This window comes from Terrapene carolina, unplaced genomic scaffold (assembly GCF_002925995.2).
Source record: "Terrapene carolina triunguis isolate 2854851 unplaced genomic scaffold, T_m_triunguis-2.0 Scaffold112, whole genome shotgun sequence".
NCBI classification, from domain to species: Eukaryota; Metazoa; Chordata; order Testudines; family Emydidae; genus Terrapene; species Terrapene triunguis.
In genome coordinates, this window is record NW_020664463.1 from 3827689 (window position 1) to 3971867 (window position 144179).

General features: G+C 41.7%; 1 protein-coding gene across 2 annotated transcripts; it reads left to right on the top strand.

Annotated features, from left to right (window-relative positions):
• Positions 1-1860: 1860 nt before the first annotated feature.
• AEBP2 (AE binding protein 2) lies at positions 1861-89268 on the top strand. 2 transcript variants are annotated; one of them, XM_024203246.2, is made up of 9 exons: positions 1861-2560; positions 31454-31661; positions 36818-36925; positions 49402-49588; positions 63015-63139; positions 76502-76569; positions 85137-85250; positions 85513-85579; positions 87208-89268. In XM_024203246.2, the coding sequence occupies exons 1-8, from the start codon at positions 2010-2012 to the stop codon at positions 85565-85567; spliced, it is 1416 nt and encodes a 471-aa protein (XP_024059014.2). In that variant the 5' UTR covers positions 1861-2009; the 3' UTR covers positions 85568-85579; positions 87208-89268. The 2 variants fall into 2 exon arrangements, with proteins under 2 accessions (XP_024059014.2, XP_024059015.2); XM_024203247.2 differs by lacking the exon at positions 85513-85579 and having other exon boundaries at positions 1865-2560.
• Positions 89269-144179: the final 54911 nt, after the last annotated feature.

The following is a 144179-nucleotide window of genomic DNA, read 5'->3' on the forward strand; positions in this document are numbered from 1 at the left end:
TATTGGTATATGGAGCTGATGCTATTCTCATTTCATCCACTGAAAACCTTTTTAATTCTACCAGATGTAATATCTCAAAACAATGGGAACATCTTACCTCTAAATCCAGTCTCCCTCCATCTGACAGCTTGGCTACTTACTGAATGTCCGGAACGTTTTGATCCAAAGTAGAAAAGATTCCTGACTAACATAGGCTTTTTAGTGGAAAATATTCAGGATTTGATGTAAACCATGTTAATTACAACCTATTGATTCCCAGATCCCTAATTCTTGGACTACTTGCACTCTCCAAGGGCTTGTCTACACTACCTGCTGGATCGGCGGGCAGCGATCGATCCAGCCGGGTTCGATTTATCAGTCTCGTATAGACACGATAAATCGACCGCTGAGCGCTCTCCCGTCGACTCCGGTACTCCAACAGAACTAGGAGAGCAAACAGAGTTGACAGGAGAGCGTTAGCTGTCGACTTACCGCAGTGTCTTCACTGCGGTAAGTAGATCTAAGTACATCGACTTCAGCTATGCTATTCACGTCGCTGAAGTTGTGTATCTTAGAGCGAACCCATGCGGTAGTGTAGACAAGCCCTTAGAGTGTTCCTGGGAGCAATATTGCCACATCCCCGCTATTCCTCCCCCCTTTCAACACTATAGTTTTTTTCCCACCTACTATGATTAAATTTCTTAAGGGCCTTATACATGTTTTTTTCCACTAGTAAGGGAACCTCCATCTCCATTGGCCTTTAAAGTTGTGCTGGCAGGTAAGCCACATCCACTCCATCCATTTAAGCACCTAGCAAACTGCTCCCTGTTGCATTTATCTACAAAAACATCCTTAGTAGTGGCAATTACATCAGCCAGAAGATTTGGGGAAATGCAAGCTGTCATAGCTGGCCCTTCCTGTACAATATTTCATATGGGTAAGGCATCACTCAGATCCCACTCTGAGTTTCTGCCCAAGTAGCAATGGGTTTCCATTTGAACCAAATAACTCTCTTATTGGTGTTTTCCCCAAAACACTTACTAACCAGGGGAGAGCTAGGGTGCACATTTCAAGTTCACAGGGCCTCATCCTTTTATTCACTAAGAGCCTAACCTTTCAGAGTTTCCACAAGATGATTTGTACCATTTGCTGACAGAGAGGAAGGTCAAGCAGTATGTTCTCCGAGACTACCCAAGTGGGTGTTGGGATGCATTCGGGTCTGTTATGCGTTAGCTAGTTTAAACCCTTCTGGCTCAGATTAGGGCTCACACCCACTTGGGGTTCTTCAGCCCGTATGTCTGTTGAGCGTTATGCTCTGGCAGAAGCATCACCATCTTCTTTTGGCGGAGCTATGCTGCCATCTTTCCGATATCATGGGGCACCCCCTATGCACACGGTGGGGCACAGTGAGTGCAGTGCTAAGAGTGGGATGGATTTGCACAAGCACTCGAAGAAGTAAAAAAAGTTACTTCTCTGAGCGGGATGGGAGTTTGGGTGATTCATTACCCGCCTCTGTGGCATAACCCACCCTCCGTGCCAGCTCCCCGCCAGCGCCTGGAGGGGGGCAGGGGCAAAGGCAATGAGGGTCCCTGTTTTCTCTGGAGGGGCCTGACTGGAAGAATCAACAGTGCGAAGCCCCCAGCCTTGACTCCTGCCCCAACCACTTAGGGCCGCCCAGCCTCGCGTCCCCCTCACAGCTGGCAGCTGCCCCCTGCCTCCCAGTGCCTTCCCTCCCCGCCTCAGAGCCCCCCCGCCCTGCCGCATTTGGTTCTGCCCATTCTCTCCCTCCTCCCCCCCTCCGCCCCGTGCACTTGGTTCTGCCCGCTTCCAAGCAGCCTCGCGTCCTCGATTCCTTTCCCCTCCCGGCGCCACCCTCCCAGCTCGGTGTTTTGTCCCCGGGCGGGTTCCGTAGCGCGTGCAGCGGCCCCTCCCCTCTGCGGCTCGCTCGCTCTGCTGCGCGATTGTGCGGGCGAGAGGCGGCGGCGGCGGGAGCGAGCGAGCGACACAGGAGGCAGCAGCTCGGCGGCGCCATGGCGGCCGCTCTCAGCGACATGGCGGAGCCGGAGGGGTTGTTTCCCGGCGAGGCGGCGGTGGCGGCCGAGGAGGAGGAAGAGGCCGGGGCGGCGGCGGCGGAGTCCGAGGCGCTGCTGCTGCTGAGCGGCGAGGCCGAGAGCATGTCGGAGCCGAGCCCGGAGAGCGCCAGCCAGGCCGGGGACGGGGAGGACGAGGAGGAGGAAGAGGAGGGCGGCGAGGAGAGCAGCCTGGTGGGGAGCAGCAGCACCAGCAGCGGCTGCTGCAGCGACGAGACCCGCTCGCTCAGCCCCGGCGGCAGCAGCGAGGCCGACGCTAAGGAGGAGCCCAAGGGCCCCCGGGGCAGCCAGGAGGACGGGCTGGGCCGCGGCGGCGGCAGTAGCAGCAGCAGCAGCGTCGTGTCCAGCGGCGGAGACGAAGGCTACGGCACCGGCGGAGGGGGCGGCAGCAGTGGCAGCAGCAGCTGTAGCGCCACGTCGGGGGGCCGGCGGGGCAGCCTGGAGATGTCCTCGGACGGGGAGCCCCTGAGCCGGATGGACTCGGAGGACAGGTCAGTGCAGCCCCCGCGCCTCGGCAGGCTGGGGCCGGCCGCAGCCCTGCGGTCGTTCCCCCGGTCGGGGATTGGGGGGGACGTCGGCCCTGCAGCTCTTCCCTCAGCCGAGGGAGGCCGCCAGGGAGGCTGGGGCAGGTTCAGTCTTGAAATCCCTCACGAGATGGGGGCCCTGAGACGCCATCTCCTGGGCCTCTTTGCACACAGCGGCCCCTGGGAAATCACCTCCCCCCAGCCCAGAGGCACACACAGCCCGCACACGGAGCAGCCCCAACCCCAAAGCACCGCCACCCACACTCCTCCTGCCCCCGGCCATCTCCCAGCCAGGGGCAGAGGGCAGCTAGTGCAGGAAGAAGGGATGGGTGGGGATTGTCATTCCTAGAACCGAGAACAAGGGCTAGGAGCCACCAGGTGGGTTGTGTTTTCCTCTTGTACTTACCCAGCAGAAGGAAGAGAGGCCTCAATATTTTTATTTGCATATTGAGCTTTTGCATGGTTAGTGCTCTCTCCTGAATGATTCTGCTCTTACCAGGCTTAATGATAGCAGAAAAAATCGCCGACTTCTGTACTTTCAGTAATCTACTTTGTCCTTAGGTTTTCATTTTCTTCCTGGAGGTTTTTTTTTTTTTTTTTCTAAAAAATCTCTCGTCAGGTGGGAGTGGTGTTCTTGAAGTATAGAAATCATTAACTGGCTGTTTTGATAGCCACTCAGTTTGGTTCCTTCTTGTTTGATGTGCAGAGGTCCGTATTTAAATAGTAAAGTTTAACGACTGTTTTCCTGGGATGCCAATGCCTCTTTCATCAAACAGTGTCAGGTGCCTTTATAGTTGTATTTTGTGTTAAAATGCAATCAGTATGACCTAAAGTTCAAAGATGAAGTGTTAAAGGTGTTGGTTGGTGTATTCTGCCTATACTAGTGCAGGTGTTTGTGTATTAGAGAGAAGCAACCTGTCTGTAACTATTGAGGGAGAAATTTAGTTTACTTGATTAGCATAGGTTGCTATCTGGTATGTGGAAAGGCCTTGTCATGTACCAACCTTTTCTCTGACCATAAAATACTTTTCTTTGTTTAAAACAAACACAGATTAATAATCAATGTGGTTGACAGACAAGGTAGGTGAGGTAATATTGTTTGTTGGGACAACTACACCAACAGAAGTTGGCATCTTTAGAATGTTTTTTAAGGATTAAAATTGAGTAGAATATTTATGTAATTGAATCCAATAAAAGATAAACATATGATTCCTATATATTATATATTTATCTTTTACACTGTGTTTTTAGTTATTTCCTTCTTGCAAATGAGCAATGAACTTGGTGTGCAGTACTGAATATACTTATAAAATATCGTTTTTGTTGTGATTTAAGCAGTTCAGAAACATGTGATGTACTGAGTGACTCTTGTTTTTGTGTGCTAGTATTTAATTAACAATCAAACTAAATGATAGGACAAATAAATAGAATAAGAAATGATGTTAAATTCTTTACTTGTCACTTTACTAGTCCAACTCTATTTTAGATCTAGTTATTATTGAGTTTTAAAATGGCTTAAGAAATTCTGTAACTTTGATCATAAATGGTATTTTATGTCCTTGACAAATCTAATAGATCATGGCCCATTATAATTTTTACATAAATGTGTTTCTAGTTTTACTTCCATTAAATGGAGAAATCTAGTTAATGTATTTGTTCATGTAGAGGAACAAATGCCAAAACAGTCAGGTTCTTAGCTTTTGAAAAATTACTTATTTACATTTCCAAATGGTATTTTTACAATACAGTGGGCGGTGTTTTTATCACCCCTAACAGTACATGATAGTGTGGGAAGAAATTTTTTTTGTTAAAGTCTAGTTGGACAAAAAGTTTAAAATAGTCCATTCAAATATTGCAGAAATGTAGTAGATGAGATTGATGTCAGTATATTTGAGTATTGACAACCGCAAGTGTTCAAAAACCCTGAATCAGCCCCCCTTCCCCCTCACTCCAAATCATAGAATTGGCTTGAAAATCGTGATGATTTAAAAAACTATACATTTTGGGTGCTTTGTATTTGCCATCTGTATCATGTGCCTTTAGCGTGCACTGGGATCATGTTTTCATACCTTTCTCCACTGTTGAGTGCAAGAAATTTCTTTTAAATGAAAGTTGGGATTCTCATGAAATGACATGAAATCTGGGAGTTGGAGCTTTAAAAAGAACACCAAATGTTGCTAGACATTGCAATAAAATTGAGAGGATTGGCAATACTGATTTTTTTTCTTCATATTTTAATCTAATATAAACCACTTCATGTGTTTGAGTGACTATCTCAGAGCTTTATAGATACTGGAACACAAATGAGAGCTAGCTAGCACGGTGAGAGTGACACTCAACCCAGATAAGTAGCTGAGTTAGGGGAGCAGTGGAAAGAAATGGTGAAGTTTCTCTTTTGTGATTTATTTACTGTATAACAGAATTCATAATTTTCCTCTACCCTTCCTTTGATATGTTCATGCTTGGCAAGCAAGTTTGAAAACTTTTTTTTTTTTTTTTTTTTTGGATCCATGCCTTGTTACACTGTTTGCATCTAGATTGTAGTATTAATGATGTCTACATGGGGATGCACTTTCCAAATGATTTTAAGGTGTAACGATAGCATCCTGCTCATTGACTGGTGTATTACGTAGAGAACGTTACACCCATGCTCTGTGATCTTCACTGACTATCTGTTGATTTCTGAGTGAAGGCTAAGCTTCTGGTTTTCACCTGATGCTCAGAGAGGCTTGAATTAATAGCCCCCTTGTTTAAAGGAGGAAGGGGTTAGTGGAAGGGCATTGTTGGTGAGGGATCCTTTGCGAAGATCTGCCACAGCCTAGGTCTGGTAACATTAAGATTACCATTCAAGGTTTGTTTTCCCAAACTTTTTCTCTGTCGGTTTGAACGGGTGCGAGGGAGTTGTGAGAGGGTCAGAATTTCAGGTGAGTGTTAGCATTCTGATTAGTTTAATGCGTCTGGATTTTATTACTGTTGTCTACAAGAATAGAAAAACGCCAAAATAGTTAATTTGCTTACCTTTTGACAGAGAATAATAGCATGTGCTAGTATGAAAGTATTCTAAAATAAGACCATCCATATATTAGAGCAGGGGGGTCAGCAACCTTTCAGAAGTGGTGTGCCGAGTCTTCATTTATTCACTCTAATTTAAGGTTTCGCATGCCAGTAATACATTTTAACGTTTTTAGAAGGTCTCTTTCTATAAGTCTATAATATATAACTAAACTATTAATGTATGTAAAGTAAATAAGGTTTTTAAAATGTTTAAGAAGCTTCATTTAAAATTAAATTAAAATGCAGAGCCCCCGGACCGGTGGCCAGGACACGGGCAGTGTGAGTGCCACTGAAAATCAGCTCGCGTGCGGCCTTTGGCACGAGTGCCATAGGTTGCCTACCCCTGTATTAGAGGTTATGTAAGATTTTCATATTTAATTGAAATCTTTCTCCTTCTAAGAAGCAGTAGGTACATGGTTTATTTATAGAATATGATTCCAGAATTGTCACCTGTCTGTATGTCATGCTGAAGCCTGGAATATCTGAGGCAGTGTGAAGCAATGGAAACATCTACATGCATGGTTTGGGACCCTTTTTTTCAGAATATCACCACATTCAGTTACCACTGGGATTTACTGTATGTTACCATCCAGTTTCTAAGTTTTCAGCCATTTTGACTTTATGAATTACACCTGTGCGACAGCGAAGCATGTATCTCTGAGCCCAAGACTATTGTGATAGCTGTGGTAACTCAGCCAATCACCACCCTCATTCTACAGCTAATTTGCATGCAGCAATTTCATTGGCTGTATGAGGGCAACTGCATGGTGGATTACTTGGCCCAACTGCCACATCCATGTAACACAAAATACTCCAAACACATATAGTTCCTCACCTGCACAACTCATCACAACTCTCCTGGTACAGTAACTCACAGTAAGCCCAAATGCAGCCCCGTACCACAACAAGCACCCCTCATTTGCCACCTGCACAAATCAACACAAAATCTCCCAGCACAAAACACACACTCTAGCCTACCCTGACTCATGCTTACCATAAACTTGAGCAGCAACGCTGCGGGTCATCACAAATAAAGATTATTAATCTATTGTTACTGATTTTGAGTGGATCTTGATAAAACTCTGAGGGTCAGAAAAATTTATTTCCTACAGCAGAAGCCAGGAAATTTTAAATGTTAGAAGTACTATGTAGAAAATAGACACATGACATTGAGGCTGAATTTGACTCAGAGGATTTTACCCATTTACTCCCAAGTTTGAAATAACATACTGAAAGTAACTCATATGCACCACTTGGTTTCTTAGGCCTGTTTATCCAATTAATAAATTGCCATGTATGAGAACTTTCTTCAGCTTTAAAGTATTTCTAGTGGTTGACTTTCAGTGCCACTAATGTTTGAGAAGTTGTACAGCACTAACTTGCTGATATCAATCTTGAAAAAACATCTTAAGCTGATTCTCCTCAAAGGATGAAATAGATATAGACAGCTAGTAAATGAATCACCCTGGGTATGTCTTCACTGCAGAGTTAAGTTGGGCTTTTACTCAGGTGTTGTCCCTAACCTCCCCATCCCCACACACAAACTTCTGACCTTGAGTTTGGTTCTGTCAGCTTGGGCTAGTTGGCTTGTCTGGGGCCACAGGCTAAAGCCTGGATGCTGCTTTCAGTTGGACTGATATCCCATTTCAGTGAAGATGCAGGCCAAACCATTCGGGAGCTGATTGTCCTCCAATGCCTCCCACAATTTCCCTGTGTACACAGGAGGACAGACAAGTTCTCCCACAACTCACTTCAAAAGATTCAGAGTGGCTTACCTTACTGCAGTACAAAGAACCATGGGATATGCCTGCAGAAGTACAAGCGGCACTCAGTGTGTACCCAGTAACTTGGAAATGACTGTGGAGTGTGGCTACTCATACCCAGGTGCTTACACTGGAGTGCTGATTACCCAGGTTAACTCTGAGGCAAAGACATGCCCTCAGAATACTGTGAAGTATTAGTGAAGGACATTTTTAGACAAATGCATTTCAGAAATTATTTTTCAAGGGTTTACTTTTAAACCTTAGATTAAATTGTTCCTTCCTAAATTTTTACTCTCAAAATGAGAATATGGCAGCACTAGAAATGAAAATCCTGATTTCCTTTTTTTGGTGCTACAGGACTCTTTGCTCCTTTTTTTGTATGATTTGAAATGGGGGTCTCCTTAATCTTTAGTTGTGTGTACTGCCTTTTGGGGTGGGGGGGCGTTAGCTTATTAGACCTCCTAAAGGCTTAGTGTCAAGGTTGCCCATATTTGACCTCCTTTTTTTAAACGGTGAGTTGTAAAACTTAGTCGTCTTCTAAATTGACCACTTTGGAGTGACATTTGTGACTGTATTATGAATGATAAGAGTGCAGAACAGCAATCTAAAATACAATAAAAAGGCAAGCGGTACTAGTGCAGATGCTTCATTTCTGTGATGTGTTCATGTGACCAGATTGCAAAATGCTTCAGGCCTCTTTTATGTATGCATTCTCATTTGTGAAGGCTGCACATCCTATCCAGGAAGTGAAGATCATCCATTTTGCACCTACAATAAGGTGCTTAAGGAGATGGAATTTAATATAATTTGTTCTAGTTCTTATGTAATACTGACAAACCTCGGTTGACAATTGGCTATACGGGCCGTTATTTATAGTTCAGGGATTCTGCTGAAAATAACTTTACCCTTGGTTCTTTAAAAGGTGTTCCTGACATCTTTTTGCAATTGCTTTCAGATTCAGAAGTAATACACGGAACGGGAAAAATAAATTCTAAGTTCTTGTTCCCGTAACGTTATGTTCAAGTCTTTATGGCACTGGAAAAAAAGGTTTATTGGAAGACCAAACTGCCCAGATGTTTTATAAGAAGGCTAATAACATCTCTTGCTATAAAATCTGCTGCTAGTTTTAATTAACCATGGATAACATAAAGGCGTTTTGTGGGATTAGTTGAAAGAACTTGATCACCTGTACTGAATGTTAATATAGGATTATTGCAATGATATCTAAAACTTATCTAGAATCCAAGCTTAGTACTCTTGCCACCCAATGAAACAAATGAGTGATATAATTAATTGTGTGAATTATACAATTTATGTAAAAATATATTTGGGATTCATGATAAAAATACTGGCCTTCATTTCCAGATTTTAATCAGACACCTACAAACTACAGACGTTCCCCAACTTGCGTAAGTCGGGAACATATACCCGACAATTACGTGCGTGTCCCAAAAAAAAAAAAAAAGCTTATGGAAAAAGTTCCATAAGTGTGGATTTGCGTAAGTTGGGTTTGCAAAACCCGGGGAGCATCTGTAAATTTGTTAGCTACTCTGGGGGGTTGAGGATTTTTAAATGATATTTTTGAGTTTTCAGTTACCTCAAACTGCTTCCTTTTGAACTTTCAGTGGTCTTAGTCGTTGATGTCAAGTGTTTTGTCATGTATACTTAGAGCAGGGGTCGGCAACGTTTGGCACGTGGCTCGCCAGGGTAAGCACCCTGGCTGGCCGGGCCAGTTTTATTTACCTGCTGATACGGCAGGTTCGGCAAGCCGCGTGCCAAATGTTGCCGACCCCTGACCTAGAGTGTAAGCAGCATGTTCAAAGAAACTGTTTTGAAAGAATGTTATAAAAACATTCTGTATTTCACATATTAGTTTACAGTGCACAGAGATGTAGTGTTCTAAAGTCTCAGCAGCAAGTTATGACTTTACAAAACTGGAAAATACATCCCATTTCATGAAATTGGTATAAAGCATCCTGCCACTTCCTACTCAAGACTTCCACGGCCAGTTCTTGCTTAGCTTTTCTTTCATGCCAATAGGATGCAAAAAGATGTATCCTGAGACTTGTGATTTCAAAGTCTGACACAGTGATTTTTAGCCTCATGAGCCTGAGCCCTGCGAGCCAGATTCAGCTGACATAGGCTATCTGCAGCTGTGCCATGGGTCGTTTATCCAATGGCAAATGTAGCCGTACCCTAAATCTTTTTCCAAACTTTATCATTTGCTTAGTTTCAGTGGGCAACTTCTCCAACTGTAAGTTCTGAAAGGCATATGTAAAAATACCCTGTGTATTAGTAATGAAATGGAATCCATGCTGACCGAGTTTGGCTGCCAGACATGTTGTTAACCTATTGAATGTTGTCCAACACTTGGCTGTCTAAATACTGCAGTTGATATAATAGGGGCCAAGACAATTTAGGAAGTTTGTTTGGGTATTAGCCATTTTAAAAAATCTGAATTACTGGCTGTTACCATGAATTTCCTTTATAACTTGGATATATTTAGCCAAATAAGGACATGAGGTAATGGATCTGTGATTAATGTTAGAGTCTCAACACTGCTCAGCATTTTACAGGATGCAAAAGACAGAGGGCTTGGTTATCTGTTGTTCTTTTTAGTCTGCTCCTGTGGTGTAAAGGGGGCTTAAACACAGTGGGGCAGATCCTTAGCTGGTGTAAATTGTTATAGGGACCATTGAAGTGGATTTTCTCTCCATTGTAGAGTTGCTAGACTGTATCTGCACTGGCCACCCTGACACAGAGGCCAGGGCCCTGTGTGTGAAAGGAGGGAGCATTCCAAGAGAAAAGAAGAGGTGGGATCAAAGTGCACTAGACACTGGTTATTCTATGCTTCGCACAGCCCACAGAATATATTTAATTCGTGAATTAATTTTCTTGATTTTCTTTAAGGTGTACCTATTGTTTTATACAATTTTTGGCTCTTTTAAATGGGAACAAGGAAAGAAAATGTCAAAATTGACGAGCAATTGTACACAAAGTGTGATATGGTAATTCGGCTGCAGTGGAAACTTGTAATAAAAATTTGAAGATTTTCTAACTTTCAGATTAATTTAATGATAGTGATCTAGTCAGTCTTTCAGTTCTAGAAATTGATCAGATAATCACTTGTCAGAAACCCAGAGTAAGAAATTTTCAGAAAACTAAAATTGAAATTTAGATTCACTATCATGTGTAAAAATAGGTACTGAGCAATAATCATTATTTAACTATTAGTGATTGGTATTCAAGAACTGTAAATTCAAAAAAATCTAGTAGCTTAAGGCCTGAAAAACTTAAACTTTGCTTATCTTTGTGCACTATGAGAGCAGAAAAGTTAAATATTTTTCGGTTGAAATTCCTTTTGTAAAGTATTAGCAAATTTCTTTGTTACTTAGTATGTCAAGTTATGGCCTGAAAGATTTGTGTGAAGAGTTGCAGGGTGAATTTGATTTAAATCAAATTGATTTATATCATGACTTCAATCACTAGTCAGGAAGACTCGATTTAATCATGGCTTTCTACATAAAAGTGCATTCTTGTTGGCTGTTATAACCTTAATACGTATTCTTCACAACTCAGAGATAGATGTAGGTTTCATTTTTAGAAGGTACGCACTATACATTTTTAAAGTAATTTATTTTGAAAACTTTTCAGATTAGTTTTACAGCTATATCAGAAAATGAATGATTGTTTGGTTATTTCATTTCCCAAAGGTAATTGAAGCAGATATTTATGAAGTCATTGGGAGGTGAACTATCTCCAATTCAACAGGTTAATCATTAATATTTGGAGGATTTTCTTGCCATGCTGTATTAGTAGGAGAACATCACCAGACAGACATTTAAATTGTTTCATTTAACTAAAACAACGTCCTGTATTCTGGATTTTTTCTTCAACAGCAAACCGAGAATATTTTAACAAAACAAGCATATGAATTTTTGAATTTAGTTAAACATTCAAGTGTTTTAAAATCAGGTTTGTTTTTGTTTGTTTTTAACTAAAATAGCTAAATGAAATAGTCAATTTAATTTTTTTTTAATATGTCAGCCAGGTCGTCATGAGAAACTTAAAATACTGGCTTCTGCAGGTAACTCAGTTGTCTTCACCTTCATTTTCCTGTTTGTTCATAATCTGGAAAAGAAAAACAAGCTTTCCTCCTTTTTCAGGTCCCAAACAATTTCTTAATTTGGAATGAATTAGTCCAAAGGAAGAAAATACTCTTTCTACACTGGCAGAAGAAGCGAATGCTGTTAAAAGTGAGATTATCACTTCAACAGTCTCTGAATCCAAGTGCTTAAGTGACTTCCACCAGTTCACTGGTGTGACTTTCTTTAAAACATCATCAGCAAACATATATTTCTTGAATGGTTCTTATTCCCAAACTGGGTCTCTCTTACGGCGTGCTGCCATTATAGGTTTTCCCTTTTAGTGAGAGAATAGTATGGTAGATCTCAAATCAATGAAGGCTACACTCAGAAAGACCTCAAGACTTCTGGAATATGCTGCTCAACAGTTTCACTTTTGTTTCTACTGCCTGTCCCTGTCTTCTCACATTTATCTCCAGACTTCTTCTCCTTGTCCAGATCTATTCCTCCCCAACATTGAAACTTTGCACTTTTAGAGAGAGGTAAGGGATTGACTCTGTGTACACAAATTTGCGGAGGGACAATAAGGTTGAGGTCTGTTATTTTTCACCTCTATATATTATTTATTTATTTAAAAACATTTTTGCTGTTATCTCTGGAGAGACAAATCCAAAGTTTGAGAACTGCAAAACTAAGCATCTCTGATGGTATCTTCTAGACCAGGGATCGGCAACCTTTGGCACGTGGCCCGTCAGGGAAATCCGCTGGTGGGCTGGGACAGTTTTACCTGCAGCGTCCGCAGGTTTGCCCGATCGCAGCTCCCACCAGCCAATGGGGGCTGCGGGAAGCGGCGGCCAGCACATCCCTCGACCCACACTGCTTACCGCAGCCCCCATTGGCCTGGAACAGCGAACTGCGGCCAGTGGGAGCTGCAATCGGCCGAACCTGCGGACACTGCAGGTAAACAAATCGTCTCGGCCCGCCAGCAGATTTCCCTGACTGGCTGCATGCCAAAGGTTGCCAATCCCTGGTCTAGACTGAGCACAATTGGGTAAATAGAAAGATTAACCTAAATCTATACAGAAGCCTCTGGAACCCCATAAGATTGGGTCCCTAATCCATGAATTATTGGAACTCATTTACAAAACTTTTCTTAAACATTACATGAATATATTGTCTCATACTATAGAATTAGAATTTATAATCCCTATTCCATGATGAGATATCTTTGACCTATACTCTTAATTCAAAGTATCTTTAGATAGGTTTTTTCCTCAAAAAAACATTTTATCAAAAAAATCTGATTTAAATCAACATTTAAAAAAAAAAAAAGCATTGACTTTTATCCACCCTGAAGAATTGTACTTACTGTGTGCAGTGCTAGTGCAATTGGGGATCTAACCTCAATTGTGGCTCCTTTCAGCCACTGTAGTACAAATAATTAATAATCCACACAGTGCAATAGTTTAAAGTTTATCAATAATTTCCCTTTTTAAAATCAGATTGGTACTTTAGGAATAGCAATTACATACCTTCCATTGGAATAGGCACATACAGTAGTTACCTATTAAAAGGATACAGTAGAACTCAGAGCTACAAACACCTCAGGAGTGGAGGTGGTTCATAACCCCGATATGTTCGTAACTCTGAACAAAACATTATGGTTGTTTTTTCAAACATTTACAACTGAACATTGAGTTAGTACAGCTTTATTTTTTTAGTAGTTTACGTTTAATGCAGTACGGTACTGTATTTGCTTTTTTTCCTGCTCTCTTTCTCTCGCGCTGCCTGATTGTGTACTTCCGTTTCCACAGGAGGTGTGTGGTTGACTGGTCAGTTCATAATTCTGGTGTTCGTAACTTTGAGTTTCTACTGTACCATCAACTGCTGTCTTTGGTTTTTTTTTTTTTGGCCTACTTTTAAATGACACTTAAGATGACTATAGCTGAAAGATTAGAAAGAATATTGGTTTTCTTTGTGCATTTGGCAGCACTTTGTGTATAGTCAGTTTAATGGCTTTTCCTGTTTAGTGTGTTTCCTCAGTTTTGTGGGTCTTACATACAGCAACAGGGAAACATATTTTCAAAGAATACAAAAAACGGGATTGTGAAACCACAGAAATTGGCAGGAATACTTAAGTAGGTGTAGTACCTGAAACTATTTTAAATTTTTCTTATATTGACTGTTCTTCATGTTGATGGTGTCCCTTTAAATACAACTCATGGTTTCTTAAATATTTATGATTGGCGTTCTAGAAGTACTGTTCAAATGTAGAATAATTTGTTTTTTCCACAACATGTTAATTGTCTTTATAAAGCTATACACATTTAGCTCTTTAATCTTTCCTCATAAATTCAGTCTCCTCCAAAACCCGCTGACCATTTGTTTCTGTTCCCTGAACTCCCAGGAAAATAGACAAGTTGACGGTAATGTGGTCCCTGGAAGTAAACCTCAAATTCATGGTGTCTTTGCGCCAGAGCCATCTATAGACGCTTTTCTTGATCCATGTGATAATTTTGCATATGTTGGCCAAAACTGTGGTCAGAGTGGGAAAAATTGATTATTTGAAAAAAATATATATATATATATAAAAAGGATTTTTTTATTTAAATTGGATGTTTTATTTAGAGTGAATACAGGTTTGTTTAGGAAAAAAACTATTTAAAATTAAATTTGAAACCCATAGTCTTTGTTAAGGCCTACACTTATTATAATCTACTGAAATCATTTAAACCAATTGCACTACTTAATATTTTTTGTATGTTTTCTGCTAAGTTTAAAGAATATCCTCCCACTGAACTGGTAGAAGTCACTGGCTGAGCACCTGGAACCAGAGTTTGCTGAAGTGCTAAATCAGTTTTAACAGCAGTAATTTCTTCTGCAGGTGCAGAGAGAATTTTTTTTTCATATTAGTATTCAACTAGTTAAGTTCAATGACTAGTGTATAAGAAACAAGTTTGAGGTTGAGAAGGCAGGAAAGCTTGTTTTCCTCTTCCAATTTATGAATAAAATCTAGGTATGAGAGAATCAGATCTACTGGTTCTAAAATCTTGTAGGACGTGTCTAGAAAAAATTAGTTCTCTTCATAACTACAGATAATACTTCCTTTGTTTAATAAATCAGTAAGTTTTAAATGCAAAACATGCTTTGATAAACTTTTTTCTTATGCATCTAACACATTTAAGTAGTTTTATTCAATAAAAAAATTAAAATGCTGTTTGTCCTTTTTAATTGAATTTCCATGCAAATGAGCTTGACTTAAATCACAAATAAAAATGTAAGTATCATTAGTAAATAAAAAATGCATCATTCACTATTTTCTAACATAAAATAAGTAAAAATCTGAATAAATGTTAAGCTATATAATTGCTTAAATGTGTTGAGGCATAGTCTAATTAAGAAAAAAAAGCACCAAATTTAGTGTGAAGGCTGTATTTAGTTTTCAGTGTGTTTTAATAATAAAAGAGGCTCAACCTTTTTTTAAGGTAAGTAACTAAAAAGTTTAATGCAAAACATGATTAAAATAGATGATCTAAGTCAAGGTTTCTTACTTGCTAATTTAAACCATGATTAAAATTGGTTATTTAAATCCAGCCACTCTGACTCCATTATCCTTTTTTTTTTTTTGGGTTGTGTCACATTGCATGCTTGTTTAACTTGCTCTTCATTCTTGCTGCTGTATCTGTTTCACTATAACTGCTTTCCTGGTTTCTCTTTCCTGTTAATTTATTATTTGCATTACAGTAACACCCAGGGACCCCAACCAAGATCAGGGTCCCACTGTGTTATCTGCTCTACAAACTCATAATAAGAGTTCTTGCTTTGAAGATCTTACGATGTACACAGTCAGGGTAGACAAAGCATAAAGGCACAGAGAGGTGGTGATTCAGAATATCTTATTTTGTTTTCTATCCATGTTTCTTATCTCTCTAGGTCCCTTTGTATTATTTCTCTTGTCCTCACTGATTTTTGTAAATCCTCCCAATGTAATGTCAACAAACTTTAGTAATATGATGTTTCCCTCCATTTCTAGGGATTAAAAATGTGTGGCGTAACCCATCTAGATACGGCTTCACAATTATCTACTTCTAAAAAGTACTTTTTAAAACCAGATTTAGTGCTGGCATGGCAACTCACTTTTAAAATGATCTCTCATTGATTTGTGTCTGTTCATTTTCCACTGTTGATTTCTCAGCATTCAAATTACATTATAAAAATACAAATAGTTGGTTCTTATGTTTATTTTTGATAGTTTGTAATTGTAAAGCCTTTCTTGTTTATTTCACATGGTTTTAGTTATCATGGCTTAATCTGGGTATGGTTTAGGTGTGATTTTCAAAAATGCCTATGTGATCTAGGACCACAAACACTTTCAATTAGACTTGTGCACCTAAATCACTTAGATGATTTGAAAGTCACACCCAGTATTGTTTATCATAAAGTTTTGTCTTCATTTAGGACTTTACACCTAAATGGCAATACTTAGTAGGGTGGTGGTTGTTGAGCACCTAAAAGTGTCCTGGGCTCTTTAGACACATAAGGGTTCTGTCCTGTCTAAAGAGCTTTAAATGTAAGTAGGCAACGCACACAAGAGTGGGAAAAGGTTGTAGTGAAAGTCAGTTTGTAATGATTCTTAATTTAATTATTTACCCATTTTTAACTCCTGTAACCTAAATATAGGATATTTACTCATTCTTTTATCCCTTCCATCACTTTCACATACTTATTTATCATCCCAGGTTTCTCTCTGTACCTCCCTCTTCATTTTTGTAATTTTTCTTTCCTTTTTGGAAGACCCTTCTTCTGTATAAGTCAGCAGTTGCATTTTGTGGATATTTCTGCTCTTGCTGCTGCTAGATAGGAGTTTCTGCCTCTGCTCCCCATGATTTCTGTGTTACTGCTTGAATCCTGACATTCTGATCTATTCCCTTTTCTCCCTGATGGGCATTGGGTGTTCTGTGATCCATTATTCTATGGTGGTGATACTCTCTACTCTGTACATTTTCCTGATTATCAGTGGAATTTCCTCAGTCAGGTACCAGATTATCTTCTGCACCACTGAAGGAACTCGGATAGGTCCCATGTAATTCAGGGCAAACGGCTGTCCTAGGAAGCTCATCAGAACAACTTCTTAGAGTAGAAAGAAGTTTGTTTTCTCTCTACTCTTAAGATTCACTTTGGGTTAGCTGCCATTCACATGACAAGTAGGACCTCTGTGGCATATTGGCACTTGCAGGTTGGAACAAGAAAGAACAAGTTAAAAATCCAAAATTAAGCAAGGGAAATTCTTTTGTTCCTGAAACAGGAATATTTTTGATATCTCCTCAATATATGTTTCACTCTATATGCATCCGAAGAAGTGGGTTGTAGCCCACGAAAGCTTATGCTCTAATAAATTTGTTAGTCTCTAAGGTGCCACAAGTACTCTTGTTATTTTTGATAATTGGGAAAACTTGTAGAGTAGAGATGCATCACCAGTATGGAGTTAAAGGATCACAGAGCACCAGTTGACCACTTCAGAGAAGAAAACCCATGTGTAGGTAAGTAAATTTTATCTTTTCAGCTTCTGTTGCTGGCCATGTGTCTATCTCCTGGGGAATCTTATTTAATAATACCTCATATTTTTCAGAATGTGTACTTAATCTTTCCACAGATCTATATTACCCTGGCTTTACATTGATATAACTAGTACTTGAAGAGCATTGGTTTAGATTCCATTAAATCTGTACTTGGGCAAGTGATAATTGCAGTCATTAACTGTGTATTTTATTCTACTTCAGTACCCAGAATGTTGGTCTTAAAACTACCAAATACTAACATTGTAAGAAGTCAGTATTAAAACCAGCTTCATATTCACAGATGATCAAGGTAGCCATGCAATATGTTTATAGTAACATATTTAACTATATACTTAAATTCTGTCTTTGTCTGTTACAAGTTTTTAACTGAGCAGCAATCCTGTGGTCTAATTACTCCATCTTTGAAACTTGTAAGAGTCAGGCAATGGAAGGATCAGTGTGTCACTCCCAGGAGCGTGACTGTATGTTTCAGTTCAGAACAAGTTTGGTTTGCAATTTCTGTTCCTAAGTGAGAGAGCAAGCAGTGAGTCAGATTCTCATTATTACTACATAGCAACTAGACACCCACAGCTGACCTGTGCCAGCCGACTTGGGCTCGGTTTCTGGGGCTGTTTCATTGCTGTGTAGACATCTGGGCTCAGGCTGGAGCCTGGGCGCTGGCATGGGCCAGCTCTGGGTTTTTCTTTGCTGTATAGACATACCCTTAGAGTGTTTCTGGTATCTGAGCCCTAGTTTACAAGCGATGAATGCTGCATCAAAGCAGAAAGGATCGTAACCTTACATGCTGCTCAGGACACATCCTTCAGATGGAAAAAGCTTACTGCAAAAGCAAGTGCTCACAGAGTTCATCTGATTGTGTCATTTTCCGACTTTGTAAGTATCTATCCTGACAAACTGCTACACTTGTGTGGAGTCCCAATTAGAGGTGATCAGGAATTAATCAGCAGAGTTTTTTGTTGGAAAATGCTGATATGTCAGAACAAAAACTTGCAGGTACGGATCAGTTTTGACAGGTTTTTTACTTGACTTTTTTTGGTTCATTTTGACGTTTTTATAATGGAAAAACTTTTTTTCTAGTTCAAAACAACTTTGTTTCAAAATTTCATTTAATTTGTAGTTTAAAAAAAAGAATAGTCTAAATAAAACAGAAAACTTTGACTCAAATTGAATTTTTTTTTTCAGATTTTCAGTTTGTGAAAATTTCTGAGATTTTGACTTTTTGCCCTGATTCAGGATGGGAATTTTTTTTTTAATATCTCAGATTTTCTTAGGATGGAAAAACTGTTTCCTGCCTGTCTCTAGTCCTTCTGAAGTTAGTAGGACTCAATCCATAAATCCTTTAGTTGAATTGGGGTCTTAGAGAGTATTTTATGTGGAGGTAGTCCATTGCCTCAGGCTGTACTCTCTAGCATTCTATCTGTTTTCCTCTTGAAAAGGAGTGTAATGCATAGGAAAACCTGTAAACTAACTTTTCAAGTGCTTTACTTTTCACTTTGATGTAAATTAGTGAAGTGGCCAGCTAATTACCTTCTCACAGGATTCTCTGGGTTATGTTTGTTTTAACTCCCAACCTGAGCTGAGTGATTGGAATTTCTCTTCAGTTCCTTCCTTTTTTTTTCTTTTTTTTCTGGGGGGGGGGGGGGTGGGAGGGAATAAGAATGGCCATACTGGGTCAGACCAAAGGTCCATCTAGCCCAGTATACTGTCTTCTGATAGTGGCCAATGCCAGGTGCTTCATAGGGAATGAACAGAACAGGTAATCATCAAGTGATCCATCCCGTGTCGCCCATTCCCAGGTCTTGCAAACAGAGGCTAGGGATGTTTCAGAGTATGTTTTGCATCCCTGCCCATCCTGGCTAATAGCCATTGATGGACCTATCCTCCATGAATGTATCTAGTTCTTTTTTGAACCCTGTTATAGTCTTAGCCTTCACAACGTCCTCTAGCAGAGTTCCACAGGTTGACTGTGTATTATGTGAAGAAATATTTCCTTTTGTTTGTTTTAAACCTGATGCCTATTAATTTCATTTGGTGACCTCTAGTTCTTGTGTTATGAGAAGGAGTAAATAACAGGTCCTTATTTACTTTCTCCAAACCACTCATGATTTTATAGACCTCTATCATATCCTCCCTTATTCATCTCTTTTCCAAGCTGAAAAGTCCCAGTCTTACTAATCTCTCCTCCTATGGAAGCTGTTCCATACTCATTAATTTTCTTGCCCCTTTCTTTATCTTTTCCAATTCCAATATCTTTTTTTGAGATGGGGTGACCAGATCGGCATGCAGTATTCAAGATGTGGGCGTACCATGGATTTACATAGAGCAATATGATATTTTCTGTCTTTTTATCTGTGCCTTTCCTAATGATTCCCAACATTTTGTTAGATTCCCCCAGTAGTGGTTTTGGACAATTGCTCATCTGCCTTGATGGATGTGTGGGGCCACTGGGGGAGGTAGTGAAAGAAACGTGGATGACATGCAGTTCTAAGTCTTCCTTATGTCTGATCTTGATAGTAGTCTCCCTTTTCTGTTGTCTGGCAGAGATAGATTAGATGGGAGTGATGTGGTTAAAGCTCAGACCAGATCAAACAAGATGTGTAAGCCTTTGGAAGTATCTAGAGGGGATGGAAGGGGTATCTTCCACCTCTGTTCGCAGGCTCTTAGTCTCTAGCCAGTGGTTCTCAAACTTTTGTACTGGTGACCCCTTTTACATAGCAAGCCTCTGAGTGCGACCCCCCCTTATAAATTAAAAACACTTTTTATATATTTAAAACCATCATAAATGCTAGAGGCAAAGCGGGGTTTGGGGTGGAGGCTGACAGCTCATGACCCCCCATGTAATAACCTCGTGACCCCTTGAGGGGTCCCAACCCCTAGTTTGAGAACCCCTGCTCTAGACAGTGAACAGCAGTAGTGCTGCCTTCCTATTCTCTGGTTAGATACTTGCTTTCAACAGTTATCCACGTATTTGTCACCTTCAGAAGCTATTCTTAAGGATCTCTCAGAAGTTATATCTAGTATAAAATGAGGCTGCCTGCTTATTTAGCAGTGTTGACTACAGCGATCGTGTTTCCTGAAATCTGTACTGGCATCAAGTTGTGGACAAACCAGTGGAGGTATACACACTACAAAGTTACTTTTGGCAGCAAAACAAAACCACCTTGATGAGAGGCAAAGCTTTTTGCCGTAAAATTAGAGTGACAAAGCATTGGTGTAGACGCTGCCATTCATTATTTTGACATAACTGGCCTCCCCCAGCAACCCACAATGCTGGCTGTGACCACCTTGTTCACTGTTTTGAAGTTGGCTGCCCTGCAGGCATTCACCCTCCCCTTTCAAAGCTTCGGGAAGCTTTCATTATTCCTCAGTGTGGAGAGTGCACAGAGCTGCTGAGGATGACTCTCCCAGTATGGGAGAACTCAGAGGGAATTACAGAATCCCTAATGTGAAATCGGCAGGCAGGCAGAGCAGGCTGCTGCTATTGGGGGGGGAAGGGAAGGAGGGAGGAGGGAACTCCTGTGCTCTGCAGAGCTGGGGGCTGATGTGGGGGGGTGTCCCCCCTCCCCCAGGGTTGGTTGCTCAGGCTGCTGTCTGAACTTAGAGACAACATGCCGACACTCTCTCTCTTCTCCCCCCCCTCCTCTCCGCACACCCCATTCCCTGTCACACAATCTCCCTCTCCTCCCCCTACACTTCAGTTAAAAAGCAGCTGGCAATCTAGTAGGATGCCCGTAGAACGATGGGATTGAGAAACCTGCATCATGTGAGGCATTGCAAACCCTTCCCAAAGCACCCTGCAGCCAGTTTCACAGTGGGATAGCTACCCACATTGCACTGCTCTCTGTGTCCGTGCAAGAGCTGCTAGTGTGGATGTGCTCTGCCAACACAAGGAGCACAGTGTGGACATGCAAGAGCGGTTTAATTAAAGCGGCATAACTTTTGTCAACAAAATTCTGTAGTGTAGACAAGGCCCTAGATTTGAGCATCTTGAAGGCTGGGTGTTCTTAGTGGAGGGACAGTAACTCTGAAATATTCTCCTTTTGATCAGACTGAACTAAAGTTTGTTGATATTCAAGAGCTCTCATAAGGCCCATCTGTTAGGTTTGAATTTTGCCTGGGGGAAGATTGCACCAGTTAAGCTCCTGAGGGGAGAACAGTTAGATCATAGTTAAACATGGTTGTAAATTTTACAGGGTTTGGTATGTACCTTTTTATTCAGTGTGTTATGCTTATACAAAGCACACGGGATCTTTATAGAGGAAGGTAAATACACAGCATTTATTGAGAATACCACAGTTAGCATATGCTTTTTAGACACACACACACACACAGTCCTGCAGTGATGTTTATAGTTACCAGTCCAGAGTCTGGATCAATCTAGTGGCCAGCCAGATTGGTCGCAGAGGGGAGCGGGGTTCTATCGGTCGCGATCCGATGCTCCTGGAGTGTGGCAAGACGAACCCAAAGTCCTATGGCAAAGCACCCTGTTCTTATAGGTTTTCTTCTCTGTTGAAGCCTATGGATTTTGCTGTGTCACTTTGTGACCGGTTACTTCTTAATTGGTGTAAACATTCCAATACACCTCCGAGAGGGTCATCCTGTCCTTTGTTCCCGATTTAATCAATTGTCTTTAGGGGTGCCAGCCTTTACCTCAGGGTCGTCAATCTGCCCTTCATTATGGATGCGCGTTGATGATTCTTTGATGTTCTTTAAGTTTCTTCACTCCTCCTTCCTTGACTCTGGCTATAACAATGGCCTTCACACCTTATCTTTTCCTGATGCATACATTCCTCATTCACACAAACAGATTGAGAATACAAACAGTAGTATTTTATATTGAGCAAAAGGGCATTGCAAATTAAACCTTGCTAAGTTTTACAATCAATAACCAAGACAATTTACATTGAGACCCAGGCCTTCAATGTTCCTCTAATCTACTTAACATAGACACAATAGAGAATCCTGTCTCTTACTTCCTAATTTGTAATACATATAGGAAACCATAGTAGCTTTATAACTTATTCTAAAACAAAAGGATGACCATAATTAGTCATAAGGATTGTTCTGGTCTGTCATTCCTTTCTGCTATTCAAAAAGGGTGGCTGACAAGATGAAATCAAATCATACATTAATTCTCATAGTACATTATAAAATCCAGCTCCTACAAGTGTCTGGCTCTGAAGTAGCCTTTATGTAAGTTGACTGTGGCAAGTAATGATGTGTTTATAGAAAGGTAGAACAGAATTATGCTGTTCTTGTTTGTTTTTTTAATATTCATTCTAAGCCCTTATGCTGTCTTCAGTTATGAAAGACTGACAAAGATGAATTTTGAGATAAGTGCTTTCAATAAATTGGCCAGAAGGGATTACTTGCAATAGTGATGAAATCAGTCTCCTTGGAGAACTGAACTGTGTGTCAAGAGTGGTATGTGCTTACATCATTTTCTTTAATGAAATAAAATATATGTTCAATATATTTTCATTCATATTTCTTTATTTTATCATGCATTTTTCAAACTTGCACAGCCGTTAGGTCTTAAGAATGTATGTAATCAGTTTAAAATGTCAAAACAAAGCATTTTACAGTTTTTTTTTTTAATTTTCCAATTAAAAGGAAAAGTAGAATCTATAGATCAGATGATGCTTGAGGAACTTCAGTCCGGAAGAAACATGTTTGAATTTTAAAAACAGAAATTAGTGGTTTAAAATTGAATGATCTTTTCACTTTTCCTTTGACCGATATTAAATTCAGCCCCATAGGCCAGATCCAACCTTCTTGATGGATTTATATGGCCCACAAAGCACATTCAGATCTACAGAGGGTAAGCTGTAATTTTAAAAAATAACTTCACAATCTTTATGAGGGCTAGTTATGAAGATAACTTTCCAACTCTGAATCAAATGTAGACCAATTGAGCGTTGTCATCCTGAAACAATGGCTCTGAAGTGTGAACTCCCCTACCTAGGCCTATGTTCATTTTTTGCCTCATTAAGTCTCTCCAAATGTCAGCATTAACTATTTAATTGGTGATCATTTTAGTGAATGAAATGGGTGGGAATAAAGTCTACGAGGTTGGGTTTTGGGAGATAGTGCCAAGAAGGAAATGGAGAAGGATGAAAGGAGATGCCCAAAAACAAAAAGAGGGGCAAATACAGGAGGATAAGGAAGGAAGGAAGAGAAACAAAGGGCAAAGATGGCAGCGGTTTAAAAAGTGTTAACTTTTTCCTACTGTTGAGTGTGAGTGTAATAGGAAGGTATTTAGGTTTGGAAGGATTAGGTTTTTATTGGTAACTATTGGAAAATTTTGTACTGTACACACAAACTGATGAGAAAATATTTCTATTGATGGTGACTGAAATTTACAGCTAGGGAAAGTAAGAAAAATGCTGTTTGAGACCTTACTAGAGTTTGATTTAAGGGTATTTACTTCGTATTTTGACATGTGGTGTTGACCATTTGTGTGTTAACTGTTAGAAACTTCTAACTTTTTGAATCTCAGCATCTACTGTCATAAATAATTATCTAAGGCTCCCCTTATTTCCTGCAACTTTGAAAATTTAAATAGATACATATTGAAAAAATGCTTAAAACCCATAATTCTGCTCAACCGTGAATTTAAATCAGTAATTAAAAATGCTTAAAAATAACCAATATTATCCGTCAGTTATAAAAGTAAAAATTGATTTTTGCTAAGCCTTAAGATATTGAACAAATAATTACCTGTAAGTTTATTTAATATATAGAAGCTATTGTCTACCTTCAATCTTTCATTAAATCTACTGTTGGATATCAGTGGGAGATAATACGGGGAACAGAGATAATTTGAACATCGTATTGCTATACTTGATTGCACCATTAGTCTTTTGAGTCAGATATCATGCTTCCAGAAATTACCAATACATGGATGCTTCAGTGGTATGTTTGAAAATCCCACCATGCAGTGTGCAAGACTGCAAGGAAAAAATCTCCCTCCTGACCTTAATACAGTTAGGCCCGAATCATGAATTGGTTAGCAAGCGCATCTACAAGCATTTTTTGATTAAAAATATCACAGTGCAATGTACTATAGACTCAGAATAATTTGGCCAGATCGATGTGCTTTACTCTGTTGCCTGTACATTTGGACCTACTTAAGCATACAAAGCCCTCAAGAGAGACAGGAAAATTTGCTTAGCAAATAGTTGCATATGATGGAGTTTCTGTCAAGTGAACAGGCAGGGAACTACAGGAAGAGAGAATGAACATGTGCTTAATATAATGGACTTGAACCCAAAATAACTGAGCTCTCTCTCTGCCACAATTCTTATTTGCTGTTGGGCAAGTCACTTAAACAAGAATTTTTGATGATAACTAATTTTGTCTTTTATCTCTGCTTCAATAATTGAGACGTGATTTGAGAATACAGTAACTCCTCACTTGAAGTCGTCCCAGTTAACGTTGTTTTGTTGCTGATCAATTAGGGCACATGCTTATTTAAAGTTGTGCAGTGTTCCCTTCTAACGTGTTTGGCAGCTGCTTGCAGGAAGAGCAGCCTGTTGCAGCTAGCTGGTGGGGGGTTGGAACCAGGGTGGACCGGAAGCCCCCCCATCAGCTCCCCGCTCTCCTAAGTTCCCTGTGCTGCAGCTGCCCAGAAGGCTATCCATTGCCGGCAGTTCAGCTGTCCCTCCCCCCACCGCCATGTACTGCTCCTGCCCTCTGCCTTGGAGCTGCTCCCAGAAACTCCTGCTTGCTGTGCAAGGGGAGGTGGGGGGCTAATGTCAGGGTGTCCCCCTGCTCCTGCACCCCACTTACCCCTTCTCCATATAGAGCAGGGAGGGGGCACAGATGGAGAGAGAGAGCTTGGGGCAGCAGCTGCTGTCTCAACTTCCTGATCCACTTAAAAAGACAATACACTTAAGAGTGGGTCAGCTTACTAAAGGGGCAGTGTGTATCTCTCCCTCCCTCCCTCCCTCCCTCCCACAAGGTGTATGTATGTATGTCTGTCTGTCTCTGTCTGCTATGCTGTCTCCCCTCCCTCGTGTTCATGCTGCCTTGTGTGAGAGGCTACATTAACAACAATGTGTTAACCCTTGAGGGCTCAGCCAAGTGCTAGTTCATCATTTAGCAGCAAGGCATTCCCTGGGAAATATCCCTCCCTCTTCCATCCTCTAACTTCACCACCTCAACCAAGCTTCACAATCATCATAGCTGTGAACAGTATTAAATTGTTTGTTTAAAACGTATACAGTGTGTATATCTATATAATATATAGTTTTTTGTCTGGTGAAAAAAATTTCCCTGGAACCTAACCCCCCCCCATTTACATTAATTATTATGGGGAAAATTGGATTCGCTTAACATTTTCACTTAAAGTTGCATTTTTCAGGAACATAACTACAACATTAAAAGAGGAGTTACTGTACTGGACACAGCACAGACACTACTAAATGTTCCAGCACTGGCAAAGGACCTTGGAGCCAAGGACCTTCCTCCTGCTGCCACCTCTCAAACACACGTCACAAGGGTCCCTTACTGATATCTCCAGGACTGAGTGGGGACAGAAAATACAGACCATGTGGACAGCGTGTGGTGGGGCGGGGCTGGAGGGAGCCATTGTGTTTCTGGAGAGTCCATTCACAAAACCCAGCCCCGAGACCTAAAAGAGGCATTGAATAAGAAAATCAACAATAAATCCAGCCTCTTTGAGGGCAACAAGAACCCTGATTACCTGAAATGTATATTCTCTTATCTCCTGTACCTCTGAAATAATCAACGTATTTCTTTCTGCAGTATCACTAGAGAAGTTACCAACTCAAATATGTTTCAGTAAGACTGAAGTCCAAAGCTATTTGAAACAAAAAGTGAGATGAAGCAGGCTACTTGTATTTCTGGGGGACTAACACACAAAAATAGGGAGAGGCATCCACATATTTATTCTGAAAGTAATGGACTCCTGTTGAGTAGCTTCTGCTGATTATCAGTCATGCTAATAAGCAAAATGTAGCTATTTCCAGAATAGGAAGATGTAACAATACTTGTGAAATGTTCATCTTACCTCCCCCTGTAAATCATTTTAAGATCTACTGATGAAAAGCGCTTTATGAGAGCTAGGTATAGTTAGTGGTATTCTCAGTATTTTAATGTCTTGCATAAAGATATGCTAGATAGGAAAATGGGGACAGAAATGAAAAAAAATGTGCTGGCAATAGCTCAGCTGGGAATGACAGTTTATGTATTCTTTATCTCTAGGGCATATATCAAATGGATTGCAGAAATCCAGACAGATAAAGCACTTTATCCAAAATACCCAAGGAATCCCCAAAACTCATTTCAAGTGCAAGTGACATTTCCCAGGATTCTGTTAAGAGTAGGAACTGACACTGGCTTGTTGTACTAGCTATGAGAGTCCTATAGCTTGAGCAATGGAATGGGGACTTCACAGATGAAATGGTGTTCATGCACTGCCTATTCAGTTGCAAACTGGACTGGTTCTTAGCCATCAAAAAATTAAAGCAGATGTGGAGCACAGATGATCCACATATGAACTACCTACCCTGGGTTCCAATTTTTGGAGTGCTAAACTTCAGTTTAAACACACAGTAGGTCCTTATCAAACACTTTTTCCAGCAGTTATAACCAGTCCAAATTCTAGGGGTTATTGTTCTCCCACTTTATTAATAGGCCTGGCCATCATAACAAAAGGATTCTTAGCATCTTCCCACAGCCTTAAGGTTACTGGTTTCAGCCTTTTCCATATTTTTTCCTAAGAGGAAAGAATTTTCTGAAAGCAATCCAGTATCTACAGAAAACTCAATCTATTTGCAGAGTCCCGAGGCTTCAGAAAGTCACTGAGATTTGTGACTTTGTATCCAAAAGAAGTAAGCTAGTGCACACTCCAAGGGTTAAATATAGATATCCATTCTATTCCCTGTTGTCTAGAGAGATTTTTCAACTTCTGTAGACTTGAAAATAACATATAAATCCCAGTAACCATAAATCAGCCGTAATTCCTAAATTGCATACTCTATTCATCATGTCCAATACTGCTCTCCTACTATTCTGATCTGACAGTAGGGTTGCCTTTTAACAGCATCTTTTTGTACAGTGCCTAGCACGGTAAGGTCCTGATCCATAACCAGGGTTCCTAGGTGGTATGGTAATACAAATAATAATATGTATGGAACCTGGGTGAAGTAACTATCCCTGCTCCCACCCTCTCTACCTATTGTACTTGTGATAGTTTTTTGACTCCCCTATGCCTGCTGGTAATCCATTGTGGTCTGGCTGTAGCAACCTTCTCTCCCCTTTCCCCCCATGCACACCTGGTGGTTTGGCTTATGGGGGCCATTCTATGTAGACTTGAAAGCAAGGAAATAAGGCCTTCAGTCGCATAGGCCTAAACCTGCCACTTTTTTGTAACAACCTTCCCATCACACTTTCACAAAATCATGGTAGTGGTAGCAATTGATGGCCATAAGAGTTATTTATGTGATGTCTGGCTCACTGGCACTTGAGAGCTATATCTTTTCAGAAAACACACAGTGTAATCTTCGCGGAAAGACCAGTATTCCATTCTTTGTGTGTTAGTATCTGAGGAAAAAACTCTTGGGGATGGAGCAAAGACCCCTTCTCCTGGGTGCTTTGATAGTTTATCTGATGTGATGGCTAGAAGGAATGTCTGCTGCAGGAAAGACAGCAGATGCTTGATCAATGGCTAAGGATATAGTCAAGGCTAGAAATATCAAGATAAAATTCCTTTAACCCACTAGATGTAATCTACAAGGTCTCTGGACAACGTATCTGATAAATCTAGTGCTATATGGATGGGAGAGGAGACTTGAAATAAACTTGAGTTAATACTTCCCCAAACTGAAACATTTGCCTTGAGATAGGAAACTTGAGCCCTTGGTGAATCTTGGTAATGAATCCTGATTTTCTCACAAGGCAAACCATATCGTCCAGGTCCAGTGATGTTTTCTCAAGGTAGAGGCATCAAGAATACTGCCAGATACTGCCAATAATGGTATGGCAGTAAGCTTAAGAGTTTCAGGTTCTAACCTCTCATGTAGCTCAGGAGAGTCTAATGTAGTAGTGCTTTGAATGGGCCTGTCCGTAGTTAGAGTAGTCCAAGGTTCTGACACACATTCTTTCCCGGTAAGAGAAATATAGCTTCTGAACCACTCCAGTGTCATTAAGTCATTGATGCATTGTCTCATTTTTGTGGGCTACTTTTACTAGTAGTGGAAAAGGATGTATTTCACACTTGTGCTCCTGAATGAAATGCACAATTTTTTCATGCTTTCAGGTGCCTGTGCCAGATTTAAAAAAAAAAAAAAAAAAAAACCCAGAAAACCCCCAGTAAGACAGCCAGTTGTAAGTGTCCTAGGGAGAATTCTTTTTAATCAGCTGAGGCCAATCCACATGTTTGTTCCATCCCAGGTGAGTGAGTGCAAAACTCATGAGGAGCTCAACTTCTACAAGGGTGAAAGACTTGTCTTCCAATTTGACTTTTTGCTCTTGGCTGACACCCTGCTGGTTGCTCTGTGCAATCAATGTAGGTGTAGTGGTCATCTTTGTACAGGTTGGAGATCTCTAGGATTGTGGGAAGAAGGGCTCTGATGATAGTCTCAACCACCTGCAACTTCAAAAGGCCTACGTTTTGAGTTTTTCTCCAAACACACACATAGTCCAAAGCCATTTGAGCTTTCCAGCCAGAGAGGTGGGCATTCTTGGTGATTTTTTTTTGAATGGTGGTCCAATAGCTATTTCCCTGATTTCTGTAAGATATTCACCATTGCAGAGTTTTTTGTACTGAGCGTGGAATGACCTGTAGCCTGTCAGAGCAATCATACAGTAACAAAAAAAGGGCCTGAGGTATATTTGGAAACAGTAAAGTTTGCTTAATAAAACCTTCTTCTGTGAAGGTCTCTGCCTTTCTGTATGTGGATATATGCCTTGAAAAGCCATGACCATTTGGGAGTGCATGAGAATTCTCGTTTGAGGGTGGTATCATCATCCTACTAAGGGAGTGCACTCTCCCAACTGCCTCAGTTCCTTTGCTGGCATCACAGAGAAGAAATGGAATTTGCTTTTGGTCTTCAGGACTAGACTTACTTTTTGCCTAACTTGAGACTTTATTGTAAATAGTTTAGAGTATTTTATAGTAATTTCTGGGAGCCCTTGGCTTCTTACTGGGACTACTAATAGCTGAAAGCCTGTGCTGTTGCACAGGTGTAATTCATAAAGTCATGTACAGTATGTAAAAAAATCCAATAATAGGGGCTTGTTTCCATGCACTGTGTTGTAGTAAGCAGTGTTGCTGTTTATACATGTTCCCCAAAGTTTGTGTGCAGAGTGATATTCTAAACAAAAAGTGCACTCAACCGTGCTTGTAGTTGTTTCCATTGCTTCACACTGAGTCAACAGTCATTCTAGGCATCAGAGTGACACACAGATAGTGATAATCCTAGAATCTTGTTATACAGTTGTCTGACCCTGAGCCTGTAAGGGCTTCAAGAAGTGTGCACCTCTTGCTTGCTGATCAGACCAGAGACGGATGCCCACATTCATCTTGCCACTCATCTTTTCTTACCCTACAGTCTCTGGGTTTTTAAGGGCATAATAAATGGTCCACCCATTAGGAAGCCCTGCCTTTGAGATCTAAACCTTGTCCTGATAAAGCTGATGGGTTCTCCTTATAAGCCTGTTACTTCCTTTGTCATTTATCATTGAAAACAGCTTTCCTGATAACTATCACATCTGCTGAGAGGGTGAGGGAGCTCAGTCCTTAGATGACCATTCCACATTACACTGTGGTCTACAATGAGAGAATCACCATGAGGGTGCATTCTACCTTCATGCCCAAGATGGTGTCATATTTCCATCTACTTCAATGCATTTCACCACTCTGTATCTTTTCCAGATCCTCACTCCCATCCAAGGGAACTTCCTCTCCGTGCCCTAGGTGTAAAAAGGTCACTACTTGCAAAGGACCAAGTCATTTAGACAGTCTAGTAGGTTATTTGTAGCCTGTTGGGAGAGTGTCAGGAAAACCTGTAACCAAACAGACTTTCACTCTGGATTAGTAGATGTATAGAATATTGCCACATTTTAGCCAGGAAGCCAGTATTCCCTGGTTTAAAGATCAAGTCCATGAGAATTACCACAGCTTCAGTGGCGTGTTTTAGACAAGTTCCTATGGTGGAGATGTGCAAATCAACAACTTGCAGTTCAGTACAGACATTCACAGAGTGCTACTTTTGGACTTGGCTTTGTTCTTCAGTGCCGGGTTTGGCAGAACAGTGCTGCCATCCAGGTTTAGCTAAGAACTTGTCCATCATCCTCTTGGTGGAATGTTGTTTGCTAATCTCCCACGGATAGCAAATGTACAAAGGCCCTTGAAGAAGTAAGGTTACTTTCTAGTGACTGTTGTCCATGCTACCCGCCCACCTTCCCCTCTACCTCAGTTCTGTATAATATCAAACCTGCAGTTTCAGAGAAGGAACTGAGGGTAATGGGGTGTGTGTGTGTGTGTGTGGGTGTGTGTGGGGGGGGGGGGGGGGGGAATCCTAATATAGAGTAGGGTGATGACATCACTCTTCTGACCTAAGGACATGGCTTTTTCAAGGCATTTCTGCAGCTGAGCATCAGGGGAACCTTATTCTTCAAGTGTGAATACATGAGTGCCATTCTTGAAGAGCATTAGTTACTGATAAGTAGCTTCTCTTAAAAAACAGGGTGTATTATTAGGTTGTATTGGGGACTGGATTTTATTAGTTGACTGTTAGAGATGTGAGACCTTTTATCTCTAGATCTGGCCCATGTAAAGACTGCAAAGCTTATAATATGACAGCCCTTCAGCTTGTTAGGGTTCAGTTTTGATTATTGATTAACAAGACATCAGATAACTCAGCTCAATCAGTTTATTAAACATAGACAAATCAGCACAGATAGAGAAGTTCATACTTTATCAACTCTGGGGAGCAGGCTTGCAGTGATCACAGCTTACATCTTTCATCTGTGTCTGTTCCAAAATTAACCCAACTTGACTTATACCTGTATTTATATTGTACTGGTTTACAAAACATAGAAAATTAATACACCTTGCTCCCTCTTTCTTACCTAGTTTTATACAGTGCCATTCTGGATGTTAGTAGACCGTAGAGGACAGATAACATTAGGAATGAGAGATCTACGCTAATAGTATCTGGCGCACAGTTCATATTTGGCAAGCCTCAGTAGAACATACATCATGTTTTTGACAACTCAATAGAACATACATTTTATTTCTAATGAAGTCTGCACATACAAGAAGTCAAACTAAAAGTCAGATGTTCATTATCAAGTGTTTGCCGTGTTAACATGCACCCAGGAATAACATTCTCTTTTTTTTCTTTGTAGCATAAGCAGCACTATAATGGACGTAGACAGCACAATTTCCAGTGGGCGTTCGACTCCAGTTATGATGAACGGCCAAGGAGTTACTGCTTCATCGGCAAAAAGTATTGCTTATAACTGTTGTTGGGACCAGTGCCATGCTTGCTTCAACTCCAGCCCGGATCTGGCAGATCACATTCGCTCCATACATGTAGATGGTCAGCGAGGAGGGGTTGGTTTTATTTCTTCTTTGCTGTCCTATCTCTATGCATTAATATTTTGTAGCACTTTCATGAAGTCATGTCAACAGTTTTGCATTTTCAGATAACTATCTTTACCTGCATATGTTTGTTGAATGATAAAATTAGATGCCAGCTATTGCAGCTTTATTTGGAACTCTTGCAGGTTGGTGTATGTCATCACAAATTTCTTTGAGTAGATAAAATAGCTCATGTTAGGAAATGCAGCGTCTGAAGGAAATGGGGCCTGGATGATTTATACTAGTCATTCTGCTTAGGACTTTTTAAAAAAAATGGATTCCTAAAGTTAGACTCCTTTGTAAATCTGACCTGATAATTCAAAAGTTCTAAGCTCCAAATTTTAAATCAAATTCAGAAAAAAAAGCCAATATTTTAAGTTGATTTGTGTATGTGATGGATTTTTTTTCACAGCAGTTTGGCCATAACGGCAGTTGTCACAGGTACAATGGAAGATAAAGTATGTATGTTGTGTTTTGTATTGTGGGTACCTTAACATTCAACCCTTTCTTGCCACTAATTTAAAAAAAAATTCTTTAAAAACTTTTGTATGTTTTTTTTTTTTCCCTCCTGTGCTCTGTTTCCGGTTCCAAGTGTTATCGTTTGAGTTGCAATTACATAGTTTTAAAACTGAATAGTTACCTTTTGGAACCCTGTGTTTCCTCATAAGCTCTTCATTGTTGTTATGCTTCCTTTGATACATTTTTTTTGTAAGTGAGGAAAGGATTTGTCCTTGGCAGTGTTGGTCCTAGGATACTGGAGACCAGGTGGGTGCGGTAATATCTTTTATCGGACCAACTTCTGTCGGTGAAAGAGACCAGCTTACATAGTGCTCTTCAAGAAAAGACCTCAAAGAATTTGTCCATAGAGATGCTGGTTATTTGGGTGCTGAAGCTGTTAGTATCTCTTTTAATTATCCATAGTTGGAGCTTGTTTTGTAATGGTTTCTAGAATACATATTACTGCATACAGCTCAGATAAAAGCTACATTTGACCATTTTAAGAGTGTAAAATGTCTTTGGCTTGGCACTGAATATGTAATAGTGTTGGCTGGCATTGGTCCAGTTCATCCTGAGAATGCAGGATCTCATACTTACAACAGTATTTGTAGTTTGACAGTTCTCTACAAGATGTACCCTCAAAAGATGTGCTTTTGTATTTTCAGGCTGTGCATAGTCTTAGGCCTTGTTAATACTTGGGGTTTTATAAAAAAAAAGATAACATGCTCTGAAAGCTTCTGGCGTCTTTATGCCAGTGTTAATTTAAAGCTACATCCCGAGTTAAGTATTAAGAAGCCCACTGTGTTATAGAGCATTAATCTGGTCCCTTATCAACACATGAAGCCTTCCTTGTTCTCATAGAAATCTGTCTGAGTTTCTTACAACGATGTAGTTTAAAAAAATAAATTGAAAGCCATAGAATTAACTTGGTGTCAGTGATGTCATTGCAGAGTAAACTGGCTTTGGATTAGGTATAAATACTAGAGACCCATCCAATTTCTATATCATGTAAAATGCATCAGATTGAGTGGTGGCAGTCACTCATCCTAAATTCCTTGGACAGGTATCATTACTTAAACTAGTCTGTGATCAGTATTTCTCAGTTTCTTCATGCCTGTTTTGACAAGGATCTTCCCTACAAATAGGAGTTAATAACTTCTAATGCCCTATCTGGAGTAGAATTTAGAATTGTCAAGTTTTGGATTTAATAACTCAGTCTGTTATTAAGGGAGACTTCATGGTATGACTGTATCTTGTTAATGTTATTCCTTAGCAGGACTTAATCTTCCTGTTAGATGTTAGGTAATATTCAGTTGCAGGCATTGCAGTGCAGTTGGCCAATCTCAGACATTTTACCATGTGCAAAATATGCAGAGTTGCCATGTGAAGATCTCTGCATATGTTCACCAACTGTTATGCATGGAATGTGGATTACAACAATAAAACTGCTAGTCCACATCAGTATTCTGCCAGCTTTCACACTCTCCACTCTTTCAGGCTTTTTTAAAGTTGGATTTGTTTTTTTGAAGCTTTCATGTTTCTTTAATGTTTGCATATTTCTCTGTATTTTAATATTCTTGGAGTTTTTAGTTTACAAAATGTGCTCTGTGATAGACTGTACTTCGTTTTCAGAAAAGAGTCGTTTGCGTGAAGCTCTGAGTGTCTGAATTGCAATCTGTCTACACTTGTCCATTTGTGTGCCCTGCTGTAATTTGGAATTTGTTGTTAAAAATTAAATTCTTTGATTTGGCAAGAAAGAGACTGACAGTTACTGTCAGGTTTGTTTTACAAGAGTAGGTGTATGTGCACCACCTGCAGGTGAGGTGGTTGAATAGCTCATGGCTTTACTGTGGAGTTTTCAAGCCTACTTACGCACAATGACTGTAGCTTGTAGAGAACAAGAATTATAGGCAAGGGAACAATGAGAGACATTCAACATAGTATGATTAAATGTACAGGCTGCATATAATATATATATATATAACTAATACCCAAACTACCTGTAGGACTTTTCCAGTGTGGGCACCAAATGGCACATGTGGCTGGGGGTAATATAAACCTGAGGGTGAGTGTGAAGGCCATCCTACGTCTATACCTCAGGCCTGTTAAAGGACTCTGATGGAAGCCAGAATCCCATCCCACTCCCTTTCCTGAGGTAGGAGAGAGTAATGGTCTCAAGTTGCAGTGGGGAGGTTTAGGTTGGATATTGGGAAAAACTTTTTCACTTGGAGGGTGGTGAAGCACTGGAATGGGTTACATAGGGAGGTGGTGGAATCCCCTTCCTTAGAGGTTTTTAAGGTCAGGCTTGACAAAGCCCTGGCTGGGATGATTTAGTGGGGGAGTGGTCCTTCCTTGAGCAGGGGGTTGGACTGGATGATCTCCTGAGGTTCCTTCCAACTCTGATATTCGATGATTCTATGAGGGAAGCCACAAGGTACATGAGACAGAGGCATACCCCCTCATCATGAGCTGCTGTGTCCAGGACCAGTCCCCATGCAGCCCATTGAGTTATATGGACCTCAGTCAAACACTTCTAACTCACCAGCCACACTGGAACCTTCCAAAGTTGGAACAATTATAATTGAAACACCCAAAACCAGATGTCCAGCATGCCAGATGAAAAGTGAAAACCTATATGGCAGTTTGACAGTTTTGCCATTGTGTAAAAATCCCTTCCAGATCCCCAAATGATCAGTCTAGTCCCTGCCATCAAAGGAGATCCAACATACTAGTTTAAGGGTAGGTCTGAAACAGGGAGCCCAAAATGGCTGTTTGCCTATGCAGCAAACCATTGCAGCCTTCTTCCTCCTCCAGGCAGGAGCCAATCACCCTGTCCCATTGCCACCCTCACCATCCAATGGTAGCAGTGGTGAGTGGGACAGGCTCTGGAGCTGGAATGCAGCATGCAATACCCTTTTTCCCAGCCACTCCCCCCCCCCCCCGCCCAAGGGGAAGGTGAAGGGGAAAAGGAAGCAATCCACCCTTTCCCCCAGTTATAAAGGAAAAGGAGAGAGGGAAGCAGCAGCACATGGAATACAGCCCTAGTTGCTCCTGGTTGAGATCTATCTCTCCTCCTCCTTCCCCCCACCCTCCATGTCAGTGCTTCCTGCCCCATCAAAGCTGCCAACAAAGTGATCGTTTTCTTTTTACTCACAGACATGAAATTAGCAAATACCTTGGAAAATTAATTAAGAGATACTATCAATTTAAAGACACTTCTGTATGATAATTTTTTACTTCATCGTTTTGCAATTAATATGTTTGGATAGAATAGGATAGCACAAAACATGTAAAATCACAAAAATTGGCCTGGGAGATTGGGGGTGGATATATATATAAAATGACTTTTAAATCTTTTTAAATTGCCAAAATTTGAAGGTGTCCCTTTAATGCACCGCTTTTACTTTTTCATCTGCTTGGGTTTTTGCTCCAAAGTCCAGAGAACTCAGATCCTCTTCTTTTTTTTTTTTTTTAAGCAAAATAGAACTGTGTGTGCAGGGGCAAGTGATAAAAAAAAATTACAGAAAGAATTATTTCAAGTTGATGGTATATACATGATGTTTGTTGAAAGCCATACTTAGGGTCTCTGTACATAACGATTAAAGCCAATAACCTCAAATTCAGCAGCTCCGTCTTTTGAAAGTGAAAGTGTATTTAAAAAACATGCTTTTTAAAATTACTTGAATGTAGCTGCTTATGGCATCAGTTAATCTTTGGAATATGATGAATAACAAAAGCCTAGTTAAAGTTTATGTTGGAGGGTATTTTTTTTGCTGCTGTTTTTTGTCATCAGCATTTTGAACCCATGGGAGAATGTAGAGAGAGAACTCAGGAAGTAGAAGTTTGAGTTTTATGGGAGGAAAGAAATGGACATAGAAATAATTGGCACCTTAGAAGGAGTGTTAATCCATATGTGTATCTAGAAATAAATTCCTTTTCCTCCATCATCCAGAAGCAGTTAGATTCCATGGTGATAAATGCCCTAGAAAAACCCAGTTACCTAAGATGGGGTTAAAAATCATACTAGGCAAGGATATCTTTTCATCCCACAATAAATATGTCTGGATGTATGCTGTGATGGGAATAATGTGAATATGTGGTTTAGTTTGGAGTGTCCAAAAATTCACTATTGTTGAACAGTTATTTAAATACTTTTTAGTACCTTGAAACAAAGTTTTAACTTGATTCCCTCATATAGAAGAAATGGACTGTTGCTTTTATATGAGAGTAAACCATTTTGTCCTTTTCTCTTATGAGAAGAATGTAAAGGTGATTAGTCAGTTTGGATCTTTCTTTTCCTTTCTTAGTATGTATTAATCATTAGAGGTTTTCAAGATTTGGAAGATATCTCTAGGGTTCATGGTGTAGCTCCTGAACTTATTTATAGGGGGCAAGCACTTGGGCACCAAAATTTTGTTCCTGAGAAACTGCTGTTATGAATGCCTGTGGGCCTTATTTCTTTCCCAAAATTCTGGGCAAGCTGGTATGAGAAAGCAAATAATTCTTATTTATTCAGGGTCTAAACACTTTTTGTGTATCCTTTGAACCAACATGTTTTGTATTCATAACATAATCAAATAATATGTTTTTAGACTTCTGTAAGAATTAATTACATATTTTTCCTTTATTAGGTATTTGTTTGCTTGTGGAAAGGTTGCAAAGTATATAATACACCTTCAACAAGTCAAAGTTGGTTACAGAGGCATATGCTGACACACAGTGGGGACAAACCTTTCAAGGTAAGCTGTTTTTATAAGAAATCATGTTTTGTATGTTGAAAATGATAAACAATTCTACTTTTTATGTTTGGGCTACATTTTTAACACAGGAGGATTTTCTAAAAGTATCGAGAGAGACAAACTTTGGCCAATTGCACTTCATTAATCATTTATATTATTATAGCACGTGAAGGCTCCATCACGGTACGAACACAGATGAAGACACAGTCTCTGCCCCACAGAGATTGTACATTTATTCCCAATGCCTTTATCCGAAGTGGTATGGGAGTCTTAAATTTAACTGTCTTTCCTGAAGCTCAGCTTCCAGTTTAACCTATCTGTTTATGCTGAAAACAGGTGGAAGCATGACTCTTATGTTTTAAACGTCCACTCTTGGTGAATAAAAAAGCATGTGAATCCTGCATCTAGATGACAGCCATTTTTGCAAACAAAATTTAATTAGTGAGCGATATTTATGATCAACATATTTCTTCTTAATGTAGTAAGGAAATGTGAGTCAGGAATAGAGGTCCATATAGCTGACTATATTTCTTGCATAGCATTTTCTAACTTTCTCTCTCTCTTTCTCCCCCCCTAATCTGTACCTGTGATTCTAGGTATAGTAGTGTTTATCATTCCCATATCCACCTATCCGTTATTAATGGGTTGCTTCATCCTCTTATGGATACAGTGGGGCAGTTCATAGCTGTCAATCCTGGATCACTTGATGGTAAGTCCCACCCACACTATTTCCAGTCTGAAGTTCTCCCTCCATGCAGGGTTCATCATTTTGATGAAACATCAATTTGGGCTGTTCTTCCTTTTTGATAACTTACCTAGGTAGTATTTTTTTTCTCTCTAAAAAGTAGTACTATTTTTTTTTCCTGGCTACTCTATTGCGTTTTCTTTTTTTAAGGCATTTATATTTCTCAAATACAATTTTTTTGTTATAATGACCTCTGCCAGATGTTATTTCTCTGCAGAGCTCATATTTGCATCATGGCAGAAAAAGAGAAGCTACGGTCAAAGTCTGAGATGAAAAAATGCAATCCATCTCTCCAACCTTGTATGAAAACTAAAGTGTCGTTTTTCACCGCAAACTGCGTAACATAATATGAGGATTTCTGACTCAGAAGATGAATGACAAAAGGGCAATTCAGTACCAGCCCTCAAGCTTGTTCAGGGGAATTAAATTGGCATGGAGGTGATGGCTCTTATTTTTAGAAGCTCAACAGATGGGTCAGAGATCCTTAACACCTCCAGATATGATTATTCCAGTAACTGATCCAGTGCTTACTGCTAGTCCTGGAAACAATTTTGAAAGTTATTGATCAGATGAAACTTCTCCTTTAATTCCCCCGCACTTTGAGATTTAAAATGGGTATTTTCTGCTTTATAAATAGAGGCAAGTGGTGGTCATTGTTCTGAAAGAACATCTCTTCCTGTAGCTTTCTGGTAGCATGCAAACTTGTATTGGGCCTAATCCTGACTAGATAGGCCTGTCCTAATTGTCCTTATGCAGCAGTTAGAGATGTCAGATATATTTTTTTTATCATCAATCTGCCTAGACCAGCAAGATTATTCCTGTCAAAGTTTTAAGTTTTAGTATGGTATAAACAAGCAATCGAAAGTCATAGGCATTCAACCAAGGCATTACTATAAATCAGAGAAGCTTAGCCCATGAAAGATTAGGTAAAAAAAAATCCAATTTTAGAGACATTTGCCTTTGAAAATGTAGGCTTTTTAGGGGGTACACCCAACAATGGATGATGAATTATTTCATCTTCAGTTACAGTTGCCATAGTTAGTTACCTAGCAAAAGACAGAAGCTTCTGAAAAGATCCCAGCCCCAGTAGACGCCAGCTTTTAGGTTAATGTATTTGCATTGGTGAGAACTCGTACATCTAAACTTCCAAGCAGTTTGTCCTAGATGAAGGCATCTTATGTTACATGTGCTGATATTGCTAATCTGTTCCCAGTACTTTTTGGCTAAGGTTGATGAAAGACTACAACTATTGGTCAATAATGCTCATCATGGCTCTGTCTGAGTAATTTCAGCATTTCATCCTATTATCCTCTAATTCTTTGTGTATCTGGTGAATTTTCCTTAAACTCTACTGATTTTTTTTTTTAAACACCTCCTGTGGTAGCTGTGACTCTGGGGGAAGTTTGCATCTCCAGTGGAGCTTGCTGCCATCTTTTTTTTTTTTTTTTTTTTGGTTCCTTTCAGAGAATCTAGCACCAGAAATCAGACTGAAGTAATCAAAGCACCCATGTGCCATGATTTCCAGGTATTGGGGAGTAGACTGTTCCCACATATATATGGGGGCAGAGTCTTTAATGTCTGTACTTGAATGGATGGAGAATATGCTATGGCCAGTGCCAAGACTGGTTGAACTAACATTATGGGTGCCTGTCTCTGACCTAATGCACTGGATGCTCTTTATTAAGGTTTTCTGGACCGCAGTGCTAATGGCTTACATTGTAACTACTTGTCTTTCATTTGGAAAATGCCATTTTGAGCAATGGAAGAGAGTTTTCACCTTCTGAACATGATTAGTGAGGGAGTGCATTCGGATATCAGGTGCAGTCATCCTTTGCCTGTTGTATGGCAGAAAGGGTAGGTAGCATTGATGGATACAGACACACATGGCTGTAATTATCTGGCCTTCATATAGTATTCATTAAAGGCTCAAAGATCTACCACATCACAAGAAAATCTCTTTGATGAAAGGTAGTGTCTAGTCTCACTAAGGCCAAAGAGAATGTGCACCCCCCAAGTTTCAAGTATATTATCCATTCATCATCCTTCATCTACAGCAGGAAAATTTTTTCAAGAGGCTGACTTCTGGGTCTGAATTCAGGAGTTCCCAAAGTCAAATTGTTCAGCGTCATAGCAGAAGCCAAAGTATTCTGAGTCCTATTACACACTCAGCAACTCCTACTTTCAGCGAAACCCTGTGTTTGCTACAAGTTAGCACATAGCTAACCCTGGTCAGTATCTGCTTCTCAGAAACGTCTTGTCAGGTTGACTAGGACTTTTTGTTCCTGATGACCCCAGTCAACTCAAACACAGGATCCTCAGCAATATCCAGCTACAAGATCTACTTCAGAGAAATCCCTCCAAATGATCCCCTTTGAGAATGCATTTGAGTTCAGTCATACCAGCAAGAGACATTGCAGGAAATCTGATCCCATCAAACCTGAGATATCTGGCAAAAGTTGGGAAGGGTTGTAATTTCAAGGAGGGCTTCCTGATACCCAGAAAGCCAGAAGAACTCAATCCTAACATGAATTCCTGAGAAGCCAAACTTCACCCGGTTAAGAAAAATTTCATATCATCTCTGGGTGCTAGTCACTAGTGTTCATGATTGATTACCCAACATTCTGTCTTGTCCTCACAAAGATCACTGAAATACATAGAAGTCCTACATGATTCAGACATGATTCACCTCAAAGCCTTCCCTCCCCATGATGGGATCCAGAACATTGTGGATTTGGCAGGCAGGATTTGCCAGAGTAGGCATCAACAAGAGCTGTGCTACTAATGTCACTGCTGAAGGCCAAAACAATGTGTGGATTAGTCACGACACAAATGTGTATACTGCAGGACTATTCATGTGGCCACAGAGCCTTGTATGGCATTGAGGAAATGGACAACTTCCTAGCCTTGCTGGCTTGGTGGCAGATCAAGGTTCAGACTGAAATTAGGCATGGACTTCCGCTAATCTCCAGTTACTCCAGTGGGATTGTGAACCCATGCAGAGACTGCACAATTCAAGTACTTGGTCTCTTCAGGTATTGCAGCGGCTTCATATTAATGTTATGGAGATGAGGGCTGCTTGAAAGCACAATGGACTTTCAGAGAACTGACATTTGAGCCACTCTGTCTCGTATAAGTGCTAAAACAGAAAAAAAGAATTTCACTTCCTTTATTAGGAAGCCTTTCACATGTGAGATTGGGCTGTCCCCCACAGGACATTGCTCGTTGCCATTTACCTAGCACAAAAGGAAAATAAGATTGCAGACATGCTTAATAAATGGGTAATGGACCTACCTGCCAAAATTAAGGAATAAGGATAGTTAGTGGATGAGAGCTTTTTTGGGTGGGGAACACCAGAGAGATCTATTTGGAACCCTCCAGAAGAATGAGCTACCAATATTCTGTAGAAGGCACTGGGAAGAAATGCATTTCCACAGATTTTTGTCGTAGCAAAGGTTCTGATCAAACTCAGGAGATTGAGGAATTCCCCCCCCCCCCCCCCAATGCTTTGGTTTCACGTGGGTCTCAATCCCGTTAATGATAGTAGTGGCTAATCCCATCAGCATGAGAATTTGACCATATTTTATCACATAGAACTTGGGCACCTCTGTACATCCCAGTTTAAAGTCTCTTTACTTGTTGGCATGGGTCTTACAGTTCAAGAGCTAAGTACTGTTATGGTGGAAAGTAAGATGATGTCTCTCTTAGAGTCCTGATTCAAATTCTTTTAGCTTTCTGAAGACATCTCTCATAAGGATGAAGGATAAGGGCATTGGGAGATAACTGATTTTTGTATCAGTCTTCACTACAGAAGATACTGTATGGGGTGGAAGGAGTCTTACTCTGGACCTTCACATTTTTAGCTAATAAAGATGAGGCACTGTCAGACTGAGAGATGGCAAGAAGACTTGCTGGAACAAATAAAATACTGCAGTTTAAAAAGACCTAATGGTACACATCCAAGAATGTAATGGCTGAGTTGCAAACAAAAATGTAGTCTAATTAAAATCGCATGGGCTCCTGTAGCAGGACTGGAAGGGTAGTCAGGGTTGTGCCTATTTTTATAAAAGGCAATAGGATTGATCCTAGGAGTTAGACCTTGGAGCTTTTCTTCAAGTCCAGGAAAACTGGTTGAAAAGAGTCAGAGAATTATAAAACATATAGCTGAATGTGTGATAGGAACCAACTACCAGGGCTTTTATAAAAGAAAATTGTGCCTGTAGTCCACTAAAAGTAATTGAATGTATCTGTAAAACAGCACTTAAAAAAGAACTGGTAGATATAAATTGTTTGGATTTTCAAAAATCCTTAAACTTAGTTGCTTTGTAAACTAAAATGGAGTAAGAGGCAAAGTTTTATCTTGGATTAGAAACTGGCTAGGAGAAAACAAGGAACTGAAAAAATGGTCAGTTCTCAACTTGGCAAAAGATTAAATGGAAGATAGAGGAACTTCAGAGGAGCAGATCAGAGTTAAGCCATATGTCTTGTTGACAAATGTAAGATAATGCATACTGGAAGGAATAGTTTGAACTGATCATACATATTATTGGGTTCTAAATTAGCTATAGACTTGTCAGGAAAAAGAAATGGATGTATTGGGTATGTGTACACTGCATGCTAAGCTTGGGCTCTGACTCAGGTTTGAGCCCACTCTCACCCTCATCTGTCCACACACGTGGGTATGACTCAGGGTAAGCAAGCACTCAGAATCCTCCTACTGCTTCTGATAGGTCAGAGCCAAGTCCCGGTGTGTCTTGGGTTCATGTCCCATGTCATTTTGCCGTGTGGACTCAGTTCCAGCTGCAGATTCAAGTCAGAAGGTCTGTGTAGTGCAGTATGGATGCATCTGAGACTTGGTTTACAATGCAGTGCACACACTAAAGCACGCAGGCTTGGAAACAGAGTCCATAATTCTAGGTCCCACAGACCTGTGTTTACAATGTAGTGTAGACATCCATTGTGGACAGCTCAATGAAAATCTCTACTTGTTGTGAAGCAGTGCTCAAAAAAAAAAAAAAAAAAAAAAAAAGGGTGGGGGGACACACATGGTGTTAGGATTTTAAAGCATGGGAAAGAAAATAATGAAACTATAACAGTATATATATCAATGGTACAGATTTAACTGGAAAACTGTTCAATTCTGGTCGGTCAGTTTCAAAAAGGGTAGAGTAAAAAAGAGGGGAGAAGAGGTATGTTGATTAGAAAGATTTCTTATGTGGAGGATGAAATGACTGACTGTTTAGAGAGGAGACTGATCAAGTGTAAAGAAGGTAAAGTGGGTACTCCTCTGAACCTTTTCTTCTAGTACAAGAGAAAGATGTGTTCATTAAATTGAAAGATAAGCTTAAAAGTGTGTGTGTGTGAATGAATCAAACTCTTAAAAAACTAGTCTGGAATTTATTGCAATAGGTATCACTGAGTCATTCAGATGTGTTGGATTAGAAAAGGCTTCAGCATTTATGTGGTTAATGAGAACATGCACCATTACATTAAATAGGATTAAAATATATATTTTTAAGAAATATGTAAACCCTCATGCCAACCACTGAAGGTTTATCTGCACTGCAATAGGGCGGCATGACTGCAGCGCCAATAAGCATACTCAAGGCAGCTTTGAAGGAGCTAGTTATTAACCATAGCAATGTAGCCACGATGGCATGGGCCAGTCACCTGAATACAGTCCTGCTCAGGACTGTGGATCTGTCATTGGGTGTCTAGCTTACATGTTGTTGTTGTTCCCCAAAGATACACTGTATGTTTGAATGAATTCTTATTAGTACACCATTTTTCCCACAGAGTTGAGGATTATGTAAATTATGGGTATTTCAGTTATGAAAGTGTTTTTGCCCCTCTTACGAAGGAACTGATGGAAGACTATGGCCAGCCTAGCTACATCATGAGTAGCATGAGATGCTTCCTTGAGCCAAGTGACTTAGATCTTTTGGGCTGTGGTAGTCCACACACACGGAGCCAAGGGTGGTAATTTGTTGCAGTCTTCTCTTCAGAGAACTATAATTGCATATAACTGATTACCTCTTCCAGAAGAGAGAATGTCTCCCTTATACTTCCTTGGACTGTCCTGTTACTTGCTTATCACAGACACGATTAATATTGAACTTTTAATGATTTCAGCCAGCCTGATTGTTCCCCAAAGTGGATTGTAGTGCTTATGAGACTGACTTGCAATATCCCTTATTATGCCATATCCTGATAAAGCAAACAGAGAAAGGAAGTTGACCTGATTAAGCTGTTAGATGTACTAAACACACTCTTCAAAAACAGTTTCCTCAACAAAGTCAACAGGAATTTGACACTTGCTGAAAGGATTCATATGTTGGGAGAAATGATAGGTTCAAGGCAAGGTGCAACAATTAATTATTGACCTAGAAAGAATTCAGTGAGATTTAATCTGGGAAATTATAACCCTGAATAGAAATATCCCTGCATGCAAGACTCCATATTGAGGACATTGTAGCTGTTTCTTCCCAGCTAAAATTATTCCAGTGGGTGTATTCTGAGTTTCTTACATCTCTCTTGCAGGGTTTGCTTCTACAGTGGTTAGTATTTAAAGTAATAACTGATGTCAACATGGACACTTGTCAGAGGCTCTGGTATGGGAACTCTAGTCAGCAGTAAAAGAGAGAGCATTAAATAACTGAGTGGTCCTGCCAGCACCAGTCACTTCCAGAACTCATTAAAGGATGAGCACATTTGATATGCTTGATAATGGAATGACAGTTGCATAGCCCAGCAAACAGGATCAAGACGCTCCAGTCTTTATTTTGAATTCTGCCAGTTATTCTTCTGGCAAAATATCCTCTTCATCAGAGCACTGCACACGAAGGATGTATAAAATATTAAGGCAGATTGCCTAAGCAGACTGATAATTGAGCAATAACAATGTTCAAATCTGTAGGACTTATGCAGATGACAGATGTTTGAAACATCAAGATTGGATTTATTTGCAAAATTTCACATTTGTTACTGTCAAAAAGAGACATAATTTCTTTGAATCCAATAGAAATACAAAGGCAACATAACTTCTTTTCAGACCATGATTAGGAGTCTCTTCTTTATTTGTTAGAGTCCCATCAAATTTAAATGTTGAACCAACATGTCAGCTTTTTACTTGCTAAGACTTGTAGGTGTAATGTTCCATGTTTTCATCTTCCAGAAATGAGTATGTCAATACCCAAGGGTTGGATTTTCAGAAGTGCTTAGCTTTAGACTAACTCTGCACCCTTGGAGTCAGAATTTAGGCCAGTGCTGAATGCTTCTAATGCCACCCAAAGCAGCATAGGCATTGTGGCACTTAGAATTATTTTAGGATTTAATAATGTCCTCTCAAAATAAATACCATGACTGAATTAAGTTTGGATTTTTAAATTTGGAGAAAAAGAAGTTTCGTCTTTAAAACCTGACCATAGAAAGTAAGGTCTGGCTAAAATAAAAGCTCTGGTGTGCAAAGAGAGAACTTTTTATTCTTGACATAGGGTATTCTGTGAATCTGTAGGGGAATATTAAAAAGTATATTTTACAGATTTCAGTATAATTAGAATGGTTAACTGCTAAATGTTATACTCCCATCCACGTGCTGCTAGATATTAGAGGGGATCACATCTTGTTAGTCCACAGTAAATTGGGAAGTTCTGAAAGAAGGAACCGGAACTGAATGTTTGAGATAAAATAACTTCACAAGTTCGATCTTATCTGTTAAGTTGGAATTATTATAAAGGATAAAAAGTGCACATTTTAACCAAAAACAAATAGCATAATGAAAGCTTTTAAAGCTGCTATTTTAGTGGATCAGGTGCTGGAATATTTACAAGTGTCACCTATGGTTAGAACCTTTGTTTAACACATCAATGAGAACAACTGTATGGTCAGAAAGAGTGCAGATTTCTTAAGAGAAATCTATGGTAGAGCGTCTAGTTAAAGCTTTTCAAAATGTAAGTCGGCACTGAGAGTTTGTATAGATACATCCTTTCTTATATAGCACAAGCTATAATTCCAAAATAGCATTTATATTTTAAAGGGGATTATAGCAGATCTTTTGTTTTACTTCTTTACTACCTATTTCTTGCTTTTCCCTACCTATTCTGTAAATTAAATTCAATGTTGATTACTGCCCATTAGTAATGGTGGGTATGGGTACACTGGAGAAATTAAACTTCCTACATGTTAACTTATTTTCTCTTGAAGTAACATATCCACCAATCCGGACCCACCCTATGGTACTAACAAACAAAACCAAAAACACCTTAGATCTGAGTTTCTGAAAGAGAGAGGTTTAAAGTTATGCATAATAGTTGAGTTTGATTTATCAGAGGTCTTCTAAAGCTGTATAAGTATTTGGTGGGAAGCTGATTGGATGGGATTTAAAGTCCAGAGATCCTGAAATGACAGCCTGAACTGCTCCTATATCTTTGGAGAGGAAGAGACATAACCCATTAGTAACGGATTGCTGGATATATTATTTTAGAGAAAAAAAGAAAAGAACAGGTAAGACATTTTTCTCTTCTATTTCCTCTTGACTACAAAGTATTCTGTAGCATCTGTGGTATACTACACTTCTTTTAATTAGCTGTAATAATATAACCAACTATTGTCAAACTATGTTGAACATGAAGACACAGTAAAATAAATGGTCCTTATAAATAAATACTTTTGTATCTTGGTTGCAGGCTCAGTTGCTTAACTTTATAACTAATCATTTTTTGGGTGCTTTTTAGATGTAGACTGCACCTACTTGAGTATGTAAGTATGCTGTGTCAGCAATGACCTGGAAAAGAGCTCAGTTTTGGATAGAGCAAGTGCTGATTTTTGTGGTGAATCTCTTGAATGTCTTGTGTGTGGTTGGAGAACAATGAAGTTTTGACCAGCTGTGTAATCCACCCAGACAGACTAGAAACACCACTGTGTCTTATGAACCTGCCTTCCAGAAACATGTCTGGTACACATTTACCTGGCATATTTGTAGAAAGTATTACTGTTTCACTTTCATTTAATAAGTCTGTAATGTTGTCACGCTTATAATATTGCATTTTTTTTCTGGGACTATTTTCTGAGCTCTAGCACACATTGCTAAGAGTGTGACTTTAAATTTTGCAAGGACTGTGGTTCTACTTAGGGTCAGGTTTTTTTGCTTTGTTCAAATCTTGTCAGAGCTAATGGAGCTAGGAAGATTTTAAAGTGAAAGTTAAGAAGGCTGTGTAACACAACTTCAGTAGAGAGCCCTATTTTTTTTTATAAAGGCTAAATAGTAGAGAACCTCAAGTTTTATTTTAGTGACTTTCAATTTCATTTCATGAAACCATCTTGTGTTCATGTAGAAGTCACCAGCTTCTAATGATTTCAGAACTACAGAAAAAAACATTTTTGCTAGAAATTATGCTTTCAGATAGTTGTTTTCATCCTTACTTCTGCTGGCACAAGTTTGATATATATATATATTTTTTTACATGATTAAGCTCAGATTCTTATTTGACATCACTATGAATTCAGAGTAATTGAAGTCACATTGGTGTTACTCCAGCTTTACAGTTGTGTAAATGATACTAGGATCCTGGACCACTGTATTTAATTTGTCCACAGATGCACTTATTAGGTGCTTATATGTGTTCCAAAGCCAAAGGGAGGATTGTGCTCATCTAGTCTGACCTTCTGTATATAACAGGTGTCTATAGAACTTTCACTAAATAATTCCTGAAGCATATTTTATAGAAAAATATCCAGTCTTGATTTAAAAATTGTTAGTGATGGATAATCCACCATGACCCTTAGTAAATTGTTCCAGTGGCTGATTACTCACCGTTAAAAATGTATGCCTGATTTCCAGTCTGAATTTGTCTACCTTCAACTTCTAGCCATTGGGTCATGTTATACCTTTCTTTGCTAGCTTGAAGAGCCCAGTATTAGGTATTTGTTCCTGATGTAGATACTTACAGATTGTAATCAAGTCACCCCTCAACCTTCTCTTTGTTAAAATAAATAGATTGAGCTCCTTGAATCTGTCACTGGGAGGCATGTTTTTTAATCCTCTGATCATTCTTGTGGCTCTTCTGAGAGCCCTCTCCAAATTATCAACATCCTTCTTGAATTGTGAGCACCAGAAGTGGACACAGTATTCCAATAGCAGTCATAGCAGTACCAAATAGAGAAATAAAATGTCCTTTCCTATTCAAAATTCCCTTGTCTATCCATCCCAGGATCATGTTAGCTGATTACCCAAATCTTTTTCAGAGTCACTGCTTCCCAGGATAGAGTTGCCCATTGTGTAATCATGGCCTACATTCTCTATTCCGCAGCTCAGAATGGCTCAGTTGGGAATGAGGGAGCAGAATATGCTAAGTGATAGCCCTATTTCCTCCCTTCATTCAGCCCAGTTTGCAAGGTCAGGATATGTGAGGAAGAGGTTTGTGGTTTTATTTCTTGGTCTGCACATGGATGTCATTACCTGCAGAGTTACAGCCTCCCACACTCCTCCAGCCGCTGCAGTGCCTGACTATCAAGGGAGTTTTCCTAAGTGAGATTGGAAATAAGAGGATGCAGGCCAAACTCAAACAACAAAGTGATAATAGCGAGGGAGAGAGAAATAAGAGCACATTGTTTCATTTTTGGGCAGTGATATTTTAGTTCCTTTCAGCTACTAGTACAGTTAACTATCACTGTTACTTGGAAAGGGAGCTGAAAAAATTAATATTACATTCACACACACATCCATTCTTATCCCAGAATGATCGTCATAATCCATTTTCCCCGTCTTCCATTTTCCAGTGTCTGGCCCTGGAGGGAAGATTTCCCTCCCCAGCTCCTAATCGAAGTGAAATTAAAACATTTTGTCTATGAACTAAAACTAAGTAAAACTAAGACACATATTGAATTTTGTGCATTGTTGAAACATTGTTTTATGATTTACCATTTGTCTAATAACCAGATATGAGAACACTGACTATATCTGTAATTCTTTTGTTTATGACCAGGAGATTTCTTGGTCTCGTCTTGTTTTTCTGTTTTGTTTTCTGTCATTATCTTTTGATTACGCATTTTCTCAAAAAAATTACTAAGGTAACCTTACCAGGCCAAAATAACTGAGGTACTTCAAATTTGTAAAATATGTATTACAGTATCTTTTAAAAATAAGCATCCTTTATTAATAGTATAGTACTTCACAGTAAGTGTTAAGCTCAAAAAGTACTTTTTAAAAGCAATCTCAAACAATGAATTGTCACAAGGAAGGGCAGAAGAGGTAGATGTAAGAGAACATTATATTTGATAGGTAAATAAGGTTGTAAAGTAACTGCAGAGTAGAGCTAGTTCATGAATGGAGGGTTTTGAAAATGGGGTAAGTTTGAATTGAAAGGGGAAATGTCATTGAGGATGAGAGTGAATGGATCTGCTTCTTGCAGCAAGAGCTGTAGGTACAGTGTCTAAGGTTTTTCTCTGAGCTTTGAGAACTCTTTTTTTGTGCTGTACAGTAATCTGTTTCACTGGAAAAATATGTGACAGAAGCTAGGATGGGAATTTGTATCACAGTTTTTCTGTTCTTGCATAGAATTTCATGGCACTTTGAGAACTTGAATTGATTGCTTCTAATTTGCTGGAATTCAAGTAAGAAAAGGTAATCTGAAAAAACCTAAAATATAACAAATCAATTCTCTGCAGACTATCTGCCACTTGAATGAATGCCACAGATCATCCCCAATATTCTCTTGTCATTTTGTTTCCCCTTTAGTGTGTGGTTGGTGGGTGCAATGCCAGTTTTGCATCTCAGGGAGGGCTGGCTCGTCATGTGCCCACGCACTTCAGCCAGCAGAACTCTTCAAAAGTTGCCAGCCAGCCAAAGGCCAAAGAGGAATCTCCTTCTAAAGCTGGAATGAACAAAAGAAGGAAGTTAAAGAACAAAAGACGACGCTCATTACGTAAGTGTATGAGTTGTACTGATTTTTTCCCCCCTCCATTGACAGTATTCTCTTATTTTCCCCTTTTCCTTCCACCATGTCATCTCCATGCTCCCAGCTGCATATTTGAGATCCCTTTCCAGTGAAACTCAGAGACGCCTAGGATATATTTGCCAGGCAGCAATAAGCATCATTTTGCAGAGGGGCTGTTGGGAAAGGTTTTTCTGATACAAATATTAACGTGTTACATGTAGACATTGGGTGGGGAGAAAAAACCAGTTTTATGAAGTGATCTATAAAACCTTACTAAGTTTAAATTCACTTGTTGAAATGACAACTGATCACTTTTTACACAAAAAAAAAAGGCTGAAAATCAAAGGAAATCACTTTGAATAACAGAATCTCCATTATTTCTGGTTTGAAGAACGAGTTCAGCACAAAACTAAAAAGAATAATGTTTTCAGCATTTGGTCTGAAAATACTGATGGCTCCAAGGTCCAGTATGAAAATGTGGTGTAAAGGACTTGATCAGCTGCAAATCAAAACAGATGTTTTCTTTCTGCTATGTAGTGTGTCTGATTTGCATTTGAAGCACTTCCATCCAATGAAGACTTAACAGGAGCTTCTGGAGCTTGCCACAACTTGCATGACTAAAGCTAGGCATCTCAAAATAAATGACTGCCCTTTCAGAGATGCTGAGATTTGAAGTCAAAATATGATTTAGATGGCTAAGTATCCAAATTGGAAAATATTGATCCTTGTGTCCAAAAAAACTATTCCAAATTGGCGGTATGCAGTTCTTATTTATATTTAATTGAATGTGATTGAGTCATAAGAGTCAAGTCAGAGCTTCCTCAATTAAAGCTATGACACAGCTCTTTTCCAGCATCAAGTTATCTACATCCTTCGAGATTTACACAGCTATAATATGAATATATTGTTGAATTTTTCTACAGATACTCTGTAAAGAATACATACTGTGTATGTAATAGGGAAGTAAATGTAAAAATCTGTAAAAAGTTGTAGGTGGTGATAGGAGTTACAAACACATCATGCAAAGTGACCTAGAGAGATTAATGTGAGTGGAAGATGATAAAATGAGATTATCTTGGAAAAATGCAAAATAATAAATCTGAAGTAAAAGAATCTGATGCAGATTAATCAGGAAGGAGAAACCAGGAATGGACAGTAAGGAACAGTACTCGCTGGGAGATGGACTAGATGACCCAATAGGTCTTCTAATTTTTCTAGATTCTATGATTCAAAATCTGATTCTCTTCCTTTTTATCTTGCGTATATGTGTTGCTTGGATAATTTGTTAATATGCCATTTTGTCTAACGTTTCATAGACAATGTGTAGAACAACTAATTTACCTTTTTTTTCCTCTTGACATTGCTTGAGAAATTCTTTCTTACAGGACTTCACGTAAGGTATTGTTCTGTTGGAGTTCTCTTCAGCATGCTGACATCCTGTAGCTCTTTAATCTCTATACATGTGGCTTCATGAGTAATTTTTTCTTTTAAAGCAAATAATATTCACAGCTCCAACTGTCTCTTATTACATTGTAATTTGCTTCACTTTACTTCCAAAAGTAAGTTCTGTATAGAAAGAGAACTGACAGTTGCCAGAAGCACTTGCAGTTTTCTTACCCCATGCAACAAAGCTGTCTGAATGACTTTACCTTAAGGCAAAATTCCCATCTAACTGAGTTGAGGATAGACTCCTGTCATGTACTTTTCCCAAGGCCATGTGACTAAAACGTTTATTCAAAGCTGATAACACTTTCACAAAATGCTACGTATAGGTAGCTTGTCTTAAAACTTTCTCCATGGGTTGCAAATCTTGTTAGGCTCTGAAATCAGACTCCTTAACGGTCTCCTAATTCTGTTTGTCTTTGTTTCTTCAAAAGTAGTGGGCCTAAAGTTAGGCATCTAAGGCAGTGATTCTCAAACCTCAGTGGTTTAGGAGTCAAATTAGTGCTCAGCATTACCCAAAAGAGCCACAGTAGTGTGAATTCATTGTTTCATTTACTATTTTTATATGTAGTAAAATTTGGCTCCTGAACCACTGAGGTCTGAGTATCACTGCTTTAGATGCCTAACTTTAGGTACACTACATTTGAAGAAACAGAAAGGCAAGTGACTGACCAGGCATTCTGCAGTTGGTTAATAACATAGTAAAAGAATCCTGATTGGTTAATAACTTAGATTGGTTAATAATTAAATCAGTGTTTTAATATGTGCTGCAAAGAGCCACAGGAGACACATTAAAGAGCCATCTGCGACTCCCGAGCCTCAGTCTGAGTATCGCTGATCTAAGGTCTGGTCTCGCTTAAAAATTAGGTCGACATAGCTATCGCAGTCCGGGGTTTAGATTTTTCACACCTCTGAGTTCTGTAGTTAAGCTGATCTAACCCCCAGTGTAGATGTGGTAGGTGGGCGGAAGAATTCTTTCATCGAACTAGCTACAGCTGCTTCGTTTCCTACATCAAAGGAAAAACCCCTTTAATCGCTGGAGAAAGAGTCTACGCTATGGTGCTACTGTGGCACAGTTGCAGCAGTGTTGTCATGCTGCTGTAGTGCCCATGATATAGACATAGCCCAGATCTGTATTTAAGTACTTGGGTGAGTGGCCTGACTTTCAGAGGTACAGAGCAGCTCAGGTTAGAATAAGTTATTGATCAAACAAATTCTGAAATACCATAACATACCATTTGCTAAAATCATTCAGAAAAAATAAATTCCTAAAGTTTGTCACCTCCCCACCAACCTTCCAACTTCCTTTTTCATTAACTGAAGAAAGTACTCCCTCCTCCCTTTGAAGAGGGAATTCTGTGCACCTGGTTACAGTTTATAACTCAGGCAATTATTTTTTGTTATTTAGAAGTAAAAGTGTCTAACGAAAATACTAGCTATTGATTGTTTATACATGATTACACTGAAAATATCCTCGGTTTTTTTATATATAAATAAAAGTCAAAGTAAAGAGAGCAGATTCTCTGCTCAAACCCGAGGTTCTCAGAGGAGCGTATTAACACAAAATAGTTTGCCATGGATGTTTAGGTGACAAAAGCAAGATCTTACTTAATTTACTGGAATATGAACAGTTTATTCTTCATGTTGATATTTTGCTGGTCTTAAACTAGTTTGTATTTTGTCTTCCTGTTCATAAACACTGTGTATATTTTTTCAGTTGCTTGTTATAGGCGTATATGGGTTTAAAAATAATTGGTAATGAAAGATTAGATATTGTGTGAAGTTGAATCTAGTATTTTTTGACAATGTGATTTTTTTTCTTTTTCTCCTGCTGTAGACACCTTCCTAGCTGATTACATAAGCAGTCAGATGGCGACTTGCTGACCTTGTTACTATAAGTGCTATCAAAATTGACACTCATGCTCATAGTCATAATATCTCTGCTACTGAATTCTGTTCTGTATAGCCTCAGATAGATTCTCTGTTCCTAATACATTTGGAGGCATCCATCCAAACTTATTGAAAGTGATTCTCAACTTTGTACCATGACCCTAAAGTGTGTCTTCATATTTGCTACAGAATCTAAGCTTCTTCAGTTGCTTGTCTATATGTATTCTGCTCGTGGTGTGCCTACACCCCATGCATTCAATTGGAATATTTGGGCCAGCAGTGCCTGTTGGGACCATGCCTATACCAGGGAGAGCCCCCACCCCTTCCAAAGGTATAAAGGGTGGAGCAGGGCCAGCCATCCCTCAGTTCCTTCTTATCACCTGTGACTGAGAGAGCAGTTTCCCTGTCTCTTGCACTTGTGGTCCTTAAACCGGAATTTTTGTATATAGTTACCTTCTTAGGGCTTGTCTACACAGTGGTGTAATGAATTCTACAAGGGTGTGATTTCTAAACCGCACTAACATATTGTGCATTAATTGTTCCATGTAGTCCCTGCTGACATGCCTTAATATAGTGCTGTTTGAAACAGTAATTTGAAACAGGCCTGGTCTACACTAAAAAGTTAATTTTGACCTAGTCCCATGGTTCAGGGAAGTGAAAAATCCATACTTCTGAGTGGCGTAGGTAAGATGACCTAACCCTTGGTGTAGACAGCACTATAGTGACAAGAATTATTCAATCAATCTAGCTACCATCTCTTGGGGAGGTGAATTATCTGTGCTGATGGGAGAACCCTTCCCACTGGTGTAGGTAGTGTTTACACTGTAGTGTTTCAAGTGTAGACAAGTCCTAAAGCACACAAATAAATCTTTAGTGCTCATCAGCAGGGACTACGTGGACCAACTAATGTGCAACACATTAATGCACTTTAGAAATCAGACCTCCATAGTGCATTACCCCACTAATATTAGACAAGCCCCTAATAATACTTTAGTAGTTAGGATAGTATTTTTATTAGGTTTTAGTTTGAGTTAACTATTTCTAGCTATTTGTTTACCAGTACCCAGGTGGTCAACTTCATAGCTGACCAAAAATCTCCTGGTTTTAAATATTGCTGTTTGTGTGGCACAGCTATACTACTCAGTGATTGACATTATTATTTTTTTCTTTGTGAGGGACATATCACTGAGAAATGCTTTGTTTTTCACTTGTTCTCCAGACGAACCCTAATAGCCTGGGGTGCATGTGTGACATACCCAGGGTACAATCTATGCTGATGAACAGCTGTGTCACCTCAGTCCTCTTTCCTGGGGTGCCCTTTACACTGCTTTGTGCTGTAGCTACCACTCCTGGTCTGCTCTCACACAGCCTCCAGCATGTAAGTCACTCCCAGCCACGTTGTATGAGTTCTGCAGCCAGCCACTCTTGAACCACACTGCAGGGTGACAACAGCATGCTACCAATCCCAGACTTTCACCTGAAATATGTATCTTGTACTGCCCAGCTTTCTCCTGGACAATACAGGCTCATATGAAGTCCATCATTTTATTAATAGGAAATGATATTCACAAATCCTGTTATCCCAAATGGAGTTTCCCAAACACTTCAATTCAAACACACTGATAAAGATAAAACAATAAAACAAGTTTATTAACTACAGAGAGAGATTTTAAATGAATACAAGTAGTGAGGCATGAAAGTCAGAATTGTTTACAAGAAAAATAAGTGACCAACTAGAGTAAATTCAAAGCAAAGTCTCTCACCACTTGTTTCAGCAGTCCTACTGCTTGAACTTCTTTCAGTCAAGATACTTTCTCCAGTCCAGTGTTGTTTTCTTTGTTCTTCAAGTGTTGTGAATGCTGTGGGCAGAGAAAAAGGGAGGAATCTTTCCTTTTATAGTCCTCTCCCTCCTGTGAGAGGCTTCTCCAGCGGGGAGCAGTGTGCCAGGCAGTCCTCATTGTCAGGAACTCTATGCTGTTTCTTTGCTAAGATGTAGACTTTCATCCATATCCCTTTTCCTGACAATGAATGGCCATGTAAGCAGGTGATGGCCTATTTGGCCTTGTTTACACCTGACTGAGGTGTCAGTTTGCCCATTGTCTCTGAGAAAGTAGTTTGGCCACTCCCAGAATTTGAATATGTTTCAGTAACACCATACAGCGGAATCTCACACACATTTTGCCAGGACAGCATTGACCAGCGAGTTATGGGTTTTCAAATAAGACCTCCCAAGGCATACTTTGTACCAAGATTATTATAATAGTGTGGAAGTGGTGAATACAGGGGTACAGACCATCACAGAGTGCTTGAACATGATTCTTTTATATAAATAAATGAGACCTTCCTTGGATAAGGGCAGACAAGAATCTTCTGGCTCCAAGCAGTCCTCTTCTGAAAGTACCTCAGTAGGCACTGGCTCTTCAAGTTTCGAGGCTCCTGCTTCTTCACTGAAGCATTCCTAGGCTGTTCCAGCAGTCACGTCTTCCTCAGGAGTTGAAAAGGGTAGGACACAGCACCACTCCCCTAAGAAGCACAGAAGTTGTCCCAGGGACCTAGCAAAAGAAAGGGGGGAAAATCTCATGTTTCCTTTCAGATGAGGGTTACTTGAGGCCTGACCAAGGTCCCTTGGGCACCCATAGAAATCTCAATATCTGTGCTCTGGTACCATTTAAGAGTCCATCTCTAGCTACCTTCAGTATGGAGTCTGTAGTACCACCATGTACTGTGGTGCTGACAACTTCTAATTTGTTATTGTTAGTATCACAGCTTATGTAATGGGGGATTTAACTGTATCAGCACTGCCAGAGTCACCTTTATTGTCTTCTACAGTGAAAATACCTGCCACAATACCAACTGCTGTGGTACCAGGGCCGTCTTTGGCGCTAGTAAAGAATCTCCTTTCCTTAGGCCCACAGACTTCTGCTAGCTCTGTTCCTCTACTACATGTGGAGGACTTGTACCGCTTCTCTCTCGGAACATCATGGTGGGGAGTCATCACATACTCACCGAGGCAATAATCTTATGACTCCTACTTTTCAGATGGGGATTCCAGAGCTAGGAGTCATAGTAGGCATATGGAATGTAGGGAGAGACCCACTTCTTGGTATCCCTCACTTTGGCTACCCACTTATTACCCGTATGGTTCTCACTCCCGGCCATACTGGGCACCTTGAGCATGTGTCATATCAGGAAGCCCTTTTCCTCTTTTCAATCCAAATCCAGATCCCTCTTGACAGAAATCCAGGTACAACAGCAACCACCTCCCAACTCTCCTATATAGAACTTAAGAATTCACATATTTATGAAGAGAAGCAGCATTATTCTACTAAAGTTGCTCCTGTAGGCATATCTTCATCACCAAGTGAAGCTGACATATCTTATACTTCTGCCCCTGTTGTGTATAAGATTTTTTTTCTAAATCTTCTTTGTAGAGTGGCAGAGGTGCTGGAAATACCAACAGAGGTTGTGCAAGAAAAGGCACACAACATTTTTGGACATATTGCACTCCTCTTTGCCTGAAGCTTGGCTGTTCCTGTGAATGAAGGTCATCATACGTCAACCTCTATTCCACCATCTTTTAAAAAAGCCGATGCAATATACGAAGTCCATTCTTCAGACTTAGTATTTCTGCGTGCACCCAACACCTGGGTCACGGATGGTTGCTGCAGCTCAGGAAAAGATAAGACAGCAGCATTCAAAATCTACACCGAAAGAGAAGGAGCTGAAACACATCTCTCTTTGGCAGAAAAAGTTATTAATGTGCTAGTCTTAGAAAGGAGAGCCTGATAATTAGTATGAAAGTGTGCACAAAGTGTCTGACTTCCTTGATAAGGTACCACCACAAGACTCCAAAAAAAGGATGAAAATACCTAACTTCAGGACAGCTCATTGCGTGCACCTCTTTATAAGCAGCAATCAATGCTTCAGATACTGCAGCTAAGTCAGTGGCAATAGCTATTCCTATGAGGCATGCCATGGCTATAATCTTCTGGGATTCTCAGAGAAGTTCAGAATGCAATAGATTTTCTTTTTGATGGAAATTAAATTGCAGCACCCAAACTGATAATGGTCTACTTTCACTAAATGATTTTAGGGCTGTGCTCAGATCCTGGGCATTTACAGCTTTCTGCCTAGGAGGAAGCAGTTTAGGTACAAACCTTATTCAAGACAAGCTCCTGCTTCCTCCTGTCAGTCATACCACTGAACTGCCCGGAAGGAAATAAAAGTTTCATAGGAGAAGACCCTCCTCTGCTGCTACTGTGACTTCATTGAGTCACATGCCAGCTTAAAAACAGTTTTCCATCCAGAGCTGTTGGGAACTTCATCTGAAGTTTGTTTACACTGCACGTCACTTGTGGCGGCGTGTAGTGTATGTGTAGTTCGCAGAAAAGCAGGTTGCATCCACACTGCAGTGTGCAGCTACACATGTCAATGAAAAGTGGTGACTGAGCGGATGCAGCTCGGAAAGGTTCAGCAGTGGGTATCTGCCAGAACCTTTCTCTGCTGCCTTCCCTCCTGCCAGAGCCTTTCCCTGCTGCTGGAGTCTTTCACTGTGGTGGGGAAAGGCTCTGGCAGCTCCCTCCAATGGGGAAAGGCTCTGACAGCAGGACATTAACGCTGCTGAAAACAGCAGCGTAGATGGGGGCGGGATGAGATACTGTTTGGGTGAGTAAAGAGTACAGGTTTCAGGCATATCTGTAACTCTACTCGCCTAAGCAGTGCTTTACTGTCAATACTGCTATTTATATCCTTGTTAAGGAAGCGTGTAGTGTATGTATTGTACATGTCGCCAAAAGGGGTGTGGAATGTAGATATACCTTAAAACATCCCTATTTCCAGTTCAAAAGCAGTTGATTTTATTTTCAGGAAGCTTGGAACAATGTTACCACAATCCAGTGAGTCCTAGAAATTGTAATTGAAAAAGGTTACTCAACTCAGTTTCAAGCAGTTCTAAAACCCACCAATCTTCCCTCTCCCTTTCCAGGGACGCTTCTCATCAGAGATTGTTGAATCAAGAGGTGAAACCCCTTCTTACACTGGGAACAATAGAAGGAGTTCATCTTCTGTTTAGAGGGAAGGGTTTTTATTCCCATTAATTTATTCCCTAAGAAAGAGAGTAGGGTGGTGGCATTTGAGAGAGCTCAATACCTTCATTTGTTGGTTCAGCTTCAGTGTGGCCACTCTGGCCTCAGTTATCCCTATGTTAGATTCTCAGGATTGTACTGCAGCTCTTGATTTCCAGGCAACATTTTCATATATTGATCTATCCAGCTCACAAGAAATACTTAAGATTTGTAGTTGCAACATCACACTACTACTACAGAGAACTGCCTTTGTCTATCAATAGCCCCAAGAGTCTTCGTCTGTCACAGGAACAGCACATTTAAAGAGTCAAGGTATTATAGTTTTATTCATGACTACTGTCCAATTCAGGAAAATCTCCTCAGCAAGCCACAGACACTATACATCACATTCTTAAGCTTATCACTGCTCTGGGTTCAAGATCAACAAAGATAAATCCTCGTTCGTGCCAACTCAAAAAAACAGAATTTGTAGGAGCTTTTCTAGACCCAACAGCAGTGAGAGCATACTTAACCCAAAACAGGTTTGATGTCAGTCAGACTTCATAAATCAGTTACAGACAAATGAACAGATGACTGTAAGGGCTGGTCTAAGAATGTTAGGCCACATGGCATTGTGTTCATTTGTGACTCAGTATCCCACACATCACCTTTGTTGTTTGCAAGTTTAGTTCAAGTCCACTTATCACCCAAGCAGACATCATGGAGATGTGGCAGTTGAGATTCCACAAGAAATGCTATTATATTTAAATTGGTGGAAGAACCTAGATCAAGTTTGCAAGGGCATTCCATTTTCTCCACTTCTGCCCCCAAAGATGATAGTAGTAGATGCTTCTAGTGTGTGATGGGGAGCTCATCTTTTCCATCACAGGATCTGTGGTCATGTGCACAGATTCACTTGTACATCCCACATATTAGAACTCAGAGTGATCAGCTTGGCACATATGATACTTTTTCCTTTCTTTCAAGGCAAGAGAGTTCATGATAGTCAGTACCACGACAGTGGTTTATGTAAACAGACAGTGAGGAGCTGCTTGGCTGTGGAACTGGTACACTGAACACCAAGTTATAATCGTTGCTGTCTGCCGGGATTACAGAATACGTTGGCAGATGGCCTGAGCAGGTATTTTTCTTACAAACACTCATGATCAGTTAAGGATTCCCTCATTCGAAGAGTATTCCAGTGCTAGGATAAGCCAGACATAGACTTGTTGGCCACAGAAAATAACACTGCGTCAAACCTACTGTTTGAGTGGGTCAGAACCCAGGATTCCAACCAGAAACCTTTTTCATACCATGGACTGGGGAGTGATATATGCACACCCACCTTCATTCATTTATTTATTTATTTAACAAGGCTTTTGAGAAAAATCAAATGAGTGTCTTGGTAATAGAGTTGGACAGGAAACAGTTTTCCCCTCCCATGATGATATTTGAGATTTTAAAAAAATAAATTCCCATCCTGAAACAGGACAAAAAGTCAATGTCAAAAGTTTTTGTGAACCAAAAATAAATAAAATAGAAAAATGGTTTGGGTTAATCAAAATGTTTTCTTGATTTTTCACCATTTGTAATTAGCGTAAATTTTGAATCTGCTTAAAATGACTTCTTGAAATTTTTTCTTTAGAAAATGATTTAAAAATGTTGCAACAAAACATTTTGGCAGCTTCAGATTGGGGGAAAAAAATGTAGAAAAAATAGTTGAAATCAACCTTTTCCTGCAAATAATTTGTTTTGACAAATCCACATTTTCCAGTGGAAAAAATGCTTTGTCAAAATATTCCCGACCAGCTCTATGCACTACTGATTTTATTAGCACCAGCAAGGCCCAGACAATACTGATACACAGACTGGTTGAAACTTTCCAGACATCCTTCAGAAACGTTGTCAGTGTCTATGAACATGATTTCCCAGGACAGTTGGAAGAGTCTTCATTCAGACCTGGCATCTCTGCATCTTGTGGCTTGGACGCTGAGTGGCTAACTGATTCTGAGAAACCTAGCCTCGGAGATGTACAAAACATTTTAATATGAAGTAGAAAAGATTTAGAAACATCGGATATACCATTAGAATTTGTGTTATCCTGTAGCTGCTATGGACTGGTCCCATTGCTATAGAGATGCTTTATGGGAGCAGAGGGTCCTGCCCAGGCCTTGGAGGAAATTCCTAAAACAGAACGTGGTTGCTCAGGCTATGCACTGGGACCAGGATTTAGGCTTCAAGTGTAGCTTACAAACCTTGTTTCATGCTACTTCCAGATTCAGGAAGGGCACTGCATTGGTTTATGTTTGAGTCACAGTTGGAAAAGGTGTCTTTGTAACTCAAAAGCTCAAAATTTAACTTTTTAAGAATGAAAGCTTAGATTCCGTAGAGACTGTTAAGCCACCCCATTCACCACAGAAAGTCTTACTCACCACTGGTGAGTGGATTTGTCAAGTACTGAATTATAACTTTTTCAGTGTGATGGAATTATTGCTTATATCTATTTGGATAGTAGCGTCATATGACACAATGAACTTTAAAAAACTATATATGACAGCATTTGGATCATTTGAGTAACGGATCCAAGATATTGGATCAGAGAAGAAAGAAGCTGGTGGTTTGAGGTTATGGGTGGAAAAAGGTTGAGAATCCCTGCAGTTGTGGAAGCTTCAAGTATTATGCCAAATCAGGCTTTCATAGTGCTAATACAAATACCACACTTGCCTTAGAGTATTACTGTACATGTTTTATTTGTACAAAAATGTCTTTATGGTTGTATTATGAACAAGGAAAATTAGTATTAAGGCTATTTGGTGTACAAGGCCATGGCTTTGTGTTAAAACAAAGGTACATTTTGCAGCCATTACAGCTTCGACAGAATACAGTCTCCGTATAAAAAATGGTAGCTTCAGTAGCCTCTTGTGACCTGGCCTACAATTTTAGGTTCTCTGATTTCAGCAGGAGAGCATTTACAACTGAGATGATTGCCTAATTTGCAGTATTGATTTCTGAGAGAATAAGGCACATTATGTGAAAACCAACGTCTAAGCAGTAATTGGTCCTAAGAGTGTAGAAAATAGTTTTTTCCAGTAGAATTTTGAGAATTGTTCTTAAATATTTGATAACTAATCTTTTTTTTTTTTGAGGGGGGGAAAAGAGTAGAAGTTGTTTAAAAACTTAAATAATTTTCAGTTTGTATGGTGATATAGCCCATGATATAATATTTGCTTTTCTTATGAGTTAACCTTTACTTTATCTTTCAGTAGAGATTAAATGCAGGGTTAAACTGTTAAAATTTGTCACATGAAATTAAAGGATTATTTTAAATTGTCACTAGTACAGCAAAACTTAACATTATGTACTTTAATATGATATTCATGTATGCTAGGTAAAGCCTAAAGTATTTTTAACAGAGTAAGATGAGAATATGTATTTTTAATTGCAAATACCTTTTAACTAGATGCAATTTTCTGCTTTTCTTAAAAATAGCTTAGATCTGACAAATTTCCTTTAAACCGCCCCAAATCATTTACTATAGCAGCCTCTTACTCATAGTTCTTGAAGTGTTTGCCAGTAAGGTCCACCTTTAGCCAAAAAACAAACAAATGTCTTTAACACCTGAGACAAATCAGTTCTGTTGGTTCACCAACCTTCAGCTCACCCAACCAATGACTGTACAGTACCAGAAGGATGTTAATACCACTTCACCTAAAACTGTAAGTTAAAACTTAAGGTCTGATGGAATGGTTGGAGCACAATTGGCAAGTGTTCATTTTTGTTTTAATATCAACAATTTGTTTATTATCAAACAATAGAAAATGAAGTACTGCACAATGTATTCATAGAGGGTAGGATAGTACTAGAGTTTAAAACTGGCTTTAAAAAAAACAAAAACGTAGTTGATAGCCAGTACACCAATATTAATTTTGCCTTAGTCCTTTGTGCTTTGATTTAAAAGCATGTGATAAATACGTGGATTTTTTAAAAATATATACCCTCAGTCAACTTTTAGACATAATGATCCACAGATAAACCCTCTGGTTTGGGAGTCAGAATTTCTTGTCATTTATTGATTTTCTTACCCTGTCAGTATAGTTGAAGTGCTGTTTAAACTTGATGTATGTTCCTCTGCAGCACTAAAAAAGATTGACTGAAACAACACTCCATATAGACTAGCGTAGTCAGTCTGTCTTTGAAACAATTGGAGTAACAGTGGATAAACTTTAGTTGTAATTTAGTTAGGCCTCTAGTGAGATTCCACTTCCTGGATTTCCCTGGGTCTGCTGGAGTATCATGCAGTTTGTCTACCATTGCTATTTTAGTATGTTATAAGTATGAGGAGTTCCCTTTTTAAATACTACTTTGAATTAAGTAATAGCAGCAGTAGTGAAACTAGTTGGACAGCACTTCAGGGTGGTTTGGAGAATTAGGTTTGCAAATATATTCATTGCAGTGCTGGGAAGCATTCCAATATTTCTTTTGCCATACATTTGGATTCCCAGTTGTTAAAAAGGAGTTGATCTGTTTTGAGTTTGAGCAGTAGAACTACATTTTTTTTTTTTTTTTTTTTTAAGAAGAGTGCAGTACTTCTGGGGAAGCTGCATTTTTCAGTAAATCCATCCTGAAATCCTTATTCTTAATACTGAAGGTTAAAAAAGAATAGTATGTACTCCAGCAGTGTAAAAGCAAAAGGATTTACAGTGAGGTTTAGTGCACATATTGATGCTGTGCTGGGACTTTAAAGTGAAAGCTTTAAAAATAAATGTTTCTGAGCAAACTTGAAAGACAGGCAGGTGAGAGCCAGTTTTATGAGTCAGTCTCCCCCTCCTCCCCTTTTTTTTTTTTTTTGGCCAAATTAATCTTTAGATCATATTGACAAGATACGATGCTCACTACCAGTATAAATAACTGACTTGTTAATTACACTTCACAGCCTTTTGGTGTAAATATAAAGTACTTGCAGGTATTTGAATGCTTGCGACGTCTTGGAGTTTAACAGTAAGGATTTTTTTTTCCAGCAAGACCACATGACTTCTTTGATGCACAAACACTGGATGCCATACGACATCGAGCCATCTGCTTCAACCTCTCAGCTCATATAGAAAGTTTAGGAAAAGGCCATAGTGTTGTATTTCATAGTACTGTAAGTATTATGTTGTTTCCTCCTTCATATTTGCATTTGTGTATCTGAAAATGTAATGGCTACAGTGAAAATCTTGTTGTTGATGTTCCACGTGCAAAAATATTAATAGGGAATTTTCGCTTATTATTAAAAACAAGGAAATCAAGGAATTTAATTTTTAAGGTATGTTGGCAGTTATTTCCAGTAATCCCAGTTTTGTGCCCTAGGTTTGGGCGATATCTTAACAGTAGATATGTAGTGATGAACAATTTAGTTTCAAGGCATCTTCTCAATCAAAACTCATTTCATTGGCTTTGTAGTATGAGTTCATGTTAGTATCATAATGTGGAATTTTTAGGGCTTACTATTAAAAAAAAAATTCAAAAAAGGATACTAGAATGAGAATAGTTGAAAATATACTTATCAAGAGAGATTAACAAAGTCCTATAAAGTACGTATGCTTGTTTATGTATGGTCCTATTGGTGGACTGATGGGGGACGTCCAACCATGATCTACATCAAGGTCTTTTTTCCATTATAAAAGTTTATGACCAAGATAAGTATCTTAATCAAAATTGACTGTTGTCCAGTTCCCATCAGCATACCACCAAAATACTAGGCAAGTAGCAGCTGATGAACTCCATTTCAGTCCCTTTTACGTGTAATATTTTTAGTATTGTATTTTAGATTGCCTACTAAGAATATGTAGGTGGACAGGACTGATATTATTATACACTGATGCAGAGATCAGCATGGTTCACTTAAAAAAAATTGTGTGATAGTGTTCCATCAGTGATGAAATATAGGAATTTCAAAAAGTTTCGCATCCCAATTTTCCTTCCTAGGTCAGGTGATTTGGCTATGCAAGAGAATGAAGACACAACCATAGTGATGAATTTTAAGCAACAGGCCACTAATTCACTAACTTTATCAAAACTGTTGGGAGGGAAGGGAATTGTGGTCCGCTGAACTACCAGCATTTAATTGGGTTCAGTGGAGGGTTAACTGATTTTTAAGGCATACAACTACTAGAAAGGAAGGAGGGCTATCCTTGGCCTAACCCTCCATACCCAAGAACAGGACTCAGCCCAACTGTTGTATCCAACCCATGGGAAGGGTGCATTAAGTTTAAGACTTCAATCCCATCCCATGCACCACAGGATACAGGCCTATTGACTTACGTGTCCTGTGCTGGAGTTTTACTTCAGCTGGTGAACTCATGCGTCCTTTTACCCACAGTGGACATGAGCTGTAAGTAGCGAACACGGATGCTCCATTTATTGCTATTACCATATTTTAATTGTTATCCTGTCATGTTTTTCTAATTAAACACGCCTCCAGGATGCTGCGAGGAAAGTGAAAATTCCTATAATTCGTCTGTCTTAGTTGGAGGGGAAAATTCTTTCCTTATCCCCAAAAAGGCTATCTGGCCAGACTCTCAGCAAGTGTGGAAGCCCAGCTCTGGCAACATGAGTAGGGAAGTGTGACCAGGTCAAAGATTGTGCTCTAAAAGTTGGCCCTAAATGCAGTTTTGTGGACTCTTTCCCCTTGTCCTCCATCCCCCCCTGTCGGTACAAACTGACTTTTTGGAGGCGGGGGCTTCCTTCTCTTCCTCATGTCCACCACTCATGAGATGGTGGGTAGATGGGGCACTGACTAGATCTCAAGGCCATTAGTCACTTAGGTACTTGGGTCATAGTCAATTTAAATACCCCTAGATATTAGCCTAGCTCTCATCAACACCAAATTTCAAATTTGTCACATGCAGTTTGGCAAACAGTGCTACAGCTACAGCCCACATATATAGGACATCTTCAAATAGGGGTGGGAATGGGAATTGTAATCTGTGAGAGCCTTTTACACCAAAGGAAGAAAAAATCCAAAAGAAAGTGGACTTGGTTCCTGGAAACTAATTGGAACAAAATGGAGTCAGCACGATGCAGTATTGTATATGATGGATGTCTCTGCATTGAGAGAAAATTAGAAGTCTTTTCTAGGGTGAAAAATCTGGGAATAGTAATTATAGATTTGATGTCTCACCCCTTACCGAAGGCACACCTTTTGTACATTTTTGAGCCTATTCCTCTACAAGCAGGGTAATTTAGACAGTTGGGGTACTGTTTCATTAATAAGACTACATACTAAAGTTTTTGTGTAGTATATAATAAATTCTTGTCAAATATGAGATGGTTTGCTTTGAATATCACTGTTTTAACTCATACAGATTATTTCAAATGTTAGATTCTTGGTGATATAACTTTATCAAAATTGAATTCTTTGAGCAAGATTTTTGTGATAGATAAAGTTTTATCTTCTTATCTGACTAGGATATTTGGCTATGGTAATTGCTGCTTACTTTGACTAGATGCCTGCATGTTTACATTCTTCCTATTTTTTTTCTTGTCTAAACTCAGAATTGGTTGATTTACTGTAATCTTTGTTGTTGGCTTTTGGAGTGTCTTCATAATTGAGCTAAGTAGAAAACATGAGACATCACATTCTATTTAGCTGCCAGTGACAGATTCTAATCTCCGTTCAAACTTGCAATTTGTAGTTTGTCTGCCTCCGATGTTGCTTTCTCAAGATGATACTTTTTCTATTTATGATTAGCTTTGAAATTGATAGGATTACTTTCTTTTGGAATGTTTGAAGGCTGACCCACTTCTCCCACAAGAGAGATTTCTGGCTTCCAATAGACTTTTCAACTAAAGCTTTGTGAAACTTCTCCTTTGAACACCACCATATATATACTATTTTCCCATCTCTTGGGGTATTTTTATTTTCACTGCAGGCAAGTTAGAAGTATAAAAATGATTACTATATCTTATTCTGGGTTTATTTCAGAGTTCTGTTTCTTGCTGGTTCCACTTATGAGAGACCATTCCAAATATGTTTAAAAATGTGAAATCAATAATGTAGTTGCTATGGAATGCAGGAAGTTAAGTTGTTGCCAGGTTTTTTTTGTTTTTGAAGGTGGGGTTTTTCTGCTTTCCAGAAGAGGTCAGCAGATTACCGTTTATCTATAATTAACCTTTCTGATTCCTAACTAGAAAGACTATCAGATGATCAGTGCTGTAAAAGTAGATATACTGTAATTCAGTTTCCCTCTGCAACTAGATTCCTGTATACGGTGTAAGTATTTTATAAGAAAAGTATATGACTTTTTTAAAAGAAATAGTACTATACATAACTCACCCACTTAAAATTACCATCTCGTACCTAATAAAATGTTTTATTTTACAACAGGGTGAACTGTACACTTAAAAATAAAATATTTCACATGAGTGGAATAAATTTAGTTTTAAAAATAATGCTTTTTTTAGAGGACCTTTGAGTCTTCACAGCAGTATGGTGACAGCAAAGCTAGCTTCTACTATTTCAGTTATATTGTGGCTTTTGCAAACAGGGGCCATAATATTCTAGTTGCTAATATTACAGTGGCTGGTTTGCATACTGACTGTCCATATATTTATGGTTTTCACCATGAAATGAGCACTACTTGTGACTCTGGTCCTCTCCAAATTAGATCCATGGGAGAGTCAGAATTACTAACTTCTAGTGCAGCACTATTTCTGATAGATGAGGTTCTGTAGCTGTTTGGGTAATCTATTTTAACTTGACTTTTCAAAATTTTAGAGGTTTCTGTCTTTCAGGAAAAGTTCTGGTCAGTTTAGTGTGTAAATTTAGGGGACAAAAGTGTTCTTAAAGTGTGACTAGAGAATCCGTCATCCCTGTCAAACTAGTTATTCAGTTCTCTTTTTAGGATACCAAGTAATCCATGTTCTGTAAGGATAAGAGAAGCTAATGATACAAGTTACAAGAAAAAAAAATTAAAGAGTGAATTGGATTTAGAATTTCTGTCTTGGAAAACCCATAAAATATACCTTTCATAAGTATATATCTAATTGCATGCTATAACTATGTACTAATCTGTAATGGTTAGTCATTATTAACTTCTCCATTATAAAATAATCAGCAACTTGACCTTGAGCCTATTCATTTGAAGTTGCTGTTAATTCTAGAGGGGTACTTCTTTCCTCTATTGAGGTCCTGGTTTCTTGCGTTGATCACTTCTGTTCACGTGCAATTCTGACTAGAGTTGATCCTCTGTTCCTTAAAGCCTTCCACTTTAAAAATAAACAAACAGGCTCTTTATCATGACCTGCCCCTTCCTCGGTGCACACCTTATTAAGCACCTGTGCAACATCAGTGCATCCTTTTTGCCCCTCTAATCTTCTTAGGGAAGATTTGGAGAGAAGGGCAGTTGACAGGAAAGGATAGCAAATGCGGGTAGCCCAATGTGCAGCAAAGCATGGGATGGACTAAGGTCTAAGGTAATCTTAGGAACTTGCCTGTAAATATCAAGCCTTGCTGGCTGCTTTTCTTAATTCTTTTGAGGAGCCTGCAGATCTCTTCAAAGCTCACTGTTAGACTACACCTGCAATCCCTGGGTTTGACAAAACACAAAACTTATTTAACAAGAGTAAACATAATACTAACAAAACAACAACATTCAGTAACCTTTCTACTTCATACTCCACTGAAGACAGCCTAAGCTTATAAAAGCCCACCAGTGCTGCTTCTCCTCACAGGAGCTAACTCACTAACCTTCTTCCTTTTCCCAGGAGCTAGCTGCTGATCCTTCAAATTCAACCCCTGAAGTTCTGAATGAGTTGTCTATGTGGCGCTTCCGTCCAGAAGTCCAAGCCTCTGTTTCTGTGCACCATGTGTACTTTTTGCTTTGTTCCCTAACATACCTCGTGTAAGCCTGCGTGGCCGTCCCTCCTGGTCTTTCTCTGAGGCTGTTGAGCCCTTAGCACTGCAGTCAATTACTGGGTATTAGCAGTCTTTAGAGCTCAGTCTGCTTGATCCGGGCAGGGCAATGGCGAGTCTATGAACCCTGGCCCTCAGGCAGGGCATGGCACCAACAATTAGGGGCTCCAATCTGCAATGAGGACACAGTCACACAGTCTGTAAGCCCAGACCCTGGGGCAGGGCAGCAAGCATTTAGGGGCTCTGGCCTGCAACCAGGACAGAGTGGTAAGGCAGTCTCAGGGCTCAGGCAGGGGTGAGCACCAAACATTGGCCTCCTGGCCTAATGCGGGGAGGCTGCCACCCCAGGAGTGGGGTCGCAGGGGGACCCCCCCACACCCTACTCCACCAGTCCCAGCCCAGGGCCCTAACGGTGGCCGAGTGGTCTGCCACTGGGTCAGTGGGGATCCACCCGCAACATGCCCACCTAGTATCAGGCCAAGGTCCAACCAGACTGTCGTCTACTTTCCCCAGGCTACTTCCAAATGCTGGGGAGGTAGGTACCTCCGTGCTGTAGGTGTCCTCCATCTCCCTAGGATCGGTGATCAGCGGTAGCTCGAGCCGCTTGTCGATGCCTTGGTCGGCCAGCAGCCCTGGGAGCTCTGGCCAGTCAGCGGGGCAGCTCCTTGGCATCTGTCAGGTGCCAGCCTTGGTAACTCTGGCCAGTCCTCAGGCGGCAGCCCTGGGAGCTCTGGCCAGTCATCGGGGCAGCTCCTTGGCATCTGTCAGGTGCCAGCCTTGGGAACTCTGGCCAGTCCTCAGGCGGCAGCCCTGGGAGCTCCTCCTCAACGTCCCACTCTGGAGGCAGGGGAGAAGCCTCTGTCTCTCTTGGCAACTCCAGCCCAACTGAGCTGCAGGGCTTGCCTTTTGTACTTCCTCTTTCTGTCCCGCCCCTCAGCTTCCGGTGGGGTAGGCATGAAGCTGAGGGGCGGGACAGAAAGAGGAAGTACAAGGGGCTCTGCAGCCCAAGGGGCGGGTTGTGGTCCTTCCTGGTCCCTCTCTGAGGGAGACCACACCTCCTCACTACACACCACCATACAGTTTTGCTAAACATTTATCTTTTGACAGCATCTACTGTCAAACAATTTTCAAATCAATGTGGTTCCTTCTCAGAGAGACAAGGTGGATGAGGTAATATCTTTTTATTGGACCAACTTCCTCCTGCCGTGGCAGGAAGCCTGACGTTCGTGTTCCCTCCGATTCTGCTCATCAGCAAGGTCCTAGCGAAAATCAAGAGAGACAAAGCTCAGGTTATCATGATTGCCCCGGTGTGGCCAGCAGTGGTTTGGGACGCTGTCGAGCCTAGCAGTGATCCCACGGTGGCCCCTGATGAACTGACTGGACCTGCTGTCACAGGATCACGGCCACCTCTTGCACCCCAACCTCGCGTCCCTCCACCTCACAGGTTGGATGTTGCGTGGCTAAACCCTGAGGAACGGGCCTGTTCGGAAGTGGTCCAGAAGGTCCTCCTTGAGAGTAGAAAGCCCTCGACTAGACCGATTTACCTGGCAAAGTGGTGGATGAGGTTCTCCCACTGGGCGGCCAAATGGGGCATCTCCCCTTCGCATTCTTCAGTGCAGTCGATCTTAGACTCCCTGCTTCATTTGAGGAATCAGGGCCTGGCCCACTCCTCTATCAGGATGCATCTCCTGGCCATTTTCGCCTTTCATCCGCCAATCCAGGGGCAGACGGTGTTCTCCCATGACATGATGGTCAGGTTCCTCAGAGGTCTTGAGAGACTTTTTCCACAAGTTCGATCCCCAGTCCCTCATTAGGATCTCAATTTGGTTCTGTCCAGGCTCACGGGTCCGCCCTTCGAGCCTTTGGCCTCATGCTCCCTGTCTCACCTATAGTGGAAGGTAGCTTTCCTGGTGTCGGTGAGGCGAGTCGCCGAGCTGCGAGCCCTGACCTCAGAACCGCTGTACACGGTCTTCTACAAGGACAAGGTTCAGCTCTGGCCCCACCCGGTCTTCCTTCCCAAGGTGGTGTCTATTTTCCACATGAGCTAGGACATCTTTTTTCCAGTCTTCTGCCCCAAACCCCATGAGACTGGTGAAGAGAGGCACCTTCACGCTTTGGACTTAAGAAGGGCCCTGGCTTTCTACCTAGATGGGACAAAGCCTTTCCGTAAGTTGACTCAGCTTTTCATCTCTACAGCTGATAGAATGAAGGGCTGAGGATTTCTAACTGGATCACCTCTTGCATTCGCACCTGCTTTGAGTTGGCGGGAGTCCGTCCACCGCCGATCGTCAGAGCTCACTCGACCAGAGCGCAGGCATCTTCGGCGGCCTTCCTGGCACACTTCCTGATCCAGGACATCTGTCAAGCCGCGACATGGTCCTCAGTGCACATGTTCATGCCCTCTCCTGAGCCATCGCTCAGCAGGCCTGGGACGATGCTAGGTTCGGCAGAGCTGTGTTGCAATCTACATGTCTGTGAACTGTCGCTGCCATATTGCACTGCAAACATCTTAATTTCCTGACTGCGGTCATGCTAGATCTCTTAGTATTACTACTTCCTGCTTTTTCTCTCCCATTGATGGGATAATTTCCCATATTTTTGTGCAAAAATATAGGAAGCATCTAGTTTTTGACAATTAATAGTAATTTGTCAATAATTGCTACCTCCCTTAGTAGAAGATGACTTACCAGCATAATCTTTGTATGCCCATCGCTGTATGAACTTGTTGCAGTGCTAATTCGTCTCAGACACTGTTCTTTTATGCAATTATTTTCTTGTTAAAGAAGCCAAAGGTGAAATATTTCCTAAAAAACACAGTTATAAATAATGTGTGTGGTGTAATTAATTAATTTTTTTTTATTTCTATGGAAATAAAAACTGCATTTAAAATGTCCTCAGAGGCCAATACTTTTCTATATCCTTGACTTTATATCATGTGTGTCTAACACATTTGTTCATTATTGTGGATTTCTAGCCAACAGCAGTGTTTTTCTGTCTTTAAGCAAATTGATTGAATAATAAGCCCATGTTTTTCAAAAATCCTCATATCTCTTTAATTAAAAAACTAGTGAAGCAGACGCCAGCGCTGGAATCTCAGGTGATGAAAGACTACTTCAGAGGCAGAATGCTTGGAAAGCTTAACTGTATAGTAGGCAATTATACATATTTGAAAATTTGTAAGTTAGTGTGATTATTAAAAGCAGCTGTAGATGAGTTTCTGAAGGTACAAATAAGGAGAGAAAAATACACAAACATTCTAGTAGATCTCAATTCTATATTTTGTTTGATACCTTGGGGCATGTCTACACTACAAAATTAACTTGACCTAACTTACTTCGGCATACAGCTGCCACACTAATTACATCGCTGGTGCATGTCTACACTTTGCTCCTTGTGTAAGCGGTGCATGTCCTGACCAGGAGTGCTTGTACCGATTGTACTGTCAGCGTGGGGCATTGTGGGATGGCTTGTTAAAGCCTGTAACAGTCAATGTAAGCAACAGTGTTAAGTCAGCACAGCAGGGCAGTTAGGTCAGCGGAGCAAAATGTTAGTGTAGACCAGTGGTTCTCAACCTATTTACCATTGTGGGCCACATATGCAGCTCTGTTCGTTTAACATGGACCACATCCACACAATATATATCCTACCTGTATGGCACTGAGGATGTCACATGGGCTGCCGTTGTTGCTGATTTGGGCCACAAATGGGCTGTGGGTTGAGAACCACTGGTGTAGACACTTAGATAGGTTGATATAAGCTGTTTTGCATCGACCTTGTCCTGTAATGTAGACCAGGCCTCGGTATAGTTAAATTTAGTTTTATCTATGTGTAAGCAGGTAGGACTCACCCCTGCGGCGCCTCCTGCTGGTATTCCAGGGAATTAGCTCTCCAGCCTCTGGAGCACCCTCTGCAGGCTGGTGAAGCACCTGTCCTCTCCTTCTCGGCTCCCGTGTCCCTCCCAGGACCCCGGTGCCCCTTGCTCTGGGTGCTGCCCCCTGGCAGTACCCACACACTAGGTCTCTCCTCCCAGGGGAACCCCCACCCACTATCCCCACCTTGCCTCAGCATTAGGCCGCTGCCAGTCACCAACTAGCCGCCGCTCCCTGGGGCAGACTGCAGTATAGGCCACTCATCACTGGCAAGGAGGGTTTGGACCTGCTGCCTTGGCCTAGCCCTGGGCTGCCCTCTGCAACCCCCAGTACCCCTTGGCCTTCTGCTAGGCCGCAGCCTGGAGCTATCCAGGCTGGAGCTCCCCAGCTCCTCAGCCTGTCCCCAGCCCTGCTCCACTCAGGTACGCTATCTCTAGCTTACTGCAGCCAGGCCCTTCTCTCTCTGCACTCAGAGAGAGACTGCTGAGCTTCTGGCTGCCCTGGCCTTTATAGGGCCAGCTGAGTCTGTTTGGGGCGTGGCCCCAGCAGCAGCCACTTCCCCCAATCAGCCCAGCCTAAAAGCTGCTTTCTCCAGCCACAGCCCCCTCTGGACCGGAGCGGGGTTACCATCCCGCTACACTATGATTTGTACGATGGGCTTTTCTTTTGGTAAATGAAATCACCCCGTTTTGTCTTCTGTCTTTAAATGTCCATTGGTAACTTAAAAGCAAGCATAATTAAAGAGCAGACTTTTTTTTATATAACAAAATTATACAGAAAAGCTTTGCCTGGCAAGAAGACTAATTCCTGTTTTGTAGTGAAGGTGAAATCTAATTAAATCAATTCAAGTGACAGGTAACTGTCAGTGTTCTTATCCACAGATAAGCACCATGTCAACAGCCTAAGTGTACTAGAAGAAAACAGTTCAAGCTTATTCTGAAAGCGTGCATGCTTTCTGTCAAATCCGCTTAAAGGAAAGGGGATATGAAACTGAATCAAGTCAGCCTTTTGTTATGAACCTGACTGCACATGCCTGGGGTATAGGCATATCTGGAGACTTGATTACTCTGTAATTTTTTTTTTCCTGTTCTATTGCTGGCATGATATTGATGAATGAGTCAATCCTATTACTTTCTAGAATGGCTGCATATAGACCACTCAAAAGGTAGGTCAGTTCTCTGAATTCATAGTGTCAGCAGGACTGTAACAGAATCCTGGTGCCTGGGTCTCCACTTCCAAATGTATTGCCGGTGATTTGCATGAAGTGAAAAATAGTTGTCATTTGAAAGGTTCAGTATCAAAGAAAGTGGAATTTTTCAAGTAGCAAATTAACCTTTCTTGTGCCTGCTCATTCCTTAGTGTCTGAAAACATGCAAAATTGTTACATAACAGTATCAATTAAGTAAACAAATTTCTATCAATAGTTTGATTTCAACAAGCAGGGCTTATTTGGGACAGCAAGATCACTTCAATGGAATTTAATGGCCTGTGCTGGATGGTTGTCCCTTTGCAATTTTGTAGCTGCAGAATTCTGACATGTATGCTTGCATCTGCAACCAGCAATTTCTATGTTCTCCTGCTGTCTGCCACAATGAAAACAATCTTTTCTTTGATCTGTTTCATTTTGTTACTCTGTGTGACTCTTCCTGTCTTGCAAAGTGATTAAAAGAAGTTTAGCATCAGTGTCTGGGTGATTAGTAACATCTTCCACTGTGGTGAATACTGGCTTAATTGCACAATTTTTGTATCCAAGAATACAAAGGATTTAGTCTCTCATTAAGCGAAGATGCCATTCTCTCTATAGCTGTCACAATCAACTTTCAGTCCTGAAACTGATTCTCTCCCCTCCCCATTGCCTCACTTCTATATTATTTTTTAAGAAATTCTTTTGTCCTTCAGATTATTTGAGGTCTTTGAGCAAAGGCAGATCTTTTTTTATTAGATTTCAGGAGCATTTGACAAGTCATGTGAAGTGTGACACTTCCAAAATAGTGTTTCCATTTTTTAAAAATGTTTTGGTCAGGTCATATTTTTTCAGGTATCTTGGCCTACAGACATCAAACTTATTTTATTATAGAGTCCTGGAAAATATGTCCTGGATAGGGCTAGTTTGGAGAGGATAGCTTGGGCATTAGTTGCTTGGGTATGGTAACATGGGAACGGCTTCAGTTCTGGCACAGCTTATGAACATCATCCTCAAACATCTACATAACTTCTTGACATTAGAGTTTAGTCCTGCACATTTTGCAAAGGTCATTTGCAGAACAAGTGCACTTACCTTTAAAAGCTCAGCAGTAATCTGTGGATCTGACATACTCTGAATTGGCAGTGTTACGGGCTTTATAGTCTCTATCACGGATTTGATGGACTGCCATGCATTCATAGATGTACAGGAGTGGTCAGGATTAATGTTTGTACAGCTCTTTGACAGTGTGTGCGTGTGCAATATATAAGTGCTAGGTCCAGCATTGGTGAGCCAAAGAATAGTCCAGTACATGGGAAAGCAAGCAGCCCACCCTGGATTGTAGGTTATTCGAAAGTTTAATGTGAGTATTAACACGTCGGTGTTAAGGAAAATACACTACATGTGTACACTAACTATATTAACTTATATTTTACGTAGCTTTTTTAATGCTTAGATTTCACTATGTTTTATTTAAATCTTGGCCAAGACTTAGAAGCCTAAGTATAGGATCCCATATTTAAAAATCTGGCCCTTGACTGTAAGGATTTATTTTGTGGGAATAGATTTGCAAGTGCTCTCCAGTACCAGCAGAATAGAGCATGGTTTGTTTGCAAATAATTAATTTTATGATCCTCTGTAGAACAGTGAGTCAATTGAATTTCTTCCAAGAATTTGTGGTATGCTGTCATACTGTAAGTTAGTCTGAATTGTAAAAACGCAGTTTCATTTTCTCCTAAAAACCCATTGTGGGGAGAAACATTTTCTGTTTTAATATTTCTGTTCCATGTCTTCCACATTTGAAATGTCTTGGGTGTTACTATTGGGGGAGCTGGCACCCTGTGCAACCTTAATTTGTGTATATACACTTTTGTGTGTGTGTGTACACACACACACACACACACACACACACACACACGTGTATATACACAATATATATATATAGAGAGAGAGAGCCCGTGCCTTTAATCACATGAATCATATACTTTTTTTTCTATAGGGCCCCTTCCTCATTCAGAGAACACTTTACTCCTGGGGGCGTTCTGCGCCAAAAAAATAAAAATTGTGTGCCCAAAAAATTAAAAATTCTGCAAATTTTGTTTGTCAAACTAACACTACATAATCACACCCATTTCAATATTTTGGTAATTTATTTCAAAATACCTGTCAGTAAGTATGTCTGTAACAATACAGACAGACACACACACAAATTCCCCCAAGAGTAGAGAGTTAAAGAAAGCCCTATGACAACCTGATTCCTGTTTCTCTGGCCCCTTCCACTCCCACTCCAGCCGGGAGGGGGTCACATACCCACAACCCCTCCACACAGCCCCAAGCCCACCTGGGGGGGGCCCCCTCCAACCAATACACCCAAACCCCATCCTCCCCAGACCCCAACCGTGGGGCCCCCCAGCCCAGATACTCACACCACCTCACCCTCCGCAGAGCCTAGCTGCGGAGTCCACCTTTGCCATGGAGTTTCCTATGTGCCGCCCTCTCCTTCCCTCAGGGCATGCTGGGAACTGCAGCTGCCAGGAACCCTCTAGCTCAGGGGTTCTCAAACTGGGGGTCGGGAGTCGCGACCCCTCAGGGGGTTGCGAAGTTATTACATGGGGGGGGGGTCATGAGCTGTCAGCCTCCACCCCAAACACTGCTTTGCCTCCAGCATTTATAATGGTGTTAAATATATAAAAAAGTGTTTTTAATTTACAAAGGGGGTCTCACTCAGAGGCTTGCTACGTGGAGGGGTCACCAGTACAGAAGTTTGAGAACCACTGCTCTAGCTCCCTCTCCCCCAGCATTGTCTTCTATTGCAAGCTGGGCTCTGCAGAGTCCAGTGGCCCCTAGTGGCGGCTAGCAGCACTGCAGCCCATTTCTGTGGGGGGAAGGAAATTCTGCACACACGTTAATTTCTGCAATATTCTGAATTGCACAATGATCTCAGAATTCCCCCAGGAGTAACAGTTTGTACGTACAAGGGGGAAGAATTAAGATTGCACAGGCATCCATAAATGTAGCATTTCCTAACTTTTGAGTGATTTATTCTGCAATCTAAATACATTAAAGGAACATTAGGTTTTGGATGTAATGTTAGAATGAGATTGTAAGCTCCATCAGGCAGTAGCTTTGTCTCCTTAGGTATTTCATAAAGCATCACATGCATATTTGTAACTGTATATAAAATTTGTGGATCTTATTCAATAATTTCAGTTTTGAAATAACTTTTCAAAATCTTGACTGATTTTAAAAAAAATCTTTAATTTAAAAAAATAAATGTCAAGATGCATCTGAATTTTCATTCAGTGATTATTGGATATGTCAAATATGAAATATTAAGGGACATTTAAATGAAAGGGTTACAACCTTACTAAGAACTATTTGAGCAGTTCTATACATAGATTTCTTATGCATATAATTATCATTGTCTTTGATGAAACAATTTTTATTTCCTAAGTAGTTGTTTCAATTGGGATAAAACCTAGAAAGGGAATGTAAATGTGAGCAAATATTCTGCAGATGTGATTTTTAAATAATGTTTATTTTAACTGTTAATGTCAGGTAATAGCTAAAAGAAAAGAGGAGTCTGGAAAAATAAAACTCTTGCTTCACTGGACACCAGAAGACATGTGAGTACATACACTGTCAATTATACCATTTGCATGTGGAAGTGTTTACAATCAAGTTAATGTGCTGTCCTTTATTATTTGAATATTTAACAGTACATTTTCTGTATAAAATATTGGGTTTTTTAAAGTAACCTGGGTGTTTGGAACAAAACAGTCATTAACTTTTTCCTTTGTCTAGTTGATTTTTTTCAGTTGCCAAGTCATTGAGATGATCCATTATTACTGTCTATGTAAATGACTTTTAAAAAATACTCTGTTTTTCCATAAGCAGGTGTACATGCTATATTAGGCCAGAGTAAATGTTAATAGCCAGTGCCGTTAATCATTGAAATGTGGAATTACTAGGGCTATCAAGCGATTAAACAACAATAGAATACCATTTATTTAAATATTTTTGGATGTTTTCTACATTTTCAAATATATTGATTTCAATTACAACACAGAATACAAAGTATACAGTGCTCACTTTATATTTATTTTTGATTACAAATATTTTCACAGTAAAAAACAAAAGAAATAGTATTTTTCAATTCATCTAATATAAGTACTGTAGTGCAATCTCTTTATCATGAAAGTTGAACTTACAAATGTAGAATTATATACAAAAAAAAAAGTATTCAAAAATAAAAGATTGTAAAACTTTAGAGCTTACAAGTCCACTTAGTCCCACTTCAGTCAATCGCTCAGACAAATAAGTTTGGTTACAATTTACAGGAGATAATGCTGCCTGCTTCTTGTTTGTAGTGTCACCTGAAAGTGAGAACAGGTGTTTGCATGGCACTGTTGTAGCCGGCGTCAAAGATAATTATGTGCCAGATGCGCTAAAGAGTCATATGTCCCTTCATGCTTCAACCACCATTCCAGAGGACAGGCGTACATGCTGATGATGAGTTTTGCGCGATAACAGTCCAAAGCAGAGTGGACCGATGTATGTTTATTTTCATCATCTGAGTCAGATGCCACCAGCAGAAGGTTGATTTTCTTTTATTTGGTGGCTCGGGTTCTGTAGTTTCCTCATTGGAGTGTTGCTCTTTTAAGACTTCCGAAAGCATTCTCCGCACCCTGTCCCTTTCAGATTTTGGAAGGCACTTCAGATTCTTAAACCTTGGGTTGAGTGCTGTAGCTATTTTTAGAAATCTCACATTGGTACTTTCTTTGCTTTTTGTCAAATCTGCTGTGAAAGTGTTCTTAAAACGAACATGTGCTGAATTATCAGAGACTGCTAGAACATGAAATATATGGCAGAATCCGGGTAAAACGTAACAGGAGACATACAATTCTCCCCCAAGGAGTTCAGTCACAAATTTAATTAACGCACTATTTTTTTTTTTAACGAACATCATCAGCATGGAAGTATGTCCTCTGGAATGGTGGCTGAAGCATGAAGGGGCATACAAATGTTAGCATATCTGGCACGTAAATATCTTGCAACGTTGGCTACAAAAGTGCCATGCGAACGCCTGTTCTCACTTTCAGGTGACATTGTAAATAAGAAGCAGGCAGCATTATCTCCTGTAACTTTGTATTCTGTGTTGTAATATAAATCAATATATTTGGAAATGTAGAAAAACATCCAACATTATTTAATAAATTTCAATTGGTATTCTATTGCTTAACAGTGCGATTAATCACGATTAATTTTTTTGAGTTAATCGCATGTTAACTGTGACTGATCGACAGCCCTAAGAATTACAGATGGTTTTGCGGTATAGGAATATATAATGAAATGGTGATTGTTCTGTCACTATGGTTTATCTGATTCTCAGTATGTCAGGTGTTGGGAAAGTGAAATAGCAACAAACTGCATAAAATGGACACACAAGTGTTGTAATTGGTAATACACAGCAGGACTACAAGATACATAAAGCAAATGCTGCAATCTCGCAATACATTTACCATGGGAACATTACATTTTGTCGCTTCAATTGTAAATTGTGTAATGCTACCATTTTGGATTCTCCTGTTTAACTAAGACACACTGGGGGTATGTCTACACAGCAAAGAAAAACCCATGACTGGCCTGTGTGAGCTGATGTGGGCTGCGGGGCTGTTTCATTGCTGTGTAGACTTCTGGACTTGGGCTGAAGCCTGAGCTCTGGGACCCTCCGACCCTGCAGGGTCATAGAGCTCGGGCTCCAGCCGAGCCCATAAGTCTACACAGCAACGAAACAGCCCCACAGCCTGAACCTTGCGAGCCTGAGTTGGCTGGCATGGGTCAGCTGCAGGTTTTTCTTTTCTGTGTAGACATACCCTAAGAACAAACTGCTACACTGCATTTGAAGCTTTCTCAGTGTGTTTGGTTGCTTTTTCTTTTGATTTTGAATGTTCTTTGAGTAGTGTTTTTGTGCGTACTCCATGTCAGGATACGTGATGAAATTTTTCATCAGCAGTGCCCGTGGGTCCGCAACTGTGCCCTAGATATCCTCATGCTCTTTTATGAGGTCATATCAGGAGGGATGGACCTGCTGCCACTCCAATTCCTTCTCATTCGCCTGTGGCTGTGCATCTGCTAGCTAGCCTCTTCGTTTGCTATCCTGTTGCTAAAATGTCTTTATTTTTTTCATTTTTGTTTAGCACAGTTTGTGCTTTTATAAAGGGGGGTTTTCCCCTTCCCTTTTTTTGCCTGATTCGGGCCTTTGCTTTTTCTCAGGTCTTTAGGTCATGGCCTCGAGTTTGTTATGCCCAAGACCCTGGGCTTTAAAGCCTGCCAGACCTGCCATGGGTCTTTCACCCACAGAGACAGTTCAAGCTGCTCCATTGCCTTGGGGAATCTCACATCCCCTCCCATCTAAGGTCAGCTCAGGATTTAAAAGCAGATCTAATAAATTGAGGAAGGACAGGCTCAAACGCCTGTCAGTGGAGTGCTGCCTGAGACCTATGGGATTTGAGTCACCCCCTTTGTACATTAGATCCTCAGAGAGCTCTGGTGATCGTCTCTACTAGCAGTAAGCAAAGACCCTGCAGGCCCTTCGAAACCATCTAAACTGGGGGTTCTCAAACTTCATTGCACTGTGACCCTCTTCTGACAGCAAAAATTACTACACGACCCTAGGAGTGGGGACCAAAGCCTGAGCTTGCTCGAGCCCTGCGCCCTAAGGGCTTCGGTCCCAGGCAGGGCTGTAATCTGAGCCCCAATGCCCAGGGCTGAAGCCCTCAGGCTTCAGCTTCGGCCCCGGGGGGGGTGGGGCTCAGGCTTCGGCCCTAGGCCTCAGCAAAGTCTAAGCCAGCCCTGGCAACCACATTAAAACAGGGTCACGACCCACAGTTTGACAACCGCTGATCTAAACCATTGAAGAAGAGAAGGCTTCCTTCTCCAGAATGGGAGAAAAGAAAGAGAAAAGTTACCCTCAATCTCGGTCGCAGGGGACCTTGTGACTAGTTATGGGAATCATTGAGGCTCCCACCAAGACCACAGCACAGACTAAAAAAACCATGCCATGTACTGAGAAACCATCAGGTAAACTATCTAAAGTGGCACCTACATTTGCACTGGACTCTGTGACTCTGACATAAGGACTCAAGTCAAGTCGAAATCATTGTCAGTACTACCTCCAGCAGCCAGACATGAAGGAGGCACCAGTTGTACTTCAGTGACATCTCTGGTACTCCTGATGTTTCCTATCCAGAGGCCCTGGTACTGTCTAGTCTTTTGACCCTTGAGGACCTTCAGATTCTGGAGGAGCCTGAGCCATTGTTGCTGAGGGGTACTGTGAGATGCTCCCCACTGGTACCATCTCGCTTGCTGGAGCCTACTTAACCTCCACTACCGTGTTCAATGTTGTCTTGCCCCCTGGTACCATCAGTGTCTTCAATCTCTCATAAACTTGTTGCGGATACACATATTCATTTCCATTTCTATCAACTGGACATTATCTGATATCTTAATATTAACAGGGTCTGGTACTGATGCAATTAAAGGACCCATTTCAGGCCTCTGTACTCACTCAAACACTGGTAACTGGCACTATTTGCCCCTCCAGTTGACACAGGAGATAACTCCTTATCAGATTCAGAAGTGTCTATTCAGGGTTCCTGGTTGAGCCTCCTTCATTCAGGGTTCACCTTGGCAAAACTTTTAGCAGGGGATACACCCAACCCTGGCAAGGACAAGTAGGGTCCTGTCTCTTTTCCTCCATCCAATGTGAAGTGCAGATGATTCTGCTTGTGGGGAGGGTACAGGTGGAACTCAGTGGGAGATGCCCCGAGAGTTCCTTGGCCTTACATACTGCTATATGTTTAATCCCGACTCCCCTACTGCTCAAGCATCTAAATATAGCAAAAAACCTACATAAGAGGATACATTTCTAGACTTGGTACAGTCACTGATCTATACTTCCTCTTGAGTCTCGTCTGACACACATTCTCAATTACTTATTCAGTTTAAAAATCACAGGATTACCCCTGCATTCAGTTAAAGTTCACCTAGTTGCTATAACAGCCTTCCCTCCCTCATTGAGGGTTTTCAGTCTTCACCTACCCAACCATGATGAGGTTTCTCAAAGACCTCTTTAAACTTCTTCCCTCCAATTAAAGAACCAACTCCACCACAGGAACTCAATTTAGTCCTCACCGCACTGAGGAAACCCCCATTTGAACCTACGGTGAACTATTTCCTCTTCCATCTGTCTGTTAAAACCCCATTCCTCATACCCATCACCTTGGTCAGGAGGACACAAGAGGTTGGGGCCTGGATAGCTTACCCACCGTGCATGGTGTTCTATCACAACAAGGTGACTGTATCCATGCCTTCGCTTCTTTCCTAAAGTTTCCTCAGAATTCCACCTCAGCCAAGAAAATTGCCTACTGTTTGCTTTATCCCAAGCCCAACTCTTCAAGAGAAGAAGTGAGCCTTCATATACTGTGTGTAGGACAAGATCTTATTTTTTATCTAGCTAGCACTAGGCCCTTTAGAGCTTCACCCAGATTTTTTTATCAATTGCAGAAAACATGAAAGTACAGGTGATTTCCCTTCAGACTACCCAAATGGATTGCAGGATCCAACTTAGCCTCAGGGTTTCATCCCCTTCCCACTGGCTGACTCTACCAGTTGCCATGCTGAGAAACATATGCATCACAGACCTCTGCAGAGCAGCCCCCTGATCTTTGATACACATGTTCACCCTGCACTACGCTCTTGTGATTGCTTCCAGAGCTGAGGCTGTTCAACATTCTGTAATGAATCTACCTCCTCAGCACCCTCCTTTATGATGGAGGTACTGCTCAGGAGTCTTTGTGACATGGAGCACCCATAAGGACGCTACTTGAAAAAGGAGAGGTTACTTACCTTGTACAGTAACTGGACTCTTTGAGATGTGAGTTACCTATGGGTGCTCCACCACAGGCCCTCTTTCCCTTCTGCCTTGAGAGTCTCTTGTTGGACTTCTGTGGTTGAGAAGGAACTAGATTGGCAGTGGGGACACCCCTTCCTATATGCCCTTTTACTGGCGCATGAGGGTATCTAGGGAACAAGCATGCACGGACCTGTGGCCACTGCTGATGAAAGATCTTCATTCCAGAGTGCACAGTCATTCACACGTCCTGATGAGGACACATCTCAAAAAATTCGAGTTACTGTACAAGGTAAGTAATTTCTCCTTCTGCCAGATTTCAAATGACAACAGTTTCAACCCTCCTCAAATAGGTTTAAGGCAAATAGAAAGTTGTAAGTATAAAATATTTCATACATCATTGATTTACTTTTCTAAAATACTCTACTTTAAATAATGATGAGAGCTCTCTCTTTCAAATAAGAAAAGTTCTTTTGTATGCAAATATTATAATCCTAATTATATGGAAAAGTGGAATAATCTTTTTATTTCCACCTTGTTCTAATATTATTAGGAAACTCACCCATTAGGAGTGTAGTTTAGCCAGTGTTGCGCAATCCCTGGGTTTTCCACAAGTTTTTTTAACGAAGTTACTACTTTTTCTTCTAAAGGTAAGTAGAATTATAATAGGTCCACATTCTTGAATCCATGCTCTTGCATATGACTGGATCTGGAATACTTCAGAGCTAAAATTCAGAAAAGTTAAATGGTTGCATCAATAAGGTGGCATGTGCGTATCCTTCTTTGGAGACTTTCAAATAAAATCCCTGTGGTACTGTCTATCAAAAAAGCTCTAGTTTTGTAGCAATCATATAATTTGAAATTAGGCATGGACTTCAGGTTTCAAGCATGACACTATCATAAGTGAATTTCCATTTATAGAGAATAATTGCATATAATAGCTCTGCATTCATTCACTCAACCAACATCTCTTGGAGCAAGGGAATATTTTTAGTTTCAGTGATACTTTAGATCAAATAAGAACTGAAGATTGATGCAGATACCACTGTGATGAGCAGGTGTAATCTAAATATCTTAGATCTTCAAAAGCAGGTAGGCAAACGCATGTTCTGATGAGGTGGTTTTAACACCTCAGATTTTCAGTATCCCAACCGGTTGTGTGCAAGAGCATGAACCCAACAGTGTGGCTCTACTATAATTATTGTCTTCAGAGAACAAGGATTACTGGTAAGTTATTTTTTCTTTCTTTCCTGGAGTCCTTGGCATTTTGGTTTGGTGTTGTAACTACCTGTGGCACTTTTTTTTTCTGCTGCTGCTGCTGCCACCTACAGAAGAGCAGGATGATTGCGTGATTTTCAGACAGGAATGGGAAGGGTATTATAAATATTTCAGCTGCCACTAAGAAGTACTGTTCTTGCCATTTCATTGGGCAAGATTGAGTCTGAATGTATTAAAAATAGAACTTAATATCTTGTAATAGAATTCTAAGTTATGAGAGTATTTGTAACAGTACTGTAACACATACTTACTCCTATTACAGTATAGGAGATAAAAGGTTATTTGCTTAATTAATTAATACCTGAAAGTTTCAGGTCTACAAACGTTCTGATATCAATAGAAATATGATTTAAATTTTCAATGCAATATTTTACTGTTAGAGTTAAGCTGAATTTCAATATTTCAATTTAAAGAAATGAACAACATTTTAGAACCTATTGTACAGTGCAGAAGAGAAGTTACTCAGATGTTAGACAATCTGATATTTAAAGTAAATATGAAGAGTGGAAGTTCTGGTCCATTTAAAGGAATGCTGTAATGTGCATACTTCTGCTGTTTCAACAGAAGTGAACTGTTACCTTACTTTTTCAAGAAAGCCAGTCAATTTGTATGTTCTGACACAATAATCTTGGACTACAGCTTTTGTAGCTAACTTAATATATTAGTTGTAAATCCATAAACATTCTGTACTATCTGGTGTAGGTAAGAGCCAGGACAGAGCGCCAGATGGCATGTCTTCCCAATAAACACAGGGAATAATAAAAACTAAAATTGATTTTGGGGTTCAGAAAAAGAATCTGTTCTACTGTATTTTCTCCATCTTAAGTGTTTCAAATTGCCTCTTAGACTTACAAAAAGACTAATTTTCATAAGTTGCTATGTTTGGCAATTTGTTCTACGTTCCAGATATCTCTTGTATGAAAACCTTTTTTTATTTGCTTCTGTTTCCTTTTCAGCTTTAGTTGGTAATTTCTTGTTTTTAATTTAATTTCCATTCCAAACATCTGACTTGGATCAATCCATTGATTTCTTTTCAAAATTTTCTGTGCCACAGGCTCCCTTAGGAACAGTTAATATTCCCTATTTCTAAAATACATTTTATAGAAACTTCTTTTTACATTTCATCAATGTTCTCTGTAAAGTGCGTTCATATATGGCCATGCAGCATTCTTCCATATACCGTGCATGTCACAATCCTTAGCACTCACAACTTCCTAAACAGCAAAAGAAAAAGCCAGTTTTAAGTGGATTAGTCTTGTTTCAGAGCATTGTTGAGTACTAGGAACTGGGCCAGTGTGTTTTTTTTGTCCCAGGCCCTCGCTATACGCAGCACTGGGACTACCTCTCAATTTGTGTAGTAACCAGGTTCTACTGTATCTCAACCTAAGAACAGTTGAAATACTAGATACTGAACATGTTGAAATTAGCTGTCTATATATCCAAAAAAGAGAATTAATACATTTTACTTCATTATTTTGACTCAGGAAATCCATATTTTGATGAGCATGTCAAGTAAGCTTTAGTTTTATGAAAATTAAGCAGATAACTAGCAAGTTCATTGGTCCAGGGTGAAGCTCAGGGCATTTAATATTTTATCATTATCTAATACTTGAAAAATCAAACATACTATTTTTGTTTTAGATTTGAGACTTTGTTGAATTTATTCTTTTTTGTTAGAAGTCACTGTGTGCTTTTCTTTGTTTTACATTTAAAATGCCAAAATTCTGAAATTCAAAATGCAAGGCCATTATTTTATATTTTTCATCCAGTATTTCTAAGTAACTATAACTTCAGCCATTCTTAGCGTCTCTTTTGCACTGTAAAGGTAAGGAATGTATGAAAATTCTGCTGTCTTTTTACCACCCCAGTGATGATGCTATTTTAGTACATGAAATTTGAGGATTATATTAAAATACTTCATAAGTGCTAGTTTGCCACATACTTTTGTGGTGAGAAAAAGGGTTGATCTTTTTTGAAAATTTTTATTTTATTTATTCATAGTCTGCCTGATGTGTGGGTAAATGAAAGTGAACGACATCAATTAAAAACTAAAGTAGTTCATTTATCAAAACTACCAAAAGATACTGCCTTGCTTCTGGACCCAAACATATACAGGTAACTTCCTAATTTTAAACCTCTTACTTTATTTCAATAAAGTCTTAAGCCTCACCTAACTTTTTGATGCCAGAAGCCAAGATTGCTAATGCATGATGCACCAGTGCAGGGGACATCAATCCTGCAGTGTACAGGGGTTAAGTTCTGAGGTTTTAAGTCTTTTCAGAATTGCTTAACTTCTTGAACTGAACTCTAGTAACTGAGAAACAGGGAATGTATGTATTTACCAAGTGTATTTTACTTTTTTGTGCTTGGTGTACAGAAATTCTAGTAAAGGAGGTACATACAGTGGAATCCTGAAAGATCACTTCTGTTAAGATCACATACTGGTTTGTATACCAATTTTTTTAAAGTCCAAATTTATCTTTTCATATTTTACATTCAGCTGTAGTACATGCAGTATTACTTTGGCTATGTCTACACTACAGCTGGGACTGACGCTCCGAGATCGATCCACTGGTGGTCAATTTAGCAGGTCTGGTGAAGACCTGCCAAATCGACAGCAGATCGCTCTCCAGTCGATCCCAGTACTCTACCCCTGACGAGAAGAGTAAGGTAAGTCGATGGGAGAGTTTCTCCCGTCGACCTCCCGCGGTGTAGACCCTGCGGTAACTTGACCTAAGGTACGTCGACTCCAGCTACATTATTCACGTAGCTGGAGTTGCGTAGCGTAGGTCGACTTATCGCAGTAGTGTAGACATAGCCTTAGAAACCTGTACTTGTATACAAGTACTATTATTTTTTTAATACAAGAGTCTTTAGTCTTTGGAGTGGGGTGAGGGATAGTACATGTCTTTAAGCAGCATTCACGTGTGTTTTTTTTAGGACTTCAGATTGGCTTCTAATCATCACATTTCTAATAATTTTCTTATTTTATTCCTCTGTATTATCGTGTTATACTTAATCCTATAGAGGCCCACAATTGTATCTTGTGTAAAAAATTTTAAAGGTAATCTGAAATGCTTTCAATTCTTTTTAAATAAATTAAGATCCCAAATCAATAACAGGATGATACATGTGTAGGATTAATTATCAAAACTTAAAAAATTTGAAAATCTGCTTGTTTTTCATTTACCTGCCATGATCAAAGTTCAGTGTTCCTGTGTTTCTTGACATCACTAACGTCTAAAGCAATACACAGAACACTCAGCTGAGGTCTGGATGTGTATTAAGCCTGGATGTGTATTAAGCCTTTCAGTTTAGCCTCTTCACAGCCAATTTACTTCGCTAATCAAATTAATGGATTTTGAGTATGGAGAGAATTAATTTTGCTATATGTGCTGTCTCTCTAAATGTAAGTATTTAAAATACTTACTTGAATATGAATTACTGATGTGAACTAATAATTCATAAGTGTGATGAGCAAAATTAGACTGTATTTTGTTTTAAAATGTTTAACACAAACTGTTTTTATTCCCTACTTTAGGTATTAGTTACTTGTAATTTTATGTCCCAAATGGAATTTAACTGCTGATGTCATATAGATCAGTTTGTTTATTAATTTATTTTTTGCCAACATTCTACAAGTTCCATGAAAATGGATATGATAATCCTTTCAAATGAAACTGTAATGTTTTTGGGCTAAGAGATACCCCAGTAAAACTACTAAAATACCCCCATGAACTGTATAAATTGTACTCTAGAATTTTAACTCCTGGAATTGTGTATTGGTAAATATTGCTCTTTTGGAAACCTCACAGTATTGTGTGATCAAAGAACTGAAACTGGAGCCTAAAACTTGAATGGGGGAAGAATTACTGAAGGGATACTAGTCTCAGTACAAAGGCTGATATAATGGATTCTAGTATGGGATTTTCTAAAATGACATTTCAGTTTGAATAAAATTTAATGAAAATAAATTGTGTATAATCATGACTCCAAAGTACTCCATATACAACTATATTGAATCAGCTGTTGAGATGACCTTGACCCATAAATGTATCTTCTTCTTTTTCAGAACAATGCCACAGAAGAGGTTGAAGAGGTAAAAACCAAGCAATTGGGGACACCTGCAGTCTTAGTCACTGACAATGGAATTAGAAATAAAGTTGCACATTAGTCAAGGCCCCCCAACCCACCCCCATCCTTTTTTTTCAAATCCTTAGATAATATTTATGCTTAGTGTAAACATTCTGTGAATGAAGTAGATGCTTCTGTGGAATATATTAATATATTACTGTATATCCACATTGTCATGGAATGGTACAGTGGGAGACTGAGCAAACACTCTTCTGGCAACTTAGTGGAACAACTAAAAGGCTTTGCATGCTTGCTTCTTTAAGCTGCTTTTCTTTTGTTAGTATATACAGTAGTTTGATGAAAAGAGGAAGTAACTAACCATCACAACTTACACAGTTCCCAGGAGAACTCTTAACAAGCTGCTAAGAGTTTAACACTCACCAGAGAATGAACAAACTACCAAGGCTTTATCCTATTACCTTCTGAGTATGGTGGATAGTGATCAGTCGTCATTTGTACACTTGTGCGTCCTTTCACAAAAACTAAGAGACATTAAATGATGTTTAAACAAATGTTAATGGAATGCTTGTTTTTCCCAATCAACTCTAAATTCATATATCCAAGTAAGACTGAAAGGTGTTGTTAAGAGTGTTGCAGTATGTCTGCCCCTTTTTCAGGACTAGTACTGTATGTTAATGAGGTCTACTTCTATGTAATCTTTATTACGGAACGGTTTTTGAAAAACCTCTACTTAAGCAGTTAGTGAAATTGGTGTTTGATTTTAATTTTTTGACTTTTTAAGACTGTCACTTGTACAGTATGTGTTTTTTTTTATTTGGCCTAATCTTTTCTAGATGTAAAGAAAATGATATTTTTTTAAAACATCTAGAAATTCAACCTTTATGCACCAAAGTTGGCTTTGAAAAGGAAAATAAAATCACTTTCTTGCTTAATAAGCAAGAAATCATGGATTTTTTTAACTTACAGAAATAGAAATGTGTGTAACTTGTTAGTCTTGTATGGAGACAAAAATGTTGCATATAGATAATAGGACATTGCTTGTAAATAATTCAGCAGATTTGTAATATATTTTTATATTATGAAATGTACTGTAGATGTTTTTCTAGAGCATGAAAGTTAAAATGTATATATTATGTTAGAAAATATGGAAGGATATTGTAATTCACTAGCGCTGCCAGAAGAAATGTTTAAAAAAGCACCTTCCTAACAACAAAAAAAGTCGTTTGCATACCTAAGGGACTATGTACTACTGTTAATATCTGTTGTAAGAACAAAAATACATTGAACATCCTTCCCAGAAATCTTTGAGGGATGAACAGAACCCATAATGGCACTCCTTTCTGATAGTGAACGTGAAATCAGTCATTTCCTTGCTGTTGGAAGGAACTAATGTAAAATATATGTGGATATATGCAGTCAAACTGCAGAATTAGTCTTCCTTATTGGGGAGGAATTTTCACGTTACTACAGTGAAACGAAAAACCAGCAGTTTTTACACTAAAATTTTATTAAATAGAATAAAACTTAGAATTAACCCTTTGGCTGCAGGGTTAAGTGTTTCCTAATATAATACGAATGCATTCTGCATTGGTACTGACACAAGAGACTTGCTTGGCTCCAACGGGTTAAATATGTTACTTATATACATGAAAAATCTTATCAAACAAAATGAAGTGCAGATTAAGAGCACCACTAATATAAGATGTTCTGGACTGGTTGTTTAATAAATAAGGGTATTATTCATAAGATTTGTAGCAACCTGACTATTTTTTAAAAAAGTACAGTGTTTTGTTTAATTTTTTTGCTTGAGCACTTCATCTACTGCTTATTCTGTACCTATAAAGTAATCCACAATCTCTTTGGTTCTTTTTTAAAATTTGTTATAAAATTGCCAAATAGAAGTGTTTCAGATATAGTTTGTATTTGTATTTTTTTAATTTTATTGCTTCATGAGTTCCTTGTAAGTCATCTATAATTGACAGATGATTGTAGACCTTGCCTGAGTATTTTTTCTAATAAAACAAAGCAAATAACCACATGTTAGCTTCCAAATTGTAACCATTCAATGAAGGTTTTAAAAGAGCTGAAATATAAATTAAATATCTTTTTAGTTCCTCTGTAAATGATGGAATGCACACTTAAGAGTTGTTGGATATAAATCCTGTACTGTACCTGTAAACCATTAATAATCAACTGGTGATTCTTTTCTTGCATTTGAGAAAAGCATTTTGTGATTCCTAATGATGCAGCAGTTGCCCGGGGTGGGGCGGAAGGGCATGGTGGGGGAAGACTCCATTTAAAACCAAAATGCAGGGGGACAGACAGAGTTAAATCTGAGTTTGCACTGGTAACAAAAAGGTAAGTGAATTTTTTAGCTTTGTTTTAGCTTGAAGAAAGTTTCTGAAATGATTTATGCTTACACATATCCGTGTTCTAAATATATCTAATTTTTTTGTGTCTGTGCTTCAGATGCAAGAATTAAGTACCACTGATTTGTTGCGCCAAACAAATACCAACTTTGATAGAGGTATACCAGGCACACGCAATGGCAGTTCCACGCATCTGTCTGAGTGACTTGTTGAATGTTACTTAGAGTATTTCTGAAGAATAAGATTAATTCTCTAGTTTGGAGTAATTCAGGCTGTTCTCTTTTAATTGGTATTACCCAGATATATAACTTTTACTTGCGTTCTTCTGTTCAGAGATTTGTTATAGGACATTTTTCATAAGGGAGAAGCCACCCAAATAGTTCAGTCAGAGAATACATTTTCTCATTTTGTATTTGTGAAGATTTGCTGCCTTTCTGCAGTATGACTATGATGCGTTCCCCCCGGGGTACCACCTGGAACTGGGGTACCACTGAGCCCTCTGATCCACCAGCCTGGGTTCCCTTTCACAGTGTACTGCTGTGGCAAGCTGCAAAGCCCTCCAACCTGCACTTTCAGCAGCATTCACACAGGTAGGGACACACCCAGCTGCAGTTACACGCAGGCTCTCTGACCACCAGGTTCCCAGCCTAGTACTCCAGAGCAGTCTTGTCCTGCCCTGTTCAAATCTGGCCAGTATATGGGTATTAAACCTGATCCGCCTCACCCTCAATGTGAAGAGGACAATGCACACTTGTGGTAACCAAGCAGAGATTTTCCCCAAGCACTCCAGTCAAAGCTCACAGGTTTAGATTAAAACAAAAACAAGATTATTAACTACAAAAGATAGATTTTAAGTGAACATAAGTGATAGCAAACAGATCAAAGCAGATTACTTAGCAAATAAACAAAAAACAAACTAAGCTTAATATACTAAATAAATTGAATATGAATTAGCAGAATCTCACTCTGAGAAATGATACAAGCAGGATGCAGATTCTTAATGGGTAAGTTGCACGTGCTTTACAGCTTTGAATCCCCAGGAGTTTCATAGGCTAGAAATCCCTTTTGCCTAGGTCTAGTCCTTCCCTCAGTTCAGTCTTTGTTCCTCAGGTGTTTCCAGGGGTGTGGGGAGCGAAGAACCACAGATGATGTCACTCCCTGCCTTATATAGATTTAACATAGGGTGGGAACCTAAATTCCTTCTAAGCTGTGCAGGTGCCTCTTAAGCCCCATGCCCATGCTCAGGGCTGCAGTGGGGAGCGATGCCTGTCCCCCAGCATGGACGTGCTGCAGCCGGGGGAGAGGTGCCTCTCCCTGGGCCCTAGCAGACCTGCCCCAGACTTGCTGCGGCTGGGGGAGAGGAGCCTCTTGCCCAGCCCAGCCCTGCCGGAGCTGCCACAGCCAGAGAGAGGCATCTCTCCCCTGGCCCCGACCTGCTGGGGGGAGTCCTCTCTCCCCACCGCAGCCCCGGGTCAGCTTGCACTCCAAATCCCTCATCTCCACCCCAGAGCCTGCACACCCCAACCTTCTACCCTAGCCCTGAATCCCCTCCTGCACCCTGAACCCCTCATCCCTGGCACCACCTCAGAGCCTTCACCCCTAGCTGGAGCCCTCACCCCATACATCTAACCCTCTACCCCATGCCTGAACCCCTTCCGCACCCCTCATCCCCGGCCCCACCCCAGAGCCCTCATCCTACCACACCCCAACCCTCTGCCCAAGCCCCCTTCTGCACCCTGAACCCCTCGGCCCCACCCCATGAATTTTATGTGCACGCACCACCTCCATATTGGTGCACATAACAAAATTCATTCCACACATGGACATAAAAAAGGGAACACTACCGGGAACCCTTTGTTTCAAAACTTGGTTCCCAGACTGTTTTGTGGAAAAATACTGACATCCCAAGATGGAGTCCAGAATCATGTGGCCTGGTCACATATCCTTAGTTGTCATAGCCATCCCTTACAGCAGGGTGGCCAATCTGACCCTGAGAAGGAACCAGAATTTACCAGTGTATATTGCCAAAGAGCCACAGTAATATGTCAGCAGCCCCCCATCTGCTTCCCCCTTGCTCCCAGAACCTCCTGCCCACCAGAAGTCCCGCCTCCTCATCCCTCCCTATCAGCTGTTTCGTGGCTGCAGGAGGCGGGGAGGAGCGAGGGCATAGCCCGCTCAGAGGAAGGGGTGGAGTGAACGTTACCCAGGTGTAACTATATTTGAAGTATAGATACATAGTATCTTTAACGTCAGATACAAAAATGATACATGCATACAAATAGGATAATCATTCAGCAAATCATAACTTCCAATGACACCTCACATGACTTATCTTGTACAAAATGCATCATAATTGTGCCATAATATCACTTATGAAGAATATGGGGTGGAGTGTCACAATGACATCAGGATAAATGTGTAGTTGTTGATATTTTCCCCTTCATTGCAATTTATTTCCCGATTATTTAAATCAATAGAAACTACAGAAATTTCACCACTAAATTCATACTCTTTACAGACTTCTTTTTTTTTTAACTTGGCTTTTTTTCTCCCTTTTTTGCAAACTGCTGCAGGTGAGGAAAAAGGGATTAATGTTGATGAGCTGAAGTAAATCACCCATCCAAGTTAATTACCATTTCAATTACATGTCTCAAAACAATTTAATACTTACCATAATGCCCAAAGGTCCTCATCAGAATTGAGGTCCTATTGTGTATATGGCTGAAGAAATGTTGAAGTAGGCAGTTCGCTGCCCCAGTTAACATGTTTTTAAAAAAAGTTTGGAAATGATTAAGCTTCAGAGCATAAAACAACCTCTCAAGGGTATGTCTACCCAGCAATGTAAGCCTGGGCCTAACCTTTGTTGTGTCCACACACCAAATGTGTTAACCTAGGGCTCAAACCTAGGGTCCCAGGACCCTGGAGGGTCCCAGCCCATGTTAAGCTGGGACCTAAGGTCTGAGCCCTATTGCTTTCCTGTGTGCATTCTGCCACAGACTTCTGGATATATCCCAGAGTTCCTTGGGGCAATTTCTTAGTCCTTTTTATGCCAACAATCTGTGGTGCAGTCCAAGGGTTCTCAACCATTTTCTTTCTGAGACACCCCCCTCCCCCAAAATGCTATAAAAACTCCAGGGCCCCGCAGGGAAGGGGGAGAAGGGCTTCTGCCACCCGGCAGGGATAGGGGGAAGCCAGGCAATCTAATGTCAGCCTTGCTTTGCGGACCCTGTGGAACTGGCTTAGGGATTGCAGCCCCCTGGTTAAGAACAGCTGGTGCAGTCTATTGCACTTTATTGCAAACAGAAGCCATAACTCCCTTGGCAAATGGCAGCAGCTCAGGTCAGTGTTAACCCATTGTCTACAAGCACACCATCAGAGAGCCTTCAGGGTTTTCATGGAGACTTGATTAGAAGAAACTTTTTGCAAAGAGAGCTGCTTCCAGTTCATCAGAGCACAGCCAGATTGCGATGCAAGGACCAGAGAGTGGAATGGGGACTAAGCAGCTGATCGGAGGATGACCCCCCAACCTCCCAGCCCTTCCTGGGGCTACATGTGCAGGGGTGCCCAGGCAGTGTATGCTGTGAGGGTGGCAAGTGCGAGCCAGCCCCCAAACCTCCCCGCAGCCTCCTTCAGCGGCTACTCTGGTTCCTCCACGCTGCTGCTAGGATGTTGGGGGTCATCCCTCCCCCGGCTGTGCTGAGCCAGGAACTCTGCCACTGCCCCTTCCTGCAGGGAAGCTGCTTGGTCCTGCTCTACTTGCTGTCCCTAGTGCTACATGTGCAGGGGTGCCCAGGAAGTGCGCACTGTGAGGGTGGTGAGTGGGAGCCAACCCCAGACCTCCCCACAGCCCCCTGAGGATCCCTCATCCCTGTTTCTTCGGGTGTGGGGGGGCAGGGTTAAGGGTTCCCTGAGGCATGCTGGAGCACACTGCACTCCAAGCCATGGGTGTGCACTTCACCGCTCCGCAGCTGGCAGCAGCCAGGCTCTGTGTGTGTGTGTGTGTTTCCTTTGAAACCTACATTTTATGTCAACTTCAAAACAGACAGAAATAAATTTAAAAAACCAACCAAACAAAACATCTTCATCTAACATCCCATTTTAAAAATGAAGAATTGCAACATTTCATTTTAATAGTTTGACAGCCCTGGAGACTGATGTCCTAATTGTCCTCAGAGCAGGGGCACATGGGCATTTTCCTGCCAATGTGAGTCAGCCTAGAGGTGGAGAGCCCAGTTCTCAGATTAGATGGTAGTTCAGTGTATAAAGCCGCCTCAACTGCAGTCATTCTACTGCGAGAGCTACCAAAAGAGCTTATTTTGCAGTTTACGGACTCATGCGCTCCTTATGGGCACTTGAGTCCCATCAATGGAATGGGGCTAGGGTATCAACACGGGGTGGAGAGAGGCTGCTAGCCACTCTAGGATAGGGTTACTTTGACTCGGGTTTGTGCATTGCAGTGTGGACACCAACGCCCAAGGTTCAAGCACGGGTCAGAAAATCCTTAATCTAAAGTTATAATGCATTATAGATGCTCAAGCCCAGGGTTCCCTAATGCTGATCAGCTGACCGAGTCCCACTAACCCAAGGCGTACGTTGCTGTGTAGATGTATCCTAAAAGGATTAGAAGAAACTTCCCCAGAGGCAGGTTTCCCCAAATAGTCCACTTGTGGGTTTCCTGCTTCATCTTTGGCAGCGTCTAGTTCTGCTCTCTTGTCAGAGACACAGGATAGTGGACTATATGGAGGACTTGAATTAGTCTAGGTCTCACTGGGTCAGCAACCTGGTGCTTTTGGCGGGGGGGGGGGTATCAAACAGTCAAACTGCCCCATTCAACTTAATTTAAAGATCTATTTCAACCAGTTCACTATTAACTAAGTATATGCAAAAATAAGAGAATTGCAGCTCTGCACAATCTATGGAATCCTGTTTAATGTTGGTGCTGTGAGTGGAACAATCTGACTCGTGAAGCCAAAAAGCCAGAAGGAAGGAGTAGAGCCCTCAGATTAAATCTGAGCCCTGAGGAGGAGCAAATTCTGCAGAGCCCAGTAGGGAATCTAAGTCCCCAAACCAGCCACAACCCTCCATCTGGCTCTGCAAGGGCCAGGTCTGTTGTAATGGCCATCTTCCCCCAGGCTCTAGTGACTGCTGCGCTTCCCTCTGCCGACTCTTGCAGACATTACTGTGTCAGTCACACTTGGATCATATTTTCAAGCTCTTCTTTCAACTGTTAGGGTTAGAAACTTTTTTTTAAAAGTGAAAGATGAAATTCATGTTACAGTGACTAGAAGCTGGGACAAGTGCCTCTGCATAAATCTGACCTTACTAAATGTATATCTGGACCCCACAGACTTATCCAGGATTTCAAGTCTGGTAAGCCCAGCGGAACCTGTGTTGATCATACGTTGAACATCTTCGCAATCTAGTGCAAGTGGAGTAATATTTTGGCAGTTGGCATGTGGGTCCTGAAGCAATTCTGCTATTGGTGATAATGGAAGTTGGAGGGGCAGAGAGCAGAAGAGGGATAGATGATGGTTTCTGCTCTTCCTTTTGATGGTTAGGAACACTGAAGGTATGTCTACACTGCATTTTAAAACCCATGGTAGCAAGTCTCGGATCCCAGGTCTACTGACTCAGGATCGCACTACAGCACTAAAAACAGCAGTGCAGACGTTGCAAAGGTTGGAGCTCAGGCTCTGAAACTTCCCTTCCCGCAGGGCTTCAACTCGAGCCCAAACATCTACACAGCTGCTTTGAGCGCTATAGCGCTGAGACTCGTGGCCACAGGTTTTAAAACTTAGTGTAGACGTAGAGCTTGTGTGTACACACACATACTCTCTTTGCTATTGTCTGTAAGGTTCATTGGCTAATTTGGTTTAATCCAAGGTCTGTATTTGGAAGTGTTGTCCACAGCGGAATAAATCTCTCCAGAAGTATTGTGCCTTAGGAGAAAGACAAAAAAGTAACCATAAAGCTTGGGAAAACCTCTGTGCTCCCTTGCTCTACTGCTGGGTGGGTCAGGTAACACAATGCATCAGTTTTAATTTTGTGTGCTAAATGTCAGCACTCATATGTATCCTCTGAGGTTCCATCTCTGAAATGTTTCTACCTTGCCTTTTGAGAACTGATTAGTGGGTAATGTTAACTGTGGAGAGACTTATTTATATTATGTGCTAAGTATTGCCAAGTTAGGGCAAAATATGCCAGTGCCATGAGAATACAAGAGCATTCGTTGTCTGATTCAACAAAAATGAAGATTCAATAAATGTTGCAGCGCCTGGATGGCCTTATCAGTGACTAAATCTGTGGTGTCATTTCCCTTCTGATGACCTGACAGTTCCTTAAGTCCGAAACCTTTCTTCTATTACAGTTAAAAATGTTGCCCAAGATTTGCATAGGCTGGGTGGCTTTGGCAGTAGCAATAGGCAGTGTTATGGGGAGATATGGCTGACCCAAATACAATAACAGGTGAGTATTATGAGCATAACATCTTATTAGGGATGCATCTCATCACTAATTTATATGAAGTTCTAGAGCCTCTAATGGTTTTGCTGCTAGCAATCTGCACTATAATTGCAGCAGGAGAAAAAATATTAATGACTGCCCATCTTTTCTCAGAAGAGCTTGCAATTTCAGTCCTTCAGTGTATGAGTAACGCACCCTACCTTAGTCTTACTCTGAATTGGTTTTGTGTTCAAATTCCCTACCTGCTGTTACTCTGAGGACGTGGAGCAGAAAACAGAGCAGGTTGCTTACTATGCTTGTTAACCTTTGGGTAGTTGACTAAGGCAAGGATTTTCAATAATGACTGATTTGGGGACATTTTTACATGCACAATACACTTTAAAGGACCCCTATTTTTAAAAAGTGCTGAAAACCCTGTTCTCTGAAAAGTAGGCCCTTTTAAAGTTTCATGTTGGGCACCCAAATACTGAAGCATTCAAAATCTTCTAGGCGCTTTAGAAGATCTTTGCCTAAGCTTCAGGTGGATGGTAGAAATTTGGAATAAGGAGTGGTTAACAGCACTTTTCTGGGAATGAGGGAGAATGGCTACTGAGAAGCTGAGCCAATGGAAATTGTGTTCCCAAACTTATCCTTGGAGCAAGGTGATCTGCTGAGAACTGGCAGTTCATATAGTGCTCAGTTTCCATATACTGCATTGCATTAAAAGACCGATTAAAAACACATCGTACTTTCTTAATGTTTACGTTGTCATGTAAATAGTTATTACAAAATGAATTACTGGTGTAACCAAGACGAGACTGTGTCCCAATTGCACTATGTATGCCCATGTAATTTTGCTTTACACAAAGTAATAGTCAGTGGGTGAGATTCTGATTTTGATTACAAAATTATATAAATTTGGACTAAGTCCATTTGAAAACAATGGAGTTATTCAGGATTCTGTACTGGTATAATTGAGATCAGAATCTCAAGCATTGACTTTATTCCTTGCTGCTTTTCACTGCAAGAGGTGAGAGATTGTGTATTGTGGTAGTATCTAGCAGCCTCAGTCACGTGCAGGACTCCATTATGCTAGGCAGTGTAAAGACAGTGCCTGCCCACAGAGCTTATGATTCCAGTTAGGTTAAAATTGGCTTTATCCAGGATTTCAAGCTGAACTTGTCATTTCATGCTCTACCACTGCTATTACACCTTGATTGTTTTACACATGGACATGAACACAACCACAAATGTTTCCCTTCTTCTTCTTATAAATGTGTGACAAATAGGATTTTTCCTTCTCCATAGTTTACTTTTAAAATGGTAGATAGTTGAACCTACAGTCTGTCCCTTTCAACCGTTCGCTATAAATTGTTCAAGTAAACATTCACAGATCTGTTCTGCAAATGGCTCCCATATGCACACAGCTTTGCAAGTAAAATAAACAGTTTGGTCCCTGAAAACGGTATTTTAAACAACATTCCAGAAGGGAAAGATGTCTAAACATAACATAGGCTTTTATAGTCACTAACAGATAAAAGTGCATCTTTATATGACATTAGCTTGGTACTTGCTTGAAGCAAGCAAAGTTTGGGGATTGTTTGTTTGTTTTAAGATATCTATTGATAAATTATTCTGCTTAAATTTTTAATAAATTTATTCTGATGTGTAGGTTTGGAAAAGCAAGGAGGTGTGTGTTTCGCTTGAGTCTTATGAAACTGCTGTATTAAAAACAAAGGTGGATTTTCATTGGAGTTTGGAAAATTTCACCTGAATCAGCAAGGTCACATTTCTAAATTTTTCCATGTTCATGAATAATGGATGAGCTGAATTGAAGCTAACGGAGGGGAAAAAAACAGCCTGTCAAATACTTTGACCAGATTACTTTTAAAGGGCCCTGGGTACTTTCACAACAACTATCAATGTTTGCAGATATGCCACTTAAGAGCTATAGCCCCAAAACATAGTACTTACTGTCTTGAAGTGTTCCACTGAGAAAATCCTTATTGTAGCGAATACTGTGCCTGATGTAGTTGGCAGTCTCCTTGCCCATCCAATCTTTCTGTCCCACCCACTTCTCCAGTATGTCTCACCAGACTTCTTGTTCCAATCTACTTCTCTCCCTTTCCTAGTTCAGCTTTTATCCCTTCTGCATATTAATCAGACCACTTCTTCCTCTAGGCTGCCTGGGTGCCACAGGGATGTTATGAAGAACACAGGAGAGACAGGCTCCCTACTCTGTTTCCGTGCCCAGACCCACCCTGGCTTAGAGGAGCAATCAGGGAAAGTCCAGCTTTGTCCCTGTAGCCCTTGGCTGGAGCGTGCTCAGTTACTCTGTGGGGATGGTGCATATGCAGTCTGGTCAGCCCTAGGAGGAGTGAGAGACTCAAGCATGCTCAGTGACGATGGAATCTTAGGGAAATTTAGCTAAAATTGAGGTCTCTACTGAAGGTGTGTGCACAGCAAGTGTTCAAATGCTTATAACTTGGCTAAATGTAGGCAGTTTTTCATAATGATGGCAAAAGGCTACAGAGGCCACCCCATAGGCAAGTTTAATCCATTCTCCAAAGCATGGGGCCTCTGGACTGTTCTAAAAAAAGGTCAACAGAATTTTTTAACCTGGGCAAAACAGTGTATTTTTTTCTAGCCATGTTCTCTGAAATGGCTGAATCATTTTGTCTGAAATTCTCAAAAATAATAAGCCTGAGGCAGACACTCTGCATGCAAAATTTCAGCTCCAACAGTTAAAGTTTGGTAAAGTTATAAGCAATGGAAAACTGGGTCTTATAATGAGAAGTGTTGGACAACCTTAATAGGCAACACTATTAGCCTCCCAGAACTGAGGCAATGTATTACCATGTTAGCCAATCAATTAACCTTTTTCTATTCTTCTTCTTCGAGTGCTTGTTCATGTCCATTCCACATTAGGTGCGCGCGCACCGCGTGCACAGACGTTGGAAACTTTTTCCCTTAGTGGGTCCTGTCAGGTCGGCAGGGGAGCCCCCAGAGTGGCACCTCCACGCTGGTGCATATATACCCCTGCCGACCCAACCCCCCTTCAGTTCCTTCACAGTTGTAGCAGTTGTCAGTAGTTAGTTAGTTAGCACTTCTTAATAGTAGATAGTTAAGCTTTCTTTGTTTAGGTGTCTGGAAGTCGGTTCCAGCACCAGCCCTGGGCTGTGGGGCATGCTGCAGGCCCAAGGGTTTTAAGGCTTGTGCCATGTGCCGCAAGCCTATGCCAATCAGTGATCCCCACGCTCGTGTCTCCGTTGTTTGGGGAAGCGCACCAGACTGAGCGTTGCAAGATCTGTAAGGCCTTTAAGCCAAGAAACAAGAAAGAAAGAGACTTTCGTCTCAAGCAGTTTCGCATAGAGGCCGCGCTGCAACCTGTGGCCTCGGACCAGCCGGCTTCGGTGCCGGCGTCCTCGGTGCGGAGTGCCCTGGCATCAGTCTGGGATCCGGCGCCGGTGGGGCACCGCAAGCATGCGGCTCCGAGGCAACAGGACAAGCCCCAGCACTGCTTGACCTCTCCAGTACTGCTCGAGTACAATCGAAGGGGCAGCCAATAGGCGACAGAGGGCACTCCCCACATAAGAAGGCAGCACCTTCCAAGGGACCGAGCGCTCAAAAGGGCAGTGTGGCCCCAGGACATACACCGGCGGCTCCGGTGCCGCAGGGCCCGTTGAGCCCTGGGCTAAGTGGGTTGAGTGCAGAAGAAGGGCTGGAGGACATCCTAGAACAGCCCTCCATGCCAGACACCTTTGAGGTGGCAAAAGACCTCATCGAGCTGTCGGCAGCAAGCCCCCTCCCTGGCAAGGAGCAGCCTCCGGCGCCATCACCAAGGGTGCCGTCCAGAGGCAAGCTGGCAATGGTGCACCATTTGAGGTCACCGCCCCAGCACCAGTCCCGGTCAAGCTCAGCCTCCGTGGACTCCCAGCTAGCTTTGATTCAGCAGGACTCTATGGCACCGTAACCGAGCCAGCACACGGCACCAGCTCTGCCAGCATACCGCTCCCCGGCACCATCACTAAGCCAGCACCGAGGGGGCATAAGGCTGCAATCCCCGGTCCCGGCCAGAAGGCAGCGATCCCGGTCCCGAGAGCGTCGGTACCGATCCCAGTCTCGGTCGGTGAGGAGCCGCTCTCCAGCCTCCCAACGGCACCGTGCCACGGCACCGCCTTGGCCTTCGAGGTCGGTGTCCTCAGAATCAGAGGTCGACTCAGGCCTCTCCAGCTACGCCCACAGGGCACCGGCTAGCAGGGAACCCCAGACTGCGTGGCATCCCTAATGGGGCCCACCAGGACTATGGCCCTTTTGGACACCGTGGGCCTATCATCAGCAGCAAGGGACCTCCTCTAGAGCTTCGAGGTCTGGCTATTCGGTGCACCGGTCCCAGGCCCCACGCAGGCACCCCTCCACGCCCAAGGAGGCTACGGTATCCAGGCCGTCAGACGCTTCTCCGGAACACCAGCGAGCGGAAGCAGCACCAAGCCCAGGGCTGTCCCAGGGACAATCAACCAGGCAGGGCTCGGACATGCCCCCGGCCTATGATGAGGGGCAGGAAGAGCTGATGGAGGAAGCACAGAAGGCCCTGACCTCCTCATCGTCCCCAGACGAAGCTGTGGTGGGCACTGCGGTGTCGGGGCCTCCCCCGATTGACCACAGGGCACATCAGTAGCTGCTCCGCAGAGTCACCCAGAACTTGGGCCTTCAGGCGGAGGAAGCAGTGGAGCAGGAGGATCCTATGGTGGACATACTAAGCCCTGAAGGCCCCTCCAGAATTGCGCTCCCGTTCATAAAGACCATTCAGTCTAACTACAAGATGGTCTGGCAAACCCCAGCCTCCTGCGCACTGACGGCAAGGGGGGTGGAGAGGAAGTACTTCACCCCTTCCAAGGGATACAACTTCCTTTTTTTCCTCATCTGGCCCTGTTCGCTGGTCGTCTCAGCCGTGAATGAATGGGAGCATCATGGCCAGCAAGCCCCAGCCCCCAAGGCCAAGGAGGCTAAACGTTTGGACCTCTTCGGAAGGAAGGTCTGCTCCTCTGGGGGCCTCCAATTAAGGATTGCAAACCAGCAGGCAATCCTAAACAGGCACAATTTTAATTCCTGGGCAGCAGTTTCCAAATTTAAAGACTCATTGCCCCAGGGCTCTCAGCCTGAGTTCACGGCCCTCGTGGAAGAGGGAAAGGCAGTTGCCAAGACCTCTTTACAGGCCTCTCTGGACTCAGCAGACGCAGCAGCCAGAACAATCACCTCAGGTGTGGTGATGAGGCGTTTGGCGTGGCTTCAGGCCTTCCGCCAGAGGTCCAGAACACCATCCAGGACCTCCCCTTCAAAGGGTCTGTCCGCTTTTCCAACCAGACGGATGCCAGGCTGCATAGCCTTAAAGACTCCCGGGCAACCCTCAAGTTGCTAGGCATGCACACCCCGGCGACTCAGAGGAAGCCATTCAAGCCCCAACCGTTGCAGCAACGGCAGTACCTGCCTCGCCTTAGGCAGGAGCCTTATCGCAGGAGGGGCAGAGACAACAGACGCAGGCGGAATAACATGCCTAATCAAGGCCAGGGTCAGGGCAAGCCCCAGCCTGGCAACAAGCAGGGGTTTTGAAGGTGCGCTCGAGGACAGCGTACCAACCCAGCTCCCAGATCCTTCCCCATGTTTCTTGGACCGCTTGTCCCACTTCTACCAGGCGTGGTCCTGTATAACGTCGGACTGTTGGGTCTTACGCACAGTACATGTGGGTTATACGCTGCAGTTCTCCTCCTTCCCTCCTACCCACCCCTCTTCCCCGTCTCTCTTCAGGGACCCTTCTCACGAGCAACTCCTTATGCAGGAGTTACAGTTGCTCCTAGAGGCGGGGGTGGTGGAGGAGGTCCCTCAGGAACTAAGGGGGAAGGGGTTTTACTCCCACTATTTTCTCATCCCAAAGGCAAAGGGGAGCCTTCGGCCCATTTTAGACCTTCGTGGGCTCAACAAGTTCTTAGTCAAGGTCCGCTTCCGCATGGTCTCCCTAGGCACTATTATCCCGTCCCTGGATCCGGGGGATTGGTACGTTGCCCTCGATATGAAAGACGCATATTTTCACATCGCTATTCACCCTGCTCACTGGCGGTTCCTACGGTTCGCCATAAACCAGCACCATTACCAGTCTACGATCCTCCTGTTCGGTCTGGCGGCAGCCCCCCACGTGTTCATAAAATGCACGTCAGTAGTGGCAGCCTTTCTGCGAAAGAGGAGAATACGGGTATACCCGTACCTCAATGATTGGCTCCTCGTGGGCCGGTCTGAAGAGGAGGTCTGCTCTCATGTGACGGCCCTAGACGCATTCCGCAAGCTGGGTCTTCTCGTCAATGTGCCCAAGTCTTCCCTGATAGCAACCCAAATGCTGGAGTTCATTGGGGCAGTGCTGGACTCGGTGCAGGCACAAGCGAGCCTTCCTGAATCCAGGTTCCTGGCCATCCAGCGGGTCATAGACTTGATGCTAAGGTTACTCACTACCACGGCCAGATGCTGCCTGCAGCTACCAGGGAACATGGCAGCGTGCACTCACATAGTCAAATACGCTCAACTACAGCTCAGGACTTTACAAGCGTGGCTTGCCCAGGCAGAGATCCCCTAGACCTTGTCGTGATGGTTCTGGTCCACGTGTTAGACTCCCTGCGCTGGTGGCTCAATCAGCCGGTAGTATGCAAGGGTATACCATTCGCCGCACCGCAGCCTGCTGTGACGCTGGTGACAGACGCGTCAGACCTTGGCTGGGGAGCTCACTTAGGGGACCTAAGGACACAGGGCTTGTGGTCCAAAGCCGAGATGTCACTCCACATCAATGTGAAGGAGCTCAGGGCGGTTCGTTAAGCTGCCAAACCTTTCACGCTACTTTGGAAGGCCACAGCGTAACAGTTCTGACAGACAACACCATCGCCATGTTCTATATAAACAAGCAGGGCGGAGCCCGCTCCTCTCCCCTCTGCCGAGAGGCCCTTCTCCTGTGGGACTTTTGTATAGCCCGCTCCATCCATCTCATCATGTTGTATCTCCCAGGAGAACAAAACAAGCTAGCGGACAGCCTCAGCAGGTTGTACCGCATGCACGAATGGTCGATGAGATCGGACATCTTGCGATCAGTCTTCAAGAAGTGGGGGTTTCCCCAAATGGACCTCTTTGCCACCAAGGACAACAGCCAATGTCCGCGGTTTTGCTCATTCCAGAACCACAGTCCGGGCTCGGTCACAGACGCATTCGCGATCCGTTGGAGCGGGAGTCTGAAGTACGCCTTCCCTCCGCTCCCGCTCATCCACAGAGTCCTCCTCAAAGTTTGCAGGGACAAGGCGATGATAATTTTGATCGCCCCAGCTTGGCCTCGTCAGCACTGGTTTACAACCCTGCTAGAGCTGTCAGTGGCCACCTCAATTGCCCTGCCCCTACACCGGGACCTCATCATGTAGGACCGCGGGCACCTGCTCCACCCGGATCTGCAGACTCTGCATCTCATGGCATCTCTCTGGCTAAATGCTATGGAGAGCCAGTGCTCTCTTCCGGTACAGCAGATTCTCCTTGGCAGTAGGAAGCCTTCCACTAGGGCGGCCTACCTAGCTAAGTGGAAAAGATTTTCCTGCAGGTGTGAGCCTAAGCAGATACAGCCACTCCAGGCCACTATTCCAGTTGTCTTAGAATGTTTCCTGCACCTCAAGCATCAGGGTCTCGCTCCTTCCTCAACCAGAGTAAGTCTAGCTGCCATTTCAGCGTTCCACCCGGGGGAATCCGGATGCTCTGTGTTCTCTAACCCCATGAGTAGAGCCATGAGCAGCAGAAAATTGGCTTGTAAGAAGGAAGGGGGAAAAAAACACCAGGAGGATGTTTAAAACATTATAATAAAATGGTATTAATGAATGTCCTTCGAGATGTGTCTGTATAAAGAAGGCTAGCAGGGTTGTAGCTGAATGTAAACAAAACTTTTTAATGGGAGAATATACCATTACCAAGGCCTCAATTCAGGAAATCATTTAAGCCTGTTCTCAAATCCACCCCTATTCATGACAGCATGTAAGCACATGCTCAAATCCCATTGAAGTCAGTGGGACTTCAGTAGGTGCTTAAGTGCTGCACTCAGTTAAGTCCTATTGACTTCTATGTGACCTGAGTGTGTGCTTCCTTGCTGCCCTGAATAGGTATGCTTTCTTGGATTGGCCCCTGAGGAACAACTTTCAATTTAATTTCAATTAATGCAATACTACCAGGCATTTGAGGCCCAAAATTCAGGTTTTGAATAAAAAAGGTAACAAGTAATAAAACCTCCACTAGAAATAAAAATTGCAGGAAGGGCGGCCAGCACATCCCTCGGCCCGCGCTGCTTCCCGCAGCCCCCATTGGCCTGGGGTGGTGAACTGCGGCCAGTGGGAGCTGCGATCGGCCGAACCTGCGGACGCGGCAGGTAAACAAACCGGCCCGGCCCACCAGGGGCTTTCCCTGAACAAGCGGTGGCCCTAGTTTGAGAACCACTGCCTTAGAGGGCCCAGATAAGAGAGGCTATTCTGAGGATGTAATAGATCAACACATTCCCAGCTCCTGGGACATCCTGTTCCCAGACAGTACAATATTCTTTCAGGGTTATGCTTTTCCCTTGGTGACCTCATCTCTAGTCACTTTCTACCACTGCAATCTCAGTCTCCCCCAGCAGACTTCCCAGGGACCTCCCCTAGGATTTATGTTGGCAGAAGCCACTGTAGAATGTGAGGTGAATGTGAGTCATAAGTCTTTGAAGATCCATTTCTGCTGAGAGGGTAGGGTGACCCGATGTCCCGATTTTGGGGGCTTTTTCTTATATAGGCACCTATTACCCTCTACCCCCATCCTGATTTTTCACACTTGCTGTCTGGTCATCCTATGAGAGGGTGAGATTTTCTAGTGCAACATTTTGTGATGTCATTACAGAAAGTGCTGTGGGCCGAAGCACAGGATTTTGCAGGGATGTGTGGGAGCTGATTATTCCCATTTTAAGATAGCATTAGGACAGTCTGACAGGTTACAGTACCTGTCTGGGCCTTAAGAGGGTCGTCAGAGACTGACGTTTGCTGCCTGGTATGCGCGCTTGAGGAAAGGATTAAGAGACAGACAGCTGCACTTCTCAGGGACAGCTCTTTAAATATAAAGAGATATAAAGATCAGGAAGAGGGAGACAATTGCTGGGTTTGCACAACCAGTCCCAATCAGAGTGCATGAAAGTACCTTGCAATGAGGAGTTAGTACAGAGCCAGGCAAATACTCAGAGGGAAGATGGCTGTACTCTAAGACATACCCTCTGCAATGACAATGAAAAGATATTTGAACACTCGGGGGAAAAGCCTTATTTTCTCTGTTTAGTGTGTTCTAAGCTGTGTTGGCTGTACTGTAGCTCTGGGGAAGGAACAAAAGTCTTAAGGAAGGCAGTGGAGAGTTCAGGCCTGGATACAAACCTTGCTTGTTTGTTTAGGGCCCAAGGCTGGAGGTCTGAGGATGGACAATAGCGCTCCCTCTTTCCTCCTCAGTGCTCTGTTACAGTTAAGAGTATATACTAGTGGAAATAGTAGGGTTGTGTTTTTTCCCACCTGCTTCTATAGTGCGACCCTTACAAAGCTAAAAATCTCAGATTTGGCACACTCAGCAAAGGAGACAAGGTCTGAGTGGACATGATCCTTCCAGGTCAGTGCTGAAGGACAAGGCACTTCTGATGCTGTACCCACTCCTGAGATAAATAGGACTTCAGGGCAGACTACTGGTCGTCCGGTACCTTTCAACAACACTAAATTCACTAAGAAAAATAATTAAACCATAAAAAGATCCAAGTAGCAGCCCACTGTTTGAACACATTTCATGCGAGATGTTCCCAAAAAAGTTACAGCTTCTGAAATACAGATTTGTAACCCTAGTTAGCTTTGGGACTGGTCATAAATCTTAAAAGAATAAATTTATCTTTCACTATAGCACCTTTTCTCCTTATGTCACCAGAAACTGCAAAAAAGAAAAGAAAATGTATCTTGTAATCCTGTCACAAAGATTAGTGTACAGGGATTTATGGTGGATTCCCATCTGCTGCGTCTAGAAATGCCCTTTTCATTGTGGTGTAAATCCTTTTTGGTAAAAAAACAACAAAAAACAAGTAATATGATGATAAATCCCATTGCTTAGTCCCAAATGAGACGACATTGCTAGTCGTTCAGCCACCCTTTGAGCTGTTTTGCTTGTAGAAGGTTTGAGTACTGCCTATTGGATGATGTTTAAAGGCTTTTGTCAAGTTTAATGCCCTTACCACTGAGTATTTTCCCCTCTATTTGTAGCCTGCTAGTGGAGGTTGGAGTCAAAAGATCCCCTCATATATTTACTGTGAAGATGACAAGCAAACTCTCCTATGAGTCAGAGACATAAGATCCAGCAGGCCTTCTGACCCAGCAAAGTTAAGCAAGAAATTGAGCAGAGTCAGTGATTTTCTTTCAACTGATAAGTGAACAGTTGGGGCAGGTGAATGAAGGTGAGAGAAAAACAGCATGTTTCCTATTTAAAAGGAAGAATGTTTATTGCATTAGGAAGAGAGGACTAGGACATTTAATGGAAAGATCCTTCCTTCTCTGATGCTTCCTTTTAAAAACAGCTGCTTTCTGGGCTACAGCAGAAGGGATGATGGAGGTTTGACCCATACTTCCCTTGGATGCTGGTGGGTATTCTGCAGTACACCATGAAAATTTCCCATAAGGCAGCACACCTGCAGGCATCCTGGGATACCTGAGAACACTGGGCCATGCTTACATTGATGCAACATGTTGCAAAGTGCACCTGAGTGATTGCATTCCACTGAAATCATTGTATTCATCTAACTAAACTGATATAGCTATAGAGTGGTGCAACTTGTGTGTAGTGCTTAAAGTGTGCCAGGTCAAAAGGAGTCTGAGACCTGGCAAATAAAATTTCTACAGCTCCAGAGGAGTTGTTGAGGGGCACAAGTTTCAGCCCTGCCTGGGGGGGTTAACCCCTGGTAATCAGCTGCTTTCCCCACCTCCTGGGGTGCAAGCAGCCAATCACAAGCTGAGCTCTCTCTCCTCCCTCCTCTCAGGAGCCTATTTTCACAGGTGGGGAGAGGAGAGAGCAGAAAGATCACAGCAGGTCAAGGCAGCTCTGTGCCCTTCTCTCCCCAGCTCCTGCAACTGGGTCTGTGTGGGTTGACCCTGTCCAGTGCCTCATTGACTTAAATGGGACTCCACAGAGGCACAGGGATTCATCTGGGCCTTAGATTGTGAAATCTTTGGGGCAGGGCCCTTTAATACATATAAGACAGCATATTCAACCCACTTACTTCTGTGCCTAAACATGGCTTTAGGTGCCTAAATTTATGCACCCAAGTTTGAAGGTATTGGCATTATGACATTTTGGGGGCTAGATAAATAATAATAAGGTAAGTTATGTTAGAGTAAAACTTTGCAATCTAGAATTAAGGTTGCCTTGAGTAATGAAGAGCCTTAATCTGTTTACCTTTAATTTTGAACAATGCTTTGTAGTTTTACTTTTGAGTTAATGGAAGGCAGAGACGCGGCTTTCTGTGTGTTCATGTCATGAACATTCTGTCCTGGAGCATGGAAAATATGTCAATTGCACTTAAAACAATGTTTATAGCACAGCAGATGTGCACACGCGCACCCAGGCTGCAGTTGAAATCCAAAGCATTTAATTGTCAGTTGCCTGCAGCTGGATTCTTTCTTTCCAAGCGAGTGAGGAGGTTGGGTAATATAAAAGGACGTCAAGAGACAGTGAGCGAGTTCATGTGTGATTACTTATTAAAAACGTTATTCTGCCTCAGTTCACAAGCATGGGAGATATTGCCCTCTGTTCAGTATGTGCTCACTCGTCACGTATACTTCAGTGAAATCACTGACCAGACATACAACAAATATCTAATACAAATAATAATTCACCGGCTTTTGTCCCTTATATAAAAGGGAATATAATAGTTCATCAAGTTAATGCTATAGAGTGGCAGTGTTTCCTAGTGGAAAGACACTGGACTAGAACTCAGAAGACCTGTGTGACCTTTGGGCAAGTCACTTCACCTCTTTGTGCCTGTTTCCCTATCTCTAAAATGGGGATAATGATATTGATCTTGTTTGTAAAGTACTTTGAGATCTACTGATAAGAGCTAGATATTACTGGGATTCTTTTAGGAGCTACAGCCTCATCTATTCACTACAGTCGAACTACACCTTACCTCTGCTGAAGATCTGGCTCATTATTTTTATGTCTCTGCGGCAAGACCATGAAGTAAAAGCATGTTTTTAAAATGTTTATTCAGCAAAGCTCATCTCAGGTAGAGCTTCTGGTTTTCAGTGAGGTCACAAGTGGGTGTATGTAAGTCTAAGCCAGGCTGTTACATATAAAATATTCACAACTACTGTAATGAACATTTGCCCTCACACTGCTTGCTTTGTATGTATGTTTAATATTAATATGGAGATATACCTATCTCATAGAACTGGAAGGTCATAGAGTCCAGTCCCCTGCCTTCACAGCAGGACCAAGTACTGTTCCTGACAGATTTTTGCCCCAGGTCCATAAATGGCCCCCTCAAGGATTGAATTCACAACCCTGGGTTTAACAGGCCAATGCTCAAACCACTGAGCAACCTGGCAAAATCTGAACGTGGGGCTCAATATGTGACAATGGCCCAAAATAAGACACACACAGAAATTATTCATACAGGAAACTTAAAATCCTAGAGGATTCACCTTTCTATAAATAGCTTTCTGTAAACAGCTTTCTATAGTTTTATGCCTGGTCTACACAGTTTTTAACTAAACTGGTGAATTTTTTACTGATACATTTCTATCAATATAGCTTATTCCCTGCCCCTTACAGGAATAACCCATCCTCAAAAGCATTTTTTAAATGATATATTTGTGTCCATATTCAAAAGGGTTGTGCTGCTTTAGCTATACGAGTACACAAGACCTTTGTTTCATGATTCTTTAGTTCTGAGGTAAACAACTTTCAATAGTAAAAGTGAGAGGACATTAGATTTGTGTGGATCATATTTAACTTTGGGACTACAATGAGTGACATCCCTCAAACAAGAGACACTTGAGAGCCGTGTCATTTCTAAAACCTTTTCAATATGATTCCTAAAGAACATGTAAAATACACGATACAGCACTTTTCAGGCTGAAAGATTCATATGAAAGGTTGTGATCATCTTGTTTAAGAAACAAAGGAGTTTTATTAAAACTACGGTTTATTTAATAACAGTAAATTAGCAAAATTACCACCACAACCCACTTGATAAGATGCATCATAAACAAACACCCTTCCTATGCCTTATTGAGAGCACCTCAGTCCGAGCACTGTATGGCCTAGCTGCAAAATGCTAAGCACTTCCTGGGAAGTTCAGAGCTCCTTCTGAAGTTGGTGGGAGTTGGGGGAGTATAGCACTTCCCAGAAACCCACCCAAAGTGAGAAAATTATCTATAAAAATTAATATCTTCTTTCATTAAAAAAATTGTTCCATGGATGAGACAGGGGAGTCATCACCATCTTCTCATTAAAACAAACACCTTAAACCCACAGTCTTCAGTTTACCAGAAATAGGAAACAAACATGTCTGTATCAAAACGTCTGCCCTGATATCAGACTGCATTTCCCAGAACTTCTATGAACCAAATGTCAGAGTTCACCCTGCCTTCCCTGGTATAAAGAATTCCACCGTCTACTTTGCCTCCAATATAGGGAGTTTATAACTACGAGAAGGATATGCACGGTAAACATCTGTGGTTTTAACTTACTGGTCATGAAGATGTCTGAACAAATACATATCAACTTATAGTTCAATACAGAACTCACCATTTGTCTCAGGGTTGCACAAAAGCATTCCACTTTCCTTAGCATGGGCTTGATCTCGCTAAGTACTGAGCATTTTGGCCCTGATCCAAAAAAGAACTTGATTGGGTGTATCTTTAAGCCTGCCAGTAGTCTCCTTGAAGGCTAAAGGGCTACTTGTGCTTAATATTGAGCACCTGCTTAAGTGCTTCACCAAGCTGGGGTCCAGAGTGGTCAGCACCTTGCAGGACTTAACTGTATATTCCCTACACTATTCCAGCCTAAAACCTGGGTGTTTGCTGGCTAGTGAAAGAAAAGAACTAAAACCATATATATCACTTATATGTATATGTGCAGCAATGTATATATCCATATCACTGTCATCATATTTAAGCAACTCTTGCATATGGTGGGCTCAATTCTCAGCTACACTGAGTGGAGCTCTACTGCACCTTGGGAGTGGGGGAGCAAAGGTGGCTTTTCATGACTATTTCCAGGACTAGTGGAACAGAAAGCTGAAGAGCTGTTTTGGACACTAGCACAACTTTGAGCCATCTGAAGGCTGTCTTAAACTGTGCTGGAGTATATCAGCCATTGGTGGTGGTATGCTAGCTGGGAATCACAGGAGTGTAGCTTCATGCCCCCAGTGCTGAGGAAACCAAGAGAGAGTATGTAACAGAATGACTTGCCTGGTGGGCTAGAGAGCCGGGGCTAAGGCATTCTGATTACAGAATGAGCCGTGCCTGAGGGGAATCAGGCACTTCCCCATAAAGAGTTGAAGTAAAGTGGGTGAGCTGGGTTTAAGTAGTGATAAAACCCAGCTGGAGAAAGAGGTGGTGGAGAGACAGGAAAAGCTCTAGAGAGGCCCAGGTGAGACCCTGCCTAAAGTAGGGAGGAGGTGGAGATGCCCAGAGGAGAATGTAAGAGTTTGGAGAGGAAGTAGCACAGGGGAAAACTGCAGCACAGGTAAAGGAGCAGGCCTAGTTGTTCAGTACAGGGCCCTGGGCAGGAACCTAGAAGTGGGTTCTCCTACTGGCCCCAATGGGGGGGGGGGTTGTACAAGCCCATCACAAGAGTTATTAAGCCTTGCAGGGGGGCTGCAGGCTAAGCCTCAAAGATGGGCTGAGGAATAGTTCCAGAGAGGTCAGAAAGACATTTTGAGACTCTTAGTTTGGACAGTTGTGACCCCAAAAGGGGTAGACTTAAGATGGTGAACTGGCCAAAGGGCTGAGTCACTGGAAGAGATGCCATCACAGTGACTGGTGGCAGGGGGGCCCTAGTGATGTCTGAGAGCTGTTATGCCACATCTGCATGCAAGGAGGTGACTGCCGGTGAATAGACATGTTTGCAGGGTAGTACAGATTTAAGGGCTGGAGATTAGGAGATGTTGGGAGGGTGCGTGGGGAGTGAGACTGGAAGTACCTTCTCTATTGGTAAACCAGTCCAGTGTTGCTGGCTCCCAAGACATGTTATAAGGGCTATCTGTTCTTTCACGCTTTTGTCTGAGGAAGTAATGTAGTCTGTACAGGTCAAGTCACTGTTGAGGGCTGAAGAGTTCTCTTTGAGGCAGTATTGTGTCAATTAGTTTTAAAACTCTGTTTTTTTTTAAAAATTGATCGTGTACCAAGAAGTAGTAAGTGAATTACCAGAAAACTGAACAAGTTATTGATTAAACTATATAGTGCCATTCACATGCATCATAGTACCCCACAAGCCTAAAGCATAGCAATGTATTACAAACATTTAGCTAAAGTTTGGGGGGGGGGGAGTCTGAATGTAATAAGCAATGATGGTTGATATTGGTCTCCAGAATTCAGTCCATATAATTATAGTCAGAGTTTTTATAGTACTCAATTCTATGGTGACAAATAAGAGATGTTGCCATATGTATCTATTTAAATGAGAAATGAACCAGACCAAGTGCCCTAACTAATTGTACAGTGTTTGTTGGTTTTCTTAAAGCACTCATGGATTCATGTGACTAAACACACACTAAGCTGTGATTCTCAGGTAGTGGAATTTTCTAGCCTTTGTGGTTGTGGAGTAAAACTTAAAAATGTGAACCCTAAGGGTTGCAAGGCCAGAATACCAAAAAGGACCCAAAAGCTGTTGGTTTTAAAAATCTTGTGGTTTTAGGGGACCTGAGTCATGACTTTTGAATGCTTGGGGTTGACAATACTGGTACTCCCCCCCCCCCCCAAACCTTGGGGAAAACTCAAGATCCAGTTCCAGATCTAGGTTTGATCAGACTTTGGCCCTGTCACTCTAACTTAAATAGCTTGAAAGCTTGTCTCTTTCACCAACAGAAGTTGGTCCAATATATCACCTCGCCCACCTTGTGTCTCATGTGTTCAATTAAGTATTTGTCCAGATTCGGGACTTTTGTGTCTCCGTGTGCAGAGCAAAAACTAGAATTTGTCTCTGTGCAAGTAAATATGCTTGGAACACTCCTGCTGCCCCATTTACACTTGGAACAGACTCTAACCTATGTCACTACACTGGGATTGTGCCTGACCCATACGGCCACAACAAAGGGACCGGCTACTTACCTCCTGTTTCCTCAGACCCCACAGTTTGGCCCTTTGTGGCTTAATTAGTGAAGTGAAGATATTTGTAGATGCTCTAAGAATTCAAGAGTCTCTTTTGCACATTTCTTTCTCAGTGGCTACTGTGAAGGGTTTTAAGTGGAAAGGGGGGGGGGTGTAAAAGTTAAATGGATGTTGTTGAAGTTACAGATTAGCTGGTGGGGGTGGGAAGTTACCCCTGCCCTGATAGGAAACTGAGGTTTATTTGTTTTTTCATTTAACTGTTAACCATTGTGGGGGAAAATACTAAACTAAAAAGCAGAGCTACATTTGTTAATTCCTTAGCTGAGTGATCTGCCACAAACCACCCAGGACAGTTTTTTCTGGTATATGTGCATGTGTCTTTGCCCACCTAGCTTCCTTTTATAGTGGTTTCCCCCACTCCTCCCCTTGGCTGTTGTATTCCTTACTTTCTTAGAATCCTATAGTTTTGTTGTTCACCATTAAATAGCTGTCACATAGCTGCATTGGAGTGGTGCGTGAAGAGATTCTTACCTTTATAGAGTACCTCAGGCTGAAAGATGCTATGTAAATGTAAGAAAGCACAGAGACTGTGTTGTTTATAGAGGGAAAAAATAAACCTCTGATGTTACTATCAACAATTAGAACTAGGCATCCTACATAAAGCATTCCCATTCAGGAAAAACTACTAATCAAATCTTTTGTATGTTAAATGTTGAAAGTTTTCTAATCATTTCCTTTTACAGCAATATATAACCAAAAGGTGGCAGCAACCTACCATGTTGTGCCAGTAAATAAATGTATAAACTTGCTAGTGATATTACCAGTAGTGTTTACTTGCTTTTCTAAACCAGTTTCCTTATCTTGTATCAACAACGCCAACAAATTGCATACAGTAGGGTATTGTATGTTGCTGTTTTAACAGCTCTGCTTGCTTTGCCTTATATCTTTGGCGTCTATCTTTCAGATATGGCAGATCTTTAATAATAGAGATTTGCTTCTCTTTCTCTAAAGTTTGTACCAACTAACATAAAATCACATACTCTTCCCCCCCCCCCCTACTCTTCTTTAAAATAACATTAAGATTGCAAAATTAAGCACTCAAAAGTTAGGAAATATCAGAATTAAGGCTGCTTGTACAACCTTAATTTGGCCTCCTGTGCGTATGTATTATGGTAGTCTTAATTACATGATCACTTACTATATTTTTTCATAGGATTTGGGGATCATTGGAAAAGAATAAGTATATAGTCATTTTTCTGCTAAGGCTGCACTTCAAATTGTGGTTATACTCTTAAAGAAGTGTTGTGGGGTTCCACAGTTGTTTCAGTAACTTTTATATTACAGACGCCTGAAGAAGAGCTATGTGGAGTAGCTTGACAGCTTCTCTCACCAATAGAAGTTGGTCTGGTAAAAAATATAACCTCACCCACCTTGTGTGTCTTAGCAAATCATATAATGTTTCTAACAGAAGTCTAGTGCATAGTCTGGGATTTGGAAAAAAAATCAATTTGCATCCTTTCTATCATTTGCTGCATATTGCAACATCTTTGATGTTGTTGGTATCAATCTGAGTTAAATTGATCATTGTGCTGATGATGTGCAAAGTGGAGCAGAATCCTGCTGTTTCTTCTGTAGTCATGTTGGTTCTGCATTGGTAAAAATTCAGTTCTGTCAATGAAATAAATAGCTGTGGCTAGGGCAGGATTAAGGTACAGACCCAATGTCCTGACCCTACTCACCTGTGCAATTTCCCCTCCCGACTCACACCACCACCTTGCCATGGTCCCTGTATATTACCCCTGTGTTGTGAAGGGGTTACCCACAAGAGCTGTCTGTCTACTGGACTGGAGGGAGTCCTGCCACCACTATTATTATTATTTATTATTATTTATTATTTTTTGGACTGGCTAAGGCCTCCCCACTCCCCAGGTGACCATGTTTTGATGTGTTGTACCACAGGAGAGATGATTTGACTCTCACCCCACTCAGTGTGTGAGGATCCCTCTCAGGATCACCCAACAGAGCCATTATGGGGCAGCAGCAGGGGTGCACACAGTCCTCTGCCAGGCTGGTGCTGTTGGGTGGGGGGGGCCCTTATGTATAGGAACCCTTGCTTCAAGGAGGTGGGGGTGGCAACCAAAGTGCCTTTAATAGTTTTTTAAAGTGTGTGGAACTAATGGCTGTCAGCTCATGATTCAACCCTCCTATCCTTCCCACTCCCTTTCCTCTAGCCTCTCCTTCATTCCACGCATCTCTCCATTCGCTCATACCCTCTTCCTTCTCCCCCTCTCTCCTTCCAGACACCGCAGCATTATTGTCTCCTGCCTTGCTTCCTTCCATTTTCCTCCCCTCTTGTGCGTAGGTTTTGAACTGCTCTGGCACTCATGCATCTTGCACCGAGGAAAAGGAGAGAGGAGCAGAGAAGGTGGGAAGGAGGAGGAAGTGGATGCCTCTGTGTCCTTGACCCCCCGCACACACCCAGCCCTGGAGAAAGAACAGTGACTGGGGTTCCTCGAGCAGAGGCCCCACTTTACCTGATCAGTGAGGAGCTGTGAGTCTGGCTCTTCCATCCCCTGGCCTCTATGAAATGATGCCGGGGCTGTGGTCCCCTCCTCCCCCAACCCCCTGGAGAGTGGTAGAGCCACCCTCCTCTGCCCTCAGTGGTGGTGATGGCAGCGCCCTTCACAGGGAATGGCCGGGGCTGCCTCCACCTTCCTTCAACCAAGCTGGGACTCCCACCATCTGGGGAGGACAGAAGTGGTATCCCTCCCCTGGCAATGACAGTGATCTTCCTCTCACCAGAAAAGGGCTGCTTATCTGCTCTGGTGGTGGTTGCGGGGCCAGGCTGTTTGCAGACGCAGGCAGGCATCACTACATTGGTTACACCCGAGTCATGTCTTCAGGCTTTTCTTCACCGTCACAAGAGCTAGAAACTTTCATATAGATCTATTTTTTTAATAACAGCTGAGCGTCTGATGTCATCATGTGACTCTGGGAGCCAGGGTGCTTAACCATGCCTGTGCCTTAATCCAGCCTTAGCTATGACCCCATATATGCAAGAAGCAGATATGCGGAGTTAAAAGCTGCCATTTTAGTCTCTTTCCTGTCTCTTGTCACATGCCAGTCGTCTCTTTGCCAGTGGCCTGAGTTCAGGTCCCTCCTGGCTAACCTCTTAGCCATGTAAGAATTTCTTGGGCCTGATTCTGCTTTGCCAAGCACCTTGTGTAGTCATTTGTTTGTGCAAAGAGGGTGTAAGATGACACCAAATAAGAATGGGAGCATTTTATACCCCTTCACACTCTTATGTTGAAGTGGTGTAAATGAAGGTCCAAGATTCAGGGCAATGGTCCCCTGACTAGAAGTATAATTTTCCAAAGTGACTTAGGCATGCTACATCCCACTGACTTTCAGTGAGATGTAGGCTCCTAAATTACTTCTGAAAATGTGGGTCCCAAACCACATAGATGCTTTTGGAAATTTTACCCCGTGTCCTTATGATTACTATCTTAATTGGCTGTTGTATATGTGTATCTCTGAACCTTTACTGGATGGAATCATCATTGTGCAATAAGAGCATCATAGGACCCACATTGCTCAAAACTAAAAGGATTTGCCTGTGGTAGGGAACTATGCATTTGCAGCAGGATAATCCAAGTTCTATTCCCCTGCTGTGGCTGTGAAGTTATAAATTTTACATGCATACTTAGAACTGGATACTGATTTTAGGGTACATGTGATGTGACATACAACCAAGATCTTAGAACGCCTCCTCATCAAACTAATTGCTATCAGAATATCTATTATATATCAGGGTTGGAAGGGACCTCAGGAGGTCATCTAGTCCAACCCCCTGCTCAAAGTAGGATCAATCCCCAGACAGACTTTTACCCCAGTTCCCTAAATGCCCCCCTCAAGGATTGAACTCATAACCCTGGGTTGAGCAGGCCAATGTTCAAACCACTGACCTATTCCCTCTCCCCCTGTAGTACCACATCCCCCCCATTCAATAGCATTGACCCTCAATTCCTCCTCCTTTGTGTGGTGTGTTGGAAATTGTGTAAAAATTACAAGTTGTCACTTTACATTTCAAGGGGTTGACTGATCCTGTTTCAGGCTAGAGGGTTTTCTGCAGGGAAACATGCAATCTGGCTGCAGACAGACTGCTGCTAGGTCCAACCAGCCTAGAGTAGCATCATTCATCCCACCTTACTCTATTTTAGGAGCCAGCCTCTGGTTTTTTGAGTTCTTGTGTGTTCTAAGAAATAAAGTAGTACTACATGGCAACCTTCTAGCAAGAGTATTTTATGTGTGTGTTTTTTTTTTTTAATCTAATTTCTCTGTTTGTATGCCTTGAAACAAAACACTCTGGCATACTGGTTTTGTAGTAGAGGGTCCCTCAGTGTCTTAGAATTGGTTTGAATGTGGTTCTCTCCAAGAATCCTTTTCTAGTCATTGCTGTCTTTGTCCTCCTATGGGTTTTTTCCCCCTGTTGCTTATTTCTCTCAATCCTCCCTTCAGTAGGGCAGCCAGTCCCTTTCATTGCGGGTTTACCCTTAATATTCTTCTGACCAAATAATTAAAAGTGTAGTACCTAGTTGATGTAACTTGTCATGCAACTACCGCCCTAGAAAAGGCTTCCCGAGACAACTGGCCACCTGCCCAATTGCGACACAAATTGGTGAGGTCATAACCTCCTACTGCTCCACTCAGCAGCTCCCCAGACATAACAGGGTTGCCGTGTCTTTTCTATTTGAGTTCTGTTGGCCAAAAATCTGAAGACCTTACTCAGTCTTTAAACAAAACTTCCTATTGAAATCCGTGGAAGTCTTGTCTGAATGATGACTGAGCAAAGACCTCAGGATTTGGCCCTGTGTCTGTTACTGCAAAGCAAGAATTGAAGGGGCCAGGGAAAAATCGCAAGACAGTAAAATAAACATGTCCCTTTTCTGACCTTTTGCTGCTTAATAGTGACAGATACAAAACATTGTCCTTAAGCATCCAAAATGGCTTTGCCCTTTTTCATTCTAATATGCATCCATGTACTGTAAGAGAGAATCAGGAAGGGTCACTGCATCTTTTTAATGAGCATAGCAAAAGGCAGCAACACTTGCAATCACTGAGTTACAATAGAAACATGTCATTATGATGAAACTAATATATTTCCCTGTACAGACTGAGAGTCAAATTGATCCCGCATGCAAAACCATTGACTTCAAAGAGGCTGCACAAGAGTAATTTGGACCATTTGGCCCCTACATTTCACATTTTGTTTGCTTATTTTTCTATGAAAATATGGCACATAAGCTTTCTAGGCTGTTGAGTTTTTGGGAAAAGCTTCTCGTGAAGAATAAAGCTGTTTAACACAGGTTTGAGCCTAAGAAAAGGGGCAGGTAGTGCTAATATACAGCTCAGAGAACAGGTTCCCAAGGGAATGGCTAGGGAAAATTTTCTTTCATTCTAAGACAAATCTGGGAATCACAACCTCTTGGATTGCATATCATTTTAGTCCTCTCTGTCTGCACTACTTGGAGTCCTCGTTATTTTCTGATATGAAATAATTTATTTTAAAAGAACATAATGGGGGACTGGACAGCAGAGGGAATTGCTAATGCAATATGAGGATTTTACACTGGGGAAGTGTGTTGTATTAGAAAACATGTTTAACATGTTTTAATTTACCTGTTAATCAACATCAGCATCCAGTTTGGACAAAGGCAGCTGTGTTTCAAAAAGTGTTAGCTGATCACAAGGCCACTGGAAGTAGAGTTTACAATTTTGTTCAATGTCTTTCAGCACCCCTCCCCGCCCCCAGTGAAAATTATTCCAGTGCCCTTGGCTGGTCATGATTAACCCTGCACCCCCTGTCCTCCCCCCACTTTTGAAACACAACTGTCTACACTCAGTGAGAGGGTGTTTGCCAATATGCTTTAATATGTTGTTAAACCTGTTTTCTGACACAACTGAGGGCTTGTCTACGTGGGACAGTTATGCTGGTATAAGCTAAGGTGTGAACGTAAACTGCTACTGTTGTACTGGTCTAATCCCTTATGTGGACACACATAATGAGCATAGCATATATCTGTTTAAGGGCTATTTTCAGTTTAGCTTTGGAAGGGGTTAATCTCAATTGACATAAGCCACTCTTACACCAGAGTAAGTGTCCATACTGGGGTTATAGTGGTTTAACTGTATTGGTATAACTATACCAGTATAAATACTAAAAATTTTCCTATGCAGACATACCCTCATTTAGAGAGAGAGAGCACGTAGGTAACTAGTTCACATCTAGCTTAGGGGAAATAGACCAAAGTTGTTGGATCTGAAGAGTACTTAGTGTCCAGAAGTCAGTCCAAATGTTGTACAGTATTTTTTAAACACAAACACTTAATACTTTCAGTATTAAAAAAACCACCACAAGATGTCTTATCCTGAAAGTAACTGTACTCCACCGTTGTCAGTCCTAGCAATGATGAAGAAGCAACTATATTATCACTGAGGAAAAAATTGCTCATATTAAAAAGGCCAATAACCTAAATAGCTATTAATGCCTTTTTTGTATGAAACTGCCAGGGGACTGAGCTACCAGCGTATGAACTTTTTTTGTGTGACTTCTGTCATAAGCAGCCTTTTGCTACATTCTTGCTCTGTTTTAAAACAGTTAAATAAATGACTCCGGTCTTGTAGACCTGTTTGCTACTCTTAGCAAGGCTCCATGGGAAAAGCAGGGGCTACTGCATTAAGTGAGCATTTCAATGAATGGAAATTGTCAGAAAGTTCTATAGTGGTAGCAGAGGATACAGTGTGTCTAGGACTGAAGCTTGAATTAGCTGTGCTGCTACTTCTACTTTCACAATGGATTTTCACTGAGTTAGTGCTACTTAATCTGGCTGCCACCCTTGAGGTGATTGCTTGCTTTCCCCTATATGCTCTATGCAGTGCAGGTTCGATTTCTCATCTCTGATGAGCCAGTGATTGATCAGCTACAGTCTCATCCTGGAACTTCAGAGACAGAGTGTGTGCGTGCGAGAGAGAGAATGCTGTAATCACTGAGGAAGCCACCACGTAGTTGGTGCTCAGATGCTGCAGTGATGAGCCTGATGGACATACTTAGGTAGACAGCACAGCACTGTAGGTTATGGCATCCCAATAGTATGATTAGGCTGAGGCAGTGGAAGCTCTATCTGTATCTCTTATGCACTTAGGAAGGGTTCTCAGTGGTTAGGAGCACTGGCCAGAGACCTGGGTTTAATTCCCTGTTCTGCCATAACTTCCTGTGAGACCTCAGGCAAGTCAGTTAGTCTCTGAGTCTGTTTCCCATCTGTACAATAGGGAAAATAGCATTTCCCTACCTCCTGGGGTGTTATAAAGATATTAAAGATTGTGAGGTGCTCAGATACTATGATAATGGGAACTATGTAAGCACCTAAGATAGGCAGTGGAGGCTACTCAGCATAGGCAGTGCCTATCCTGTTTGGAATCAAATACAGCCCGATGATTTGCTTCTAGCGTTTGAAACGCACTTGGATACTGCAGTGATGAGCACATCATAGGTGCCTAGACAGCTATATCTTTAGACACACAAAGTGGGTGGAAAAAATCTTTTATTGGACCAACTCCTGTTGATGAAAGAGAAGACGAGCTTTCAAGAGTACACAGAGCTCTTCAGGAAGTTCGAACGCTTGTCTTTCACCAACATAAGTTGGTCCAATAAAAGATATTACCTGACCCCCTCCCCCCCTTTTTTTTCTTGAATATCCTGGGACCAACACAGTTACAATAACACTGGAAACAGATCTATCTTTAGTCATGGCTGAAAATTGGCTCCAAGTGAACCTTTCCATATCAGGATCACCCATCCTCTTTCAGATGTCAGCAGTTCCCACTGCCATGTGTATTTAAAAACCCCATCAATGGGATGAGCATCCATGAAATGCAAAGACACAGGACTCAATTCTGTTCTCCGTTACATCTGTGCAACCCTCGGCATGTTGGAGAGGTTGCAGGTGTTTAAATGAGGGCGTAGTGTTAGCAAGGCTGTTGGAAGCAAACCTGACTGTTGAGGCTTCCACTGAAGTTATAGGGGTCCCCTTGGACCACCAGGAGAAATTCCATGTGAACTTAAATAATAGAAACCTTTCGATCAGAAATCCTTTAGAGTAGCAGCCAAGATGTAATTCCTGGTCTCTGAAAGCTCCAGAGTCCAGTTGATTTGCTTTTAACAGTATCCTTGCATCCTAGTGGCAATGTTGTTAGACAAAAAGGCAATCATTTTGAAAATGGAAAACTTCAGTCTTCTACAAAAATGGTTTGGGAAATATGCTACTGAGTGTTATGGACCTAGTTTCCAGAAAGTCTGCTGCAAAAATTCATGTGCCATTGCCTGCTTAATTTGCATGTGCACCTACTACAATTGTGTGTGCAATGGTGAAGTGGCTATTTGCATGAGAAAATACTCTGTATGTAATCATAATTGTGTGTGTGTGTATGTACATTGCATACAATAATATAAATAATAATATAAATAAATAATATAAATTGCATGTCTAATATACGTATATATTAGACATGCAATTTCATGTTTGTGTGGACAGCTGTGTGCTTGACTTTGAAAATCAGACCCCCTGACTATTTATTTTAGAGAAATACACCCAAAATATTCTCTCAAAGCCTTGTGTACAGATAAAACTCATGATGTGCTCTAACAAGATCCCTCCTTTTAAGGGGTGAGTTACATTAGGAAAAGCACAATTTAATTGTCTGGATCCCACCCTCAGCGAAGTGTATGTGTAAATAAATGACTTATGTTTTGATATCAAGTATACTTGGTATATTTTGAGTGATCTGCTTTGCTGCTGATATTTTCTAAAACCAAGATCTGGGTATCATTACATTTTTATTAACATGTGTAAAGCTATAAATTTTCTATGCTTTCTTTTGCAATTTCAAATTGTTGGGATTTTTACTTGATCTTCAATGTTTGTTTTGGTTTATATCAAGGTACCATCTACATCATGAACAGTATTGATTTTGCTAAAATCAATACAAAATTTAATTACACTTAAAACAGCACACTACTGAAGGAGCAGACATTTTGCAAAGGTAAAGTGAGAGCAGCAAATCATGTATCTTCTGTTGCTCTTTCAAAACATTATACTTTTTCTTCCAATATGCTTTCATTTCTTACTACTTTATTAACATGTTTTTGAAGATGGATTTAGGTGTAATACGTCAATGTTCACCTTATCTTTTGGAGTGTGTCTGCTTTGACCCCTCTCTTTTCCAAGGTAACATTGAATTAATTTAAAAAAATTATGCTGTTTAGTCACATAAGATGGGGTTTCAGTAACATTCAGCATTGGCCTAACTCTCATTGACTCAATTGGGAACAGAGTTAGGCCTCCAGTGATTCTGAAAATCCCATCTTTACTTGTTTGGATCTCTGCCCCCTTCATATGTCTGATCAGCTATGTGAGATGTTAGAACTCAGGTGTGGTAATCACTAAAATGCCAATTTTTACAAAAATCCCCAACATTGGCAATCTCCGAAATAGCCTGACTCACCTGGGCATTTTCATTGTTTTCTCCATATATGGCACAGCAGTTTTGATCTATATTGGAAAATCATCACTCTAAGAGTATATGATCAATGATAAAATTGTGACTGGTGTGGAGACAGTAAAAAGTGTTTACTCCCTTCTCAAACACAGGAACTAGGGGTCACCAAATGAAATTAATGGGCAGCAGGTTTAAAACAAAGAAAAGGAAATAATTCTTCACACAACATAGTCAACCTGTGGAACTTCTTGCCAGAGGATGTTGTGAAGACCAAGACTATAACATGGTTAAAAAAAAAAATAGATAAATTTACAGAGGATAGGTCCATCAATGGCTATTAGCCAGGATGGGCAGAGATGGTGGTGTCCCTAGCCTCTGTTTGCCAGAAGCTGGGAATGGGTGACAGGGGATGGATCACTTGATGATTATGTGTTCTATTCATTCCCTCTGGGGCATCTGGCATTGGCCAATGTCTGAAGACAGGATGCTGGGCTAGATGGACCTTTGGTCTGACCCAGTATGGCCGTTCTGATGTTATGCCAGATGAAATGGTTCATTGGGATGCTTCAGACAGAAGGTGGGTTGGTTGGTTAAGCACCAAAAAATGTGCATAGTGGTTGAGAAGGCTCAAACTCAGTCAGTTTCCATCCCAAAGAGCTTGCAGTCCAAGGCTCCTATCCTGCAATGAGAACCATGTCACTGGAATCCCATGACTGCCAAATTCTGTGCAGCTCCATATGTGACATTTTATGCAAGTTACTTAATGAGTTAACTTAATATATTTGCAAATCACTTGTGTATAACCCATAAATTTCAGCTTTAAAAAAAACAAAAACAAAAAAAACCCTGTGGCTAAAGTGCCGGTGAAAGGTATTTGACAGCTATGGTGAATGACTTCTTCTGTTTGTCTACAGGACAGCAGAAGAGCAAGCTTCCCGCACACACTGCCCAGCCAGCCTGCATCAACTCTGATTTGATGTGGGGGCTTTGTCCAGGGCTACCAGAAGTAGTGCAGTGTCCATGGCCAGTGCAATTTATGGCCTCTCTGAGGAGTTTGTGAACTAGTGGAAAGCCTGGTGGTGCGTATGTGATGTGGGAGCTGGAAATGAGATCCACCAAACTCATATCGTATATATGCATCACCAAACACCCTTTAGATGGAAACAACTTTTAATCACTACTAAACTTGGTTGTATTCAAACTGGTGACCTTCTGGTGAAAAGGTCTGTAGCTCATTAACAATGCCATGATGTATCTAGTAGAGGGTCCTGTATATACTACATTAAAGTAACACTATGGGTGCAAAGTCAAGCTCTAAAGTTAGGAAATGCCAGAATCAAGGTTGCCTGTGCAACCTTAATTCATTGTGCTTGTGTGTGCACTATGAAACTATCTTTAATTATATGATCACATACTGTTTTTATTTATTTATTTATTTTTAATTTCATTTAGGTCACTCTCTGGGCTTAAACATAAGGCCTTGAGATCTTCAGTGTTCAATCTCTTCCACTTGAGGAATAATTAGCAGAAGTAGACTGTTACCATCAATGTGGACCATTTCCTAGAGGGTGACATGACACACGTTTGCCAGTGGGCTACATACAGGAATGCCAAACCCACGAAAAAAATGCAGAAATTGGGCTTGTTTTTGGCTTAATTGGCTAGAGTTGCTTGTTGGCTAGTTTTTTGGCTTGTGGCTTGTTGCGTGTGTGGTGGTGGGTGTTTTTTTTAAATCATCTCCCGGCAAGCAGGAGCAAAGGTGGACCCGCTGTGCACCCCTGACTTTCTCCCCACCACAGTTCCAGACTGCACGCTGGGGGGATCTAGTCACATAGTGTTGGGGTTCTTGGGAATTGGCTTGTTTTGAAATGGGATTAGCTTGATTTTTGGCTTATTGTAAAAGTTGGGGTGCTTATTTACCACGTGAAAGTTGGCAACTGTGGTTACATAACTATTATCTGTGAAATAGCAGTGGAACGTTGGACTCCTGGGTTCTATTCCTGGCTGTGGGAACAGTGCTTCGTCTTTTGGTTAGAACAGGGATTACAGAGAGCATAGCCAAGCATGCTGATTTGGCACATTTTATTCTGAAAGGCAATGTGGCTAGGGGGGGAGATGTGACTTTGACTTGTCACGTTGCAGACATAAGTTATATTTCAGGTAGGATTACAAGGGTTGTGAATTTACAAAAACACTGACTATAGTCTGGGGAAGAGAGATAAGACAGGAAACTAATAGTTCCTAACTGCACCTTCTGCTTAGCCATAGGGTATTTTGTTGGGGTGTGTGTTGGGGGTGGGTGAGGAGGGGTCTTATTCTATAGCATACATAATATTTTACATACCTTGTGGAAAGTCGAGATGGGGATACCACATGTGATAGGACTGGAAGTCAGTGGGGCTCCATAGAGGCACAAGGGACTGCCACTGCTGAGCTCACTGCGTGACTGGGCCTAAAAGAGACAAAAATAAGACCCTGAACAAGCTGTTAACTTGAGAATATTTTTTTCAAAGCTTGCGACATAGCTCTGCCACTGTCCTATGCAGTTCTTTCCCTATCTTTTGGAAATGATATTCCTTTTTCAGAAGCATGAGTTAGCATTTTCCAGTGTCCCAAGAGAAGAGGCAGGTTGTGTGGGGTGGACCACCCAAGCTTGGGCCATTATGTAAAATATAATGGTGCGGGAGGTCTGAGCTTGCTTTTATTTATTTTTTTTCATTTGAAAGGTGAACACAGTTCCCAGGCTCATGCCAAACTCTTTGAAACAGGGAGCTTATTTCCCTTCACCTCCAGCTAAGGGATGGGAGCTCCAATAGTTTCAATTGTTTTTGACCCAAATGCTGCTCCAGTTATTTTTCTTTCAGTCTAGGAATTTTTTTAAATGGCTGCCTGACAATGATACCTCTGTTACTTTCTAACCCGACGTGCCAATAATTGTGTTCTTCAGCCATACAAAAAGGTCTTTTCAAGAAAAATAGTTACTCTGCAAACACTTTGGATGTTGGAGCTTAAAAATGGTGTTTTGCTTTCAAGAATCTGTGTTAAAGGAAAAGATTAAGCTTTATGGTACCCTCGCCAGTCACTTAAAAAAAAAAAATTAAATCCTATCAAAGGTGCTGTTATAGTTAACCTAGAAATACCAAAGAAATATCGTAACATTAAGACCAGGCATCAACTGAGCTAGAAATTAAGAACACCTGAATACACAGAAGGGGGAAAGTGATTTAAAATGGCAGTAAGCATCAAGGGTCCAATCATGAAAGTCTAGAAGGCATTCAGTGGGGGTTCTGTCCAATGCCTGGAGTAGGATCAGGACTCATGTGTAAAGCTCATAAGAGACACTGGTGTTAGCTGGTCTGACTTCGGAAGCCAACAGTTTTACTTCATACAATAACATTCCAGCCTTTGGAAAAACCGTCAGCAGCACTTATCACAGGCTCCTCGTCCTACAGTGATGCAGAACAAGTATTCCCTTTTCCCAAGCAAAACATGGCAATCATTTGAACTTTTTTTAGCTACCCATTTTCTCCCAAATGATGCTTCTACCCACAGGGCTCAGTTAGAGCTGCAATGTGACTGGATGCAGTATGGCTGCATAGCCCTGCAGAAGGCATACAGTAATGCCTTCATGAGCACTTAGGGGGTGGAAGACATGCACTCATTCATAGCCTTTGCTAAAATGTTGGAAAATGTCTAGCTGGTGGATAGAAGATAGGGCCATGGTAACACCGCTACCCGCACATACATTCCCTCTCTGGGCTGTTCAGTGATGTCAAAAGTGCGAGTACCCCACCCTTTGTGATCAGAAAGTTCTGGTTCCAATATTATGGCTACCTCCTGTGTGGGGAAAGTCAGCTGGAGGAGACAGAGTTTGACCCGTAGTATTCTCAGTAACTTTGGGAGACTCTCATGCTTAAAGGTAGGCACATGCTTAAGTGCTTTGCTGAACTGGGCTAGCATGCTCAGCACCTTGCAAGTCCTTAGCAAGCTGGATCTCCTGTAAAGGTCTTTATTTTTGTGATGTTGGCAATGGAATATGGTGTAGAGGTGTCTTTCCCTTCTCCAAACTGACAGGTCAATCGTACATACATTATTTGGAGTGACATAAATTGCCAAACTTTGCTACATTTCCATCCATCTTTAAATTAGAGGTTTCTCTCCTATGATTCATCATTGATAAACTAATTATTTTAAATGTCCAGCTAAAGAACTTCTTGTGTCACGCTGGCTATAGCTGTCACTGTGGGATTTTTGGCTATTTTTTTTTTAATGTCCGTTAACTATTTCCTTTATTTATTTTTTGGACTGCTTGTCTGATAAGCGATTTTAGTACCATTGACACAATTTCTCTATAGCTAGAGGAAGAGGTTGTTTTCTTGCTATATCTTATGGCTTAATGGTGGCAAGAGCCTTTCATTGTGGGCAATGTACCTTGGAAGGATCTTGAAAACTGAAAACATAAATGTTACTGCTTAATTTTTTTTGAATGAGCGGCTGAATTACATGTCAGAACCTCTTTGTCTACACACAAGGCTTTCAATGGGCAGTGTGAGGTGATGACTGTAGTGGAAATTGAGGGCACTTAGTATCTTGCAAGGAGGTGTCCCTATTTTGCAGGATCAGACTTGGCCTGGAGAAGCATGGAAATCACTGCTCTCCGTCTACACTACAAAACAATAATACTTCGCATTGGTATCATTTGTTATATCGGCTTATCTCTAGGACTGTGCTAGACGTTTTGCGGTCCTAGGAAGTTCCATCCATCTGTTGGGTAGATGGGATTGAGCTGGTGCTGCACTGGTGCAGGAGTTCCTGGGTCCAAAGGCAAAAATAGCTGCCTCCTCTTTATTCAATATATGATTTGCATGTATTTAGGCAAATCTAGAGGCCCACCACAGTAATACTGCCTGCTTGTTCTTGCACACTATCCTCCTCACTTCACTATGAGCCAGATCTAATGCTCCTTCAAATCAATCTGAATCAGTCCTTCCATTGACTTGAATGGGCTCTGGATCAGCCCTGTATTGGTTTTTGTGAAAAATAAGTGGTACACAGGGCTAGTCCTTATTCTCTGCATAAAGGTGAATTTCATAGTAGGTTAATAGGTACTGCTTGATGTCTGTATTCATTGGCAATAAAATTCAGTTAATTAACTTTTGCTCACTCCGCACTTACAAGGAGTGGGAGGCTGGCTGCAGTTTGCACTTTACAAACCTATGAATTAGGGCTCGATACTGTGAGATCACTGGGAGGATAAGGATACTGAGCACTTTGCAGGATCAAACTCTGTCTAGTTTAAGACCATATTTTTCTTAGAACCTTTTAGATAGTTGGCAATATTCACTGTGCAGATGACTTCAGAATCCTCTCTCTAGATCTTATTAACCTTCCCTTTAATGATCTTATTGGAGAAACAGAGAATCCATTCACCCAACACCATGGAGACTTGTTAACTTACATTAAAGAGACTTGTTGCAAATCTCAAAGACTCCAGCTTAATATGATGAATGCCCAAAAGACAAGTATGTGAGTGTGAAAAAGGAAAATGAAATGGTAGTCGCACCATCTGTCATAGAATAGGAGAAACAGGAGCATCAACAATATTTCCATTCGGTTATTTTAGTATCTGAGTGCCTGCCAAAAGTGCATTAAGTGACATGATTAGTTTATCACTGGGGGCAGGAGGAGAGGTCTGAGTCTCTCAGTTCAGCCACCCAATGCAGCCCTGTATCCCTTGATGTCTAAAAGCAGAAACAACCAGTTTATGTCCATGTACTAGGGGGAAATGTTTGCCCTTAATATATAGTTAACAGTAGGTCAAATCCTTAAGTCTTAACTTGGATTTTATTGAATCTCACCGACTTCAGAATTTGTCAGTTTTAGGATTCTCATACAAATGTAGGGGGTTGCACTTTATTAAAATTCCATTTATAAAGGGTTAATATATTATAACATGCTGAACATCATCATTAGGCATGAATAACTTGTGTTATAGATATTGATAATGGCATTAGGTGGAAGGTATTATGGATGGCCTTATGCTGTTTATTAAAACCTCTTTTTGGTATTAATGCTTTACAAATGAACCTGTGACAGGGTGACCTGCCCCTTCAGGCCCGTCCAGTTAGCCCTGTTCCACCACCCTGGTGTGGGGGTGAGGAGAAAATCCCAGCAGTATGAGACTGTCTGGTGAGGTGTGTAGACTGATCGATTGCAGCTTCCTGAGGGCCAGAGCCCTTCGCAGAGGGCTGGCTGAGGAAGAAATCCAGGGGAGAGCAGGGAGTCTCTCCACTGAAAGACCTGAGGGAAAACAAGTGTGGCTGTTGGGTCTCTTTTGGCCAGTGCCTAGGGAAGGACCCTAGAGCCTGGGAGTACTGTGACCCTCTGGAGCTAAGGGGGAGCAAAGAGAACTTTTCACTGATGCTAGTGAGAGTGCTGTAGACTGAAGACCCCTGCAGCTAAGTGGAAAAAGGAATGTGGTGTGCCTAGAGGCTGGGGAGGAAGAGGCTTTTACAGGCTGGAGTGTAAAACCTGGGGATACAGGTGCCATGGAAGTGGCGGCACTAAATGTAACTTGGCTGCAGGGCTGTCATTGAAGCAGTCTGGAAGCCATTGGTGGCTGGGTACAGTTAAGGAAAAGCAAGGGAGAACTTGAGCAAAGCTACTCAAAAGCCCCACAATGGCATGAGGGGGTATCCTGGGATAGTAAACTTTGTAACAGAACCTTAAGTGACCAGGTTGCGCCTCAATCCAGCAGTCTGTTATGCATGCCTGAACCCTTGTGCCCATTGAGTCTCCCCATTGAAATGATGCAAGAATCATAGAGAGACAGGGCTGGAAGGGACTTGGAGAGGTCATCAGGTCCAGCCCCCTGCACTGAGTCAGGACCAAGTAAACCTGGACCATCCCTGACTGGTATTTGTCCAATCTGCTCTTACAAGCCTCCAATGACGGGGATTCCACAGCCTCCCTTGGAAGCCTGTTCCAGAGCTTAATACCCTTCAGAGTTAGAATTTTTTCCTACTATCTAACCTAAATCTCCCTTGCTGCAGATTAAGCCCATTACTTCCTGTCCTACCTTCAGTGGACATGGAGAACAATTGATCACACTCCTCTTTGTCACATAGTTGAAGACTGTCATCAGGTCCCCCTTTAGCCATCTTTCCTCAAGACAAACATGCCCAGGTTTTTAAACCTTTCCTCAGAGGTCAGATTTTTCTAAACCTTTTATTTCTCTCCCCTGGAATCTCTTCAATTTTATTTATATCTTTCCTAAAAAGTGTGGCACTCAGAATGGGACACACTATTCTTGATGAGACCTTACCAGGACCAAGTAGAGCGGGACAATTACTACTTGTCTTGTATCCAGCCCAGAATATAAGCCTTTTTGCAACATCACATTGACTCATATTCAATTTGTGATCTACTTTTCAGCAGTACTACCACCTCGTCATTTATTTCCTAATTTGTAGTTGTGCATTTGATTTTTTCCCCCCCTTCCCCAATGTAGTACTTTGCATTTGTCTTTATTGCATTTCATCTTATTTTAAAATCAGTTCTCTAATTTGTCAAGGTAATCTTGAATTCTAATCCTGTCCTCCAAAGTGCTTGTAACCCCTCTCAGCCAATTTTATATGCATACTGTCCACTCTGTTATCCAAGTTATTAATGAAAATATTGAATAGTATTGGCCCACTGACCCCTGCAAGACCCCACTAGATCTACCCAGTCTGACAGTGAACCTTTGATAACTATTCTTTGAATCAGTCATGCATCCACCTTAGTAATTTCATCTAGACCACATTTCCCTAGTTTGCTTACAAGAGTGTCATGTGGGACTGTGTCAAAAGCCTTATTAAAAACAGATATGTCAAGTCTGCTGCTTTCTCCTCCTTATCAACTAGGCCGGTAAACCTGTTAAAGAAGGAAATTAGGTTGGTTTGGCATGATTTGTTCTTGACAAATCCATGCCGGCTATTCCTTATAACCCTATTACCCTCTAGTGACTCTTAGGGTGCTGGGATCTGCCCACATGGATCCAGTTGAAGGCTCAGGCCACATAATGTGCAATCCTTTCTGATACATCTTTCTATATGTAGTGCAAGGGGGAGTTTAACACCACTGTCTAACTCTCTCATACTTTAAACTAAGAGACTAATACTCTTCAGAATTACACAACAATTAGAAAGGATAGTCTAATGATTAGGATGTTGGCCTGCGCCTTGCATTCAATTCTCTCTCTGCCACAAGCTCCTGTGTGCTGGGCAAGTCACCCAGGGCTAGGGCAACCGGATAGTAACTGTGGAAAAAACGGGATGGGGTGGGGTGCCTATATAAGAAAAAGTCCCCCAAACCAGGCCTGTCCCTTTAAAAATGGGACATCTGGTCATCCTACTTAGGGCTAGAGTTGCAAAGGGACTTGGACTCAAAGCTGCAACACACAATGTTTAGGGGTCCTGCTGCCTAGTGAAATCCCCAGCCCTGACTTGGGTGCCCAGGCTCTCTATACAATGCACTGGGATATTTAGGTGCCTAAGAATGGGAACTGCGGAAGTCTGCACGCTCAGCTGGGAGCTGCCTGAGCTAGCCGGTATGAAATGCTAGGCATCAAAGGGAATGAAATATCTCCTTCCACTTGCAGTCATTGCTGTGAACATGTTCCTGGAGTTAGGGCTTACCTGGCTTAGGTGCCTTTACTGAAAAAAATGGTGGTAGTGGTATAGGTGCCACATGCCTTTATGCCCTGTAGCCCCATGGTGAGAGTACTCAGCTGGAATGTGGGAGACCCAGGTTACCATCCCCCATTGCCAATCTGGAGAAGGGATTTGAACATCCCTAGGGAATGCCATGTCAGGCTATAGGGTGGGTCTCAGTGTCTTCTGCTGAAGTCCTTCCACTTTGTATAAAATATTTGAATAGTCATTGGAGTGGGGATGGAAACCTGGGGGTCCCAGGACTGTGCACTAAGCACTAGGTTATAGAGTCATTCTTGCTTTCTAGCCCCTTCAGCTTGGAGGCCTAAGAGGGGCACTTATTTATTTGGCATATGCAGTCTGGTCAAGCCAAACCACCGCATTCTCACCAGCAATGTTCAAGGCACAAAGACCTCCAAGAAGTTGTCATTTTTGCAGTCCTCAAGAATAGGTGTCATAGTTTGACTGCCACATCGACGTAGAGGATTGTCTCTAAAACGCCACCAAAATTCCACTGCAGCACAAATCCCATGTCCGGTACAAAACCGGTCCAGAAGGCTCCATTGCCTTTATGGTAAATCAGATCCAGGTTGATGCTGAGTGGGGTCTGAGATGAGATAATTATTTGTCACTTTCTCTGTGGACCATGAAGCTCAGTACGTGTCCTCTACCGTAAATCCCTTACACTAAACTGGGAAGAGTGGTAGATATGCTGGAGGGTAGGGATAGGATACAGAAGGACTTAGACAAATTAGAGGATTGGGCCAAAAAAAATCTGATGAAGTTCAACAAGGACAAGTGTAGAGTCCTGCACTTAGGATGGAAGAATTCCATGCACTGCTACAGACTAGGGACTGAGTGGCTAGGCAGCAGTTCTGCAGAAAAGGACCTAGGGGTTACAGTGGACAAGAAGCTGGATATGAGTCAGCAGTGTGCCCTTGTTGCCAAGAAGGCTAACGGCATTTTGGGCTGTATAAGTAGGGGCATTGCAAGCAGATCGAGGCCTCATCTGGAATACTGTGTCCAGTTTTGGGCCCCACACCACAAGAAGGATGTGGAAAAACTGGAAAGAGTCCAGTGGACGGCAACAAAAATGATTAGGGGGCTGGAGCACGTGACTTATGAGGAGAGGCTGAGGGAACTGGGATTGTTTAGTCTGCAAAAGAGAAGAATGAGGGGGGGATTTGATAGTTGCTTTCAACTACCTGAAACGGGGTTCCAAAGAGGATGGATCTAGTCTTTTCTCAGTGGTAGCAGATGACAGAACAAGGAGTGTAATGGTCTCAAGTTGCAGTGGGGTAGGTTTAGGTTGGATATTAGGAAAAACTTTTTCACTAGGAGGGTGGTGAAATATTGGAATGGGTTACCTAGGGAGGTGGTGGAGTCTCCTTCCTTAGAGGTTTTTACGGTCAGGCTTGACAAAGCCCTGGCAGGGATGATTTAGTTGGGGGTTGGTCCTGCTTTGAGCAGGGGGTTGGACTAGATGACCTCCTGAGGTCCCTTCCAACCCTGATATTCTATGAATCTATGATTCTACCCAGTAAATTTATCCACAACGGGCACCATGAGGGCAGATGACCATGTGGTGGATTAATTTTTAATTGATGGTAGATGTGGCACATCATGCAGTTTCATCATGAGCTTTGCTACACTTTCCTCTCTGCGAACAATGGATGGAGCAGTATTGCAGAGAACAGGTAACCATGGTAGAAGAATAGATTTTAAGTGTCTGAAATAATACGCATGGTAGAATTTAGTTGTACATTGATCATCTTTGTGTGAGATGAGCCCTCTCATACTGGAGCAGAGTACTCAGTCACTGAATAACAGAGTGCCAAGGCGGAAGTGCGAAACGTTTGGGTGTTGGTGCCCCATGTTGTTCCGGCCAGTTTTCCAAGTAGGCTGTTGGATGTTTTGACCTGAGGCAAGATGGTCATGATATATGAGTTCTGTCCAACATGATGCCTAGAAAACCAGGTGTGAATCATGCTTTATTCGCTGACCATTGAGAACTATATTCCTGCCCGCTTGTGCATGATGTAAGTGGAAGACACTCGACACAGTCTTACTTCCACTTGGTGGTATGTGCCATCGGCCATAGCTACCATATCTGCATTCAGAACACTCAAGTATGTCAAAGGAGTGTGACTAAGTGCCAAGGTATGCGTTGTCTGCATAAACAAACTTGCAAGATTGGGTGGTATATGGTAGGTCATTTGCATACAGGTTGAATAACGTTGGAGATAATAGTGATCCTTGGAGGCACCAGAGGAATGGCCTCCCACAAGAACTTGTTCTAGCACCAATATGCACACGGATTTCTCAAAAACAGAGCCATTGCACATACTAACCAACTTGGCATAGTTTTAGAGAATTTCACCAAAAGGGCCGTATGCCAAACTGTATCATATGCTGTGGTCAGATCAAGGAAAACTAAGCCAGTCTTCAGCGTATGTTGGAATCCATTTTTGATTAAAGTTGTGTCAGCACTTGATCACATGTACTACGACTGCAGCAAAAACCTGCTTACTCTGGTGCCAACATGCGTTCCACAGATGGTGAAATTCTTTAGCCTGGTCCACACTAACCCCCCACTTCGGACTAAGGTACGCAAATTCAGCTATGTTAATAACGTAGCTGAATTCGAAGTAACTTAGTCCGAACTTACCGCGGGTCCAGACGCGGCAGGCAGGCTCCCCCGTCGATGCCGCGTACTCCTCTCGCCGAGCTGGAGTACCGGCGTCGACAGCGAGCACTTCTGGGATCGATCCCAGAAGATCGATTGCCTGCCGCCGAACCAGGAAGTAAGTGTAGACGTACCCTTTGTGAAATCAGATGCTCAAGCACCTTTAAAGCAGACGCTTAGGGGGGCACTGGCACCACCAGTCTTTTGTGGAGCCTGATCCAGTAGGCTGCCTCTGAACATGCCTACCAGATCAAGTGACATAGGCAGAAGAACACCTAGTTTGAGGCTTGCTGGCATCAGGACTCAAGTGGCTTTGCATGTGCTCACTGGCAGGAGTTTAGGGGACTTCACTGGTGGAAACCGAGGTGCCATGAGAATGTAGGCACCTACATGGTTAGGCAGAAGTTTAGAGGATATACATTTAGGCTTAGGTGCCTAAATCTCTTTGTGGATCTAGATCTTAGTGCCCAAGTGCCTCAGTTCCCCCACTATAAAGTGTGGATAATAGCACTTCCCTACCTCACAGGGGTGTTATGAGGATAAATGTTAGATATTGAGGAGCTTAGATACCATGGCAATGAGGATCCTATAAGTATATTAAATAGGTGGCTCAACAGTTTAGTTGGCTCAATCACTTTTTCCATTTATCCAGAAATGAAAAACACCTACAGTTGGAATGTAGTACTTGCTGGCTAAAGTCATTATCTGGTGATCAAAAGCCTTTTTGGGGGGGAGGAGCTATTAACTCAGGGTGGTGACATTAAGTTGACAAATAAGAGCATTAGGATTTTCTATGTTCTTATATCCTGGGAAAGTGGGAATTTGTTGTTATAGCCACAGTGAGGGGCAGAAATAAAATGTTTTAAAATGCCATTGGTCACAAAGGCCAGATGCTCCACAAGAAATGAGGCTTCTGGTTCACAAAGTTAACAGATCAATCCTAGATGTGTACATCACTCACACAATCATCTGCATTTTCTAACTAAATCTCATGCAGCTTCAAACAGCAGGGTCTAATGAAACTTAGCAGCTTTTCATGTCCATACCAGGCACTGTGGTTCACTTGAAGTATGTAGAATTGTGCTGCAGCTCTGGAAATATTTTGCATGCTCTTGTGGGTGTTCTTTTGAAGGCAAGCTTTGTGTGTTAGGGAAGCTAGAAGAAGGTATCTATTTTAGGTTGTGACAAAGAGGACCTCTGTCATAAGGGCTCATGGGAGACCATTCGATTGTTTGTTTTTATTTTAATTTAGCAGAGAGCATTAACATGAAACTCTGCTGGTGTGACTGCAGAGCACTAGTGACTTCAATCGAGCTATCAATTTCATGGCCCATTGTGTGCATATCAGTCAGGACTGGCCATAGGTACAAGCAATGCATGTATCTAGAAGGGGGTACATGGAGACCTCTGTTCCTGTGGTGATTCAGCTGGCTTAACTTCCTTGTCAAGCAGTGGGAATGAAGGGGGAGATGACTCTCTGTTCCTTAAAGTTGTGGAACTGGAGGGTCAGGAAACTCACAATCCTTTTTTCCGTCCTCCTTTTTCTGCCTTCCCTTTCCCTCTCTCAGCAAACTTGGGACCCAATCCTATGCCTAGTCATGTCTATTTACTTCAGTCAGTGCAGGACTCAGCCTTTGGGCACTAGAAACCACAAGTCTAGCCTTTTGTCAGTTATCTCAAGAAGCAAAGAGAATTTTAGCACCAATAGATCTCTCCCTGTTTAATGAACTTGAGACCTGTCCAGAAGTAACACACTCAAAGGTGCCAAACAGCAATAGGAGCAATTCCTCAGCAATATTATTTATATTTTAAAAAAAAAATGTGTTCCTGGGGATGAATCTGGTTAATGGAATATATGTTAGATTGCCTTTTGTTGTCATGGCATCCAACTAGGAAACAACATAATCATGTTGCAATAAGAGAAGAGACAACTGACTGACATGAGAAGCAGAGTACTTACAGGAAGAAGTTCCAAAAATCATGCGGTCTTGTGTTTGTTGGCGATTTTCTCTGATTACAGCAGTAGGTGATCTGTCAGTATAGCCACACCTGTGCAACCCCTAGATCCTGTCAACAATCTGTGCTTGCTTTGGCTTCGAACTGTGGTGTGAATAGTGATGCTTTTTGCCTGTGTTTACACTAAAGGTGGGATTTTTACAAGTGCTAAATCTGCTCCAATTAAGGTGATGGGAGTTTTATAGTACACAGCCGTTCTTGCCTGACTAATTCTGCCCCTGGGAGCATCGGTGGAGTTACACCAAGGCAGAAAATTGCCTCCACGTTGTCCTCAGCGTAACTAAGGCCCAAGAGGAGCACCACTCGCTCCATTTCCTTGTACGTGGAGTTTCAATGTAAGAGGGTTTTGTTGTCTCAAATGATCATGGTAGCTAGTCATTCATCATTCCGATTGCATGTTTATCTAGCTTCCATATAGTGTTAAAATAGATTTGTTGAGAAATACTCATTGCAGTTCCTGAACCAACTTTTAACTGTCCTAGAGCTATGGGTGTTTTCTCATGGAAGCCTCTGCGGGGCAAATAGCAACCTGACACATCTGCAAAATATGGGCAGCCTACTTATGTCAAGTAGTGTCTATGCAAAAGTTGTTTGTACTACCTCTAGGCCAAATTGTGAGTCCATTGGCTTCAATGGGACTGCTTGTGTGAGTAAACGTGCACCAATGGGAATAAAGGGTTTACAGTCTGGTGCTAGGAGTACCATTGCATTCCTTCCTTTCATAAGAAGCTGTAATTCAGTGCATTATTCAGAAGCAGGATTTTTGTGACAGAAATTGGAGCAATTTAGCCAAATTAACTTAAGTTGCACTGTGCAATGTTTCTTTTCCTGCAGTTTCCCGGGCATCATGTATTTCCATGGACATCCCTTTTAAAAAAGTCTTAGGTGTAAATGTAGCTTTACTTTTTGAGTTGGCAGAATGTAAGTCTTAATTACTCTGAAGTAAAGCAACATTTTACTGTACATTACATTATGTGGTGTTAGAGACACTGTGTGTGGTTTCTTTAATAGCACAGAGGAAAAACAAGGCCACCTGGTGAGCAGGCTTTTAAAAATGGATTGAACTGAAGCAGCTCTGGCTGCTCCAGTTCAGACAATAGTAAGACAAAAATCATGTAAATGCTACAGATGGCCTCAAAACTGTGGTGTGTTTTTTTTTTTTTTCCCTCCGCCCTCCTTTCTCTTTCCTCCCCTCCCCCCTTAAACTGAGATAAATAAAGCATGCACACTGCTCAAGGTTCTACCTGGCTTATACAGCAACATCAACTCAGCTGTGTGGCACAATGTATATGTTTTATAAGCAATAATATATTAAGTAACAAGAAAATCAGGGATTTGAAAAAAAAACCACTGTGTACAATTATGGAGCTTTAAACATTCCACCTCTTCAGCCAAGGATTTTTGTCCTGCAGGGTGAATGCCACTGAATTACAAGAGTATGTGGTTTGTTTGGTTTTTTTTTTTTTTTTTTAAGTGGGACTTGAAGGCTGTAAGACAGTATTTGCAATGGGGTTGAGGTGGCTGTAGTGAGTTTAATGTTTGACTACACCACCTATACACGTTCAGAAACATGCTCTGATTTCCAGAGGTGCCTGAGCGCACTCAGTTCCTCTTGATTTCAGTGGAAGTCTGGAAATCAGGTAACTCACTTAAAGATCTAGTGCTTCTGTTACAGGCACTTAAGATGCATTCTATGTCCAGCTCTGCTCTGTTTCTGGTTTCAGCTCGGGGGAAGATGGGAGTTATAGGTTGAAACCAGGCTTTCTGGGAAAGGACTGTCATAAAAGTTCCCTTTTATCATGAGGGACTTAAAAGGAGCAAGAGTTCTTAGCCTCTTCACTACAATAAACTGGAATTAGGTGGGGGGGGGGGAAGGGGGGAAGAAAGGTGTTGGGCAAAAGAAGCTCCATGAGCTTGAGGCTTGGAGTGAGCACCTGCTATTTTGGGGGAGGGGAAGCGAAGCGGTGCTGTGGGGGATAAAGGCTGGAACATCTGAGAGATGGAAGGCAGACTATCCCTTCCACATACATACACCTCCTCCTGTGCCCAGGTAGAAGCCTGTTAAGTGGGTGAAGACTGGGGAAGACGTGGTCTTGGTTTGGGACTTAAGAGTTGGACTCTCAGTACCCTGGAAGAAATTTTGATTTATTCAGAAGGCTTAATCAAAGTATCACACAACATAAAGAAACTGAGGTAGTGGCTGTGTCATCTTGGCAATGAGGTAAGAACCTCTCAGTGCCTATATCTGGCTATAGAGGCCTAACTTAAAACTATCAAAAACTGGAAACATTGCCCTTCAGGTTTTGTTTTTTATTGTATAAAATAAAAATGAGTTGGAAGCACCAGGTACAAGATACCTAACTGGATTCTGAATGCTCCAATTTCTGGGGGTGCTTGTATCCAGTGTTTTGTTTTGATCTGCTCTTTAGAGAGGCCATTTGCAAAACTTAACTACAGGCTCCCATAGTGGATGATCCTCTAAATCAGGGGTCTCTCTATTTATTTACTTGCTTGTATGGTGTTACCATCTCTGGGTATATCTATGCTGCAATTAGACACCTCCAGCTATCCTGTGTCAGCGGATGCAGGTTCGGGCTAAGAGGCTGTTTAATTGTGGTACAAACATTCAGCTGACACTGATTAGCTGGGGGTGTCTAATTGCAATGTAAACCTACCCTAAGAGCCTCAGTCATGGATCAGAGGACCCTATTCTGCTAGGTGCTGTACAAACACAGAACAAAAAGACTGTCCCTGCCTCAAATAGGTTTAGATCCATCTCCCCCTCAGGGATATTTTCCATACACATCCCTTAATTTTGTTCTGAATCCCCTTGTGTCTGAGTGGATTGCATTGCACTCCGCTGTGTGGGCTAAGATTCAAATCCATAAATTGGAAACCAGCTGGACAAAAAATGGATGGATCAGATTGTTCAACATTGGATTAAAAAAATACAAAACTAGTTTTCAGCCATAGGGCATAAGAGCTATGACCTACCAATTTGAGCTCATTCTGAACGCTTGCTTAGTTTACTGTTCATAGAAAATTGCATGATTACGTTAGCAACTGCCACTTCACATGAATTAGCTCTGATCTACATGACATTTCCTTCAATGAAACACGTGCACTTTGGTGGTTTTTTTTTTTTTTTTTAAACAAAAAGTAGGTACTGCTGAATAACCATATGGAATACAGTATATTTGAAAGGCTGGCTGTTACTCCAACACAATTTTTAACACTAACCTCCCAATATTTTTTGCTTTATAACATGGGCACAGAAACCTTGTTTTTCCCCTTTACCCCCACCCCAAGCACAGTTGTGCACCCCCCCCCCCACTTTGTTTTTCTAGAACACTGATCATCACAGAACCTAGGCTGTGATTATCATATTAAAAGATACATGTGAGCAATCTATGCAAGTAGTATTTTTTTTATCCCTCTACTTATGGCTCCTGTCACCATAGTATCTGAACACCTCATCATTAATGTAGGAGGTTCTGATGTCAGAGGGTTTTTTCTCTCCTCCCTCCCCAACCCCCCGCCCTGTTCATAGTTGATGACTGTAAACTCCTCCTAGCTTTGCCTGCCTTGGGTTTTAACCTGCAAAACTGTATCACCAATTTGCTCCTCAAAACATGAATGGTTGGCTCTGACGCACACAGGCTGGAGCTGCCTGACTCGCTTAAAATCTGGATGATCCTGAATCAATACAGAGGCATCTTACCTCAGCAATAGTTAAGTGCTGCTAAGGGGCTACTTAAACCTGCTGACTTGTATGCCAAGATTATTGCTGGCACGGCCTTCTGAATGGTGTAGGTCTCAGTCAAATGAATTAAAACAAATCCTTTATTTCTTTGGGTTTGGGGAGTGGCAGAAAGGCAGAGTATAGCAAATCCAGAGAGCAGTAGATAGACCGTAAAATGTATCAGTTCAGAACAACAGCAATGGAAAAAAATCTCAAATCATCACTGCACTATGAGCCTGTGCGTGTCTGTGGCACTATAGGCTAAATAATGCAGGATCCCTATTCTGTATCTGAGGACATGTTCACGGGAAACTCTGTCTGCACAAAACCTGGGCTACTTTTATTGGCTGAGGAGGGGTGATTATAGTGTGTAATTGTGAAATGACTGCAGAAAGAGGTGTAAAGCAGATGTTCCTCTGGGGACCATATTACCACTAATGTTGCTGAAGTGAAGTTGTGCATGTAGCAGAGCCAATGCATTGAAATGGGGATTTCAGTCCTATGCTGTAGCAAATGGAGTACACTTAACTCATTGCCTGGTTTTGTGAGTATGGACTGAAAAATCTAAACAGCCCAAAGCTTTATACATGCAGCCAAATCATGTCTGGAGAACAAGGACCCAACCGTGTAGGTAGAGCAGGTGATCTGGAAGTTAGACTGAGTTGTAGTCGAGATTGTGACAAATACATCCTGCGTGACATGGGGCAAAGCACTTAATTTCTCTGCCTCAGTTCTCCCCAACATGTAAAACTGCTATAGTAATACTTACCTACCTCACAATAGACCTTGAGAGGTGTCTCAACCTGGCCCAGTCCCCCTCTGTAGATGGACACTAGTCTGGTGTGAGGTGGGCCCAACTGCTGTATGCTTCTAAGTCCTCAGAGTCTGGGTAGCAATTGGTCCGTGTTCTTAGCTCTAGGTCTTTCAGACCCTGTGTCTGACACCCACCTTTGGCAGTGGGGTCCTACAGTCCAGGTATCTTAGAACCTCAATACCTTATTTGGAACGAATATCTCGGCCCTTCTGATCCCCCAATTGTTTAGATGTGTGCCTCCCTCCCCCTGCCCAGAGTCCACCTGGAGCTCTGGTTATACCCTTCAGGAACAACAGGCCAGGAAAGCAAGGAACAGAGGCTGAAGAAAGGAATTTCATAACCACAAACACTTCATTCTTGAAAGCACTAGTGCTTTTGAGATGTATGGAAAAACAACTAACCGATCTGAATGTAATCCCTCTCAGACTGATCTTACCCCTTGTGTCTATCTGAGGTCTGGTCACCAACTTTAGGCCTGTCAGCCCACCCTGCCTCCTTGGCCTGGTGGTCGTCTTAGAATCATAGAATATCAGGGTTGGAAGGGACCTTAAAGCAGGACCCCTCCCCAACTAAATCATCCCTGCCAGGGCTTTGTCAAGCCTGACCTTAAAAACCTCTAAGGAAGGAGATTCCACCACTTCCCTAGGTAAACCATTCCAGTGCTTCACTACCCTCCTAGTGAAAAAGTTTTTCCTAATATCCAACCTAAACCTCCCCCACTGCAACTTGAGACCATTACTCCTTGTTCTATCATCTGGTACTACTGAGAACAGTCTTGTCTGGGCCCCTACTGACAAAAGTAGCCACCTTTTTAAAAACACTGTCCCATTTCTGCCCATGTGCTTTAGCTGGGGAAATTTCAGGCTGCTGTCCCTCCCACGCATTTCTCTATAGAAAGTTATTCCAAGTCGATGGCCCTACCACTAGACAACCCATTGTTCCAGTAGGGAAGAGTCATTCAACACTGGTGACCCTTGATGGCTCTCTCAATATTAGCCCTCTTCAAGATGTCACACACAGTTTCTAGAATGGACTGACATTGTCAAGATTAGAGTAGTTTGCAACACAAATTGGATGTCTTAATCTAACATGGAAGTTACAATTCAGAATGAAGGTTACAATCAAAATGATCACCAAAAAATGAGTGTCTGTGACAAATCATGAAATCTATCATAAGGGGTTTAACAGATAAAAGCTTCAACAGTGCCTGAGTGACTTAGGTGCTCAAGTCCCTCTGCCTTTCAATGAGGCGGATTTCTAAGTGCCTGTCACTTCTGAAAATGGGATATAAGGACCTAAGTCATTTAGATATGCATGAAAATTTTACCCCATATCTGAACAGAGCCTTTGGTGGCTTTCCTGCCTCACTGGGTCATTTCAGGCCATGGTACAACCAGTCTACTTACACAGAAGCACAAAAATTCTGTGGTTTCAAAGCAGACTTAGGCATTAGAACAAAATGCTAGAACAGATTGCTCTGGTGTAAGAGTAGAGGCACTAAGTGATTAAATGATTCTGCCACCTAAATGATTTTTTAAAAATAGCTTACAAAGAACATTTTTAATTACAAAGTGAAATTATGTTATTGGAGGTACTTAAAAATATCAGAAGCAAAGAAGGCTAAGCACCCAAGCGTATAAATATTTTTTAGGTTTGCTGTATAGGGGAGATATGTAATAAGTGAGAAGAGCTCCTTTGGGGTAATTCCAGAAGCCTGGAATAAAAAAACATTCTTGCTGAAATAAAAATATGACTCTGCGATATGGGAGATAGGAAAGAAAATAATTGTAAGCTCTTCTTAATGTCATCGGGTGGTCCCTTCTGGCCTTAAACTCTATCATCTAATTTGACTTGTATCGCATGCTATGAACAGCACCCAGCACTCGTACGCTAAAGCCAGCAACTGAAATTAAACCAAATCATTACAGACAACAGGATAATAAACTATTTTGTGCCACAGGCAGAAAATAGGAGGGATGGAGGTGCACAGAGGCCCCTGGAGGAAATTAAGTGGGATCATCTGGGTATAATCTCAGGAAGTGACACATACCCTGTGCTGCAGCAGAAGGCAAACTTCTCCCCCTACCCAAAGTTACTGCCAGTCTGTCCTGAGGGGAAATTCTTACCTGACCTCACACGTGCACATACTCAGTCTAACTGATTGCCACAAGAATCAGCCGACCAAGCACCTAAGAGAGAGTGAGCATGCTCAGTGCCACCTTAGAGCCCTAGACCTCCCCATCCAGTTTCCCATCTCCAGCCTTAGCCATCTCTGATGCATGATGCTTCAGAAGGAAAGATAAAATCCAAAACAAACACCCTCTCCCCTAGAATACCTGGGAGAGGGGAGCCAAATCACTGCCTTTGAAATCTCTAAGGCCATTAAGGAAATCGGTGTCATAAATGGGATGTGAATGTAGGAATTCCTCACTCATAGTACATTAAACATTAGTTCCCAGCCTCTTTTGGTTGTCAAGCCCAAAACTCATCCTCTGACCTATCAGTTTGCATAGGCTTTCGTGGCTACAAGGGATTGTGGGATTTGGATTGTGAAAAGAAACTAGGTTTTGTGAAATTAGAAAATTGGCAACCCTAACACCTCTGCCCCACCCCTTCCCATAGGTCTCATGCCCCTTCTGAGGCCCCACCCCCACTCATTCCAGCCCCCCTCCCTCTGTTGCTCACTCTCCCCCACCCTTGCTCACTTTCACTGGGCTGAGGCAGGGGCTTGGGGTCAGGATGGGGAGAGGGCTCCAGCTGGGGGTGCAGGCTCTGGGGTGGGGCTGGGGATGAGGGGTTTGGGATGCGGGAGGGGGCTCCAACCTGGGGCAGGGGATTGGGGTGGGGTCTGGGACGGAGTTTGGGTGCAGGAGGGGGTTCCGGCCTGGGATTCAGGTGTGGGCTCTGGGAGGAAGTTAGGGTGTGGAAGGGGGTTCCAAGCTGGGGCAGGGGATTGGGGTGGGGGTGCAGACTCTGGCCAGGTGGCACTTAGCTCAGTTGGCTGCCGGTTGGTGGCTGGCATGTCCGGCCCTGAGGCGCAGGGGCCAGGGAGGCTCTGTGTGCCACCCCCACCTACAGGCACAGCCCCCGCAGTTCCCATTCGATGTCCTGCACTAGATCCTGTTGTTTCTCCACCTTTTCATTACTTGTCACCAGAAGTCATGCTGGTTGCTCAGCAGAGCCAGTTCAGCTGTGGGCAATTAGCCAGCCAGCTGTGAGGAAGCTTGCATTGGCTCTAGTGCTATCAGTTGTAGCCTGGGGTGGCACTAGCTTCTACAGCCACAAATTGTTCAGGGACCCTTCCAAAAAATTGAGAGCAGTGGTTTAACAGACCTCAGAGGCCAGCCCTGGGTGCCAGTTTGTGGTGAATGTAAATAACTTTTGATCATCAGGAAATATCTGTAACACTTTCAATCCTGTCCATCAGTTTGTTTTTAAAACTATCTTTTGAAAGGAAAAAAAGAGAAAATCAAGTTTATTTTTAAAATGAAAACTGAGATTAGTTCTGCCGTTTCAAGGTCTCCAAGTTCCTGAGGCTGCAGTCTTGGGAGAGCCTAAAGGCCAAGCCTGTCAGCCAGATAGAAAACTCAGTAGTTCAGACAACACCACTACATCCTGAATCTTCATCCCATATTGACGTGATCTTGCTGTGCCGAACTACGTTAGATCTTCTATAGAATTGATTGTTTCCTCAGAGGAACTGGATGACCTTCTATGACCTGTCCATTAAGATAAGTTATCTCTGACGCAAGCATTTGCTCATTACTGCAGTAATAGAGTTGTTCACACAATCTGTGTGTGTGTGTGTGTGTGTGTCTCTCTCTCTCTCTCTCTCTCTCTCTAGTTCACTGTGGCAGCTCTTCCAACCTTGGCTGCTTTTTAGGTGAAGCTTTGCTAGGTTTATTGTGAAATGACTTTTTCACTTTGTCCCTCCCGCTTCATTTGCTTCTGCCTTTAGAGAATTGCCGTTTACACAGTATTTTAGATTTTGATCAATGTAGCCTTGACCAGTTCTTGGGGGGGGAGAGGGGAAGAAAAAATAGCAACTGTTGATACTGGCCTGCTTACTATAAATACTATCTTGCTACAAAATGAGACACTAAACTTGTAGCACAACCATACAACTCTGAACTGGTTGGTGATTGAATTTCATTTAATTTCTTTTAAGGGACTAGATTGAAGATTCCTGTTTGACCAAATCTGGAGAGATAATGCCTCAGGTTTTCAAAGGGCACTATTGGATGCCTGATT

Coding starts and splice junctions, on each gene's coding strand:
- AEBP2 (XM_024203246.2), top strand. CDS start 2,010: ATGGCGGCCGCTCTCAGCGACATGGCGGAGCCGGAGGGGTTGTTTCCC. Junction 2,561..31,453: donor CGGATGGACTCGGAGGACAG/GTCAGTGCAGCC, acceptor TTTTCTTTGTAG/CATAAGCAGCACTATAATGG. Junction 31,662..36,817: donor TAGATGGTCAGCGAGGAGGG/GTTGGTTTTATT, acceptor TTCCTTTATTAG/GTATTTGTTTGCTTGTGGAA.